The sequence below is a fragment of the Silurus meridionalis genome, chromosome 2, assembly GCF_014805685.1.
Source record: "Silurus meridionalis isolate SWU-2019-XX chromosome 2, ASM1480568v1, whole genome shotgun sequence".
NCBI lineage: Eukaryota > Metazoa > Chordata > Actinopteri > Siluriformes > Siluridae > Silurus > Silurus meridionalis.
The window spans coordinates 18,875,409-19,019,587 of record NC_060885.1 but is presented as its reverse complement, the minus strand read 5'-3'; the positions used below and the strand labels follow the sequence as shown (position 1 = coordinate 19,019,587).

Genomic DNA, 144,179 nt, shown 5'->3' with positions numbered 1-144,179 from the left:
ACACATTCTGCTGAGATCCACTTGTGCCGCGAACACGGGTAGAACATTCCAGATTTGTTCCTAAGTCAAGCCTGTTGTGGGTAATTTAAATGGGTGAATGTGCTGTACACGGAAATGTGCATGCCAGGTTTTATTTAATTTAGTTTTTAGTCCTGATAGGTCTTAAAGAGATTGTGAACTGAGTACAGTATTGAGGTCATATTGTGTTACTATTTCTGATGTTGGTGTAATTCGTTTAAAGATCACATTTCTACAAAAATCCAGTAAACAAAAAAATTATAATTTTTTTTTGGTTTAGTAAATCAGTCAACCTCAACAACACTAGTTTTTGCTCCAGGTCTTATTGGATATTTTGCTGACAGGGTTCTTATGAAGTTTGCTGAACGCTGCAAGTTATGAGGATGGGACGGGGTCTCTTGCTTCTGCAGTTCAGAATCATTCAGCAATGGGTTGCTTTATTTTGTGAAACTGGGATGTGACTGCTTGTGTGTAATGATGTCACCACTCGAAATGAAGGTGGCAGTGGAGGGATTTTATGTAGTTCTGCAGTCAATGACAAAAATGTATATATACACATATATAAATATATATATGAATAAAATGTACTTTTTACAATCTAATAAATATGATATAATGAACAAAGTAACATGTATGGTAATTGCTATATTTAAATGTCCACTAAATTAAAAGTCCTTTTTTCTGGTCTTTCTATTCTGCATCGCACAAGTACATAGCTTTTATTAACTACAGATAATACATCTTAGAGAAATGAGTTTTTCAGTTCTTGGACCTGGCTGCTGTTGAAATGAAAAGTACAGTAATAATTTATTAAACGCCATAAACGCCGCTCTTTCACTAGACCATTCTTTCTGTATAGGTGTAGTTTAACATGATTTAGAAAAACAGTGAACACAAAAGCTTGAAAACGAGAGCCTGAGATACAGTGTAAAACATTGTTTTATTTCAAATCAAAATGACAAACACATTTTTTTCCCCTTAATAAACTAAGTGTATCAGAAACTACACAGTAAATCTAGCTGAAAAAACAGTGATTAAAAGTCTATACAACATGGAATGTTAAAAACAAGCTCAGTCTAAGAACAAAAAAAATGGATCAAATGAACTTGGCCTACTCTAAATGAGTGTCAAGGTAACAGTGTAACATAAACGCATATAGTACGTCACTCACAAATACCCTTTTAATATACCTTCCGAATTTGTTCCGATACCCAAATAACTACAGCATCTTTAGTCAAACGGCACGTCAGCTGGAAAACGAGCCGAAATCCGGCTGTTAGCCTGGATGCTAACATCTGTCAGTTCAGTTTTCCATAAAAAAAATGGCCTACACAGAACTCACCAGATAAAACAGACTAGCATCCAAGCTATGCAAGCTACCAACAACAAGAACCCACTGCGCAATCATCACTTGACCTCCATCTTGGTCATTTCCTGCAGATAAATCCCGATGCTCTCGCTGTCAAACATCACAAAGTAAATGTTCTTCAGTGAGGATGTGGTTGCTGAAACAAAATGGTTCGAAATGGCCTTCAGTATCAGCTGAGCTGCAGTTTGCTTTGGGAAACCATTTCTGGAAGAAGAAGAAAAAAAAAGATTGAAAGAGAGCTCTGTTTACAATCAAAAACAGAATGAGTCATTTGTCTATAAACATCACATGTTGATTTAAACAGAGATGACCACATCAAACAGTGCCATTTCAATTGCAGATGATAAATACAGGAAATTAGGGTTACAAGCAAAAGCATGCTCAATTGTTCTTGGAGTAAACTGAGATATGAAAGAGTCCCATGTACTATAAGCATTGTATAACATTTTTGTGAACTTCAGCTGAAAGCAAACAAAAAACAAGCTTTCTGTAAGCAAAACATCTATCTATCTATCTATCTATCTATCTATCTATCTATCTATCTATCTATCTATCTATCTATCTATCTATCTATCTATCTATCTACACAAATCAGCTCATCATTGTACAGTAAATAAACCAATTTGTTATTACATGATTTACATTATATAATTATTATATAACCAGTAAAATAGAGGAACGTCAAGGAGGAGGTTCATGGATGTGGTGAGGGAGGACATGCAGGTAGTTGGTGTGAAAGAGGCAGATGTAGAGGACAGGGTGGTATGGAAACAACCCCTAATGGGAGCAGCCAAAAGAAGAAGATATAACCAGTAAAATAAGCTGGGCACGTTGTTAATAATAATAATAATAATAATGGCTGGATGTTGTGATTTGTGCTTTGTATTGTACAGCTCTGCTCTTGTTATCACTTACATTATAGCAACTATACACAGCTCCCTCACCAGCCTCTCCTGTGCATCTCTCTTAAAGTTAATAACATGAACAGATGCAGCTTGCCATGTTACAGAGAAACTGCAAAATACCGCCGTCCTGACTCTCGTGTGACGGAAAACGTCAATGGACGGCTTTAAAAAAAGTGCTGAAAACCCCACCAACACCTCTGTGATTTTTGATAAATAACCTTTCAAATGTATCGTAAGGCTCGGCGTATGTGGGATATCTGCTGTACAGTCCCTGTGAATGAGTACAAAAATCGATTGACGACGGAATATACAGATTTTGCCACACGGGAATAAACGCAATCAAGAAAAAAACAACTAAAATATCAATCTAATAGAGTATGAGCTTATGCTATGTTGTAACTGAATTTCATCTGTATAAAGATTCACCTTCCAGTAGGTAGAGAAGGGAAGGCCACAGACTTGAGCTTTTTCTCCTCTGCAGCAGACAAGCAGTTCTTCACTGTCTTCTCCAGCTGATCCTCGCACTTCTCAGAGCCCCACTGAGGGACGTTGCAGTGGATGATGAAACGTGCTGCCATCCCACTGGCCTGGCTAACTGCAACTGGGATGGCGAAAGCAAAAAAAAAATCATAATAAATGAGTGCTCACAACTGTTTGCAAAGAGGAAACTATAGACTGGGCATTAAATAGACTATGCACCCACTCCCTCTGGATGAGTGTGTAAATTCTACCTGACGCAACCTCCAAAGGGCCTTGTGTTTTCCGCAGTTCTTTTACAGCTTCCAAGAAATCTTTCCCTCCAGCCTTCTCCAGTGCGTTACCTGCAGCACATGGTAGAGATATACAGACAATCCTTATACGTCCATTTAAACAGGAATTATGATGCACTCTGTGCTACTCTTCCAAGTGTATGACCGAAGACTAGACGGAAAAAGTTATTTATTCAAATTTTAGACCTGTGTGATCAATAAACAATAATAAGCAGTTCCTCCAGTGCCACCACAATCCCTCCTTATTATCCTAGATGCCCTTTCCAAAACCCATCATCACGGCTCGCAGTTCCCCGTCATTAAACTGATGTGAAACTAAAGTAACCAGAAGCAGGTGCATTTTTTTCTTTCTTTTTTTGTTGCTGTATTTTTAGTTGAAGAAGCAGAAAAGCGTCATAACAAGGAACCCGAAATGTCGGCCAAACCGTATGTTTTCAATTCTCCATTGTTTTCTCGCCGACTTACCAATTCCATCCTTCAGATCGATCTCTGCATTTGTGGGATTAATAATTCCCTCAACTTTGATGGTTCCAATTTTGCTGATGTCACTCTCTGCAAGGGACAACTGAAACAGGAGACAGATGGCATGCATATATTTTTTTGACCAGTATATTATATTCTGCTAATACATACTTCGTTAAAATACCCATTAACACTAATCTATGCAGAGAGTTCACATTCGTCTGGATTACAATGACACTAATACATATTGTTCCAGACAGTAATTGTATTGCTCTTAAAGGAAATCAGCATGAGTTATTAAAAATGGTTAAAACTTTTAAAAACGACCAAAAGTATTCAGCCACTTCTGACCAGTAATCAGTATTAACTTTTGCTGCAATAACAGTTTTAAGTCTTTTAGGATGAATTGCTTTGCCCACTGTTTGGGACTGATTTGCACCCATTCCTCTATTCTGGGAGGTTTGTTCCAGGTTGGATGGATGTTTTGACTGCGATTTTTAAACAGTACCACAGATTATAAATGGGTTTCAGACTTTCACTTGGTTGTTTTTATCCACCATGGTTTTGTATTTAGTACTACTGTCCTTTTGAACGGTGAAGGTTTTTCCTCACTGCATGAGCAATCTGCAGCAGACCATCCCATTCTCTATTCAGTTTTGACAAGAAGCCCAGGTTCCTTGGAAACAAAATGTACATTTACGACATTTATCGGACGCCTTTATCCAAAGCGATGTACGAAAGTGCTTTGGAGACTATCAATGAATAAATCAAAACTAGTTCACTCGGTTGCAAACTTATAATATCACTGGCCTGAAACTCAGTAGGGAGGAATTACAGCACACACTATTTTTTTTCATATCATAAAGACATAAAACAAACGGGGGGAAATAATGTGCTAGTTCAAGTGTTTCAGGAAGAGGTAGGTCTTCACCTGTCGTTTGAATGTCTTGAATGACTCAGCTGTTTTTAAAATGTTTATAAAGTTTGTTAGTGAAAACATAGTTTAAAATGTTATTCCTAACTTTCCTGAACAATCGCTCCTGCTGCGGATTCCCGGAAATTTTAAGATAATCCGCAATGTGCTGTTAGTTAGGTTCCAATATGAGAACCCGCGAATTTTCCGAGGCGCGGGTTCTGAACGGCGGATTATCGGGAGTTGACTGTACACCCACCTCTTACGCTGAGAGAAGGAGTCGAGCAGTGCCAAAAGAGTATGGATCTCCAAATGCATCTCCAAAGCATGATGCTGCCTTTGCCATCTATATATCACTATGTGGGTGATGTTGCCCAAACACACTGAATCTCAATGGTGGTCTCATCAAACCAACAAAAAACTACATTTTCACTGGGTCACTCTTACACTTTCATATGTTTTTTTTTGACCAGTGGTTTCTTTCTAACCACCCTCAGTTCACAATGGCATACTGTAGCTCCTTCAGAGTGACTCTTGGCCTTATGTTTTGTGTGATGTCTAGGTAGCTGAATACTTTTACAAGCCACTGTATAAATTACATTGTTAATGGATGAGTAAGTGACAGTTATATAAACTGTCAAATCAATACCTTTTGTCCAAGGAACAAACTCTTTGCTGCGAGAACAGTGAATCCCTCTCCTGGTCCATCCTCCATTGTGCTGTTGGTTCCGTCTTTGTCATTGTCTGCGCTCTTCTGCAAACAGCCAAAGTAAACATAAGTATCTCCGTTACAAAATACGTGTTCAAATGGCATAAAGAAACTAAATAGTGTAGTATAAAAGCGTTTCCCGGAATCACAAAGTCACAAGTGTGAACGCCTAAAGCTGTTTCTTGTCGAGAGGAGGTAGCACTGAACTGACCCTTGGTTTACGACCTGGTTTTCCTCTGCTCTTTTTGGACCTCTTGCTGCTCTTGACCTCTTTGTCTGTCTTCTCTGGCGCCGTTGTCTGTGAGTCCACCTTCACTCTTCCTCCTCTCTTCTTGGAGAGCAGCTCAGGGTGGATACGAGGCAGGACGCCACCATTAGATATGGTAACCCCTCTGAGTAGCTGCAGAAAACCACATGAAAGTGCAAGTTACATCTTGTCTTGAACTGTATGTGAACGCAAAAACTATAGTCTTTAATAGTTGGATTGCTACAGTTAATCACACAGTCCTTATTTTATTCTATCATTCTATTAAGCATAGAACACTAATCTGGCCTGTTTTAATTAAGATCCTGGATTGGAGGTAGCAAATAGGAAGGATGCCAAAATATATTCCATTTTATACTCAGACCACCTTACATGACCACCTTACATGTACCGTAATTTCCGGACTATAAGCCAGTTTTTTGGCTTCAAGCCAAAAAACTGAGCCCCATAACATTAGACCAATGAAAATGCCGAACGGGTTCAGGTGAATCCTAAATATGGATGAGGTTCCTCTGACGTTTGACCTGCCGCTCACTCGGACTGCCAACAGGAAATGCGAATCATTCGTCACGCTGAAAACAACCGGGTATGAAAGAAACGCTTCACCTGTGTTCTGAGGTGCACGGCATCGGGAGAAAAGCTTCACCGATGGTGATTTTTAAACGCACGACGATGCCAAAAGATAAACTCTCGAGAGAAATAGTTGTGAAAGGAAGGAGGAAGACAGTGAACAATGACTTTCTTGGTAGGCTACTGTTTAGATACAAGCCGTGGAACAGACACTGTCTTTCGTTAAAGCCTGTGTAAAGTTAATTAGTTTCAGTGTAGACAGACTTATAGACAGGTGCGGCGTATTTATGTTCAAAATAAAAATCTTTGTCAAATTCAGTGAGTGCGGCTTATATTTGGGTGCGCTTAATAGTTTGGAAAATACGGTAAATACTTGCGACAGCATGTATGGTTTAAACTCTCTTGCTATATTTTACCCTTGGACATTTTATCTCCACTAAGCTACCATTGTGTGATATATTACTGCTACAGAACTGAATCATTTCTTTTGATATGGTTGTTTAAATATGATAAACAGGTAACAATATGCTATTCTCCATAACATACTGTCAATAAACTTTGATAAATTATCATTCTGCAAAGTGCCTATGCTCATAACACCTCCAAGAACAATTTGGGGTTCTGGGTTTATTTTGAGTGATAATAATAGACTAAACAAATATAATGAGAAACTGTTTTGATAGGATAAAAACCTAACCTAAATAGCTCTGTCCACTGGGCTATCGGTGTCAAAATCATGTGCATGTAAATGTGATTTAAAATTGTTTCATACTTTTGTTATGGTGTTATTGCTATATATTCGAGTTACAAGTTACATGTGTATTAACTGTACCAGAGTCACAGGTATATTAACTGTTTATGTCTGGAGTAGAATGAAAGGTATTTAATAGGTAAAAATTTAATTCCATGTGGAATAAAAGCAGCACTGCAACAAACAAACGCTGCTTTCACCATTCTGAAACAGGAAGGAGGATGTACGACCATTCTTCTAAGGTGTACTTTACCTGGTTAAGCTCTTCGTCATTAGCCACCGCTAACTTGATATGCCGTGGGGTAATTCTGCCTTTCTTGTTGTCTCTGGCCGCATTACCAGCCAGTTCCAAAATTTCAGCTAAACGTGATGAAAATAATGACACATTTATAATCATTTCCATATACAGTGTACACAGAAACTAACTGCAGTGTATATTCAGAGGATATAAAAAAGTCTACACACACCGGTAAATTTGCAAGATTTTGTTATTTAAAAAATAAAAATAAGATAAATCAAGTCAGATTCTCATCCACGTTTAATGTGATATAACAAAATTGAATTAAAAAGAAAAGAAAAAATAGAAAGGGGTTGGGGAGGAATTACAATAAACTGTTTGCACTAGTGTATACACCTCAAAATACTTTGTTTAAACAGTTTTGGCTTGTAATAAGCACTCTTTTTTTGTTGTTGTTAAAAGTCTTCCGACTTTGTACATTTTGAATTTGATTCCATGTTTTCTTGCAAAAAAATGTTATTCAGATCTATCATTTTTTGAGAGGATCTCCTGTGAACATCCATCTTCAAGTCCTGCCACAGGTTCAGTATTATTCTGGTGGGTGTGTGTGATTTAAGTGATAAGATGCTTTTTTTTTCATTTTGACAAACACATGTTTTACAATTATGCCCCAAATGTAATACCTTGGACTCCTCACACCATCACACATTTGCAACATAGGACAATTTGTGTTGATTTAAACCGGCTTGTGTTTTATTTATTATTATTCTTTTTTTTTTGAGAGGGCACAAGAAGCAGTTTCCTGCAGCTCAGTTGAATGTTACATTAGGCAGTCTCCCTAAAATGTTTTTTTCCCCCTGTCCTTTGTTAAATTTTGGATAACGATGGCCTTTTACATTTGATGTTTTGGAAATTCTTTTGTACACCTCTTCAAATTGTTATCTGGCACTGAGATCCCATAAATGCTTTGTAAACTCTCTCTAGACCAGGTTTTTGCAATCATACAAAAACAGCTGATAATCAGAATCACTTCATTTCTAAACACATTTTTTTTTATACTTTTTTGTTTTTCAATTAAATTGCTATTATTAAGTTGCTATATTACATTAAAAATCCTAATTTGCAATTTTAATAGGTGTGTGCAGACATTATTAGAGATAGATAGATTAGATAGATTAGATAGATAGATAGATAGATAGATAGATAGATAGATAGATAGATAGATAGATAGATAGATAGATAGATAGATAGATAGATGTCTCCATGTATGCCTGCCCTCACCTGCCAGGTACTCAATGACAGCTGCCATGTAAACAGGAGCGCCCATACCGATGCGGTACTTATGAGTCCCTGTGCGTAAGTACCTCATCATCCTCCCTACAGGAAAGATAACGCCAGCTCGGGCTGAGCGTGACAGCTTGGTGGTCTTCTTTTTTCCTCCTCTGGCTGACATTCTGCTTTACATGCAATCAAGTGGAGAAAAAAAACAAACAATAAAATACATTTGCCTTTTGGAGTCTGAGCACAAATTTAAGTGTACACATTAAACATAAAATAAAAATGAAAAGGGTACCTGTTTTTTTTTTTGTTTTTGTTTTTTGGTTCACAGTGTCACTGGATAATCACCTATTCGAAATACAGATACATGCGATCAATCAATGGACGAGCAGAATATTATTTTTTTGCTATTTAAATCTTTTCAAGCAATATTGATAATTGAGCACAATTATGATTTTACACTATTCTTTTCTTGTTGCATGGGGAAAATACATTGTAGTAGCAATGGCCATGGTTTTAAAAGATAATACTGAAAAATGCATTATTATAAGGTATTTTTTTCTTCAAAACATTTAGACATTTTTATTTGTAATTGCACTAAATAAAGGATAATAATGATTGAGTATCGAGAGCTCATCACCTGTCGGCTGGCATTTCAGCCAATACATAATTCATTGATCTGGACACTGTATACATATCAGCTCTTTTCTTTTTTCATTTGACGTCACAGGTTAATATTCTTGCTTGACATGATAAATACCTATTGTGTAATGTGATATATACATAGATAATAAACTAATAATAAATGACAGTGAGAGAACACCGTTAATACACTGAGCGACACCGTTAATGCGCGACTGAATAACAGACATTGATCATCTACTGCTGCTGCAGCGGCTTCACACAGAGACACACTTAAAGCGAAATCACCTTTTTTTACAAATACCATTCAGGGAAATAAAACGTGCTGGGATTGTGGGGTCTGTTTAAATAATTAAAATGACAAAAAGCGAATATTATTAATAAAAAAACGAGATTGCTGCAGAAAACGGCGTCTCCTTTGCTAACTCGGAGGCAGCCGGGTCGAGCTGCAGTCGCTACGTGGGCGCCATGGAGAAGCGCCGCTCAAACCGTGCGCACAGAAACCCGCGGTGGGGGAAAAGGCCTTCGTCTATTAACTTTACCGCTTTACATGAGAAACAACAGTGTGTCCGCGACCGGATTTATCAAAGCGACACGCTTTAAAGAGGCCGAAAGCGTTGCGTTTTTTTAAAGCCGCTCCGCCCACGAACTAACCCCCATTTTGTTTCTTCGCGGCCGCCGTGTACAGTAGCGCTCGGGCTCAGGGCTTGATCCGCTCACACGGAGAGAGGAACCCGTCCCTCCATCGCAACCCTATTAACCAACCGTGCGTTATTGTTTGCTGGAATTTACCTGTTGTCTTTCTATTCAACGCGACATATAAACCACAGATATGCCTTTTGACGCTCCTGCAAGCAATTCTTGCTCTTATCCGTGTTCTGTGCCCTTATGCTGAGCTCCTCTTCTTCTCAAAAAAAAAAAAAAAAAAAAAAAAAAAAAAGGATAGCAAACTGGAGCCAGTAGCAGTGTACCGGCGATGGAGGCAGGCTCATGCTCCCGATGCTCCTGAGGGGAAAGATAGAGCAAAAGGCCCCCAAAAATACATAGTAAAATAACCTCCAATTTAAAAAATATTGAGTATTTTTACCTCCCGAATCCGTTTTTTGTTTATTTTTATTTATAAACGTCCAAATATGCTCCCAATTGAGTATATATTTCTCTACAATAATTCGAAAGTTTCTGATTCCGAACTAAATCCACGGTTTTCATCCATCATTCCTTTTAAAAGAATAACATTTGACACATTTTACACATGTTCACGCTATTCTCATTAAGGGTTCGATTTTAATGAGTGTATTGTAGCATACTGTAAAATGTATATAAGAATTTTGTCTACTCTTTGGCTTATTGTTGCCTACATAAGTCTTAAAGGGATATTACAGTTCTTTGGTAGGACATGGATGAGGAGATTGTAGCACTGAAGTGTGCAGTAGGAACGACAGACTGGTTCAAGGTGGAGGATGGACCGCATCAAGGATCGGCTCTGAGCCCTTTCCTGTTTGCAGTGGCGATGGACAGGTTGACGTACGAGGTCGGACAGGAGTCTCCATGGATTATGATGTTTGCGGATGATATTGTGATTTGTGGTGAGAGTAGGAGCAGGTTGAGAAGAGCCTGGAGAGGTGGAGGTAGGCGCTAGAGAGAAGGGGAATGAAAGTCAGTAGGACAGAGTACATGTGTGTGAATGAGAGGGAGGGCAGTGAAGTGGGGCGGTTGCAGGGAGAAGAGGTGGAGAAGGTGGAGGAGTTCAGGTACCTGGGGTCAACAATGCAAAGTAATGGAGAGTGTGTTAGAGAAGTGAAGAAAAGAGTGCAGGCAGGGTGGAGTGGGTGGAGAAGAGTGGCAGGAGTGATTTGTGATAGTAGGGTATCTGCAAGAGTGAAAGGGAAAGTTTATAGGACTGTGGTGAGACCTGCGATGTTGTATAGTTTAGAGACAGTGACATTGAGTAAAAAACATGAGGTGAAGCTGGAGGTAGCAGAGCTGAAGATGTTGAGATTTTCCTTGGGAGTTATGACAGGATTAGAAACGAGTTTATTAGAGAAACAGCACATGTAGGATGTTTTGGAGACAAGGTGAGGGAGGCGAGATTGAGATGGTTTGTACATGTGCAGAGGAGGGACATGTGGTATATCAGTAGGGGAATGCTGAGGATGGAGCTGCCAGGAAGGAGGAGAAGAGGAAGACCAAGGAGGATGTGGTGAGGGATGTGGTGAGGGAAGACATGCAGGTAGTTGGTTTGAAAGAAGCAGATGTACAGTAGAGGACAGGGTAGTATAGAGACAGATGATCCGCTGTGGCGACCCCTAATGGGAGCAGCCGAAAGAATAAGAAGATTACAGTTCTCTGGTGCACATCTGAAGATTTCCTTCAGAGGGCAGTAGAAAACCACTAAGTGTTTGTAAGCCCTTTGACACATTTGTCTGTGGTTCTCAATCAGATTTCTAGCTTTCTCTGCCTTGACTCAGTGTACAGTGTACCCTGACTCACTACACTTTGGGACAATCAATTTCCAGTGACATGACTCAACAGTCACAGTACAAACCCAAATATATAAACTATGAAATATCTGAGTCATATACTTTCATGGTTCTTCAATTATGATTGTACAATAGCTAATGGATGTTTTATTCAAATCATAGAAACATTTAAAAGTGGTCAGACTCACTGTTTAAAAGACTTAAGCAAACCATATAGAAAGAATGTAATATAGTTGAGAGCCACAACAACATCAGGATACTAAAGAGATTGTCCAACTTTTTTTTGAGCATGCTTCAGAAAAAATGTTATTTCCAGTAGGGGAATATAATGAGCGTTGATGAATAAGTGCAGAGTTATACCTTGCCTTCTTGTAAATTACAGTATATGCTAAAAGTATTTTAATTTCATGCATTTTCAAATTATTTCTAATATGCAGTGGAATGCTTGTAATAACACATTTAAGGAGTAAAATTAATTATACTGAATTGAAAAGGGAAGGTCTCTCTTTATCTTTTTTTTTAGTCCAGTCCAATCAAATTCATTCAAATCTCTACCAGAATCAAATCATCAGACAGAAAGACATGAAGAGACTTGTCCAGATGGCTGTTATAAGATCCAATGAGAAAGGAAGCAGACAATTCTGGGCCTAAAATTAGGCTTAGTCATAGAGGAAGACATCGAAGTGCACCATATAGTGAAATCTGTAATACTCATTGTGTGGTAGATTCTAGCACAGAGGATGTCTGGCAATGAGTTCCCCAGCCATGCTCTTCTGGGGACATTTTTTGGGGGTAAGTGCGCATCTTGCTTTTGAAAGGGTCCAGGGCTGCGTCGGGAAGTGGGGCATGCACTCTTACTCAGCAGCTACGGACCGAATTGTCTAAACACCTGGTTTAAGCAGTCTAAACAAAAAAGTCTGCTGATGATTGCCCTTAGTCCACAGGGACCCCAGAGGCACTAGCAACACCCACGTTTATTCAGTGGAGTTGACAGAGAGTAGAATGTAACTCATCACTGTGTTCTAAATTAACAACATTTCAATTTCGTACGTGTTCTGTAGTTTTTCCAACCCTAGTAAGTAAAAAGAATGTTAAAATATCTGTTAGTTTCATGTTCTAGTTAATCTTTTTAGACTTTTCTGAGTATTTGTTGGAAAACTAGTTTAATTAAGCAATTGCGCAAATATATATAGCGATTGAATGTAACAGATACAGTATGCATAAACTTTTACACGTGGTTATGGATCAAACTGTTCCCATTTAGAAATATGTATTTGTGTGATGCAGGAAATCTTGAGGAAGAATAATTCCCCTGGTGGGATATACCTCCCTTTGAGAGTGAGTGAAAGGAAGCACTGTGTTTCCTCTATGTGTGTGTTTACACACATCTATCATATTAAACTGGGCACAGGTCCTGTTCACACTCATACACACTGCTTTTTTTAACTGAAAAAGTTGCAGCAAGAGAATAGCACAGAATTAGATTTTCCAGTGCTGTAATATAAGGGCAACAAAAACATGCAAGAAACAGTATTCAATTATTTATTAACCAAGGATTTTAATATAATTTACAGCATCAATATTATAAATGAATGTAGTTTATTTAACCCAGTTTAAACCCAGTTTATTCCGCAATTTAATTGAACGGTAATAGTACTGTAATTAAGAATAGCTGTTGTTATTCACTACCATTTTACGTTTTACTTTTCCTATCTGGTGATCTGCCCCTGCAGCCATGGATAGGATTCAAGTTGTTTCCTATAAGCATTTGAAAAAGTCCCAAACCACAATTAGGTAGCTTTGCGGAAAGTTTTGTCGATTGCATACGTGTAGAATGCATTTAACTTTCATTAAAGTCATTTATCGGCCAGAAAGAAATGCACAAGAGCATTTAATTTGTATTACTTCAATCATGCTATTGGGAACAAGTAGATATATTATTCACTGTATGTGTATACGTGATTTACAGAGACAACTGGAAGATTGAGTTTTATTCATTCATTTAACTTTCATTTATCTTTAGTAACCTCTTTATCCTGGTCAGGGTCACTGTGGATCTGGAGCTTATCATAGGAAAAGTGATCAGGAAGTGAGAACACAACCTGCATGGAACACTAGTTCATCAGAGGGCACCATACACATGCGCACCTCATACCAAAGGCAATTTAGCAGAGACAATCCACTTAATGGTGTATTATTGTTAGGTGGGGGAACCTTGAGGAACCCAATGCAGCCATAGGAAGAACATGTGAAACATGAACAGAGAGTAACCCAAGCTCAGGATCAAACTGGAGATATAGAAGCTAAGAAACAGCAATGCTACCTACATACAGTACTGATAGGAATCTAATCACTAATCACTGGAATTTTAAAAGAAAATGTTTAATGATACTGTATGTTAGAAAATTAAACAGCAAGACTAATAGATGATAAAGGTTTACAACTTTGTAAAACCCCTAAATCTAATCTGTAGACACATTGGAAATTGATAATGTTCAACATGGTTGTTAATTGGCAGATTTCGGTACATAGAGTGCTGTACTTTTCTAAGACCTGGTGAAACAGGCTTTATCACACTTTCAGCATTGTCACCTTGTTCAGGTATTTATAGGTTTAAGAATGCAACAGGCTAAACCGTTCAAGCTTGGAGTTTGAGCTTCAGGATCAAACTCCAAACAGACCGTTCCAAGGACCATAGCTCTTCACTGTTGTTCAAAATCTCCATAAGTCCTGGTCAAACAAAGGAACTTAGAGTTGAAGAGTAGAAGGGAATTATAGAGAAGTAGTGAGAGAGGTCGGGGGAGAGAGAGAGAGACAGGGTAGGGTTACAGTTAGACAAGGCTGTCGTGTCAAAATAGGCCCTCAAAGTGGCGACAAGCCCCAGGCCAGCGACCTTGCCCCTTTTGCCAAGCCCCGAATTCCTGATGGGTATTTATAGAGATGGCATTTAAAGTTGGCAGCGCATCAACTTCTAGGCTTCTGCAGTATTTCCTGTTCCTGTTAAACATGGAGCTCTGGGACACAGACTTCCACAGAGACTGGTACAAAACCTGAGGACATCTAAAAATAAAAGATTTGGATTTCAATATTCTCTTTCCGATTCAACACAAAAATTTGCATCCGTTTAAATGAATGTATGCAAAATCCTATACAAAACAAACAACACACATGCCATCACTTATAGACACGTTAACATACATCAACATTACTTTTATTTTTCATTCTATAAAAATGATTAGGTGTGGCATTAACTCAAATAAACACATTTAACATCCACCTCCATTATGTAACGTTTAAATCAGAAAGTTTCTTAACTCTGCTGAATATTAGCAGGAACAAATCTTATATGTCAGAACATTTCTTATGCACTTCTGCAGTGATCTCAGATGATGGCAGTCTCGAAGGGAAAAAAATGCTGCTTGATCCATAAGCCAAAGATTTATTTATCCTACCTGACATTGTCCTTTAGTTCTGTCCAACTGGCAAAGTGGACCAAAGTTTGTAAAAATAATCTGTGATCAGAAAACATAAATATTAACCTGACGGTGCACACAAATTTTAAGAGGACCAGTTTAAAAATGTTCTTAAAGTAAATCTAATAAAACACTAGGCATAAAATGTATATTTTATACTGATTTGTATTTGAACCACATGCCAGTGTCATCTCTGTGGTTTGGTAGACTTGTAAACTGATGTGTACCATATTCTCTGCTGTGAGGGTGAATCTGGTCTATTTGCATTCTATAACTAGCTTCTAATGACTTGTCAGGAATCATTCTCATCTAATAGATATACCCATGTTTTGCTCTAGGCTATGTAAACTGGCATGAACCTAACTTTAAGTTTGTGAAATGAAACCATATATACAATAAAAATACAGCTGGTCTGTAATCAATGGTTACTATTTTTTTTTATTTGAGGTCTACCAAGTCAAGTTTATTTCTATAGCGCTTTTCACAAAGGACATTGTCTCACATCAGCTTTACAGAATTTAAGAGAAAGATGAATGATGTGTGTTTATCCCTGTTGAGCAGCCAGGACGACTGTGGCAAGGACTGAGGCAGAAACCTTGGGAGGAACCAGACTCAAAAGTAGAACCCATCCTCATCTGGGTGATATCAAGAGTGTGATTATAAATCTTTCAACAATACAGAACACTGGAGAATGAGAATTAACATTGTACGATTGTGAGTAACGTAGAACTACCACTGTTTATTTACTTCCACCTGTGTTTATTTGTTGACACATCTGCCTTTGACATGACAATGCAAGTTAACACTCACAATCCATGTACACTATCCATCACAGAGTTCTGCAAACTATATGTCAGAGCTCTCAACGGCAGGACAAGAAAATGAGTCCTCCACCAAGTGTCTGGAGAAGTGTGTGTCACTCAGCATGTATCAGAGCAAGACTGGGCCATGGAGTAGGTCAGCTTCCTGGTGCAGTTCTGCATGCATCTGGAAAATGAGTCTAGCCCATAAATTGTAGGATAAGAAATGGAGGTCTATTGTAAAAAAAAAAAAAAAAAATTAGTAAGCAGCAAGATATAGAATGGACTCCACAAATGCAGATGTTTCTTTCTGTAAAGTTTCTTTTTTTCAGGGCTGGCATCTGTTTTAATGCTTACATTTTCTATGCATGCAGCTGTATACCATTGAGTTTTTCTATAATGAAATACATACTGTATATGATTAATCAAAGAGATTCATCTAATTTGAAGGACATTCTAGAGAGTCTCTAAAAAGTCAGGATCAAATAAGAGCACCAAGTACAAAGACGCACAATCTCCACTCTTATTTAATGTAATCCCATTTTTCACCCGGAGGAAAAAAAATAGATAAACATAAATAATAAAAAAACATTAATAATTGGCTTTTTTGGAAACCCTGTGAAAAATGCAGCTGGTTTGTGAATAGAAATGCTAGATGTAATGTATAACTGCCTGTGAGATGCAGTAATAACTGTTTATGAGACATGCAATGAGCACATCTATGCTTGTCATCAGCTGCTATTTCATGTTGCGCTTCTTTGTTTTGTTGTGTAAGAGGGGGAAAAAAATGTCCTGTTTATTAAGCTTCTCAGGATGATCCTGTATGTCAGTATTTAGGCTTTTTGTTTATTGGCTGAACACTTTGATAGGCAGTCACCCCAACAACGCCACATAACAGTGTTAGATTTCAAAGCAATGCGGTACACTAGCTTTACATGTGTGCATCCCTTTGAAGCTTATAGCTAGTATCTGACTCAAACAATACTCTGTAAATACAGAGGCTTTACATCAGGTATTACCCAGAACCTTGGAGCAGGCTTTTTGTCTGTCCACATTAAAGACTAAAGACAGATGAATGGACACAGAGACAAATTCTATGATTATAACTGTGTGAAAAAAATCAAATCGTGTGTCATAGTTGTTAGTTATAGGTTGTGCCTGGACCGCGTGTATACTCTGCACTCTCTCTCTTGGATAATCACCATAAAGATTGACATCACTGTTCCTGGCTCAACAGGAGACATTCTTATATAAGTGTCCCAGCACCCCTGCCTGCTTGCACATACAAAGAAGAGTACATAAGCTATACTTGCTTTTCTATTTTCCTTTTTTTAGCCATAACCACCCCCATGCTGCTTTTAAATCAGCATCGGAGGATGGGAGACACACCGAGAATGGAGGGGTGACTTGCTGACTGAGTAATTCAAGAGAAGTCCTTGACCACAGAGGGAGTGTGTTTATATATGCGCTGACCTGTGATCCTAGAAGAGGTTGCACCAAAACCCACTGTGGCCATTAGGCATCATCGTAATTCCTTAAAAGGCTGTAAACAAGTGCAAAGCAGGCATGCAGTGGCATTTTTATTCAGCCAGGGAAAGAAAAATAGCTGCTCATGATGCACTTGTCACTCCAAAGGCTTTGTTACATAAAATAAAAAATAGAGTCTGCAGAATGTCGTCTGGTTTGAAAATATTAAAGAAATATAGAGAAATTGCTCAATCTACATTTTATTTCACTGCATTAATCTGGGACACAATGTGATACTGGGCGATACTGCCAGAAGATGAAATACGAAAAAAATGAAATAATGTAGACAATCTGAGTTTCAAATTGAATTTAAAATTTCAATCTGAATGTAATACTTAATTCTTAAACAATAAAATAGATATAATAGAACAGGTATAATAGTAGCATACAATATACCATACTTTTCTTAAACATATGGTATGAAGTCATTTTCTGTGCTACCTGGTTCTCTGTAATATATTTAAACTGAGGGAACATATCTTGAAACATTACTTGCTGAGAATTTATGCCACAGGAAGACAGGAAATAAAACAAGTTTGTTTTGCATATCATTGGATAAAACAAATGACATCATATAATCCTTTTGAATGAACTTCCTGTGCATATGATGGTAAAGCTTTTGGGCACAGTAAAGCCCTGCAGGCATTGATTTATGAATACAGCTGTGGATTAGTGGCAGAGACACCTGTCCTGTCCTCCATCAGCAGTAATTCCCACACTGCAGCACCCTGTGCTAACCTGGACAAGAATTTCACCCCACTGGCCTTCCTAAGGGCTAAAGGTGGAGGTTTTATTGACTGTCCCATTGTGACAGTGCAGTGTATAAACAAATACAAAAGTGAGAAAAGCTCAATTTGAAAATTTTGAGTAGACAAAACCCAATCATGGTCAGGCAAAAATATACCAGAGTGCAACAGTTCATTCTTAATTCGTAAATCCTGGCAAGTAGTGCTTCACATTATAATTTTACCTTACGTCATGACATACACTGGTTCTGAACTCGAAGCAGAAGAAAATAAATGCATACCATAAACCATAAAATTTTAATGACTTTATCTATGAGGAATGAATGGTCTATAAAGTGCTTGTACTTTGTATTTGACGAACCCTATGTTAGCTGCAACGGTAGTAACATGGTTTGTACAGTATGTTTCAGTAAGCATTAAATGTGAAAGGTTACAACATTAACAGTATCAAATATTTGTCTGTGCAAATCAACAGAGGGTCTGCTTTTATTGTGCATATAGACAATTTTTTTGTTTGGGTTTACGTGCCCCCCTTGGCTAGGCTTAGGGGAGTGTAAGAACAACAATCTTTTAGTTCTTGCAGGTTGTTTGGACAAAATAGTAGGACAAGAGGTTAGAGTAGTTATTACTTAAATGGTCGAGTGTAGTGGTAACAAGTAGATTTTAAAGTATTCAAAGAGTCAAGAAGATTAGACTCACACTGGGAAAAAGAACATGGACAGTGCCAAAGAAATTAACATAAGAAAAAGGAGTACAGTACTCCAGGCTGTATTTTGGAAGCTTAACCAAACTAACAAATAGCTACAGACTAACTGACTACACTAGGCTACACTATCCCTCTAACCTAGGGTGTCTAAACAATGGTGATACCTACATGGAGCTAGTATAACAGGGGACCTAGCAAACAGGGCCACTAGCAAAAACAGGGCCACTAGCACAAACAGGGCCACTAGCACAAACAGTTCTCTCTCCTCCTTCCCCCAGGCAGGGCTTTAGGTGACTGCTTTTGAACTGTAGGCTTCGCCCCCTCTGGTCAGGCTCTTGCTCTTCATTGGTCTTTTTTTTCCAGGCCTCCATTACAATTACCAGGTAACTCCACCTATAGATATAGAATGGTGGGGAAAAGTAAAAAAAAAAACAGCACAGGCAGGTAACATTGAAAGATTAGCAAAGCACACAAAGACAGATAAAACTTTGTTGAATTGTAGATGAGGTGCAAGGTGAAAAATACTACATCTGGAATGAGTAAGACAAACAAATAATCGATCAGACAAACATAATACATAAATAAACATAAATACACTTATTACCTCTTATTTGTTTGGTTTACAATACAAAATTGACATAAGGGAATAATTAGAATATAGAACTATGGCACGAGTATAAAAGGAGAAGGAGCACATGAACATTGAAAAAGAGAATAGGTAACTGAACAAAATCTAACTGAAATAAGTGTAGATTGTAAAAAAGTGTATGAATGCTAAAAAAAATAGAACTTCTGCAATGTGACCTCATGAACATTTTAATCTCGGTTTCAGCTTTGCAAGTTGTATTGCATTAATGTAGTATTGTAGTGTGCATATTAGTTAACTACTGTTTAATAAAATACACTCAATATAGCATTTTAGTCTAACATAAATACTAGACATTTGACACTCAAATCCTGCAGCAGCATTACTTGTGGATGGTTGAAGAATGCTGGAATGGTTAAAGCTCTTTCTTGCTAATCAGAAGGTCATGGGTTCAACCCCCAGCATAGATGAGCTGCCACTGTTGGTCTCTTGAGCCAAGTTCTTAAACCTATCTACAGCAGGGGTTCCATGTCATAAGAAACCCGATGGTTTGACCCCCGGCTTCTTAGAAAGCTGAATTTTATTGTGGTGTAATGTGACAAATAATGACTTAATAGTGATTATCATATTCAACTCCTATGTCCATGCTTCCTGGTACCTATACTGACAAAAAGTTAACAGCCCTTGCATACTATTGCCAAAAATATGGCAGTTGTGGAAATGATATATGCAAACCATTTTTCATTTTAGCCTCTTAATCTATGGCCTACCTCACAGACGATGTAAAAAAATTATTTTATCATCTGCTTCCTGCTACATTGTATTCTACTTTATCTGTTCCATTTTTAAAAAGGGATCCACATAGTTTAATCACTTCAGGTCTGGAAAAGATGCTTATGATGCAATATGTCAGACTTTAGACCCTGGATCTTATGTGTGGGTGTAATAAGCCTGCAAGCTACTGCAGAAACATTATTAAAGCTGAATTAGCCTTCAAGGATGACCAGCTCTCATTATAAGCAATTATTTGGTTCTTAGTTATATTAGATCATTTACTAACAGTTTATGTCCTGCCTATAAGACCTCTTTTGTGGTGGCCCTACCAGTTGTCTTTAGTGCTATAGATATTATTTAGCTTGGGTTATGTGTTAAAAAAAAGAAACAAGGAAATGTTAAACTGCACTTAATAGATACATGCATTAATTTCTTTAATCTTAGAAATGTTTATTAAATTAAATGATTACATCTTTCACTTCCTCAAATGTGAAAGGTTTGTTTTATGTAGAATAAAATGGGCCATCCAAGGAGCATGCTTATCCATCATCAATTACTGCTTTTTTAAAAATAATTTTATAAAGGTTGTGGTTGAACCAGACATTATATTCAGAATGGTGAGCACAAAGTGGAAGAATTCTGTTCACCACAAGGCATCCCAAAAAATTCACATACTCAGTCACACCCAAGGGACATGGGTCATTAATTTAGCATAGCCACCACCTACCCACACAAATGCAGAGAGGAAATGTGAAACTCCACAAAGGCAGTGTCTTGAATTCAGGACTAAACCAGGGAAAAATGGACATGTGAGCACGTACCTTAGTACCTGTCTTCTTATTATTTGAATGTGAATTAAATTTAATTGAATTCTCTGTTATAAGGAGGACAATCTTAAACATGGATATGAATATGACTGACCTCTTTATATCATATTAAGTTATAAATAGATATAAAATAGTGTATATTCTTTCATGTGTGCTGGATGTGCAAGCACCTTTGGACAACATCCTGTAAGTCAAGCCAGGAAAGTGCACTGTAAAGGAGAATTGGATGTACTATAGCTTTTATTTGACTTTCTTTCTGGCTTGAAAGCTGGTTCAAATAAGATTCCAACATGTTTAAATTGGAAAATTACGGTAGAAACTTGTAGAGTACAGGATCTCGAACTGGAGCCAACAGAGTATACTTTTCCACTTAGACCTACATATACAGTATGGTTTGTAATCATCTTGTGCATATTTGTTCCTCTAAACCTAAGCCATATCCACATATAATTAGATCAGTGTACAGCAAAAGGTTATGGTTCCGATCTCACTATAATTTTAAAATCATCAAGCTGATGTGGCATCTGTGAGATGTACTAGGCAAACAAGTTTGACCCATGGAGGCCCCACCTTACCTCTTACAGGACTACACAATACCACATCACACCTTCAGAGGTCTGGGGAGTCCCTGCCTCGACAGGTCAGAGCTGTTTTGGCAGCACAAGGAAGACTCACACAATATTAGGCAGGTGGTTTAAATGTTATGGCTCATCAGTGAATATCACATTTGACATTTTCGCCATCTGGATTTGTTTTTGGACCCTGAAATAAAAAGCTCCAGCAATGGCTAATATCATTCAAAAAATGGAAATGAAGACAACACTGGGTTAATAGTTATAGGACTAGGATGTGACCTGTTCACACAACTCAGTCTATCTGTCTGCTTTTCATCTCATTTATTTGTTTCACTTTGTGTGTTCCTCATCCTCCAAAATGACTAAGGCAGACATGTGGAATCTGGAAGAGGTATATTCTCTAAAAAACAGTATAGTGGTCACACACAGATGTTAAACAGTTTTAGGATGTTGTGCATTACTACTTTAACCTGCTACTCAAAAAATAAAATTTTCAAGAACAGAATGATGATTAAAGATGAATCAACGCAAACTTCAATCGCACTTAAGATTTTAGAGCAATGAATGCAGAACAGGTTTATGATACTATTGTTTTACAAACATTAATAAATTGCAGATCCTCATCATGGATTTTTGTGCTGTAGTTAGAAAGATCACGTAACTTTTGCGTGCTGCTTAATCGGACAGTATATGGCTCTTTACTTCAGGATAAAATTCTCTGTTTATCACATGCATTTGTTTCCAGCATCAGGGTTTCCTACAATCTTTATGTTCCAACCTATTTTTCTACATCTTTTCAGACTTCTTCCCAAATGTTTGCTCCATATGCTGCCAGCTACCAAAGTCCTCCCTGCTCCCCTGTGCTATAATTACGGTCTGGGTAACATTTCAATAGATGTGCTTACTTGAAAGCTTTTCTGTTTCTTTTTGAAATGATATACTGCATGTCCCGTGCCCCTTAGAACTAAGAGGGAGATGAAAGGTCTGTGCCAAGAATGGCTCTCTGTCGGAGATGCATTCTGACCACATAGAACGTTTAACATCACTAGAACTTCACCATCATGCGATGTTTTGAAACTCTAGCTACATCCAATCTGATAGCATTGAGGACATACATGCAGGTCCCCATTTGCATATATGACCTAGTTCAAAGGATTCTGCAGGAGAAGGAAACATTTACACAATTAAAGTGAGCAAAACAGTGCTCAGTGAAAGATGTCTTCTCCAACATGCAGCCACAATGTTATCTTTTACAGTAGTTTGAAGACAGGCTTATTACAGCTGTACTACACTTTGCACTGATCTAAGCCAGCCTGTTTAAAAAAAGCTTTAACATCGGCTTTTAGCAATAAGATTCATATGTGTATTGGAGGAAAAGCTCAGCTCAAACCATGATACAAAATGTTCTTTTTTTTTCTTTTACAAAAGGCCACACTAATATTTTGTTACAGTGGTTAGCATTATTACAATATTACAATGACTTTGTGTAAACTGTAAGGCAACAAAGCAGGAGATCTGTGCTGATACTGAACAATCACCTGACAGGAAGTTTAAAATAAAGACATATTACATGTCACTGTTGGATGTGGCACACTAATGGCTTGAAAGTGGACATGGATAGAATAAGCTCTTGCCTGAAAGTGATGTGAAAGTAAAAAGAACTGCAAATTGTCAGAAGGGAAATGCAGGCTCAGCTTCCCAGCATCCTGGAATTTGCATGCTTTGTTTTCTGTTATCATTAATCATCTTCAAAAATTAACCATGCTCAATATATTTAATCTAAAGGAGTTATATGATGTGATCTCTGGTGTTTAATCCATTAAAAAAGGAAGTGAATGCTAAAATCTGTATTCAGATCGCTGAATATTATTACAAAAGAACAATGTTATTTCCAAGGCAATTATGTGTATGCTATCGTGTACCATATTTAATAATAAACTGAATAATAAAAATAAATATTTGCATTTAGTTAATAATATATAGCATGTTAGACACATGAAAGGAAGCAACATAAAGGCTAGCAGTTTAAGGCAGGGGTTTGCTAATATATCATGCTAATTATAAATCTCAATAGAGCTATTAATAAAGCATCCTGTAACCATTGCAATGAATAATGAGCTGACTAGAAGGATTGTATTTCCCCTGACAATCTGAATGCGTATAAACGTGAACGGTGATTAAAGCAGGCCTGTGTCTATTTTTAGAGCATGATTCACCTGTAGCCACAATACTCCTAGATGCTTGAGAACCCGTCTATAGCACTCCAAATGGCCAGCTGTTAACTCCTCCTTGGAAAAGGATGTTTGTATTATGTATCCAATTTCTGGACAAATGTTTCCTGATTTCCTGATAAACCATTGTAAGCAAAATGTCTTTTATGCATTATTGCGTGAGTCATTGTGATAAACATTAACATATAAAGACAAAGAGTTGTTTTAAACATTTCAGTCTTTTAAGCTTTCCAATTTAACAAACTACCAAATGTCGAAAGAATCAATTAAAACAAGTATTTTGTCGACAATTAACTAAGAGTCAAAGTTATTTACGTGGACCACCATTGTTCAAAGGTCATAATGTCTTTTTACAGAAATGAACTGTAGGAAATTAATTAGGTATAGTGGGGAATTGTTGTCCATAGCCATTTCTGCCCTCAATCACATCCTGTGTCCCACCCAGTTTTCATCCCTGATCTGAACCCCTTTTGATCTCTTCCCACAGTAGGCCACCTCACGGCACAAGCTGGCTGCTAAAACCATCAGCTTGTCCTGTTCGGTGGAGAATAAATCATATTGTAATAACACACATCAGCAAGTAACAGAGGGGTGGGTGGGTTTTAAACTACCTGCCATAAATCACCTGATCGGCAAGTTTCTGTGTCGGTGTGGAAGGAAACGTGTAATCCACGCAGCCACAGGATATGCCTGAGCACTGTATGATTTAAAACTGTGAGAAATTTGAGGACCTTCATCCTCCTTGGTCTTCATTGTTATACAAAGCTGTTACTGAACGTTATAGTCTAAGAACACAGGTGATTAATGGCAGAGAACTGAATTACAAAAAATCATTACAGAGCCACTGCATGTGTGTATATACTATATACACACACACACACACACACACAAATACAGTTGTCTGGTTGTCTAAGGAGTGGAAATATATGTAGTCCTTCCTTGTTGTTGCCCAGTTCTGAGCTACCTTTCTGAAATGCTTTCCCACTTACCACCAATTTATCTTTTCTTAACTAAAGAGCGGTTGTTAAAACTTTCCATAGCATTCCTGTCAGTTCCTCTGACCGTGACATAACTGTCACTGTGTGGGGTTTTTTTGTTCCTATTACCATACTGTGTAAATAAAAATCCCAAAAGACTAACAAAACCTCTATTTCTGAAATACTCTAACCAGCCTGTGTGGCACAAAAACCGTGCCATGGTCAAAACAACTGAGATCATATTTTCCCCATTTTGATGCTTAATTTAAGCTTTAATTATTTCACTCGTATCTGTAGTTCATGTATTTCTGCCACATGATTGGCCGATGATATGCTTGTTTGTTTTTATTTGCTCCTAATAAAGTAAAAAAGCATGTATCTGCAAGCATTCAAACAACATCTATGAACTGTAGACATACTATAGTCTAATAGGTGTATTTTGATAGGCAAAATACACCTCACATCTCAGTAACCATTTTAGTACCGTATTTTTCGGACTATAAGCTGCTACTTTTTACTCATGTTTTGAACCTTGTGGCTTAAACAAAGAAGCGGCTAATTTATGGATTTTTCCTGGGTTTTTCCTGGTTTTACAAACTTCAAGCCAAAAAACTGAGCATTAGACCAATGAAATTTCCGAACGCAAACGAAAAAATGCACCTTACCTGTGTTTTGTGCTGCACGGCATCGGGAGAAAAAAACTCCAGTTGCAACAGAAATCATATAAGCACAGACAGGTTTTCAAAACTTGTGCTTTTTAATTTTTCTTGGCAAGATCGTTATGGTTTAGTCAAAGAAACTTAGAACTGAGCATCAGACAATAATAAGGACATATTCCTCGGTCTTGCACACATGCAGTAATAGTGGAAAATGCGACAGCAGGCTATTCCCAAAATGCCGCTCTGCTCTTAATGGAGCCACAACATATATAACCCGTTACACTGTGTAACAGACACTGTCTTTCATCAAAGCCTGTATAAAGTTCATTAGTTTCAGTGTAGACTTATAGACAGGTGCGGCTTATTTATGTTCAAAATAAAAATCTTTGTCAAATTTAGTGGGTGCAGCTTATATATGGGTGCGCTTAATAGTTGGGAAATTACGGTATATCTTCCTCAAGGGAGAATACTATAGAATTGAAACTTGGATATATTTTAGAACAGTCAATGTGCAGTTTGTATAGCAATACAGAAAAAAGCCATTATTGTCAAAATAGCTGGCAACAAAAGTGAATAAAAGCAAAGTGTACAGTGCTTTCGTACAGGCACAGGAATCAGTGCTATCTATTGATGGTTTCTATAATTGCGACGTCATAGTGGTGGTATTAAGAGGTGGATTAAGTCGGGTTAGTCCCCAATGAAGGCCCAGGTACCAAATGCACGGCCCGCCACTGATATATATGGTTTGAGATTGATAGTAGTATGTTATATATTTTTAGTTACTTGCTAAAGCAAAGAAATCAAAAAAAGTTCCCCGGAATTTCCAGGACTTTCTAGTTGTCCTCTGGATTACCTAGCTGTGATACTGGGGCTGTTTTTTGAGAGCCTCTTTTAACATGTTTGATTTTTCCTAAAGATCTTTCATTCCCAGTGCACTTTTCTATGTTCTACAGAGGGTAAGCATTACATAAACATTACATTATATTAACATACAGCTGTAGAGGAATGACATGTAGTAGTAAACCATTGGACAGCTGATTGAAAGGTTGTGTGTTCAAATTTCACCAGGGCAAAACTAGTGCCAAGTTATTGCTGCTCGACTATAATTGTGTCCATAAGAACACAAAACATTTTATAAAACAAACAAACACGAGACAAACAAAAGCAATGTAGAGGTTAGATAGGATGCTACTTCATATATTATCTAAAGACACAATAATAGCTGTTGACACTGCTGTGAAATATTCGCACACCTCAAGATCCATTTATATTTATATTGTTTTATATTCACATGTTTTAAACATTCACATAGCTGAAGAGTGAACTCTCTGGGGTGCTGTAGTGACTACTGGCCCCAAGCTTGCAGGTTGCTTGCAGACATGCTTTGAACTCTACTTGCTTGAGTTCTGCTTGCACTTCTCCCTTTCACAGGTGCCCAGGAGAGCATAGTACAGGTGGAAACATCAGAAGGGCTTAAAATCTCAGTGCCCTTTCTCAATAAAATACAGTTTTAAAGCAAACACCCTATACCTGTGTAAAAGATATAGTTTGCTCCCATCTGCTGTGCATGTGAGACGAACTGCTGAGTTCTGTGGAGGACAGATGTGTTTGTGCATAAATTTGTAACATTATAGCGTAATGCAGGTGTTAGACTAGGGGTGTACAGGGTAGAGGTCATAGATGTCAGGTATTTTTCATAAGTTGCTTGACCTGTTACAGGGAATAACCCTCACAGCTGATTTCCATATGCAAATATTTGGCAAGTAGACATGTATGGCATACAATATGATGATATGAACTAATATATGTGTTGAAAGGAGGGACATTATGCATTATTTGACCCACAAGGCCACTACATATGTACATATATTATCTAATTCCTTTTTGTTAAACTGATAATTGGATCGATGGATCAAGTGTATGTACATATTTAGTCTGGTGATTAGTCTCTGTATGCAAATTTGAAAAGCATTTCTTTCAGTAAAAGTGAAATTACCAACTCTCTCAACTGTGAAACTTTTAAACCCTGCTAAAAACGGTAATGCTGTGAGCAGATCCATTTATCAACAGTACCAGCAGTGTTAACATCTAGACCTGCCAGCTGTTTTTTCTTTTTATTTAAAGTTCCACTATTTAGTGCTTTAGAATCTGCTTTCAAGCTGTGATCTCTCAAATAAGTGATGGACCCCATCCAGGCTCTAGTGAGGTCCTCTTGATTCACTGCAGCATTTTGAGGCTCGGAAGACACTGCCGTCTGTGTTCCAGCTGAGACCAATCACAGCAACAAGCTCATTCAGTATTTACTTCATAGTGTAAGGAAAGTGCTGATTTGACCACTGCATAGCTACAAGCTTTGGGCAAACACATATTTAGTCAAATATATTGCCCACATAAGGAATTCATTGTAAAGAGACTGGCTTTTAAAACAGGTGCATGATTTGACCCTTGAATCTGGTTCTTTGCTTTCTTGTGTGTAAAATTACCGTCCTTAAGCAGCAGTGGTTCTGTTATGGTAAAGTGCCCATAGCAGTAGAATTTACAGGAACATGTGTTTGAGCTTGTGATCAACTAGGTTATACAATAAATGTTCAAACATTTTTGTCTATGTTTTTTATGTGCCATGCAGCTGTTTGTATCAGGAAGGTGCCTGTAGGAGCAACAACCTTGTTATTATTTCTGCATGGCATCTAAGTTGTGGGTTTTTAGAATGGCGAGGGTCATACTCTTAAAATGTTTTTACTAAACCTTTTTTGAAAATAAGTAAACTGTCTTTTGGAAACATAATAAATCATAACTTTTATCAACAGTAATTAATCGTGTAAAATATATTGGCAAAAAATCTGGTATTAAAAATAGTTTTTTTTACTCCACAGTCTACTGGTTGTCTATTTAGTATAAACAAGAACTTGTCATTCCATATTACACATTTTGTGTGGCATGGAATACAGTTTATAACGCATTACACATACCAGTATAAACAACTATATGCTATAGTATTAATAACTATAACAAGCTATTTTGCATTTTTATGTTATTTGACTAAATATGAGGTTAAGCATATGGGATTCTCTCAAATTTTATTTTAACTCTATATTTCCTTCAAAGGTAAAAGTATTTCTTAAGTACTGGAACTTTCAGCACTGAGCTTCTTACTGAAATGTATAACAAACCTGTGCAGTGGCCTACATGCAGGTGCTCCAGGATCAGCATTTTAAAGCACCATTATGGCAACCAATTTTACAACAGAACATAAAGATTAATCACAATATACTGTTTTATTGTTATTCACATGCTAGTAAAGCATGTATACTATTAAACCTGTACGTTAAAATGGGAACTATCAACCATAAAGCTCTGAGCAAAAATACAGTTTCCATCAGCAAAGCCATTGAGCATATTTTCTTCATAAACTGCTTCTGACCCTGTTAGCCAACAAGCAACTGTTGAGATTCTGAACAGTTTGTTTAAAGGTGTTGATTCTTTTTTTTTAAAGCAAAAAAGCAAATAAAACAACAACAACAATTAAAATCACTAATAAAATTCTTCTTTTTCTGTTAGATAGTAATTTACTTTGGCTGATATTAATACATACATTACCTTATGCTGTTTCTCTTATATGGACCCTTATATGGTTTCTCTTATTCTTTTATGTGGTTTTCTTATGTATATGTTATTCATTGAACAAGATTTATTAAGATTTATTCATGCTTTCCTTTTGTTGTATTACTGCTGTTCACAACATATATTAATAACGTTTAATTACACACAGGTATGCTTCTGAATTTTGCCAGTGACCCAGTGGAGAGGGGAAAGTTAAGTTGTGTCAAGGGTCTCTGACATCACTGAATCATAGGTCATTTTTACAATAGCTGCATTTTTTATCCTGAGCAGCAGAACAAATGTAAAGTGTACACTTTAAGTTTTTTGTATTTTTGTTAAACTATGTGTAATTAAACACAATGTAGTTAGCTGATAATATTCAGTTACGAATTTGTCATGCGGTTCATTGGCACTGACAATGACGCACATACGTCTTTTTCACATACAGCAAAACGTTTTGTTCCCACATGCAAGAAGCCTTAATTTGCAGTATCAAAAAGATCAGGGTTTGGTCAGGGTTAAAAGATGGTCAAGAATCAAACAACAGAGTTAGTGGACAATCCAGTGGCACCGAAATGAACCAGCAAAAGACACATTTAAAGTTAAGTTATACAAATAAAAAAGCTGAACTATCTGTATAGGGCCTACACCTAGGTCTGAGAGCAGGATGAATTTAAGAATTTTGAAAAGACCAGTTAATCTGTGGTTAAACTTTCTTAACAGGAGTTTCAAACGTAGACCCGTGGCTTGGATGTAGTTGCAGGGGAGAGTGAGATGGGTTGAAATCCCAGCATGACCATTTTACACTCAATTGCTCATCTTCATCCTGTCTCAGTTGTAAATTGCTTGGATAAACGTGTCAAATAAGGTAATGACAGAATGAAGAAGGATTGTCCTTTACATAACTTTTCATGGATTGGGCCTCAGCTACTGATATACTCCAATGAAAAGGTCAGTAATATGGAAATGTAGAGCTTTATTGAACACCTTTGTAAGGACAGCATAGGGAATAGAGATTTGCACTTTTTTTATTTGTTTTTCAAGGTCTCAAGTTGTGCTGCATGACATGGAAGGAAATGGCTTACTGAGTGACACTGAGAGCTCTCACTCATGAATTCTTCAAATTTTGATGGAATGTCCATAATGAAGTTTATATGAACTGGTTATACACACGTCCTAGAACTTTATTGATTTTTGCGTTGCAAAAAAGCACAAAGAGCTGATGAGAATGTCTGCAGAATTCCCATAGTTTTCTCTAGGGCCAATGTCTGAAAAAAGCATCAGCAGCAGGACTTGAAGGCAGTATTCTGTGAGAGGGCCATAACCCTCTTAGTACAGTGGGCTTTATGCATGATGCCCATTCTCACATATCCCACTGTGAGATGGGCTAGCATTTTTGTGATGTTTTCACAACAAAGTGAAAAACCAGATCGCTGGAGTGCTGCTGGGAAAACAACACCCTCTGCTTTTGACCACGTCTGTTTATGTTGGATTACATCAGCAAGAGGCAAGCGAGGTAACAAACGTAACTCTAAATGGTGTGCTTTATCGAACATTATTATTAACATTCAGTAATTCATATAGGTTTATTGTCTTGTAGTTTGGCAGACAATTACAATACACAGTTAACACCCTGCTAATACAGAACAGAACAATTCTAGTCCTTGATTTTGGGTGTCCATGGCAATAACAGCCAGATTGACCTGAATGCTGGAAAGTGATCAAGAAAGTGATTTGTGTTTTTGCTGACGGTTTTATTACAACAATGCTACTACTCGGTTTCTAATTAGCTGCCATGTTTAAGGTTTCACACACAGGAAGAAAGCAGTTTACCAAATAGATTTTAGAAAGAGACATTCTCATTACCAAACTATCTTCTGCTAAAAGGCAAAGAGTTCAGGACACTGAATTAGGAATGTTCCCACCCCTCTTGCTGTGATGGAGTTTGCAGATTTAGGGATGAGTAGAGATAGATGTTGATGAGTGACACTGAGTGGAATTTAGACCAGAGATTAAGCCATGGGGCTGGAAAAGCCATCAGGAAATTTGATATGGCTTATAATTAAAGTGTCTTCCTCCTGTAAAGTATTACTCTCTCTGTCTTTATCTCTCCTTCTCCTTTTACCCTAGACAATTAAATATCTGGTGTGTATTTTCTGCACATATGTTTTGAATCCAGATCTCTTTCTCAGCCCTCAGAAAGTGTCTTTCTCTATTAAACTATATCATTTTCCTTATGCTCATCCTCTGCCCTTTCTTCTTTCCGGTTCAGGTAAAGGTTCTGGTTTCACACAGGATGTGGAAGTGGGTGGGTATTATTGATAGACACTTCTGTTTAATGCAGAAAAGGGATCTCTATAGTTGATCCCAAAGCATATAAAACTGTCACCCACTAGATAATGTTGATGAAGAGCCACTGTTGATGATTCTATGATGACTGGAATTGAGATACATCCTACCAAATGGGGTGCGTTGGGTGCATAGGTCATGCCTTTAAGGTACTTAAAGGTTTTTGTTTTATGCTTTCCTCCTGAATGTCACCGTGTAAATCTGTCATTAACAATATACATATATCCACTGCACACTGCACAAAACTCCAATGTCCTTGGATAACAGTTTAGCATCTCCCTTTTACAATTGCTGCTAAATATGAAATATTATGAAGTTATGTTTGGTGGTTTTAACTGCAGCTATTTTATGACATTTGGTGTGAGATGATCTGAAAGATCCTGTTTTAAATCATTTTCTTTCAGTTATTGGTTTCAGTTTCACCACATGTCTAGAACAGTTCATAGAACATTCACAAATAAGAACATAATAAATAAGAAAAAACATAAAATTTCAGAGATGACTGGAATAAACTGGAATCGTTGTAGTGGTGAAATTTCATTAGATTATAGTTCAGAAATTATACTAAGCTTTATATGAAATGTTAATTGATGTTCTTGTCAGCCACGTGTTCAACCAGAATACATTAGTTATTGTGTATTTAATGTAGAAATACTAGTTATTATCTTTGTGCTGTTATGCATAGATGCAGAGACCCATGCTGACACATGTTCTCCTTGTGTCAGCATGGGTTTCTTTCAAGTGTTCTCTCTGCAAAACATTTTTAAACGATTGTGTGATCTTCTTCAGGTCATATTCCTGCCTTTCCCTAAGTGTTCCTGGGATTGAATCTGATGAAGCGAATAATGAAGAGTGACGAATTAGTGAATAAAACATAACTTTGTATTTGTAAAGAAATAAATCACTACAATGTTGATTTTAAAGACACAAGCAGCCATTAATTATTTTCTTTTTTGCATGTGCTGTATTATCTCCAGTTTCTCCAAATGGTAACATCATGTCAAAACATCTAATCAACCAGAATTGAGCATTTGCCCTTTACTTTTTATCGAAATTTGGTTCCTTTTGGTACCAGTCTTGGTGGAAGTTTTGGCACTAGACTACCGACTAACTGACATCATCAGAGGTTCTATGGCACAAGAAGCATTTATAAAAAGTAGACCTATTATAGTCTTTTAAAGCATTTCTACAATTCTTTGTGTCCTTCTATGCTTGCTCCTCCTAAAGCTCCCATTACAGTCAAAGATAACTAAGATATCTGAGGCCAGGATAGTTTTTCAACCAGAGGTAAAGCAGTGGGAAAATAGTGCCCCTGGGGGCCCAAGTCCCTTCAATTCCTGCTAGATCATCCTAGCCTCTGCTATTGTGAGAGCAGGATTTGTCCACAGAGCGCAGTTGCTCTGGACATGTGTTCTTTTAATTTGCTTGATAACTGCCAGATGAGAAGAAGGCCAAACAGCAAGTAGAGGACCCCCTCCTCACAGTTGTTAAAGGACAGGATAAGCTCAGTCTGGAGATTGTGACAGTAGGGAATCTAGAGATATGTTTCTGGGATGAAAGCCTGCTTCCACTTCCTGTATGGAAACTGTTCCACTCACCTGTCTCTCTGTGAAACTGCATATGGTAGGAGACTGTATGCTTATAGCAAGGAAGAAAATCTGTAAATGCTAGATTGAATCCTGTTTTTGATATGGTTATATTTTTTATTTTAATACAGTCAAGTGGATTTCATCATGAGCATTTAGCTCATGCAGCCACCTGTGAAACAACAGGTTTTCTTCTGTCAAAATCTCTGAATCACAGTATTTTGGTCATAGTGCAGAATTTTAAGGACTGAGCTTCCATGGCATGTGTTCTATGCTGTATTTAGTTTCTTTCCAAACTACAACCTTCACTTCATCACCAGACTGTTTCGGCTAAGAGTGACATCAGGAATTTTTGTCAGACCCCAGTTCTCCAGACATTCTTAGCACTGATTGTCCCAAAGAAAAGGTTCTGCTACACACAACCACATATTCTCTCTCTAACTACCTTTGTAATACTGACCTGTCAACTGTCTCTTGAACTCTTTATAATGTTGTATAATGAGTTTATAATGCAGGGGTCAGTTCTCATTAGTACCTGGGGTTACTTTACACCATTTAAACTAGCAGCATTCCAGATGAGGCCCAAGACCCACCCTGTTCATCAGGCCTTTCTCCACAGATGTATAATCAATTAAAACTTACAACTCCCACTGATGACAGTGTTTAGCATTCAGCATGATGCTATGCACTATTATTTATGATTATTTCAGTGTATTTCAAGGATGTCCAAAAGTTAAAGGGCACTTTTAATAAAATAACATTTGAATGAGCTGTCTTCAATTTTTAAATACACAAAAAAACAATGTATTACTATGGCTTGTAGTGACAAATTTTATTTCTCAAATGAAATGCATCAAATATGACCTTTTATGCTAAATTTAAGATTTTTGACTAAATGAGATTTGCTAAATGAGAATGAACATCAGCAGAAAAGGTGAATAATAAATATATGTGTGAAAAGGTTTAGTCACAGCTGTATCTCTTCTATGATAAATTCTCTTAAGGTTTTCCAGGATAATGACCTTGTAGAGGCTTCTTCTGCAGTTGTGATTATCTGAAAGCATGACCAGGAAGCAATTTGTTAAGGTTAGGAAGTCTGGACTTCAGGTCACCTCAGCAGATATTTCCATTTAAGTCTGTCTCATGGGAGAAGTTGAATAGAGGATTCTTGCTCTGTGTGTTTCCTCAGGGTGGAGTGAAATGTTGCTATATATATATAACATAAAGATTTCTGATTTGCATTTGGTTGAAATTATTTGCATTTCAAGCCTTGATCATTAACAGGAGTGAACAGATTTGTCAACACTGCAATGAAAAAGTCTTTCATTTTTTCTCCTTCTGATCAGTCCTACAGCCCGAGGCATTGTCTGAATCCGAGCAGACTTGGAGCGAAGGGATACACAGACAAGCCATTAAATGCATCATGAAAAATACTTTACTGCCTTTTTTTTTTAAGAAAACCATTTCAATGCTAATAAAAATATGAAATGGTGCAGTGCACCGAAAGCGGAAGATATTAGATTTTTGTGGCCATATGAACACTATTTATAATCATTTCACTGACACAAGTTTTTTTTTTTTTTTAGGCTGATCTGGTATTTGTCAGGTGTAATCTGACAGGCAGTTCAGCATCCGCTTGTGTGTTCCTTAGTGCTTCTGCTTTCATGTACATGGGATTAGCTGACTTTAGAATTTAGTCTGGTAAATAGTCTACATTCACAATTTGCAAAAGATGTAGAAAAAAATTTAATAAGCACTTTCAGTAAAAGTAATGAAATTGTCTCTGTTTATTTAAGTCACAATCATGTATCCATATTGTAAATCTCACAACATGCATAGTAATCCTTATTTACAGTATATTATCAATTATTCATATTGACAGATTGTGTCATAAATATAGGTTTATTTGGTTCATACACCAAACATAAAAAAGAAGTCTTAGATATTCATGCTAGACATATTTTTAAAAATATGCTGTTTTGATACAAAAGTGAAAAATGCTGATGGGCTTACAGGCTACTCTACATTGCCCAGGGTTGCTGTGCGGTCTCTGTAGAAAATCTAAAAAATATCTGTATGTCCTTGCTTTGATGTCTCTCCCTACCACCTCAATACACTGATGATTTCACAGGAAGGCAGGAAAAGTTGGACTCACCATGCATGAGAAGCACTAAAGCAAGAACACAGACATGGGCTGTCATTAAAGATTGCATTAAAGCTAATGTTTCTGCCATGTGCTCAGGGTTTTTAACCACTGGATAAACGGAAAATAATTAAAACTCAGCCCATTTAGCCATATGAAAGGTATCTCAGCATTAAATATTTAATGACAGATTAAAGGTCAGTTTGGTTCAGTGACTCAGACAAGATGCTTCCCATTAAGGTCATGATTAACAACATACACACGGTTAACAACATACATAAGCTGCTGTTTGATACAACAAAGTCTGTGAGCACTCTTAAAAAAGATTTATCATTAGATGAATGGTTTCTGTTTTTTTTCTTTTCTTGGCTGAGTGTCTCAATTCACTCAGTGGGAACGGACTGCTTAGATTAGACTAACGATTAACAACCAGACTGATAATAGTCCATGGTAGTAATACGAAGGCTGGGGTAATTAAACATTAAGTAAAAGTATCTGTTTGGAAATAAAGAAGAAACAGGAGTTGATTAGTTGATGTACAGCTTCTGCACTGATGCAGAGAGTAAAATTGAATGCAAAAAGAAATGTTTCAGCACAAAAATATGTGACACCCATAAAAATAAATCTATTGCTGTATCATGTTGCTGTATCATGTTTGGCATACAGTATTTGTCCTTTGGGTGGATTTGGAAATTGACTAAAAAAGAGACAACATAATATCTAATATTATAGTGTCCCGGTAGGCCATAGGTTTATTCTTTATCCAAGCAGCTTGTGGCCCCTGCTATCTACAGGATATCCCTAATATTAACATAAGTTCCCCGGAAAAGCTATTGTTTATGCTTCGCTTATGCAAACGTGAAGATTATATTGTTTTAACCTGCGTCATGTCCAGTGTTTTAGATGACTTATTAACCCTGCGTCCTTCAGGACTGGCGCCCAGCACACTCATCCTTCTATATTCAATAACATGTATGACAACATTAGCTCTCTCTATCTGTAGTACACCGAACAGTCCCTTCTGCATGCTATTTTCAAGCCAGCCCTGACATTACTGACATCACTGATATTATTACCTTGCAGTAGCTTCCTGTTCATAGTATAATAATAATTATTCTATTGACTCCCCTTATATCTGATAATACAGGCTTCATTTCTATTGTAGAGATTCCTGAAAACAGTAATACGAAAAAAAAACCTGCTACATTGAACCAGCAAAATAACTGACTGGAATATGTAAGGGTAGATGTTTTTGACTGCAGTGTCTGTAGCATTCTTTAAGTGTGTGTGTGTGTGTGTGTGTGTGTGTGTGTGTGTGTGTGTGTGTGTGTGTGTGTGTGTGTAAAATGCTAAAAATAACTACGACCTGCACTCTACAATACAACCACTTTTGTTTCTCCCAGGCCTTATGTCTTTGAAGGGAACAAAAAATGACTTTGAACTTAACCCCATGGACTTGATAGCTGCTCATTACATGTTTTCTTTTATCTTTACTCTAAAAGCATGTTGTTATACTAGATCTTGTAAAACTGATGATAATTAGACATCACCGGGACATAATCTTTTTTAACACACATCACTGTACTTTTTTTAAAGCTATAAACATTTTTCTTCTGTCAACACATTTTTGATGACACTGTTAATTGTAATTCTTTATTTATGAATTGTCTTCAGGAACACTGGGAAGAAAGCAAAAATATGCACTGAACAAGCTGTTAGTATTTTACAGGGTTTCATGCATAGCGATTTTCACATTTAAGGGGAAAAGATACAATTGTCTGTGCACTTTTTGGTGCATGTTCAGGAGGAAACCAGGGAACACAGAGGAAACCGAACATGTAAAAAGTCTGTTAAGATGCTCAGAATGAAACCAGGCACCCTGGAGCTGTGAGACAGCAATGTAACCTATTGCACAATTGTTGTTTGTTCATGTTCTTCTTATTCCCTTATTATTATTATTATTATTATTATTATTATTATTATTATTGTTATTATTATTATTATTATTATTATTATTATTATTATTATTATATTGTGTCTTAAAGATATGCTTGTCAGTCCCTCTAAGGTATCCGGAGTATCTTGATATCATTAAGCTCTGTGCTCAAGGCTATAATGGCAGGCACAAGATTTTATCAGCTGCAATCAGGCCCATGCTCTCTTGGGTCATAACCAAGTTCTCTGAGGTCTCTGAGTAATTCCACATGCTTTCTTCCTGATACTAAAAACAGAAAGACATGCCCAAATTAAACAGCCCCAATTAGCTGCATCATGGTTTAATCATAATCATAATAATTCAATAGAGATTTTAGTTCGTTCTGAAAATGTCAAAGGCCCAGTTTTTCTCTTTACAGTATTTCCTAGTTAGCCATGACAGCCTGTTCTGGTTATATAATTTACTGGGTCGTCGAAGGGGCCACAGTTTACTGTCTGAGTGATCATACTGGGTTAGCAATAAAATAAAACATAGGTAACGTGCCTGAGGCAAACGTGTGAAATGGTTTGCTTCACAACCACCCCAATCCTCCTCCTACACAATTTATTTAGATCACACACTCATCACTTTAGCAAAGACGTGTCCAGTCTGCAGGGTGTAACAAGATTAACAAGAAAAGCTTGGCTTTGAACACAATTACCCCCCACAGTATGGTGCATTAGTCCTTAATGATAAGTTTAGCACCTGTGTCAACAGCGTCTGTTCCTACACATAATGAACATCACAGGCAGTTCAGTCTGTCAAGTCAAGTGTAGCATGACAGCAATTATCACTCCTCTCCGCATGTTCATGCAAATGCTTTAAGGACACATAAAACAATGATGACCCTTTTCCACCAGTGTTTCTTAAAAGACAGCCAAGTCCAAGAGAAATATTAACTCCGTCTGAAAGTGGTAACTGTTATTACAGAGGTTATGTCTATAGTCTCAAGTCTTTTCTATAGCTTTGTCATATCAGTATTCTCGATAGTACAAATGAATCAGCATAATCCTCATACATATTTTTTTTGAATGGGAATCCGATCAGTCTTAAGATCATAAGACAGTGCTCTATTTTCCCAAAGATCATCCCTTGAGAGGCAACGAAAATAATTAGTTCGTAAGTTCACAAGTTATGTAAATATACTTATCCTAAGTGACTTCTTTATAAACGCTTTACATTGTTTCAGCACCTGAATGCATTAGTGAAAGGTCTGTTATTCTTGGATCACCTTTCGAGCTTGAACAGACTGTTTATCATCTTATTCTTATGCTATGATGTTGGAAATTGTTATCTAATCCTCCTCTGAGGTTGCAAAGCTATTTTTAAAACGATTCCATCTTCTTTTTAAAACTACTATTCCACCATTTCCATTTTAGGATTATTTTCTTTTATATTTGTAATATTTTGTCCTGCTTCAATCATGTGGGTCTGTATTAATTGTAGAAATAGTAAAACCATTTTACAGACACTGTATAGTGTCTAATAGTATATTTTTGTTTATATCTGGCATCAAGTTGCTTATCTGTCTCTTAAAGTTTGAAAAGTAAACAGCAAATGGAGGTGTTTTAGCAGTTATATTTCCTCCACTGTTCGATTGCAGGGTGTAAAATTGATGATATATACAATATATGGAATGGCCTGGAAATGATGTCCTTCCAGGATTACAAATTTTGGGTTAGTGGTTAAAGCTGTTCACTTCTGAACAGCAGGTTGTGAGTTTAAATTCTAGCAAACTTCCAGTGTTGTGCTCTGAGCCTTTATCTGTAATCAAATCAAAGCCCTCACTGATAAAGTTTTTTGAGCTGTTTAATGACCTGAGTCAAACACAACCCCCTGTCTTAATCAAGATAATTAGTGGATAAATTAGCGCACCATGTCAGCTGTAGGGAGTTTCTAATGTGTGTCGAAATCACAGAATCCTTTGTTCTTTTGATACTAAAATGTATTTGCATGTATGTATGAAATTTCAACATTCACAACACAATGCAAAAATGATTGACTATAAAACACGTGTTCATCATTTCGGATGATACATTTCTTATTAGATGGTACATTTAATTATGGCATATTATTTAGGGTTTTACTCGGCAAAGCTCATGTCTGATCTGCAGTCAGTTGTCGATAACCTTTTTAAAAACAAATGTGCGTATATAAAGTTTCTTATTTATTATATAATTGTTTCATTGTTGTAATGGAAATAATTACGAATAATTTAATAAACCGTAAAAATTCTAATTATGAAATACAAACTATAAAAAACAAACAAACAGTAATAAATGAACTGTACAAAATAACAAAGCAAATCCATTTTCATGGAGGAAATGCAATATCAATAGCCTTGAATAATACAATGGATGAACGTCAATAGTTATCCAAAAGGAAATGAAGGAAGGGAGGCCTTGCACAAGACTTTGATTAGATGTTCACCTAAAATGTCATCAGTGGAAGTTTGATTTGTTGCATGACAGTGGTTAAATAGAAGGTATAAGTTCTGACTAAAGAACTAGACTAAACGAAATGCTTCAAATAGGAGAGGAAACGAACTTCTCAAAAAGCACCTGTGCCTAAAGGATTTTTAAAAACAACACACTTCAACATCGACTGCAAGCTGAGTTCCTGAGGCTATAAAATTTATGGCATTGCTCACTTTCTCCCTTAACACTAAATATAAATATAGACAGCTGAGATGGGACCAATTCTGCTTCGAAGAGTTAGTGTGACAAAAAAAGATTTATCCTTGCAGAAGAACGAAAAAGCTTTTAATTGAACTTGCTGACAGCAAGCGAATTTTATAAAACAGCTGCTTTTTATACATTGCTCTAACAGTTTATTTTTTTAAAGCAGTGAAGGGGTCATAAAGGCAAACAGTTTAGTCTATAGATTTGAACTTCTCCATGCTCCCCCACTTCCATTTGTGCTGATTTAATCCGCTATTCAAAATCCGGTTTCAGTCAGACACATAATGGCAGTGGTTTTGCTTAAACCTTTCAACAGCAAAGTGAGGTACTGATCTGCACACTGACGTTAATTATGAGAAGTGTTTTAGGTGTTGTTGGAAAGAACTTGTTCAGAGTGAGTCGCTTAAGAAAGGCATCTCTGTGATCCCTGCTTTTCTTATTTCTTTCTCGGGGCATTTGACTAGCCCTTCAACTGCGCCGATTGCGAGACAAGCACTCATGTTTTCTCAGCTGACATTCAGTGGAATCTAGCTGCAGGCCAGCAATTAGCCACCCTCTCGCCCCTAATAGCTAAAACATGGCCTAGCATCCATAAACTGCCCTGTACAGGAATTGATCCTTAGCCAATAGCATGCTCTCTTTAAATTTTGTGATGGTAAGTGTAGTAACATTATGAGTGTATCTTTCACAGTTTTGTTTTAGTAAGATGCTTTTTTTATTCTCAGTGAATAGATTAATAAAATTGTTAAAATGAATACAGTGTGTGTGTGTGTGTGTGTGTGTGTGTGTGTGTGTGTGTGTGTGTGTGTGTGTGTGTGCACGCACCTTTAGCAGTCCCATCCCCCCTTAAGAACAAAGGCTTAAAATTATTCAGGATCCAGGAACAAATGTCCCTTTGGTTTCTACTGCTACAAAAGGAAGGTGAAAGTGCCAATGACAGTTGTTTATTTTCACAGCACTATAAAACCCCTCTTTTTTCCCCCTCACACTTAAGCAAAGCTCCTCTATGCTCATTGAGAGATCAGACAGGTAAGCCTATTTTTTTTCATTGTGCAATGAATAAAATCTGCAGAATGAAATTCACACATGGATCCCATATACAGATGCTTTTTCAACCTGAAAGTTTGACAGTGATTGGAAAATACTATTTTACAATACCATTATGTGCAATTTACCAATTGAGAGACCTCTCTTTTATATATATATATATATATATATATATATATATATATATATATATATATATATATATATATATATATATATATATATATATATATATATATATATATTTTTATATTTTTAACAAACACAGCAAAGCTTTTTTTTTTTTTTTTTTAAACTGAAGCACTTCATTGTAAATATAAAATGTATTATAAATTATATTTATATTGTAAATATAAAAAACATCATGTATAAAGTGTTAATTATAAAAAATTTCATCATAAACACCTAAATTTCCCAGATAAGTCTGTTTATGTGTAATGAGATCCAGTTCTAAAAATAGATTTCTTGGATAAATCTCATTCAAACTTTGACATTTCTTACTGATCTGGTTCTAGGTATTGAATCAATGTTGCTAATTTTATTCACAATGCATTTGTAGAAAATGTTAAACTTAATAATGATTTTATAATACTATTTATAACTCTTTAAGGGGGTAATTTGAACAAATCTTTAAAATTCAATTGAACACAGAAGTAAAGGACATTTATAGTGACTAAATTGCAGTTTTCACATGTACTTTTTCAGCCCTCACTAAGAATAAAATTAATCACATGTGGTTAAAATCATCAGAACTCTTAATGGGAAATCTTGAGTAATGCAGGTAAGACCTATTGTTTCTATGCTTTGCATTTTTTGTCATTGGAAGATTTACTCTTTCTGGTGTTTTATTCCTGCCAGTGGGCAACAATCCAATTCACAAAATATAATTTACACTTAAGGACACAAAATAATTCAAACCAGCTTAGCATGAAAAAAAAAAGGATATCTAATATATCAGGCCAATGTAACACTATGCTGGTCTACAGGCAGACTGAGAAGTCTGAGACCTGAGTATAGTGTACAGAGGTAGTGCAGGAATGAGGAATGAGAGAGAGAGAAAGCAGATCTGTGTCATGAATGATGGACTTCAATGTCTGAGGTGCCGGAAACATCCAATTCTCTGTTCACCCCCTCTCCACACCTGTTTAGGCTGCCTCTTCTCTATCTCGCTATATGTTATTTAGGTCAGTAAACAGAGGTTGTGCACTGAGAGAGAGAGAGAGAGAGAGAGAGAGAGAGAGAGAGAGAGAGAGAGAGAGAGAGATGCATATGTAGACCAGTGGACTCCAGGATATTTTTCATTCCTGTGAAATTATTATTATCCAATTAACAGACAAAAAGTTTTGCCATGTTTTTTTTTTATATAATGGAAAACTATATATTCATAGAACTTGTTTTGTGTCCAGGTGGCACTGTTATGGTGGAACAGATTTGGGTCTCTTAGTTCAAATGAAATGAACTTGGAGAAGACTCACATATGGGTGGAAAAGTCAGGTTTTCAGTATGTTTGTCCATATAGTCTAAATTGAGACACTTTAGATTGAGAAATCTGTATAAACCATAAAATTCTGCATTCAGTCTGTTGCACAGCAAGTGTTTAACTTATGTAACACACGTGCAAGTTAGGAAAAAAATGTGAAGCAAAACCAAAGCTTCAGAGGAGTACATGCACATCCCGCTTAAAAGCATGACTAAACAGCAAGCAGTTTAAACTGGGCCAGGACGATGACCAAAAGCCTATGCTGAGGCAGCTAATTTCACTCAACCAGGCCACTGAAAACAAACCTCGCCCAATGACCTCACCCACCATCAGCCCAATGTAATTAAACTCTGTGGTGTGGTAATAGAAAAGCACCAACTTTTAATTTTGAAAGTCCAGAAATATCACCAAAGTTCCTAATAATGCTCTGTGGTAATGATATATGATAAGTAAGTGGTTATGTTTTCACCTCATCTATGAAGTCTGATTACCAGTGTTGATTAGTACAGATGGTAGATTAGAAAATGGTCAGCCAGAAGAATGGTTTAATTTAGACTTTAAAAGGGTTTAAATGAATCATAGCATAAAGTGTAGCCTCTATATTTGCTCTCATTTAAAACTGACATGCCCGCACTGTGGGTTCATTATTTACTTTAGATTTTATACAGCAAAATCCAACATCAAGGCTGCTTTCATGAGCAAAAACACACAAAAATAAACTCTTTCGGTATATAATAAACACTGCACATTTTACTTATTTCTTGATTTCTCATTCTTTATTCCATATTTTAAAATAAAAATACAATAAATAGTATTTACAACTGTGAACTGGGTAAGTTGACATAAATTAACCAGTATTAGTGGATGAGATCTTTAGACTAGTATTAAGTGAGACACTTAAAAAAACATATAATACTGTATATCAGAGTTACTACACCAGTAAACACAGTTATAATGGACACATTTTGACACAGAAGATCCATACAGTATGTTATTCAAACAGCTTTTTACTATGCTGAGTAATTGTTTTTCTGCATTGCAGGCTTTCCATCTGTTCCCCCCGGGATACCTGTTTCCAATTTGTCCTCACTAACACTTTATTAAAGACAATGAGACCTCTAACAGACTGAGCAATGGAGTAATGAGTATTTTTTAAACGTGTTGCTTTGTGAAGCATCACACAGTAAAAGCAGTTATGAGAGAGACATCCAGATGTTTACCCACTGGATTACAATGCATGAACAAATTGGTCTGGTGAAATGTAATGCAACAAGTGATCTTGTTCTTGATATATTAATGCCAATTTGTGTATTACTTCTAGTATCCTCATAAAATGTTAATCTGTTTGCTTATTATAATTAACTGAACTACCCAAAATGTACTAGATATGAATGATTTGATTGTAAATAAGTGTGTGCCCTGTGTTATACTTGGCTCCAGATCCACTGCAGCAAAGTCAAGGATTGAGTCTTTAAGGAATTTAACACTTAAAGGTTTTGTACAGTATACTGTAGCTTGCACATTTAAGGCCTGTGAGTAAGTGCTAAAACCAATTGAAATTAAACTATTTATGCTATTAGACTAATAACTGATTTAATATTATTCATTAGAAGACCTTGCTGGATAGTTGTTTTTTTGATATTGTACTGATTTTGATATTTGTACTGATATGTGCCATACTCCTCATCCATGTTCTTAGTCGTCTTTTGCTCAATCACCTTTGATGTATATCTTACAATATTGAGTAAAACCCAATGTTGGGTAAAACTTAAATAATAAGTTAAAATACAGGACATTGAGTGTATATAAAATGTAAATATATATATATATATATATATATATATATATATATATATATATATATATATATATATATATATATATATATATATATATAGGTCTTGAGAATTTGTATGAGATTATATTTATTTATCATGCAGATGATTAATTAATGATAATGTTCACAGCTAACATCAAAATGAAGAAGAAATAATAACTGTGACCATAGTTACAGAACCAATTTGTAATTAAGTTTTTCAGAATATGGTCATTGTCTGGTATTTTCACACAATTATACAGTTTGAGCAGCCAAACCAATAATCCCGAACCAGAACAAATGGATATATTAAGAAGGTTTAACTTCAGGGAGAATTCTAAAGGATTTCCAAAACTTCTGCAGTTTGGTACAGAGTGTGAATTTTATTTTTGATGAAAGAGTTCAGCATGGTTTAGCTTACAGGAAGTTTATTGTAACTCAAATAATCACTTTATAATCAATGAAAAAAAAAAGGAATGTTAGAAAACAGGCTAAAAACAGGATTCTGTGCAATCATGGAAATCATGCTGCACAGAATGTTACCCAATGTGGTCTCCTGCTATTTTGACCAATACAGTTAAATATGGTTTTCAATTTTTTTGTGCTTGCTGAGATTCTCTCATAAATAAAACGTTTTCACTCCTCAGCTGCCGCCACGTGATTGGCATGATACAGAACACTGGAGAGTGAGAACTAACATGAGCACTGGAATGTAAGATTATAAGTTATGTTCTTTCTACTGTCTTTTACAGTCATTTGTGACTATGGAACCAGGAGCTACTGAGCAACTCATAAAACAACTCAACATTTAAGATCATTACAGATCCAACACCAGCTTCTCCATGCCAGAGCCTTTAAACACTCAAAGAGGTCCAGTGTCCAAACTCCACATGAAGTGGGATCCAAATGGCGTGTGTTATGTGTAAACTTGCCTTTAATCTGCGCTTAACCTGGGACAGTGTGTCCAGACATAAAGCTGACAGTTATAAAGCTGACTGATTGTAAACATTCAAAATGCATCTTCTATATGAAAAATGAAGATATGTACTCGAAAATGCGCTCCTCATTTTATTTTAATTAATTCATAATGCTAGCTCACTGTTGTCATTGTCTATTTTAAATAGATACATGCATTCTACAGTCTTAGTGCACAAGTAAATCCACATCAATAGCAAAAAAATCCGCCTCGTCATTTAAAGAAAGGGAACATGTTTCAAATAATAGATACTGGTTTTATAATAATAATAATAATCGAAAAACCACAATAAATTGCAAAATTGCTGAGTACATGGGAAAGGCTGCTTGAATTCTTTTTTACAATAATAAAGGAAAATTAAGATTTTTTTTTAACACAGTTGAGGTTCTGTGTTTAAAAAAAAAGCACATTGTTAGTCAAAGACAACCATAACACTCTTTCACTCTCTCAAATAAATGTCAGTTCCCATATTATTTATCATTATACACTTTACTATGACCTTGACTGGGCATTGAGGTCTGACTTAAGGAGTTTAAAAGATGGAAAACAACCACAGGAAGCTGTCAAGTTCTTGATTTCTCAGTGACTGGGAGACACATTGAGTCTTCTTGGCAGACAGGAATTGGTTTAGCAGACAATCTGCTTATGCAGACGTGAATAAGCTTTCAAACACCAAGCATTCACAAACCAGTCCAGAGAATGAAGAATGAAGAAATATTCCTCTACTTCTTTCAATGTTCTGGAAATGTAATGCAGTAACAAACAACTGAACACAGAGAAACTGTCCGGGAGTATCTAGGAAATGCATGTTTCACTTCTATTTCCATTCCTATGAGTTCTACTGTCTCTACAGCACCATGCAGGTTTTTTTTAAAATACAGAGATAAAAGATTAGTTCATGTTGAATAAAGGTGGTCTCTTCTTCATTTCCAGTGCTAATTTAGTCCCATAGAATTTTAAAGATGATACCTTGTAATTTTGGGCTGAAATTTGGTGAAGGACAGTCTCAAAATATGCATGATTAATGGTCTTGAGAAGCTGTTGAGTTTATTGTTTGATTACTGAGTAGCTGCCAGAAAATTGTCATGTTCAGATCATGTCCAGATGTCCCACTGTTATAATTCTGTTACATATTGAAAAACATAGCATAATGTTGCATTTATTCATGTGGTGTACACTTTTATGCAGACATAAGTGAACAGAAGATAGAGGCTTCTAAGCACAAATAACTAACACACTAACACTAACATTAAAAAAAATTGAGTGCTTTTAGAAAGATCCTTTGTAAAGAGCCCTTTCCATTACTAGAAAAGGTTAATTATGGCAGTAGTTCTTTTAAGAACCATTTACTGAAAATCTTTTGGGGATACCTCTTTTTAAAAAAAAACCTAGATTAAAAGGTATTGTATTGAATTTTATATTTTAAGGCATTTTGCATGATTTCAGTCTTGAAAACACCCATTTTGGCACTTGTGAAATTTCCCACACTGCTTCAAAATGCATGTCTTTGACTCATTTTAGGTCACAGCCATATGGCAACTCAAATTCCCAGCAAACCTCTTAGCCTTCAAACATGGCCTCCTACATGCTCTTCAGTGCTCTTAATCACCAAGTTACAAACTGAGCACACTTGTGCTCAATCACACACACACACACACACACACACACACACACACACACACACACACAACTCTATAAAGAGACTTTTCTCAGTTCTTTTTATATAACTGACAAGGCCAGGCCGTATAAGTGCCATACTGCCATATTGTAACAAACTATTCTGTTTTACAATCCATGCCTGGTGGTTGTTGTTTGTTCGTAGATTTGTGACATTGAGTTTTGCTTTACAATTTGGATCATTCTGCCTGCTCTTAAAAAAAGGCTATCTCAATCTTCTGTTAATTATGTTTTGATTATTGTTTACAATCATTTACAGTTTTTTTGGTCTGTTTGTCTTGCACAGTTATAATTGTTGTAAATTGCTACATGCACATACAGTAGCAATTATGTTTTACCTGGAATACTATTCACTTTACATTATGTACACTGTGTCAAACCGTAATCTACACTTCAATTTGTTTGACTAAAAAGCACATTTTCATTCCATTATTTTTGTTTTTAAAAAAACCCATCTAAAGTCATGGCATATTCATTAACAGTCTCACTGACTTCGCTTCTGAAGCAGCTGATTACAGTGCATCCAGAAAGTATTCACAGCGCTCCACTTTTTTTACATTTTGTTATCTTACAGCCTTACTCCAAAATATATTCAATGTATTATTTTCCTCAAAATTCTACAAACAATAACCCTATAATAAAACTTTCTTTCAGCTTCTCCCATTAGGGGTCGCCACAGCGGACCATCCACATGTTTAATTTGGCACATGTTTTTATGCTGGATGCCCTTCCTAACGCAACCCTCCCCATTTATCCGGGCTTGGGGCCGGCACTAAGGCTTGTGCAACCCTTATGGCTGGGGTTGGTTCCCTGACCGGGGATTGAACCCGGGCCGCAGCGGTGAGAGCACCGCATCCTAACCAATAGACCACCAGGGCAAACAATAACCCTGTAATGACAACGTGAAAGAAGTTCATGTACATACTGTACGTATTTACAGCCTCTGAGTAACACTCAAAATTAAGCTCAGGTGTATCCTGTTTCCACTGATCATCCTTGAGATGTTTCTACAATTTGTTTGGAATCCACCTGTGGTAAATTCAGTTGATTGGACATGATTTGGAAAGGCACACACCTGTCACCTGTCAAATAAGGTCCCATTTAGCATTAATGTTAGAGCACAAACCAAGCCATGAAGTCAGAGACAGGATTGTATTGAAGTACAGATCTGTGGAAGGTACAGAAAAATATCTGCAGCATTGAACTTCCCAATGTTACAGAACTTCCTAATTTTACAATAGTATTCACAGACTTTTTTACAGTCTGATTGGTGGGTTGCTGCAGAGATGGATTTTCTTCTGGAAGGTTCTCCAGAGAAATGCTGGAGCTCTTTCACTTTTTTTACAGCCTGATTGGTGGGTTGCTGCAGAGATGGTTTGCTGTGAAAGTCTGTGAATACTTATGTACATGTGATTTTTGTTTTGTTTTGTTTTATGTTTTTAACACATTTACAAAAATTCCAAACAAACTTTTTCAAATTGTCATTTATGGGGTACTGTTTGTAGAATTGTATGAAAATAATGAATTTACTCCATTTTGGAGTAAGGCTGTAACATACCAAATGTGGAAAAAGTGAAGCACTGTGAATGCGTTCCGGATGCACTGTATGTTATAATTACAGAATTACAGTATTCAACATTTGGTTCATTAAATGCAATAGAGAGTGCCTGACCCACATGAAAAAATCTATCAGATGTTTTAGAAGTGGCTGAATAAAGAGGGAACATCTCTTCTCTTTTGAATACATTACAGCTGAAGACCCAAGTCAGGAAATTTACTGTTAACTTTTTAAAGCTTTTCTGGAACGTATGGTCCAATCCGCCTGTGTGGTTTTTTGGGCAGCTACTTTTGAAATTGCCATCTTGGTTATGGTGAGTCAGTGCTCATCTGGTTGATTATGGTAGCCTCAGTTTCTACAGTAAAAAAACAGTAACCAGGTTATTTTTATTACTCCTGACATGACCTTTAATCAAAGGATTAATGGAAGCCGGACAAAACAGGAACTGTAAAAGTAAGGAAAGTGTAATTGAAAGTGTATCTCCACAGAATAAACAAACCATTGACAGGTTATTTCAGCATTGGCAGAAGATTCTAAAGGTTTATTTGTACATGGGAAATATCATAATTAGGTTACAATAATACCACAGTGATTCTAAGAACTGATTATGGATGACCACTTATGGCCAGCTGGCCTTATTTGGTTCTTAAAAAGACATTGTTGTTAATTCATATGAGGTCAGTCCTGGCCACCCTCATTTGTTTAATAAACAATTATTAACTTTTGCTCCATACTACATTTAATATTTATTGTATAAGGTCATTTTTATTCTTCAAAAAATGATGTTGAAAACATTAGGTAGGAAATGATCAAGGTGCCCCAAAAGTCTCTAGACACAGGTCGAATTGACAACATTGACAACACAGGGAGAATGACAGCATTCTCATGGAGGGATCAGCAAGTTGGCACCATGTTGTAATGGATTAGAACAGGAAACACGGCGAGCACATCACACACGGCACTGTTGCTAAACTGGGAGCCAAACTTGGCAAAGATGACTATGTGTGTTACATTAGTAACATTTGTATATCTCATTTAAAATTGTTTATACCAGGATTGTATTTCATATTGTACATTTTAATGTGGTACAGTATGCTACAGGACAAATTATGGAAAATCATCGATGTTTCTGAAAGACCCTGAGAGCTGTCAGCTATTGGTTTGGCAACACATACAGATACATACATCTTATTTTTGGGGGCAGAAATAAACTATTTGGTCAGCTTACTGTGCACGTGAGAATGATGAGTTAGGAGAATAACTGAGAGTTCACATGGATTGTAGAAAAATACATTGGTCAATTCAGACAATGAAACTACTGGGGAAAAAAAGGACCTTCACTTAATAATTTGACTACTTATATACATTTTTTCGAACTGCCTGACTACTACTATTAATAAGAACAATATTTGTTCAGTAAATTATCAGAAATTAAACAAATGCACTCCTAAATCCTCTGGTGCCCTGCTTACATGTACTGAAATGTTTGAAGCATTTTACAAAATACTCAACTGTTTGAATCCAGCAACACTGAATGGAACAACATGGGAGGTGGTAGCTCAGTGGTTAAGGCATTGGGCTTTGGATCGGAAAGTCACAGGTTCCAATCCCACCACCACTGAGTTGCCACTGCTGGGCCCCTAAGCAAGAACCCTTAACCCTCCCCTGCTCAGTCGTAAGTCACTGTGGATAAGGGCGTCTGCCAAATGCTGTAAATGTAACACTAAGTCTTCTTTTTGTAAATGTTTGCTCACAAATATTTTTTTCTTAATTCTTGTTCATTTTCTGACAAATGATTTGCTATTAAGAATCACATTTTTTGGTATTTTGAGACTTGGCAAAACAAAGGCTCTTTCTTTCTTTCTTTCTTTCTTTCTTTCTTTCTTTCTTTCTTTCTTTGCTAATTTTGAAGTGTAGTACACCATCATCATCATCATCATCATCATCATCATCATCATCATCTTCTTCTTCTTCTTCTTAATTTATTAACCCAAGACAGCCGTTTACATTTATGAAAATACTATTAAAAAACGAAAGTGTTTATTTGTTCAAATAAATGCGAGTTCACAAGTTTATACAGAATATTCACGCCGCACAGATCAAAGAGTCATTTTAAACACGTGGGCTCTTGGCACCTAAATATATCTTGTCGGCGAGGTTGCGGGGAAGCGCGCGGCTCCACTAAAGCTTTAGTTGCGCCCAGAGCAGATGAGCAGCGATCACTTAACACGCACACACACACACACACACACACACGGGGAGGAGCTTCGCACACAGGAGAGGCGCAGGGCGCACGAGAGCGCAGTTGATCGGAGGAGAGCGCAGTGAGGAGGCGCACTTACAGTGGAGTGTGGAGTGAATGGACTGCAGCTAAAGCGGATTGCAGGGACGAGGCTCAAGTTTCACATCACAGATCACTCCAGCACTGAGACACCGGAGCTCAGAAGGACACACTCAGATGGCACGACTCATTCACATGGCGCAACGCTAGAGCCTTTCGATCCACCTGTATACATCACCAGGAGCCATGCTTTTATCTCCATTATAACTCTTTTCCCAGTTAATTTAACGCGACCCTGATTCAGCCTGCTCTCTAAGGAAGTCCTGGACTAAACTATTAGTTGGGTTTGTTTTCAAACTTCGCCCTGTTTGCCAGTTGATGTCCCCCCTGATGAGTAGATTATAAGTTTGGTGAAGAAAGTCGGAAAAAGCCAAGTTTTACACCTCAGACTGAAATGGAACAGGACACCAAAGTTTGTCGAGATTCTCCTACAGAAAGGACTTGCGCTGAGCATCCGTGTAAAAGGCGGATGGAGGTGTGTGGTGCGGTGGCGGTGTGTGTCGCGCTCTGTGTCCTTTCTCTCGGGGTGTGTGTGCTGGTGTATTTGCGCACCTCGGAGCTACAGGACAGAGTTAACAGCCTGGAGAAGCACAGAGAACCTCAGCATTCAGAATGGTTGTTTCTCGAGCAGGTGGAACCAGTGCTCCTAAAGCGCCTGGATCAGATGCTGGAGGAGGTGAGTGTTTTTCTGAGGGTGCTGAAATCAGCACATGAGAACTTTTAATGCATGAGAAATGTTAGGTTGTTGAAAATATGACTTGTGATCCTCGGTTCTAGATCAAGTTTTTAGGCTTATAATTAAGCTTGAGTGAAGCATCTGTACTGTGGATTAGAGATTTTTAACAGGAGGTCAACTTTATTTCATTAAAATATAGGCATTTTTAGATCACAGAAACCACTTTTTTTAGTCTTCAAGAAACAAACAATTTAAAAAAACAGTAAAAACTTTTAACAAGTCTCCTGAGACACCTGAGGGTCTCTAGGGCTCCACTAATCAGCTCTTCTCCCTGTCCAGATGTCCTTTCTCTTTGTTATTTTACTTTTGTTTATGCACCATTCACTTTCAATGAGCACCTGGTCTAGAGTATCCACAGTCATCCTGGTCATTGCAAAGCCAATAGTCCCTTATATAGGGGGTCATAATTAATGGTCATTCTAAGTAATCTCTCATTTTCTTTGGATGTTTTAAATAAATACATTACGAAATAAAAATATTTCGTAATGTGCACTTTCTTTCTATTTTGAAGCTATCGGTTTATAATTATTCCTTTAATTACATTTGTGTAAGCTACCTTCTTTATTTGTATTTTACCACATACCAAGTTTAGTGCTGATGCAATTCTAATTATTTAACCACTTGCAAGTGTTTTAGCTGTTTTACAAAATAACAAAAAATCCTTTTTTTTTTTCTTTACTCAGTCACAAAAAGTCTTTGTCTTACAGGCCACTGGATAAACATTAAGCATCCCATTTCACAGTTTTTATGAATCTCTAACTGCTTTCATCACTAGTCTGACACACAAAATGTTGTGCAGTTATGAGTCAGAAACAGTGAGGTGTAGAAAAGTGAGATATACAGTCTCTCACAGCTATGCTTTCCTCACACAGGCCTCTAATGGTCACTCACCCAGCAGTGTGTAAACTATGTGCTGTGCCGTTGTGTTTTGGGAAGATAGAATCTCGGCCCATAGTTAATAAAGCTGTCAGGACTGCAGAGGACAGTCAGGGCCTTAATGAAGCAAAGCAGACTGCAAGAGAGGCAGCCGGGACATCTCAGCACTAAAGTAAAGTGAGATGGGACTTATTCCAGGTTTGGGTTAAAGCAAAATACATCTTAGTCATTTACAGTGGCTTGGAGAAGTTTATTGATTTGGCTCTGTGTTTGAACTTATAATGTTTATCTGATATGGTCAGGTTAACGTCACCATGAAACGATAAATTTTTTGCCACTTATGTTTAATACCTGCATTTCAGTTTTCCTAACTCAATCGTTAACTTAAATCATCTTCAGACTCCAAACAAGCAAAATAAGAACACTATTAATCATTTATTTTGTGTTGAAACACAACAGATAGAGATGTTTTCCTTAGCTACAAAGTTTGGGGGTCAGTAATTGAGGTAATCACATGCTGGAATTAAAAAAGTTACGTTTATAGCGTCTGCTAAAGCACACTGATAGCAGCTGCCTCGTTATTATGATTACCTAATGCCATTATTCACACCACAACAGACACCAGGTATCATGGAGGCACCATAAAATAAACTGACTGTGTATAATATAAATAAACCAACAATAATAAATTGTCTTTTGTCTGATCAAAGTGAAAATGTCTTGAATTACCGTGGGTGCTCCAGGTTTTGCTCTGTAAAAACAAATGGTCTCAGCAAAGTCTGTGAAACTGGAAAAATGGAAATTTGTTCCATATCTATAATGATTAAAGCTTTTAGAAAAATCACTGCACAGTGATTTTCACATTAGATATCTTACAAATCTCAATTGTACATTCTCAACAACAGACTCTTGCATTACAGTTTACTGGCATGACATTGTTTCTCATTTTGCTCATCTCTTATTAATCATCATTAGCTCTAGTTTTGTTTTACAAGACACTTAACTGTACTTCAGTCAGTGTCAGTGCTGCAAGAGAAAATAAAACCTTACTTGTAGTGCCTGAGCCTGGTCTGTGTAAAGACTTTTGCAGCTGGGAAGAGAGTGTGCCAGTATCAACCAAATAAACCCCTGGAATGAATTGTGGTTAGCGTAAACTGGGACCATAGAAATATGTTGGATACTGCTATAAGAAGAACATAACACAAGAATTTGAATTTACATTATGAGACATGATGTACTGTTTTTTTAACTGTAGTCATAGTAACTGAACTTATTTACAAGGTTTGCAAAATGATCACCTGTGTGCAGGTACTAAGTTGCCACATCTCCCTCATCTAGCAAAAATACTGATCTTAGTAAACTTATTAGAAAAGTGTTTTTAGGGAATATCTAATATTTAATCTCATATCAGTGGTAACTTACAAATGTTAGCTTTAGTCTACACGCTTGTTGTTTCATTGTGGTAAATGCAATGTACTTTGAAGAGGGTATAAAAGTCATTCGTAGTAAGTAAGGTTATTCCCCATAACTTCTTTCTTCTTTGTACTTTTGTAGAAGTTAGCGTCTCGTCTGCCGAAGACCAGAGAGACTCGGGATGTCTCCCACGCCTGTCTGTGTCCACCAGGTAGGTCTAACCATTTGCTTCTGAACCCAGCCATACTGACTATAACACACCTGGCTTTTGAAGAAAGCTGTGGTTAGCACAGTTTACATTTGCTTTGTTGTTAAGTCTTTCACAGAGGCTTTTTGAGACTTCCATTCACAAAATCCCACTCCTATTCTGGTCCTGTAGGTATATATGAATGCAGCTATTCTTAGGCATGGCTGTGGGATGAAAACATATCTGGTGTCAATTAAATTCCATTTCCCTTGTGTAATGAGAAAGATGTTTAAAAAAAAATGTGTGTGTAGAAAAAGTCCTTTCTTGTTTATCCAAAACTAAACGGAGTGCACTTGTGCCTCTGATCTGGCACCTCTATAGTGACAGGTGCTGTCATATTTCAGGCTCTGTTGGCAGTCATTGACTTTCACTTGTGTCATGGTGGGTTATGATGCAAAACAGAGTGACAGGATGGCATCATCTCAGAATTCCATTGTGGAGCAAACCATCAAAGTCCATTGCTGATGGCTAATAAGTCACACTGGCTCAGCGAGGTTTATGTCTCCTAGGATATAACCTGAGCAATGCAATCACGAGAACACAATGTGGTCTAGCGATATGACAGTAACCACGACATTAAAGGAGTAAATCTTAGCATAAAAATAAGTATTCTTTGGCTGTTGTTTAGTTGCTGATGGTTAATTTTAGATTTGTATTTCTTGAACTTTCTCTGGAAAATCGAAATCTCAATACATTTCTAGAGGTTCCGTCATGCAGATATTTGTTTTCTTACTCCAGACTCCAGGTGTAAGCCATTAACTTGTGTGTGTGAGAAAGAAAAAGAGAAAGAGGTGAGACAGCACACACATGAGTGTTAATTTGCCCATCAGCAGTAGTCATCAGTGTGTTAACTGTGTGGATGGCCCAGATGGTGTCTGCGTTTGAACATGTTTGTAGTTTATGACTTGACTGTGAGAAACTTTCTGGTCTCATGATGAACACACATTCGTGGCTTTGCGATTTCTGATTCTGAGTTAGTCAAGACTTTAATATTAAAGTGATGTGTGTACATAATTAATTAGCATTGCATAATGCAGGCATAGTTCCGATAGGATTGTGGTACTATTTATGTTGCGTGTATGTTTACTGTATGTGTTCGATTGCAATATGAATATGCATGTATGTGCAGTGCTCTTCTTCCGCCAGCTGCTGTCTGTCAATCATTCCCCCAGGCCGTGCTCAGGTTGCTTCCATTCCTTTGTTTATTTTCAGTGCTAAGGGACACAAACTAGTAGTGGCCCCATCCGTGGCCCTCAGACACCTTTTTCCTGAAATGCACACATGCTTATGAACAAAACAGACAGACTTTTGCTTGGAAGACTGCATTCCTAAGGGTTATTATCTATTATTACAAAACCCCAAAGCATAGAAAAATGTTTATTTATTTACATAAAATAAGTTTTCTACAACATATTTCCATAAGAAAAATACAAACATTTCAGTACATTTACATTGAATTTCATATTTATCCAGATTAATGCTTCCTGGCAGTTGTTCCGTTGCCATGAACTGTTCATTCACTGTACTTTTGTAGTCAGAACAGAAATCTAAGTTCATTCAGGCAAGGCTCTTTTGACTTGTACATGCCTATCTAGATAGCACGTTTTTATTTCAAATTTACATTCAAATGAATTATATCAAATTCATTCTTTTTAAAATTCACATACTCTTTGAATTTTAATAATAATAAAAAATAAAAAAAGGTTTAAAGGGAGCACTTTGTTTATTCGTTCACCACTACTTTGTCCCCAGTGTTGAGTGTCCTTAACATCTATTCAAAATGTTTTAACATTGTGTTACTGCCTGTATAATATTAGCTGTCTTTGTTTTAACAAATGCATGAATACATTTTCTAAATACCACTTTACTTGCAAAACTGGCACCATAAGAATGTGACCAAGTGAAGTCCACTTGACATGAAAGCTTGCATTGTGTGTCAGTGGTCCCTAAGGTTTGTGCCATGATGAGTCTAGTTGGAAGTGTGTGCATTCATGACAAACTTTAACAACTCACAACAGCTGATCTCTAGCCAACTTAAAAACCCCATGTGTCCATAAAATTGGTAACGGTTCACTACCTTAACCTTTTGCCATTAAAGAGCGGCCTAAGTAATATTTATGCAAAGGGGCTTATGAAAACTGCCCCAAGAATGAATGTTTAATATTTCAAGCAATGACTGATTATGGCAGTGTGGCATTTAGAGGTGTGGAGACAGTGGACACTTTCTTCTTTTCCTTTTCCTTAAGAAATAGCCAAATAAATGACACTTAGATCTTAATTTTACTGGGCTCTATTCCAGGTAGAGAGCCTACTTTACTTCAGTGTTTTTAACCCTTCAAATGGATCATTAGTTCTTCTGTAGAAGATGTTAAATTAATTTGCAATAGTTTCTTTATTAAAGGTACTGCATACTGATACATAATTACGTAAATACACACTTGATTATATTTTGCAGACAAGGACATTGAATCGATCCTGAATCTGTGTTATCCATTTAACTTGAATGGGGAAAAAAATGATTTTCATGAATGCTGATGTATGCAATTAGTCAAATCCTGCTTTCTAAAAAGGCCCCTGTAAAAATGTACTGTGACCTCAGCGAAGCAGATGTTTATGTGTAAACATTGTTAATCAGCAAATGGCTTCAGTGATTGTTACATAGATAGTGTTGGTAAGAGTGTCATGGTGACACAGATTGTGATTGAATTACTGTTGCATGAGCAATGTGCGAAAACAAATATACACGTTTGCTATAGATAAACACAATGATTTATTGGTGTGGATAATGATGTGTGGCGAGGTGTGTTTTTTCCCCATAATTTAGTATTTGTGTTTCTAATGTCAGTAATGTGTTTAGATATATGGATTAGCCATATGGATTGAAGCCAGGATTGATAACCAAGTTGAGAACAAATATCATAGGTGATAAAACAGTACTGCATATTGTTTGGTTGGCAAAAGATTTCCTTATGGGACATAACAGCCATGTCAGAAGAAAACTTTCATGACTGTTAGATTGAGTCCAGGTCTCAGCCCCAGGAGTTTTCTTGAATCCACATATTGTTTGCTAAAGAGCTGAGTGGCACTTTCTTGGACATTGCTTCAGGAAAAGGAAAAGAAAGAGGCCACTGAACTGTCACTTTCATACACCACGCACCCCTATAACTTTAATTTCCTCTTTATCAAAGAGCATCCCAAAGTACTTAGCTGCCTTGTGAATTTACTGGACTAACGCCAGGCAGTGGTTTAAAAAGTATAGCTGAAAATATGCATAGCATACTCACTAATTTGACTGTTCTGGAGATTCAGTGGATTGTTTGTTTTGATTCATGGAATAAATTGGGCAGAGACTCATGTCTGTAGAGGTCATCTGCTGTGGATTAAAAAGTGAGCGAGTAAGCATGGCAGGAAAGGCCGGTGGATAAAGGCCCCTAAAGCCGCACCCCTCCAGCTGCCGGAAGTGAGCTTTGATGGTTTATGCGGCCAGGGTCCGAGGGGAGGCCATGTCTAGTGTGCATGAAACCAGAGCTGGACTGCAGGGTCTCTAAGGATGGCATATTTGCCATAGCATCTTCTAAACACCAGCAATAGCAACAGTAAAGTGCACAACACTTTATTAGTACTAAATGGGACAGACAGAGGAGACTCCCAAAAACATTGTTTTCTACACACTTGCACAAACAATTCTTGTAAAACTACCATTAAAGATAAAGAGACCTTTTATTAGTCACAGTGCAAATGTTTTACCATTACACTACCTAAAAAAAAAAAAACAGAAAAAATTTCTTGAATTGTTTACTGGTTAGTGTAGTGATTTATTTCTTGAGAACTGCACAGTAATATCTAGTCTGTTATTCAGTTGCTCATGTAAATGTAAATCTTCAGATCACATAAATATATAATTTTATGTGCACTATAAATAAGTAGGTCTGAATATTTTACATATAAAAAATACCATTCTTTAATACACATTTCTGTGACTGCAACTAAACCAATACTTACTACTTACTACTGTACCTAATTATATCTGTCTGATTATACTTTAGTGTGTCTGAAAATCTTCTGCTAGTCTAGTAACTAGTCAAGTTACTAGTTACTAGACATACTCAGCTTAGGTTCTAGCTAGGTAATTCTAGCTAGCAAGCGTTTACCTGAATGTTAAATGTAAATCTTAAACTTATGCTAAATAACCTGTAGCAATACAGCTAGCGTTACATGCCTAGCAATGCAAATCCAAACTACCAAATTGAGCTATCTGGTGTGGGAAATTCTTACTTAGATCAACCAACACAGTGTACTTTGCATTTGCGACTATTCTAGCTAATCTGCTTTTCAGAAAGATTTACATATATATATAACTCATTTCCTCTCTAGGGTGAATATTAAGGAAGAGGATATTCAAAGTTTATTAATATACCATACAAGAAATTAGGATTGCATTGACGACTAGTCATTTATGAATGTTGAGCAACCTTATATGAAGACAGTTGGACTGTTTGGTTGCAGAAATCCCACACTGTCTCATTAGAGTGCCCTCTTGTGTCAAGACTTTCACTGGTCAATGGTGGACGTCAAGCACCTGGCATGTAGGGCACTCAGGGAACGTCCAGTGCTGCCTGATGACAGACCAATGTAGACTGTACTGGATCAAAGAATGACTGTGTGTGTGAGCAAGTTGGAGAGATAGACATGCAGAAAAGAGAAAGAGAGGGTGGGAAAGAATGAGAGAGCACCTGCGAGAGCACATGGGACACATATCCAAATTAAGCCAGTCCAGTAAAGCCATTTAATCCAAATGTAAAAATACCCCTCAGATACCCTGAAGAGGCAAGGCCGCTTCACCCTTGTAAATGAGAGGTAGCTTTAAACTCCATGCTGAGGTCAGGCATAGAGGTCAGTGGCTCTAGCCATTTAAGCGCCCCCAAGTTCAACTTGTCATGTCTTCTGACAGGAAGAGGCAGTGGTAGATCTCCTTTCCTGGCGTGTGATTAGCTTACAGCTCAGCTGCTAGAAAACGCTTTTACTGGGAGGAGAGGTGTTGTCTGCTAACTTTGCCCAGCAGACACACAGTCTCACATGAGGGCCAGAGAATGTTTGAGGAAAGAGTGTAGTCACAGGAAAGTCTGTAGTAGACAAAAAAAATAAAAGTCGGGTGGCTAGAGAGCACTGACAATGCGAGAGGAAGAGAAAGACAGACAGGAAAGAGCGCGTGATTTGGAAATGAAGGAGAACACTATGTGGTTAGCCATCTGCTTTTCACATTGAACCTCGTATTGACTGAGAATCTGCTTCTGAAATCTTTTTTTTTTGCCCATGCTCCTAAAAAACAATGACATCTTTTACTTTTTATTTGATTAAATTTGACAGCCACCTCTTAATGCTCATTTCATAACAACCATTTTGGAAGGATTTACCATTTATTCATTTATATACACAATGTATTCCATATGAGACTAAGGAGGATAGCACTTTAGTATAAAAGATATTTACTTGATCAAATGCATTTTTTATTTTGTGCAGTTTAAAAGGGTCTACACAGCATATCAGCACCTCCATTCAAATGTTGTGCTTTTGAAAGGCTTTCTGTTCATTCTGCCCAGAATCTAAATCATGTCATCCCATGCATGAGGTCTTTAAAATCTGGATCTGGTTTCATCTTATTTCATTCTAGTCATGTTTCTTGAATAATAATGAGAGAGAATGCGTGGACAGTCCGCTGTGTGTGGCCAAATGTGTGACTACTTGTGCTTTTACAAATAAATGCATGATTGTGAATGTGTGGCTGTGAAGTGGGGTTATTAGCCCAGCGCCACTGAGCCTGCATTGAAAATTACTCTTGGACAGCTTTTAGCAGAAGAAAAATAGCAAGCACACGTCTGGAACAGTACAAGTTAATTTTTGGATAAACAAACAGTGGCGTGCTAAATGCTAGAAAATTATTTCCATGATTTTGGTTGATAGATTTGCAGGTTAATTCATGGCAAAGTGTGCAGTGTTTTGGAATAGCATGCCATGGTTAGATGATAAATCAAATACTGTGTTGTTTCTCATTTGTAAACCTTAAATTTTTCGAAACAAACAAAAAAAGTTAAATGTGCTTTTTTAAATATATTGTAAATGTTTATAACGACAGATATAAAGAAATAAATTTAAGATACATTAAATGGCAAAAACCTAATTGATGCCTAACCATCACATCCATATAAACGTTTTCCAATCTTTCCCACAAAGTCAGAAGTACAGAGTTAAACTGTATCCATTCACTGGAACTAATAGACCCAAACACGTTCCAGCATCAAAATGCCCCTGTGCAACCTCCATGAAGAAATGGTTTGCTGAGGTTGTAGTGGAAGAAATTAAGCGACCCGAGTCTTGACCTCAACCCAACTGGTCACCTTTTGGGATGAACTGGAACATAGACTGTACTCCGGGCCTCCTTACTTGAAATGTGTGCTTTTGAAATGCCCGAATTAACTGAAGTGCTTGTGTCTGAATGAGCAAATCATTATTGCTACCAGGGCTGCAGCTATCAATTATTTTAGTAATCGAGTTTTCTACCAATTATTTCATTGATTAATCCAGTAATCAAATAAGAAGTACTTTTTCTTTATTAAAGAGAAATACTGAATATACAAGAAAAAAAGAAAATAGGACAGGTCTCTTAAAATAAACGTAATTTTTTTTCCTTTTTAGAAAAATTTGTATGGCTGAAATTGCGATCTGTGAAATTTTAATGGCATATTACGTACACTATATGTATATATATTTACGTTTTAGTTTTAAATGATCCCAAAATTGAAAACCATATGTTGTTATCTTTAATGTTTTCTCCACGTTCCTCTATTTTTCATTCTGCAGCATCTTTTGTGTTTAGCTGTCCTGAGCGCTCCAGAGTTTACCGGGTGGTGCGTTAGTAATAATGGTCCGTGGGGAAACACAATACTCCTTGTGTAAAGTGGACTAAATGAAGCATAGTAATTTGCCTTCATGCTATTTTGTATTAGAATTACTCAAGTTATTCGAGGAATCGTTTCAATTGCTACACACCAGAAGATTGGAGCTTATTGTTACAACAAAAGTGCGAATAAATCAAAGATGGGCTGTTCATAAAGCACGTATGAGTGTTTTTGTAAATGAAATGGCAATAGAAGACATATGGTCATACTTACTAGAGTAAATGATGCATTAAATGGTTTTAAATGGTTTTCTTAAATACAGTGTGGACAGTGCAACCCAGGCAAGTCTTTTTCACATTATGCCTATTGCTGACATGTAATTGAATGTGTAACAGACATTTAGAAACAAATGTTAACACAAGTTGTAGACTGTCCTATTAGTTTACATTTTGCCAATCGCCTGAAACTTACTGGCCAACCAATCTGAAGCAAAATAACTAATTAATAATAATTTCTAAACTCATAGCCATGTAATTCCATGCTTCTGAAATCAAGTAAAATTAAAAGACTTGAAAATTAAAAGATCAAAAAGGTGCAATTGGCCACCACAGCAAACTGTCTTAAAACAAAATCAGGCAAAGTTCTAGGATTTTATCTATAATTACATCTTTATAGCAATGCCATCTTACTGATATTGTGTGTGGATCTTGGTTTCAGCTTCCTGCAAAGCAGTGTGTGTTGGCATGCTCTGAACAGGCCTCTTGCTTGCAGCAGACTTCCTGTGGGCATCAGAGCACACGCTGCTGTCCACTACACTGAGCAAGCTAGATCTTATGTTAACAGCTTAGGGCTGCCTGCCAAAAACAACACTTTTTATTGAATCTGAAAGTCCAAAAAAAAAAAAATCTTTCTCTGGAGTATTTTTGTCACTGGGCAAAGCAGCCCCAGTAGTTGGAATTGTAGTAGCTCATTTCGAAAGGTCATGTATCACCTTATGGAGTCCAAGCCTAATTATGGGCTAAAAAGTTTTGATGGTAAAGGATATTGCAGATCCCTGAAAAAGAAACAGGTCTCCCTCCATAGGTAAACCACAACCTTTAAAGTATTGCTAAATTACCCTGACATTTCCAGGGGCTCTTTTTTGCAAAGAAGGTCTGTTAAAGTCTGTATGTTATTAAGCACCATTAGAGGCACGAATTTGTACGTCTGTCTGTGGAACTGTGCTGGAACAGAAGCCCATCTGCTTTGCATCAGCTACTAATTTCTGGTAAACCAACAGCCTCAGATGAAATTTTATATTGGAAGGAAGTGATAGAATCTTTCCAACCATACAGTCATTACAAAAAAAACATGAATTTCACCACCGTGACCATCACTGTGGCCACATCATAAACTGTCATTTTTGGATAAAATGATTGCTGTGAGCCTAGGCAGATTTTTCAATCACTGTGAAACATCAGCAATAAATGCTGTTAAATTTTAAGATAATTATTCTTGAGGGTCTTGATTTTCTCAATAGCTCACAGGTGATTCTAGACCTTGCAACCTACATGGACATGGCAAAAAATACATGGTAATCGTCATCACATGAAATGAAAATGTCTCTGCTTGAAATAGAAAGACTTGAAGGTTAGGGCAAAGTAATGAAGGAATCAGATTCCTGGCTAAATCTTGCCATCAATGCTATCCTTATGTGAATAAAGACTATACCAGATGTCTGTTCAGGAGAATGGCCTTACCTAGATGACTTACCTTCATCTTTTATGTCCACATCAGGCTTTGATTTTGTGAATTGGCTTTTGCTATTTCCTCTTTGGTTTAATTTCCTTTTCCTATGAAACTCAAATGCTTGGGAAGTGATGTTGTGCTCATGCCATTAACGACCCATGAAAAGACTGAGTTACCTGAGGGGAATGTCAAAAGCCACTTGATTGTTTTCAACAATTAAAACTTTCTTTCGGCTTCTCCCAATTGTTTTTCCTAAATCAAAACTCAATAATAAATCAAGACTAAATAATGCATATTAACACGCAACATGAAAGTAAAATACATTTGCAGTAAAGGTCAGGGACCCTTGCATAACTTACAGCACAATGTAAAGGTCTTAAACAACTCATTTGTTTAATTTTATTAATTATTTTTTTAACAAGAAAATATTATATAAAATGGATATTTCTGTGAATTTTGCATATTTTATTAGACAAAGAAATGAACAAGTGGTAACAATCATCAAAGTCTATTTTTGCTGAGGTCACTGAGTTAGTGATGAGGTGGGGTGTTATATTACAGCCTAAAGAAGATCTTCAGTGTATGCTGTTTCTTAACCTTGCAGCCTTCATCTCTAGAATTACATACAATCACGTAGTGAGGATGAAGCAGGCATCCATCAGAGGACTGTTTGTTCTATAAAGGTCAGCTCATAGGTAAAACTAACAATTTTCAAGTTTTCACAATTTACACTAATCTGATGGTTTGCTGGTGTGTCAACACAACAGTTAGCCCCTGCTCCCGCCCCCACCAAAAAAAAAAATGCCCTGGAAAAACATTTTGAAGATGTAAAACTTTTCCTCTCATTTCCCTTGTGTTTCAGACCTGTCACCTTTTACCCCTTCGCACTTTCATTAGCATAAACTTAAGTGTCCCCAGATTCGCATTTCTTGTTGCTGTTTGAATGTTTTCTCCCATCATCCGCTTCTTTCTTTACTTTCTGTAATGTTTCTTTGCTCTGTTATGGAGACTTTTTTTAAAGCAATACCTTTTCCCTTAAGCTATAATAAGGGGGATATGGATAAATAAAGGTCAACAAGACTTCAGTTTATTATACAAAGCCAGTGTTTTACTAGAGGGCTTTCATGTTTTTATCAGCATGCCTTATGGGCATAACTGATTTATAGGGAACAGTAGGCAATAAAACTGACCACGTTTCTATTTTGAGGTCTGTAACATGACCAGTTTGTGATAACATACGAAATGATTCTCAGTACATTTAAGAAATTTTACAGGCTTTTATAAAATATTTTTAAACATACACTTAAACCATGTAGTCTTTGGGAACAAAGATAAAATGTAGAACTATTAAAAGTTTTTGGTTTGGGCTTTTTGGGGGTATCCTTAAAGGTTCTATGTTTTTTTTTTTCCTGTTCGAGAGGTTCCAACTACAAACCTTCTGAAATTTACTATTTGAAGAACTGTACATAAATATTTATAAATATTTATTAATATGCATCAAATGTGATTGCAAATATTGTTTTGTGACAAAACAATTGTGTATTTATTAGATTAAATTGTTAGATCCTTAGAGTTGTCCTAGACCTCATAAATCAATAAGACTTGAATTCTGTAGAGTTTGAGTCCTGTCTTTCAGGGATTTTAGTATTTTCAGTAAATAAAATGGTTGTAATTGTAACCCTTGATTGATACAGTCCCTCAGCTTATGTTCAGTAAATCACAATGTTAGAACTGAGAGCATGAGAAAGTAAATCAATGATTATCTGAAAATAATTTATTCACATCTGTTGTGCAAAGTGCTGCATTGTTAGAAACCTGGTGGGTTTTATTTCAGATTTGCTGTGAATCTAATTTTTGCTGAGATTAACTAGTCAGGAATTGTTGATAACCAAACCATTAGCATTTGTTGAACTTGTTAGGAGTTCTGCTTATTTATTTTAGATTAGCAACTGAGCTGTAGCGCCAATAGCACTGCTATTTACTTTTCTGATCTAAAAACCTGTGCTCTTCTTATATTTTTCATTCTTTTTATGTGGTTTTCCTTTTTTTTTAGGAACCGTTGAATCACTTATTATCACTCCAAGCATCGCTGTCATTTTTTAACTTTTGCATTCTAAAGCACTTAACATTTTTTATTCAGCGAAGAATGCAAAAACTCCCACATAGAATCTTTGCTTTTCTACCTTGCAAAGGTTTTGAGAGGGAAGTTACAGAGGCAAGATTCTGTATGCTTTTACCAGAGACCCTGGAGCCAGACCTAGCTTCCATTTTTACTGACGCCAAGAAACTGTGGACCTCAGGTTGACTTCCTGATGAAAGAAAGGGAGAAATCGTGGAAGAAACACCATGTAGATAAACGATTAGGGATGGACTCACGTTTACTTTAGTAGGGTTTCTTTTTATACTCGTTCATTTGACATAAGAAAGAATCAGATAATAGGTAAACCAGAACTCATTTACCTGAAAGTTTCATTACATCATCAAAAGATGACATTACTTAAGACAAGCTGATCATTTTAAGAGAGATCTACCTAAAAAAGAGGAATTTATTGTTTAGCAATAGACTTGTGTAAAGGAAAGTTCAATTTTGCTTTCAAATTTTTATTTCCAAGTTTTAATTTTTTGTTAAATTTTTTCCATTTTTTGCAATAAATTATTAGTCATATTAGGTCGTAATATTTGCTCAATTAAATAACTCAATGTAATATACTGTGTTGAATAGCAAAGATCTAAATGGCCAACTGTCACTTCAACAATATTAGAATCCAGACAGCCGAGGTGCACAGGGCAGTACTGCAGACTTGGCTGCTGTCCACACCGTATCCTGTCCAAAACAACTCACCTTCAAGGCACCAAATAATCCTTCTATACCATCTAAGCTAAATAGAAATTTATACACCAGATACAGAACAGGTAAAAAAAACTGAAGCTTTCATACTGAAAGAAAAAGTCAAATGTGTCTGTATTTAATGTCATTCTATATTTAATATTTCTCAACAAGCTTGTTATATTTAAAATCACTTGAATTCTATGAATTTGTGTAGAAGGTTGTGCCTGGTTGTGGTTTTTAGGTAGAGGTTGAATGCAAGTAATAATTAGAATCTTAGAATGTAGAAATCTGTCAGACTTTGACTATTGTCGGAAATTATTAGGTGTGCTCATACCATATTTCAAACGTCAGAACACTGAAAACTTTGGCTTTTTGTGTTGAGAACAAATTTTTTCATCTGATGGTACAGCAGTGGATGCTAATTATGACTAAACCCTAACATAGATTCCACCATTTTAATTTAATACAATTATAAGTACTTGTCGATTTATGTAAATGTGGTTTGTGACCCTGTCCATTGTTAAAAGTGCAATATAAATGTAATTACATTGAAAGAAAGAAATTAATGTATATGCATATCCTCTAAATGAGATCAGAGGCCAACTACAGTTCTGTATCACCTTGTGGGACATTTTCATGATGCATGCTCTGGAAAATTTTTTTTGCATCTGTGTATAGAGCATGTGATTGTATATTTGTGAACATTGCTGGAGAAAGAGGTGACAGGAATGACCAAACAGAGAAAAGCAATTGGGCCTGGAGATGTAAACATGGCCAGCTTCCCTTCGCTCCTCATCATTAACCCAGCCCCAGTTGGTTTGCTCATCTCACCACAAAGCATTCGTTTGATGTCCTCTAGATAAACAAGGTTATTTACAGTGCTGAGGGGATACTTTGCCCCTCACTGAGAGGCCCTCCTCTGGGAGGACCGGGTGAGGTATGTTCACAGTGTGTGTCAACGAGTATGCTTACAAGCGTGGGACTTTGTCCGAGCCTTGTTCTCGAATGCAGCACAAAACATTTATTGGACAAATTAAACATGCATTGCCCACCATGGTGATAGGGATGTCCTAATTGGGACTGTATGTCTCTAAAATACTTTGTTAACCAGATGATTGCGCTTCTCTCCTCCAGTGGGGTGAATAAAAAAACAACTAAGGAATGTGATCCTTTGAGTTTAATATAAAGGACATCAGAAAACACCTCAGATACACTCTTCTTTTCCATGAACTGACTATGCAAATCTGTGCATGCTTGCTTATGATCTGTGTTTGGAATTGCTGATGGCTGCAGTTTTATGCTTGCCCAGTCCAAGCTCTTCTGTTAGACAAAGAGGGGCCTTTTATTTTAACTTTCAGATAAAGGCAGACTGGCGGGCAACTACCCAATCTGACATCATATGTGACTATAGCTTCAGAGCAGCATTTGAGCTTATCCATCAAGCATGCAACACTTGAAGGGAACTAGAAGTAGAGGAAGAGGTTTACTATTAGCTTATCAATGGCCACTATGATAACGCAGCACAGGCAGTGTGTGTGTGTTTGTACACGTGCGTGTGTGTGTGTGTGTGTGTGTGTGTGTGTGAGCTTCTTGAGAAATCTGCAACAACAATATATATATTGTTTTTATTAATTCTTCGCACTTGGATATATTTATGCTGAATTGTTTTGAAGAATAAGTACCGGTATATAATTTCAGAGAACATAAGCATATAATTGACGGATGAAATCTTGTAGTTCATATACTTTATGTATGCAGAACTAAAAAGAAAAGACTCAAGTGACATGAAATACACATACCCACTTTCGTATTTCCCTTAGAAAGCCTTGCAGAAATGACTCATACAAAATCACTCATGTCCTGCAAACTCACACAGACAGAAACAGGTTCATTCAGACAGTAGGGTCAACAATAGTGGTCTGATTTGTTGCTCACTGAATACATCACCTCATATTGTTGGACTCATTCACATTGAATATTTCAGAATGAAGCATGGCATCACATCTGGGCAAGCCACCTATATGACCTTCTTGTCCGGTAGCCTAAACATTGCTTTCTTTGTTTGACTCTGGTTATTTGCTTTTACGGTTCATGCCTAATCTTCAGCCTGTTTTTTTGTGATTAGTGACGTGTGTTCAGAGGGATTTCCTGACACATGAGGCCAGAAGGATGGATTGGGAAGGACACCACAGAGTGATGCTAGAGGGCTGCATGCATGATTAGATCATGATGGTGTCTTAGATTTCAAATGTATTGTGTGTGTGTGTGTGTGTGTGTGTGTGTGTGTGTGTGTGTGTGTGTTAGACACTGCAGGATAGCCAGTCAGCAGTGCTGGTATTTGGTTCAAAGTTCTGCTTGGCTGATCAGAGAGTCAAAGATGTAGAACTGAGGATGACTTTTGCAGTAGCTCACATTGTTGTGAACACAACAGTCGAGAAGCAGAATGTTGCTGAGGGAAAAATATTTGGACGCAAACGGAAAAAATTGCAATTTGGAAGAGTTTATAGAGCTATCTTTATGTATATTTTTGTTCCATTATATGGATTATTTATATGATGTTTATTGACACTATAGATTTTGTTTTATCATTTTGAAGGAAAGAAGCAGTAAAGCCAAGCTTCATGAAAGCACATTCTTCCATTAGAAATCTTGATTCTTAAGCACTATTCAATTACACAACTTTTCCATTGCAGTAATACAGATTTACATTTAGCAAGGGTAATTGGGGTTGTGATTCTGGAGGCCTAATGTCTGCTGCTCAGGGTTGGAGAACCTCAAGGACATAAACTTTTGGGTGAGTGACAGTGCAGGTAATTTCATTTCCACAACGAGTTTGCTGACTTCCTTCGATGTTGAAATGCCTTAGGGGCCAGCATTTAGTTCTTCTGCACAACATTCCAGGATTCTGCTGCTGGATGAGAGAAAGGCCATATGCTCTAGTCAAAACCTAGCAAGCCAAAACAAAAGTTCTGGTATATGTTTGTTTTTTCTCACTGAAAACTTTATTAGGAACACCTGTACCACTAGGAATCAGCTAATCATGTGGCGGCAGAAAATCATGCTAGAAACTTCGGGTAATTTTCACATCAGGACGTTGGAATCAATTCGATTTTGTGCATGGCATGATTGTTGGTGCCAGACAGACTGTGTTAAATATTTCTTGAACTGCTGATCTTGAGGAATTTTTGCCCACAACAGTCTCTAGAGTTTATTTAAAATAGTGCAGTGAAGAAAAAACATCCAGTATGTGGTTGTTCTGCAAATGGAAAAACTACAGTAACTCTGATTGCTACAAATGTTATGAGCAGAAAAGTGAAATGGAATGCACAACACATTAAAATTATGATGCAGATGGCAGCAGATCATGCCATGTTCCACAACCGAAATACAAGAATACTTTAGCTGCAGACTCACCAATACTAGACAGATGAAGGCTGAAAAAACAGGCTGTATGATGCATCTTTATTTGGTGAATCACATGGATGGTAGGTCAAAATCTGACCAACAACATAAATCTATGGACTTAACATGCCTTGTGCCAACAGTCCAGGCTGGTGATGTAATAGGCTGGGGAATGTTTTTTCAATGTTTTTTTAGCAATCACTTGAATGACAGATTATTTGAGCATGTTTCTAACCTTGCACATTCTTTTAATTACCCAATTTGTCTCTCTTTTAACATGCAGCATAATGATAATGCACCATGTCACAAAGCAAAAGTCACAAATTGCAAACTAATTACATGAACACTTTGTGCAATAACTAAGATTTGAGTCCAGACCCCCCTGTGGGCTTACTGAAGTAAGGAGGCTAAAGTGGCTCTTCACAGGCCAGTGTAGTTTATGCTTTAGGGGAGAGAGAGTGTTTGGATTCCAGGACCTAGCCTGGCATGCTGTGGTGTAGGGTGATGAGGAAAAGTTGGACTCTCATTAAAGAACACAGGCCTACTTCTCATCCCACTTCACTCAGAGTAATAGCGGAAGCAAGAGACAAATTACACAGAAGTGAAATGTCAGGAGCGAAGGATTTAGGTTTGTTTGTGATCTGGGATTTTTTTAAGTTGTTGTGATCACTATTGAATCTTCCTGAACCCAGAAAATCAACAGACTTATCCAAAACACATTTCTTAAATGCTCCTTCTATATGACATAGTTTTCATGTACTGAAAACGGCTGATTTTCACACTTTCTGTGTAACACGAGCACAGTGTGGTACTCCAGGTCTAGGACGCTTGTGTTTGTGTCGCTAGTGATTATTTTGAGCTGTAATTGAGAAGAGTGTTGAAAATGTTCTTGGTATACCACAGCAACAGTCTTAGACTAAGCTATACTGGGTCACTGGACATAGCGGCAACAATTTTTGAGTTTGATTATTTTTGTTGTAGCGTAAGTTTTCTCAGACAGAAGAACACTCGATGGCTTTGTGTTTGGGAAATAAAGGAATGTGCATGCGTCCTTCATACCTTAACGTTTCTGGATGGAACTCAGTTTTCAAGGTCAAGTCTGTTTCCCTCATCTTGAGGAAACGTGATACTTTCATGTAATTTTCTCTTTTTAGTTCTATTTGTCTTCTGTGTGGATGTGTCATCCTTCAACAGGTCTGGGTTTATTTTGTTACCTTTTTGAGGGACTTGAAGTAACTGATTGAGAGCAGATCACCTCACTTTTTTGTAATGGGTGACTAAGCACTGGTTCAATACCTCAAACAGAAGAATTGAATGCATTATTAACTGTTTCAGATCTCTTAAGTAAAAAAATCCTTTTTGATATGTCACTACATTATAGGCAAAATAATTGACTAAGCAGAAATTCAGCTAGAACCCTTGTTTTGTATTATATTAGAGGAAAACACTTTTTATTCTGTAGTTTACTGCTCATTGATACGGATATCGACATTGTAGCTTAATTTTAAACAATCAGTAAAGTAGTGCAGTGCAGGAAAGACTGCTGCATCATAGAAAGAGAAGATTGGCAGAGTGACTTGCATTATTTTAACACCCTACTGACACCTGAATGTAACGGAATTTCAACTGTCAATAGAAGCACCATTTGAGATTCATGTAGATGCCGGCTCATCTTTCTCTTCTCAGAGCTAATGGAACACCTTCAAGCTCTGATCCAAGTGTCACATCCCATAACATGGAGTGTGCTTCCCTCAAAGGAGTGGAGCTTAGATACCAAAAAAAAAAAAAAACAGTTGCAGGAAATTGAAAGCCACACTCATTGTAAATGTATGTACTGTACTGGCATTATGTTACTTGACTAAGCAGTGTTTTTACTCATTATGGAAATACTTGCAATCTTAAATACATGGGTCTTTCTGCCCAGTAACTCTCTATTTGACTGCCCTCCTGCTCCCTAGCAGGTCTGAGACTGTCCAGCTCTTTTAACACTTTAGTGCCTGTGTAATGTTTATTCCAACAGCTCTGGTTTTGCAATCAGCCAGCAGGCAGCACTCAATTGATAGGCACTTTTAACACCAGAAATAATGTGTAGAGTGCTCTTGGCCATATGCCTGCTCTGGAACACACATGGCAAAAGCATCAAGGTGCTCAACATTTATTTCAGCAATGCCACTGAAGTCTGCTCATCAAGCTTCTGTTTTAATAACTCTTGTCATGGCAGTGTGCCACTCTTTTTCTCGAAGTAACCTAATAGTAGCAGAGATTTGCTCCCTAAGCACTATATCACCTATTTTATTTTCTGGGCTACAGAATTTGAATGCAAATTATAGGTGGCTAAGCCCTCAGCATAGTGGTCCTCTGAGAACTCCCTACAACTGTAGTCGTTCATTTAAATGATCCGGCAAAATTCAGTATGATATTTGTCTCACTTGATCCTGTTTTTTGGTGGGAAAATGCACTTGATACCTACCATGTATGTATTTTGTCATGAGTGCATTTAGGCTAGAACAAGGCTGAATTATATGGAGGACAAATTGGTGTTTCAGGAACATATTCTACTTGTAGATTACAACATTTGTCAGCAGTCATTTATAACGTGAGTGCTTTTTTTTCTCCTTTGCTGATGGACTGTATTGTGTGCTTTCTTTACTTTTTTCCCCCCTGGAGTACAAAGAGAAATCTTTTTTTCAAAACAAGAGCACTAATCTTGACTTTTGGCACCCTCCCTACACAAATAAAGGTTCCCAAAGGTTAAAGATAGCCTTACAAATATGACCATGTCAATTAGGATTTCTGTAGCAGAACCATAAAATACCACAGATCTCATTTGTAAGTGTAAAACTTTTCCATCCTGCTGTAGTTTAGATGTTGTTTTAGCCTTATCTAGGTAGCCATTTGTCTTCCTAAAGCAGTGTGTTATTCAAGAAATGTTTTTGTGTGTGTGTGTGTTTGTTGTCTGTTGTAACTATTCTCAGCTAGGGGATAATGTCATATTTGTTCCAACACTGTGATAGCATTAACCTAAGGGCTGGCAATAATATTTCATTAAAAACCAAAGGTGGGAAGTTACAAAGTACAAATACTTTGTTACTGTGCTTATGTAGATTTTTCTGGTATCAGTATTTTACTTCACTGTTTATTTTTCTGACAACTTTTTACTTTCACCCATTAATTTTTACACAAATATCTGTACTTTCTACTTCTTACATTTTCAGAACAGGCTCGTTACTTTAGTTTTAATCTTTTTTTTAAAATGTCAATATATTTCCTTCTCACTGCGCCATTTTAAGCCCATCAACCGATTTCCTGTCATTACACGGCTTTTTCAATTCACTGGTGTGTTATTTCCTAGCTCTTACGCGCCACAGACGTAAACTACGTTTCAAAGCTGGCGGCAGAAGACAACAAGAAGTATGGGGTTAACATGGATGAGACAGAGGGAGTTAATGATGTAAACATGACAAAACAGAGACATTTCTGATCACCTGATCATCATCTTTTCTCTGCTTGTGTTCTATGTGTTGGATGTTCAGCCTGTATACATTTATCAAGTAACAAAATGTTTTAATTCGTTGTGTATTAATATATTAATTAAGGCTGTCAAAATGCAACTTCATTTTAACGGCACCGGTTTTATTAACGTGTTATTAATTTATAAATAAATTATAACTTCAATAACTTTGTCTTTTTTGATCGTACAGATAAGAGCAATATGTATCTGTAAAGGGTCTACTTTCATTTGTATACACTCATAGAAACAACAAAACGCTGTGCTTATGTAAAATAAAGCAAACACAGGTGCGTTTTCTACCGTCTTTGTCATCTCTCTTCACAGACACACAAATAAAACAACCTGAATCTCAGTGAATATTTGCCTCACAGAAATAATAAATATATGTATAGAAAGCTCAAAATGTAAATTTTTAAATAAATTCACATCGAATACAAATATTCTCTTATTATGTAATCCGTATGAAATTTATAAGAGGTACAGATTCTCCGGTATCATCTCATTGACCGTCTGTGTGGAAACATAGCATGACATTAAAACAGGTAGTTGTAATTGCTACTTTTTACTTAAGTACATGTCAAAGCACAAACTTTGTTACTTTAACTTAAATTATAGTCAGTACTTCAACTTTTACCAGAGTATTAAAAAAATGGGTATCTGTACTTCTACTTAAGTGAAGGATGTGTATACTTTTGCCACCTCTGTCACAAACTATATTGCCGTACCCTTTCAATCTACCGTTTTATTTCTTTCTGACAGCTTTTAGTCATCAAGGGTCTTAGACTGAGATCCAAGTTAACACTGGATAGTTTTACAGCATAAATGTAGCTTGAAGCTATCTCGGTTACATCAGGTATTTGTAGCTATGCAAATACCAGTGTGAGACCACATAAAGTTCTTCAGGCTAGGTTGGTAAAGAAGGTTTTGACTTTCACTCTGCTGTATTCTATCTACATCAATGTACATGTTTCTTATTTTCTGTACCTGCAGCCTTTTCTCTTTAAGCCCCCGGCAGAGTAGCTGCTAAAGTATTATGTCTTACACATGTGTAGGATCTGGTAGGTGTTAACGCAACCCTGCTCTTTCAAATCTGCATTTTATTTGTGATAGATAAGCTGAGCTCAGGGCCTGTAACTAAGGATTTTCCTGTTGTGCATGGATAAAAAGTGGGATGGTATTTCTCCCTGCGGCCCTGTTGATACTCCTGTCACTTCAAAGCACTCTGGTTTTGATAACAAAGTCAAATTCTCTACTCACATCCTGGCTATTTCTTTTGTGTAGCTGATTCAATAAGCAGGATCCAATTAAAGTGGAGAGCAAGCAAGAGGTTTGCTTTGTCAACCAGAGTGAATTGCCACATTTTAGGTCGGTGTAAGGAATTGAAGTCAAAACAAAGTCTTTATTAAACCCTATGCAGCATGGTAAAGTCTACCCACACGTTTATAGTACATTATAACTCATCAGGTCTTGAAAATGAAGCTGGAGTTTGAAGCAGTACAAATCCTTCCATTCTATGAACCTCTGGAACATCTATTCACCATCTTTTCATGTGGACTGTTTGATGTGGTGGTAACTCTGTGCTACAGAGTTATACTAGGTGTTCCTATGAAAGCTACATTGCTGGATTCTGCAATTATGGATACATTTCTTTTTTGGGGGAAGCAAAAGTTGTGTGTTCTTCCAGCTCATGAATCATATCAATGAATAGAAGTAGGAAGGTTTTTTGCTGGCCAGACTGGAAATGGTGGTCAGATTTTTAATGTATACTTTTCCTCTGAGAGCATTTTAGGAGAATGATGGTAAAGTCAGGTTAATAATGCTTTTAGTCTGGCACAACCACAATAAGGTCTTTTGTGGCGATCGTTACGAGGCTTGCTGTAATTACTTAATCTCAGGTTTAGTAGCTCAGTTTTTTATCTCTAAGGACTGTTTGGGAAAATATTTTAGCTTCTATCTTGCCACAAATGAGCCTGAAAGATTGCAATAAGTGCATGTACACTAGCGTCAAGCTTCTGGAATTTTGAGAAATGCTGCAAATGATGCAAGGTAAAAAAATTGCAATGAAATATAGTTCTGCCAATATCCCTGAGAAACAAATGGAATTATCATTAGAAGTGTATATCCAAATCGAATAATATTTTGGATAAAGATGTATTTTTATAGGATTGCTGCCATATGTGGTTCCCTGTTTGCACATTTTAAGTTTAAGATGCCAGCAGATAGGAGACAAGAGTAAGTGAAAATGACTTTTGTGGTATGATTCACCTAAATCGACCTGAGCGGAGTGTGGATGATCGACTGTTGGCGTATTTCTACTACAGTATTTATGAAAATATCTGAACCTGATATGGCTTATGTTTACAGTTTATTAGTTCCATGAGGATAAAAAAGGATGCATAAAGAGCAGAACCCGTTTCCAACAAGACATTGCCTCAGCTTACCAGGCAGGTCTCATAAAAGCATTTTTATTTGGAAATTTATATCTAACAAGGTTGCATAAAAAAGATGTGAAATGCCATGAATGTTTTTTATTCTTTTAACCATGTTACAGTAAATACACCCCCAATCAGGGTTCAGATATATTTGGCTAGAAGATGGATCATTATATGAGCTAAAACTATATAGATAATGTTAATGACCTTAACAGTAAAAGAGGTAATATAAGGTTAGACTGGCCTTAGCATAGCTATTCTGGGAATGCTACAGCTTTAACAACACTCCTTAGAAACTTAACCTGCAGTTAAAGTTTAAAACAAATATAGAGTATAATATACTGCATATATTATCTTATATTTATGTCATATATTTATATGGCTGAAAGTATGTGGACACCTGACTATCACACCCATTTGTGTCTGTTTTAAAACAATAGGCATTAACATAGAGTCAGTCCCTCTTTTGTTGTTATTAAAGTCTGCACTCTTCTGGGAAGAGTGTTAGTAAGGTCAAGCACTAATGTCAAGGCTTTTTGAACAGTCAGCATTTCAATTCATCCAAAAGGTGCTTGGTGGGGTTGAGGTCAGGACTCTGGCCACCTGAGTTCTTATGTATCAGCCTTTGCAAACCATATTTTAATGCACATAACTTTGTGCACCCATTGTGGTGAGGAAACAGTTTTGGGCCTTTTGGTGTGAGAAAAAAACTAGATCTTAATGATACATCATATTTAGACATTCTGGGTATTATAGCCAGGTGTTCACATATTTTTGCCTTTATAAATATATAGGATTTGGATAAAGCAAATACAAGCATAATCACCTTATAACTAGACTTTGATTTTTATTTAATGATTGAGCTTGTTCTTAAGGGCAGTTTTTGCTTATTTCTAGATATTTGTCAAGACCATTTTAAGCTGAAAAATAAGAAAAGTTTTCAGAAATTAAAGTAATAACTAGTTAAGCAGAATAATTTTTGTTTTTAATATATTTGTGAGTATAATCTCACAATGAGAAATATTACTGAATTTCAAGAACATGTAACTTGCCAAAAAAATCAATTCTCTACAGAGTTTGTTTTTTCTGAATCTATAACCTGAGGATTGAGAAACAAACTTTCTCCGTGCTTTCTAAATGCCAACAGAACCCCATGCCAAGGGTTTTATTAAGCTTCCTATCTTCCCCATTGCTGTGACATTCTTGTACTATGCTTACAATGCAGAAGGCGGAAAGATGACACATGTGTTCTTGGCTGGTGCGGTGTCTTTACAGGGGCTTTTTAGAGGAGAGTGGAATCCGAGAGACTGGCCCAGGATAAGAGAAGTAGTGGTGGGAAGCAGGGCTTGGGTATTTTGGGGTGAAGAATTCCAGGATTTCTGGAATGAGACTTAGACACTCTCAAGATGGTGTCCTATTTGGTCTGGGTCGCCTAGTGTGTGATACAATAATGAAGGTAAATGGGCAATCCTTATGTTGAGTAAAAGTTTTGGATTTAATTCTTCTTGTTTATCAGTATGGGCAGAGCCAAGGCAGAAGGATTTTGGATTTGTTTATACCAACTTCTGATAGTCTCTACATGACTTTGCATTAGAAGACAATTAGGTAACAAGTGGTTGCAAAGAACTACTAATACTGCAGGCAGAGAGCGGATTTTCTGATTTCTACTTCGTTTAACATTGCACGTTTAATATCTGTTTGTAGGAACATATAAAACAAACTTCATGTTCATACAGTTCATTCACAATAGTCAGAGAGACACTTTTGAACAGGATTCCTCTAGGCACCATCATTGGCAGTATATTTAAAGCCAGTGCTTGATGTGCCTTTTGACGAAGGTTGTCTATAGATGTCCCAGAGCCATCCAGCAGAACAGGAAGTGGTAGCAAGCCCAGAATGTGTCAGGAATCTGAGTATACACTTCCACATGCTTGTATATAGGGTTTCACCTTTCACAGCCACCACTCCTCTGACCTCAGTGGCCTGACTCTAAACCAAAATGGCTACTCATGCCAGCACTTTTTTGGTACCACTGCCAATTATTCATATATGCTTCTCTGCTTTTTGCTTTCTGTTCATCATGTGTCTTTGGTGATTTTTTTTAGTATGTTTTTTTTCTGCGGACAATTTAACAAACATTTTTATTGCTCATTCCACACTGTGCTGTGGCTCTCGCTGAGTGCAAAGATATCGCTTCAGTCAGGGAGTTAATAATTCTGATGCCTGATCTGATTAAATACATCCCCGGCATGGCTTAAAGGGGCAAGAAAAGGCCATTTAGGAAGTCCATGTGGGCTTTAAGTCTGTTCCAGAACATTTCTAATCTGTAAATTACATTGAACAAGTTGAACTGGTCATGTTTATTTATGAAAGGAGTTGTAAGGCATAATCTCCAAAATTAGAAGGCCCTAATTTAATGCAATCTTAAATATAGAACGCTAATATGCATGTCAGACAACTTTAACTGCATTTCATACCAAAAAGGGTAAAAACCTTTTATATATTTTAAGATAGCAAGGAAACATTTTGGTGACATAATTGTGGAAACAGGATTATGCAAATTTCATAACTTCTCTTCGGTCATATAAATTTTGTAATTTTTTCCAAGATTCCATGTTTTCACACATGCCAACCTCTACCACATCAGGTTCAATAAGCTATTCTTTGTGAAGTGTAACATTTTATAGAGCTCCTTTTATGATGTACATAATTTATTGCTTCTGAGTGGTAAATTAATAGTGTGGCAATATGGAACTGTTTCTTATCCTTTCTATTAACTCAATTCTGATTGTCCTTAATACACTACCTATTCTTATATGACCACGATTTTCTTGTGTGTGCCAAAAAAAATAAACCTTGCTACTTCGGCAACAGTTTGATAAATATCTCCACTAATTACTAGAAAAACACAAGGCTTTCAAAACAGGAAAAGACAGGAAAGAATAATTCATACACTTATAGGAAAGGTTTGTCACTCTTGCATCCAGGGCATTACTTATGCTCACCTAAATTACAGGAAGGACTGGTCAGAAATTTTCGTCTTTTTCTGTAGAGTATATAATACTTGATTGAGATGTTTCTCTACGTACTAGACCTAGAAGACATATATCTTAGTCTTTTAGGTCAATTGACTTTAAGTTACAGGTAATTTCTTTACATTTCTTATTTCATTTATCTCCATTATGAATTGTTAGGCATAGGGTTCATGTCCATGTCTGTGTCCTTTTTTTTTTCCTCGGGCCATTTAAAAGCAAAGCTGTCATACGCCAAATAGCATTTTCATGCTATTTTAAACCTAAACAGCCTGGAAAGCAATCTATTATTCTGTCCTTATGCATTCAGCTTAAAGGAAAACAGCTTTGTATAATCATTTACTTTCAGAAAAAAATAGCTGCCTGTCACAAATTGTTTGATGGATTAGTTTGTGCATGTTCAGCTTTCCAGCCTGATGGCTGAATGAGTTCTTGTAGAGATAATCTAAATAATTATATTTGACATGAGGTATTTATTTGTCATAAGTGATTTTCACGTTTGTCTTCGACTAGATTTGAAATATACCAGTGCTTTATGAGTAATTGCGAAAATTATTTCCATAAGAGGACATTTTATTAAGATGTTTCCAAAGCACTGCCACTGATGTTGACTAGACTGCCTTTTGAAGGATGCAGCAAATACAATTTGTTATAACCTTAAAACTAGATCAAACTGCTATGCAATTTGTGGTTAGTAACACTCTTTTATGTGCTATATCACCATAATCTACAATTCCATTGTGTTCTTTTTTTTGCAGTAACACAGTAAAATGAAAAGATGTAAAATTGTAAAATTTGTAAAATTAGAGATGATGAACCAAGCGACTTTAATGATAAATCAGTTCGAGTTTTCACTTTGTGTGTGGTGTGTAATAACTATATCCTTGTAGTCTGCTGTGGCACATGAACCTCTGCCTCCCCCTTGGCTGTCAGCAATGTTTAAGACTTACAAATACACTGCCAGAAAAACCAGCTGGATCGCTTGACGGGCACTGACATTAGGCCTGTGATCTACTACTTTATAAACACAACTCTGAAATGAAACTGCTTTATTTATGCACAAAGCCGAGAGTGTGACTCGGTGCAGAAGATTTTTGCCTTCCCTATAGCTTTCTTCTGAGTGTATTAGACTGGAAGGGATAAAAAGAATCATCAGGGATGCACTAATTGCACCTGCACTGACAGAGAGCACAGCCAAGGCATGCTGTGTAGATATTCAGGCATTATAATATTAGCTTGTAGAGGGCAAATGTAGTAACAACAGACAGAGGGCCTACAGTTGTTTAACTCATTGGCTTTAAAATAAAATATTATATAATATTGAATATTTATATTCAAAGTACATCAGCAGCAAAGTTAAGAATCACCCAGCAGTGTTAGGTTGACAGGACTGAGCAGAACTTGTCAATTAGCATTCTAAATAAAAATAGCCACTGAACCACCATCAATCTGATCAATTTTATTTTCCTGATTTTTTATATTATTGCTTATGACTAACTCGAGTCTCTCTTTTTTTTCTCTGTTGCAGGACCTCCTGTAAGTACAATTGACCTGTGGTCTTTGTTGCCTGGATTGCGGTAAAGTTACCCAAATTTTGTGTCTTGTCTTTTTGTGTGTGGTGTGCTGTGATTTGCTGTGTGTTTGTGTTTGTGTGTGTGTGTGTGTGTGTGTGTGTGTGTGTGTGTGTGTGTGTGTGTGTGTGTGAGCTAGCATGTTGTATATCACAAGACACATTGTCACATTTGCATACATTTGGATCCAAAGAAGCAAATATAGATTCATATGTTTATTCATGATTGTTCTGATAAAAAAAGACTGATGTAGGGTTCTACATCGAGCAAGTAAAGTTTCCTACAAAGGGAGAACCATAGAAACATTAAAGTGTAGGTCTTCCTGCTGCAAAATAAATCTCAGAAATATGAGGCAATAAATGGGCAAGCAGATGAAAAGAGAGAAAGCGTGAAGATTTTATATCTGTGATAAAACAACAGGACACATTGAGACATTTGAAACACCATTACCAATCCACAGTTCTCTTCTACTTCTTCTTTGACTCAGGCCAGAGATGAATGGTGCATTTACACTGAAGCTGCATATTATTTTACAGAGAGTAACTGTCACTTGTATGTTACACTGTGTGAGCATAGTATTTTGGCCCTGCTTAGGTCCACTTTTATATTTATCTTTATTGTTTATGAAAGTCAGGAAACACAGCTAAGAATGAAACACACAGATTAAATATACTTCAAGTATGCTATGTTTCAATAAATAATAGTCATTTTTTTATTTTGATTCTGGTGAGCATTGTTATGAGTGTCTGGAATACCTTGATGAGAAGATGAGAAGAGAAGAGAGAAGAAGCGAGGAGAGGCAATATCGAGAGGACTAAAATTAGATGTGGTTAGGGACAGCTGCGTCCATGCTTTTAGAGCTTGAAGGTTGAGCTCCTCCTCTAAGCCATGACAGTGATTAATGATATAACAGTGACCACAGACATAATAAAAGGGCTGCCTTAGAACATGGAAAGAAGTCAAACACATATGCATACATGTAAACTTTGAAAATATTAAGTAAAACTACCCAAAAATAACTACTCAAGACACATTATGAATTAGCATTGTGACCAGTCTGCTTTCTTATACACTTTTTTTTGTTATAATACAGTGTTGTTGAATTCTTGAAATTTAAGAATTCAACAACAGTAGTATAACAGAAAATTGTATAAGAAAGCAGACTGGTTACTATATTTTGTAATCGCTCCAGCAAGTCATATGCTCAAAATGAAAAGCAGCCATGAGTTCTTTCAGTGTCAGAAGTGATTAACTGCCAATCAGTGGCAATGTGACAAGTGCAGTGTTTGTTTTTAGACGTGGTTGGAAACAATCAAACACTCCTCTCTAGTGATGGATGGTTTAGGCTCTTTGTTTGTCCGCTTCGTGCTGATCCACTTGTATGCTGCGCGAGTGATAATACTGAGCAGCGAGGTGAGGTTCTTGACCAACATTTACACAAGTACGTTAACATAACATACGTACTGCTGTACAAAGTCTAGAAACAGACCGTTTCCTGTTGAAAGCGAACACTGATGAGTTAAATGTATAATTGTTTCTCATTCTTTACAGGTCAGCTACATGGGCATGGCCTTTAGCTGTGTGTGAGGCAGGACTAGTTCAATAGAACTTTAAAGCGTCACCAGCTCACAACCATTAAAGTCTGCACATGTCCTGCTCGAAGCAGACGTGAGCGGAAATTTATGCACATCATTACTAAACTGCCGTATATACTTAGACCCAAAATGCCAATCTTTGTTCAAAAACAAACCTCAAAATATGTTGTCATGTATCTTTTTTTGTAAATAAGATGTTTTATAGGACCAAGAAAATCTTTTCATAAAAAAAAATCATAGTTGAGCAGTTGCAGTTTGCGTGGTATAAATATATTGCAGTATAATTTATCCCAACATTCCGTGCTTAAAAAATAGATGGATTTGTTTCAATCTGAAATATTTCACTAGAGGTGAATGTCTGAGTTTTAAGGATCTCACTGTTACCACTGAGTGTGGTGGTACTGTAACCCCTCTGCCCCTGTGGGGAACCTAATTATTCTCCCAGAAGCACTGTAGCTGTAATGAGTGCCACATGTGTGCTGCTACCGTGTAGCACAAATGAGGGGTTCTTTTCCGGTAGCTGACCTTTGACTTTGCCAGACACATCTCTTGGCCAGTCTGAGACATACCCAGAAGCCATTGGTGGCCTTTTACCACCGGCATCTGGTTCTAAGCCTCAAAGCAAGCTGTATACACACTTATACACTAAAACAAATGCTTCATCCTAAACACACATACATACTCACACATTTTTCCACTTGTTCGCATCTCCCTCTTTCACTGTTTGAGCCAAAGCACACTGCTTTCCAGGACACACACAGCTATTTGCATATCATTATACCTGGATTAAATACTTCTTTTCTAAAACATTTTGCTTTTCAACTTGCACTACTGTTTTCTCTCACAGACCTTTTTTTATCAGTACTTGTACTGAAAACACTCATCACAATACTATAAATAAGAGACAACTCTGCAATAGAAGAACCTTGAAGCAAAATCCTGTAGGCTGAATTGAGATTTCTTACTAGATTTACATATTAGAGTCATTATTTTTATAATCATGGAAGAGACTCGCAAAAATAAGAGAGGCCTAAAAATTTCATTCTTCATTTCTTTTTATTGTTCTTCATTTCCATGTGATAATGGGCATCAGTGGTAATTAAAAACAGCAGAACTAAAAATGTAATAAGTAGTGTTTTTATATTTATTATATTTTCTGGCAGAAAAAAAAAAAATTTAACCAGTTGTTAATGAAAGTGTATCATTTTACAAAAAAAATACTAATTAGATATTTTTATATTAAGAGAAATATAAGAAATTCTGAAAATAATATATATTTTAAGGGTTCATCTAATAGTTAAGGGTTCTTAGCATTTACTTAGAACCCTTTCTGGTAGGGGAACTCATTGTAGATTTTACAGTCTCCTGAATTTATCCAAATATACAGACTGTTTGTGATCTGTTCTGGTATTGCATTTGTTCTCAGCAGGTTTTAGCATAATTTTAGACCAAACGCAGTTAAAAACTAGGGATTTTAAAAGCTATCGTTGGAGTTCTGAGTGCAAAAGATCAAAATATGCCTTCACCCATCCAAATCAACATGATGCTCTCTTAGAGAAACAATGTGATAAAACTTCTCTGCATTATATAAATACTCTGTAAATGGCTTATAGCTTCTTCAAGTTATAAAATGCATGTTTAATGTGAGTCAGTGTGAGTCACACCTGTTACTTCTGAATGGATTAAGGGGAGATCAAAGAGCCAAACCAAAAGACAGTAGAAGGGATGTTTTTGTCTCCCTAACAGTTTCTTTTCTGGCTGAGTCTTGATAAATGACTTCCCTTTCTTAACAGCAGGCCAAGAATAAGACACAAACAAGCTCACAGGGTAGAATGATCTACGACCGCCACTTCCCATGACGGCCTTCAATCATGAAAAGAATATTTCCATTTGAGTAATATAGCAGCTATCAGGTTTTGGCTGTAATGAGGTATAATCTCATAACCCCACATTTTAGTAACAGAATAATTGTGGTAGTTTGGATTTCTTTCTTTTTTCCCAGATGGAATAACTTTGGTTAATTAGGTTTCTGGCAGGACAGGAATTTATATACAATTCAGGGTAATAAAAAAAACCTCTGCCTGCATGACCACACAATCTGTGATATGCTTTTTGCATGTGTGTGCATCTGAAATCTATTCAGACTTTCATACTTTCGTGTTGATATAAAAACCAACAGTAAAATCAAAGCGTCTATGATTTGGTTTCCAGTTTTATTCATAGTGGTGGAAATGGTGCATATCAACTTAAAGCAGTGTGTTATAAAAAAGGTTTTAGATGCCAATTTTACAGTGTTGGAGTGTATGCATGTTTCTTTCTTTATTATTGTACCCATTTCTCTCACCCTTTTTCAGGGTCCTCCTGGACGAGCTGGCTTTCCGGTAATTGTCTCAGAACTGTCCTGTTGTGTGTCTTTCTTTGTTCTTGACTTCTCCCAGTCTCTAGTCTATTTTATTGAGAAGCTGATCAATATAGGATAAATTATAAGTCTTGTATTAAAAAGTATATAAACATATTACCTCAAAGTTCAGCTTTTCCAATAAGATACACAGTGAGATCTAAGGTTTTGAAAAACAGGGTTTGAAAGTAACATTAGTTAACCAAAAATCAACAGCAAATCAATGGCAACACTGTCAAATCACTAGCCAGTTTGGCAAGTTACTTTTGTTTCATAAACTATGTTCACCCGCTTTGCAGGGATTTAGCACAAATACTCAATCTTCGCACTGGTTTATTTGCAATGAAGCAATAGAGAGGGCTCAAATAACAATAATGTGGAGATACTTGCCTGGGGTGACTAAAAAAACAAAAACAAATTATAGTCCCTCAAAGCAACAAAAAGCACAAAAAAAGAATGTTTTAATGTCAAGTGTCAAGCTGGTCATAAGTGGCTCGTCTATGACTCCATAAAATAAAGTCAAGTGATTTTAAGATTCCAGGACATACACTTTGGGAGAAACTTCTGTTATTGAAATGAACAACTTCAAGTTGGAGGCTGTTAAAGGACGAGAAATTTAGCATGTAAGATGAAGAGAGGGGATACAAGATATCATTTTACAATTTATTTTTTTTTGGGGGGGGGCTAATGGAAGCCAAAGTGGCTGCTAATTAAAAAAAGTTAATTTCAGAACCTGATTGTAAAATCAATTAAGGGAATATACACTTGCTGTTCTTGGGATGAGGTATTTTAATGTATTTTATTTCAGTAAAGTAATGTACTGTATTTACCATATGTAAAATCAGTAAACCAGCCACTCCAGCATTACCATTAGTAAACTTTGTTTTGCATGTTTGCATTTTCACAGCATCTCTGATTTCTGCCTTAGCATTCTTTTTAGAGTTTCTGTTGAAATGCTAGTATTACTAACAGAAACCTAAAACACACCTGGTCCTCATTAAAAGCATGTTTTAAGAAGACTACCTAAAGTTCTCAGCTGTCTATTATAACAAGACCACTCTTACTTGATTTACCTCAGCGTATGAAACCCAATCATAAAGATCTCCCTAAAAGTGGGTGAAATGGAGGAAACATAAAGTTCCTTATGTACTTCCTGTAGTAAAGACATTATTCACTTTGGTGTTTATTGCCATATGCAAGTACAGTATTGTTGTAGAACAGTAAAATCAGTTTTTATGATGTATCTATTATAAAGTTATTGCAATTATAGTCTTTATATTGTATTGCATGTTGTTTGTCAGCATCACTACAACAGTGGATAATTCATGAACCTAATGGTGTAATAGGCAGAATACTGATGGCATTCAGTTATTACAGTTACATGATATGAATTTAACTTGAATAAACTGGGTACTTGGAACAGCTTTTCTTGGAATCAGCACCCTGGACAGATCCGTCTGGTTTGAACTGCTCCTCTAAGGACTTTTGCTAATTCTCAAGATTACATTAGGAGATAAAATTAGATATTTATATAAATTTTGCTATTCTCATGTATCTATTTTTTTAGAGATATTTCAAGAAATATTTAACTCCAATATGAAAGCAGTATGTCAGATCAAACAGAATACCCCTTGTAACAAAACCTATATTTTAAACCAACATATTTGAATTACTTGATGTTAAATGTATCAATTTTAAACACAATATTTCACATTTTTAGATTATTTATGAAATTAAATATTTTTTTCTTAAACATACTATAAGCATCAAACAGGCATGCATTGCCATAATCACATTCACTTCAACTAAGCACCTTTAGATTCAACTATAAAATAGCTGTAATATAGTCTATTCTCTATAATGAATGCAACACAGGTGTCTTAATTGTATTAACGTAATTGAGCTTCTGTTCATATTAAATAATCACTGATGTAATTGGCTTTCTAATCAACTTTCGGTGTCTGCTCTTAATTTGGCCTTGCATAGTTGGCCGTTGGCCTTTATGGATCATTTGTGGCATGTTTTGCATCAACAATATTCAACCAACACCTAAGATAATGCTTGAGAATTCAGAGGAATGCACTGATGTAATACTGGCCAGCTTGACAGAATTACTGTTTCTTACTTTACTCTTGACTTTGCATTGATCATTAGGGAGACAAAGGATCAATGGGCATTCCTGGAAGAATGGTGAGTGATATAAAATATGCATTAAGCCCAGCTAGTTAGTTTGCATAAGCAAGCTAGGGCCTTTTTAATAATTAGTTACCAATGCTCAGTGGCATGCTTTTAGAAGCTCTAAAATGAGTCATGTTGTGTATTTACTTTTTTGGGCCATATGTCACAATTTGCATGTCATAAGAAGCTATACATTGTTTATTCATAATGATATATCCACACCTTTTTGTAAATCAGTTTATATCAAAAAGACCTGTGTGCTTTATCCTTTGGAAGATCTTTTTATGTGATAATCAAGAAATATGCCTCTGTGTGTAAATATACAACTGATATCTGCATTTACTTGATTCATTGCATTTGAAAATTGGCATAAAATAGGCCTCTGTTTTATTAATGGAAACGTACGCAGTATCAATCCTGAGGGGATATTTAAGACGGATTATACATACAATCATGCGGAAAAGAAAGTACACTGTATTTTACATATCAGAAAACTAAAAATGATTTGGCCCTTAGCAGGTAATAGAGGTAAATACATCCTCAGATGAACAATGGCACATGACATATTAAAAGATTTAAACCAAAATGGAGAATCCATGTGTAAAAAAACTACATACACCTTATGATTCAGTCACTTGTAGAAGCACCGTTAGCAGCAAAAACTCTTCTTTACAATGTTGCTTCAGTTCATTTAGGCTTTGAATGCTTGGAATTGGACTTATAACTTTTCCCAGATTGATCGGCAGCAACAATTGCTTCTCTGAGATCATTGCTGATGTCTTTCCTGATGTTTCTCCCCAGGACACGGCTTAACGTATCACATGTTGTTGTTCATCTGAGCTTGTATTTACCTAATGTTTCATGTGTAAAAACACAGAATTGTGTACTTTCTTAAATTAATACATAATAATACAATTTGTGTGTTATAAATTTGGACATTTTTCATCCCAACAGAGTATATTATGTGTAAAAGACATCATGAACACCTGACGTGCCATAAACACTAATATTTAAATCATCAATCAAAACCATCTGTATAGGCTAGTCTCTGTTTATATCACCTCCATAGTAAATAGTTGACATTCATGTGAACATGTAAGGTATAATTACCTAATAAGAATAATAAAGCTACAGTGGCAGCCTCTAGACAGTCTGGTTTATAATTGACTTCTTGCGCCCCTTTGAGATATTAAAAAATTTGGACCATTTATGTAAACAAATTCTCTTAAATAGCAGGTTTATGGAAAAGCTAAACTATGCACATAATATTTCACTGAAGTTTTAAGCTCCTATATAGTTTTGCTGATTTTGAAAAGGAAATAATTTTTTTTTGCCAAAAATCTGTTAAAAAAGTTAGCTTATATCTACTTTTCATTACTATTCGTTATATAGCAGTGTGTACAGCAACACCCTGCTCCAGTGCTTCCATTCCCACATGCCTCAACCACATTAAATATTCCCATACCCAGTATCCTTTCTCCATGACCCCACGTTTTCCCATTTCTCAACCCTCTAGTTCCCCCACTCAGGCTGCTGCATGTCCATGTCCTTTCCATGCCTCTCTAACCCTGATTCCTCTCTCTGTCTCTCTCCTTCACACTATGCATGTGACTGTGTCTGCTGTGACTGACCAGGGCTTAAAGGGAAACACAGGGGACAAGGTAAGTGCAGGACGGCAGCCCGCCTGTGCACAACTGAAAATTCTTTCACTGTGGGTGGTTTGAGGGCTTAGTCCAAAATACAGTGTGTGCAGGCATCATGATTTATATCAGAGAGACTTTGGGCTCTATCTTGAATAGGCCTGGGGGGGCTCCAGTTCTGAAGAGATTTCCCACAACGGTTGGATTACCTGCATTTATTCACTCTCTGTAGCAGCTCTCCAAAACTTGAAGTTTCAGACACCCAAGACTCCCTCTTGTAAATAGTTTGGAATGAAAGTGGTTTAGAAAGACTGACTGCTCAAAATGTCATAATCCCAGTTGGTAAAATAGAGCTGTGCTTTTGCTCTACTCTAATATTTTATATCAATTTTGCCAATTGAAATGATTATTTCTGGCAATGCATAGTGGATTTATGAATACATTTGTTTTTTATTCCAAGTTATTTGACTTTACAACAGTTTCCATTGGTGTTAGACATTTACGCACCTGTAGCTAAACTAGTCCTTTGTGCCAGTTCAGACAGACTATGGTTTATCATTCTTCTGGAATAGTATGTGAGGTCAGATTTAAAAAAAAAAATGTCACAGAGAAGCATTGTATAATCTAAATCATGCACAGTTTTTATAATGCAATCCTCACTGGACCACAGAATGGTCTACATTTTTGTTCAATTCCAGTTCCAAAAACCCTCAAACAATTAATCAAGAACACAGAATAACTGCTGGTGCAGGTGTATTAGGAGCTGGAAGGGGACAGATTTTTAAGAGTTTTGGTTTTGGAAACAATTCAGGATGTAGTAGAATTATGGCGAAAATTAAATGTGGATTTGTTCTACATGTGTGGATTTGGGAGGTTTTTTTGCACAACAGAAAAAACTATTTGTGCAATTTTCTTGGTTTTTTCTGTGCAAACTTTTTGAAGTAAATTTTTACAACTATGGCATGAATAGTGTATATGCTATGGCTTTCTTCTGCAGAATGTTTGTTTGAGCAGCAGATCATGGCTGATATATAGCGACATAAAATTTCAACATCTGTCTTTTTTTTCCTGTGGTTAATATATTTCTTGGCTGTTTCAAGATTCTCCATCAAGTTGTTTTTCTTGAAATGGCTATCTTGATGGAATTTAAATTGTGTTTATTTTGATCATTGCTGTTGTTGATTTGAAAACTGCAACATCATTTATTTGCCAATTTATCGTTAAGATCCCTCATGCTTTAACTGATTTGGTATGGATTTAGGGTTGAGTTATTTGGCCATTCCTAGCTACTAACAACTTTTCAAGCTCTACTAGACAGATCTCTGTAAGATTCACTTGGAGCACAACTTGCTTGGGAATCTTCTTTCTTTTTCTCTGGCCTCAACTGGCCACTGCTAGACTGCATTTTCCTTAGTAGCAACCAGCAAGGCTTGTATGTGCAAAAAAAAAAATCCAAGTTTAAAAGTCCCACCTGGTAAAAACAGGATTTGAATCAGAAGGATTAAAAATACTAGTACTAATTATGGGATGTGCTAGAAACATGATAACATTCCCATCTGGCCACAGACTTTTTGTGGAATTGTGCTGGGAAGCTGGCTACACCATTAAGGAACTGGCTGACACTGTGCAAATTCCTTTAGTTGTGCCAGTGCATCAATCCACAGGGTATGTTTTAATGCTGGGCAGTCTAACCTTATCAACTAAAAGTTGAGCATATTTTTAGACAAAAGCTAATGCAGACCACTCAGACACATGCATGTTTCCTTGAGATGGCTGTCTTAAGACTGTGTACAGGATAGAGGCAGGGAAAATGTCAGAGTGTTTGAAAAGCTGCTTTTAGTATAGTGCTTTTGACATTTTATGCAGAATGTAGATTAGGCATAGCACCATTCTCCTTCTTTCCCCTATTACTTCTTCTGATTATCTCTATCTTTCTGTCTGTTCTTAGGGAGCTCCAGGGGAGCCTGGTCTATCTATCATTGGCCCACGAGGACCTCCTGTAAGTGTCATCAATGGCACCAATAAAGCCCTGCATTACTTTTAGTTGAGGGTTAAGTTTGTTTAAAGCAATGCTATTGCTTTTTTGGACTATATATATATATATTTTTTTACATTTAAAGTGTTTAAATTGACATTTAAAAACTCCCTTATCTGTGCCATGCACTACTAGTTGGATTAGTGTGGATAAATGAAAACCTCTGTGACATATTTGAACAGTATTGTAAGAAGGAATTGGAAAGATCTTCATTCTTCTTCCCTCATGTTCCTCAAATACTCATTTCGCTTGTGTAGGGTAGCTCCTTTAATGAAGATAAATTAAGCAGAATCCGCATAGAAGATTGCATGGAAATACTTAAGCTTCATTTAAACATTGAATGGCTTTGAGTTGCCTATAATGATGGTCATTTGGAACACCATCTTCATTAGGGAGAGAAACGAAAACATCCTAATTTACAAGATAATGATCCAGACACAAACCCAAAGATTGCATACTATTGCAACATTCCAAGCAAAAGACAAAGGGGTAATGTTTCCCGCTCAGTAGTGCAATTTCCTTTCTGATTATCCCATGAAACGCTCTAGCCATTCTTCGTCCTGCGGTTCCAATCCATCCCCCAGCACTTCTGGTTGACAGACTCAAGATACCTTATGGCAGAGCCAGCAGACTGCTCAGGCAGGACCAGACATCTGGTTTTGAGTTTGCTGATTGCATGCCTCTCTGTACCCAAGTTCTTTCACTAGTCATAAGGCACTGGTAGGAGACAGCACGCTGTTAGAGACAGGGTCATGGCAAAGAGAAATGTCAGAGTAGGATTGCCATTGGAGGGGACCATTCCCAGCAGGTGAGCAGAGAGTGTGGGTTTTGTGCTGAGTGGGTCACAGGGGTTGATTTGAAAGAGAGGTGTGTAGAGGCCAACGGAAATGATAAATCAGCCAGGTGGACTTAACTGAGTGTACTGCTACAATGGCTTTCTCACACATAAATGAAGAGATTAGAGAGGAGATTGAGCCTTCTTTGGGGCCCACACAGACAAGGTCTTATATTGTCCTTATGTTTCTACTATTGCTTTATAGTAGTAAAACAAATGATACTTTTTTGTAATTATATATTTGTGGTGTATTTTACAAGAACATTTCAACAGAAATCCAAAACTGTACATTGTGTGCAGCAGGCTTGCAGCACAGAAAAGCATATGGGCCTAAATACTGTGTTATTTTTTTTTTACTCTCAGACATTTATTCCCAAATTCTTCGGACTGTATACTTGGTTACTGCTGGGAGAGAGACCCAGCTATGTTCCCAGTAACTTCCTGGGAGCAAGACATATAATCTCTTTCATTACTTGCACTCACCTCTTCCTTGTTATTTCCTTTTCTTAGTTTTTGTTCATTATTATTTGGTTTCTAAAGATATTTAAAGACTTCCTAAGGGCACTAAACGATTTTTTGTCCATCAAAGCAACTTTTCTATTGTGTCCAGGGCAATGTAGCACTAATGATAATTGACATACATTTATTCAATTTGGTGATTTCCATGTTGGTTTGGTTTTCACTTATTGAATTTGCCTTTGTTTTGTTTTGTTTGCTCTAATGCAGGATTTCACAGCATACTCTAGTTTGCTTTCTGTTTCCACATCCCACACAAAAAGCTTTCAGTAGGCAACAAAAATTGTTTTTTTAACACTGACCTCATCCTACTGAGTTCATTGCACTTATTATTATGTGTGTGTCTGTGTCTGTGTGTGTGTGTGTGTGTGTGTGTGTGTGTGTGTGTGTGTGTGTGTGTCCGACCGTGTGTGTGTTTGTGTGTATGTAATTCTCAATAAAGGAAGTAGGGTTTATTTTTTTCAATGTGCTTTTGTTTGCCTGTACAATGTGGAAATGTTGTATATGTGTATTTATTCAGCTGTTACTTTTTTTTTTATGTGTGTCTCCATTCAGGGTCAACCAGGCACTAGAGGATTTCCTGGCTTTCCGGTATGTCACTATGACTTTAACAGTGATGGGCTAAACTGTGTAGATATTATATTCATAATAAGAAAGAAGAAACTGGCCTTTTAAAAAAAATAAATCAGTATTGTGCTGCTAGAAAATAATTTTAAAGTAATAAAATGCACTCCTGTCCAGTGACAATAGGTGTTTGTATGCATTTATGTTTTTTCTTATAATAAGATATTTAGCTTGTTTTAACCGTTTATTATTAGTACAAGGCACAATTATCTGTCAATGGAATAAGAATGTTTAAAGCTTGATCTGAGTAAATATGACAACAAATCGGTTTAATGATATTATATTTGGATTATTGTAATCATAGAATTGCAAATACTAGATAAATGTGACTATTCAATATTTAACCCTTCTGAATAAATACCTTTTTTCTGTCATAAACATCATCATATCAGAATAGTAGACAGCTATGTTGCAAAAGTGTTGCTCCCTCTTGGTCTTACCATTAAAGTCTTCCCCTTTTCTGTTCTTTTTAGGGTCCCATTGGCTTGGACGGCAAGCCTGTAAGTCTGTAAATGTGTGATTTATTGATGCATTTAAGGGTTAATTATTTCTTCAGATTTTTTCAATCAAATTAATCGTGATCAATTGCATGATTGTTATAAGTTAACTCGTCATTAATCGCAACTTAATCACACACTAAATGTACCTTAAATTAATTAGTTTCAAGTTTTTAATACTTTAATCCACATGAGCATGGACAAATATGGATGATTTATGTAAATGTATGTTCATTATTAGTGAAACCAGACTTAGCATAGAGCATGAAGACAATATTATTGTAAATTTTTAAAGTAAATATTGTGTTTTAAATTATATAAATCAAACTCAACTTTTGCTATGCTTTCACAAGGACGACTTTATTTGCATCTTTGCGCTTCTTGGTGCTTGATATGAGACTTGTCGCGTCAGTAAAACTATTTTAAATATTTTTTTTTTATATCTAAGTAAAGAAAGGAGGCCATGAATATGTGTTGCGTTGAAGGTTTATTTATATATTTTTATATATTATCTCTTTTATATTTATTTATTTATATTTGTATCAACAATGGTCAAACAGAAATGCGTGCTGCATTAATCGCGAGATAATAAAATTAGTGCTGTTAAAATGAATTTGCCTTACCGCGTTGTTAACGTGTTACATTTGACAGCCTACTCATTACTAACACTAGTTACAGTCATGATTATGTTCAATGTGCTAACAGTGTTTTTTTTTTTTTTTTTTATAAATTAGCTATCATTGTGCCTACAGAATAACATAAAAAAGTATTTTTTTTACAGGGGCAAAATGGTCAGAAAGGGGACATGGTAAGCATCCTTTTTCTGCTTTATTGCAAGTGCTCCTACAGCCATGTATTATAAACTCCAACCATTAAATTACACAGAAAAGCAATTATCATAAAGAGAAATGTGTCAGATTTGATCAAATTCAGCGATTTGTTTAAAGACTGTTTGTAAAACTGATATTTATTTATCTTGCTGAGTTGATCACATGATACCTCTAGAATACCAGGGTCACTCACAGGTTTTGCAGAGCCTGCAGTGCAGAGATTGGTGTTTTCTCTCTTTTGGCACACCCTTTCATGAAGGCCTGCGTAATTAGCTGTTGAGTTGAATCAGTTGTGTTTAATGAGGCAGAATGGTAAACTCTGCAGTGGCCTTTCAGAATTGCAGACTAACACTCCTTTACTGAGAAAACAGTTTAGTTTGATTTATTGGCCGTGCAACTTGATCGATTCAGGATGCTCTCGTTTCTGACAAAAGGAAACATTACCCATCATTAAGTGAGCCATACACTGCAGTCTAGTTAATTTCAGCTGAATTTATTGGTGACAGATATACACAAATTTTTTAAAGACTATTTAAGTAAAGGAAATCGTGAACTACTGCAAAAGCTGGGTATTCCTACAAGGTAATGAATAAAGGTTAGTCTTCCTGTAACAGGGTGACACCTTTATAGGGTCGGCTTCATGCTGTACGATCCCCACAGGGCTTATGACTAAATCACAATAGCTCTTTAAAAATACATGCAACCTTCTAAGTCTAAAAACCCACCTTCATATGAGATTTAGATTCTTTCTCTCTTTTTTTATTGATAAGTTCGCTCTCAGTTTCAACATCCTGCTGATTTCTTGTTTTGCCAGGTTGCAATAAAAAAGCAGATAAACCAATGTTTTCGGATAAAAGTCTTAGCATGTTAGAAGCTTTAAGCTGTTCCATTCTTTGGATGTCAATGTGTTTTTTAGATTTTTGTTTCACCTGCAGCATTTAATGCCCTTTGTTTTATAAGTACTATATATGTTTTACTAATGTCAGATTTGTCTTATTTGAAGCCATTGGCACCAGTGTAGTTTTTCCTTCATGAGAGCATGCATCACCTATCTTTGGCTCTGGGGTGCTGATGACCTACAGAAGCTCATGCCCACTAGCCAAACAAATTACCAATTACCAATTACCAATTGTCCACTCTAGACAAGTTCATCAAATAACTGATGCTGAATAGCTGAAAAAATTATTCATGTTTTCATGAATGCATGAGCCCATTTCCTCTTTTCCTTCTTTTTTAAACATTCTTTTAATTATGCTTAGGCTATGCATAGGAAACACATATGCAATGGGGTGAGAATGAACATTGTAGTAGTTTATGCTGGAAAGAACATTGTGTTTAGGTTATGTGTATACTTGCAATTACTGTATGTAATGTATTCATGTATGACAATTAATTAATGAATAATTAATTTATTAATGTTACCAGGGCCCACCCGGTCCCAGAGGAATTCCTGTGAGTATTTTATAAACTAGTTTTATAAAAGTTATATACTATTTTACTAAAGTATAATTCTCTGCACTATGTTATACAACATAAAAATATTACACTTTTTGTACATTTTCTACACTACATTTTAATACAGTTATAATTCTTTTTTATTAGGGTGAACCTGGTCTAAAGGGTGAAAAGGTACAGCAAAATTATTGATTACATACTTTACTTACTACAGAAAGGTTTAAGATTCTTACAGGCCCTGTTTGCATATATTTTTCAGGGTGTGTGTGGTGATTATACACATCGGGTAAGTGAAAGCATGTCTAACTTTTAGAATCTGAAAAAAATTCTAGTATGTATTTTTTGCTTTGTTTCAGTAATTTGTTTTTTTTTTTAATGCAAAGAAGATATGAACAGAGGGCTGTAATTACCAGCCTGCAAAATCAAATGAAAAGAGGGCAATGAACAATGGATTGACCAAGTTGAAGTATTCATGATGGATAGCACATGTGTAGCATGTGAAGTTGGAGACTCTTAGTGCTTTCTTTATGGTACAAATGTTCTACGAAATACAAGACAATTATACAAGCGGCTTAGAGAAAAAGATCTGATAAGGCTTTCGGATAATAAATGCCAAGAAAAAGACTTTGTGTCCTGGGATTAACCAGCTTGTTTTTCAGTCATTTTCTAGCTAATTATGATATCCAATGTATTATGAAAGTGGATTATGATATATTAAGTAGTAAGCTCTATAGAGTTATACAAAGTTACTTAGGCTCAGCAAAATTAGCATTAGAAATTTAAATGAAAAATGAAAACAGATATGAAATGAAAGGACCAAATTGTTTGACACTCAGTTAAAGTTTAAGGTCATAGTGAAATGGCTTTTGTCAAGCAGGTTGCTGAAAAGCAGATTGTCTTAAGACTCTTAAGTATATTAAAAACAAGCCTCTAAGTGTGAGGTCTGTGTTAGTGGTTGGTTACAGTTATGTTGAATGGTCTCTAGGTCAAGACTGGAAGGACTACTTCACAGAAATGGGAATAAATGCTTGTGTGTCCGTGTTTTGATATGTGCATTTATATGCGCATATGTTTTTGTGTGTGTGTATATGTATGTTTATGTCTGCGTGTGTGGTGGGCCACTTTAAGCAGGGAGTTCCATTGAAAACTCTGGCAGCATTACGCTCCAGTCAGGCTCTGATGTTAAAGGTTGTGGGGTCATCCCTCATCCCCAGACGCGCGCGCGTGTGTGTGTGTGCTTCAGCCATGCTGCAAAGAGAGACCAGATAAGGCCTTTCCTCTGACTAAGCTATTGAGGAGGATGGACATAAGAGCCTGCCACCAAATTATATTTTATAGTGAATATGTTCTTTATGCACAGTGTTTTCTTTGTGTTTTTTTTTACTGTTTGACTAGAACTTTAATGTTTTTTTAGCTCAAAGTGTAATTTTTGGTTTGGCCTAGACGCATTGCAAACCAAGTCAGGTTTCAGGCTTTGGTGCTTTAAATACCAGCTTATATATTTTGTTAAAATGGGTATGTTACAAGAGTGAGGAATAAAATTTCTATAATGCTGAAAGGTCCTGGAAATGTAAGCGGTTTAAGAACACTATTGTAGATTAGTGGGCATTTGGTTAGTGACTTTTTAATCTGTACTTTATAATGCTGGTGATCTCAACAGAAACGGCGTATTGTCCACACATGTGCTGGAGGACAGGCCACAGTAAGTCTGTTGCTAAACTCTCTTTGTGGCAAGACTGAAATCTACACTGCACTGATGCAGGACACAGGAACCAAATCACAGTGGACTGAGATATCTAAATCCAATTAATATAAAATATTTTCTGATTAACCTTATTCAATTATCCACCCTTTGGGCTTGGATGCTGCATATGATTTGACTATTATTTTAGAATATTTATCTCACCACTGTAACTTAGACTGCTGGGTCCTGTTTGTCAGTTCTCATGCCTTTTTTCCACACATTTTCTCCCTTCCACCTTGATCTCTCTTGTTTATCTCGCCCTGCCTTGCTGTTTCCCTGTTATAGACTCTTTTGCATTTATTTCTCTGTTTCTTTTCCTTTTTCCCCTCTGCATCTCGTTGACTCCGTTTCCTTCCTTTGGCCTGCTGGTCAACATGTTGCCCTCGTGACTTTTTGCACTGCGGCCCACCTGTGCTTTGTGACCTGAGCAGATGTTGCCCATCACCGTGCGCAACATGCCCTCAATAAGCCCTCTAATTCTAAAGCGCCTCAAGGTACATCTCTCTATGCCACCCTTCTTACCACTGCCGAAGGATGCCAGCCACTGTCGACCAATTGCCAGACAAAAAAACATCCCCAATCCCATTAGTAACCCTCCAAGGAACCACTGTGTTTGTTAGAAATGTGAGAACAGCAACAAAAAATGTTCCAGACCTTTATTGAGCTATTTCAATTGAAATCTTTTTATTTGAGATTTTACAATGGTTTCTCAGTTTGACATTTGTAGTCATGATTTAGTGTTTATGGGCATAATGAAACACCGGCATGCCAATTCCCAAAGCTATGCGCATTTATATTTTTGTTCATTAAATCTTTAACCCAATGCCAAAGCAAGCTTTCCAAGAAATAAGAAATTGTCTGTCCTCACCCAGATCTCCATGGTTATTTTATACAAGGAAATAGGTCATTATTGGGACACTGACAGGAGGTCTGCAAAAATGCAAAAAATAAAAGAAAGTTTTTTTCCTTGATGAGAAGTCTAAAAACCACAGTGGTCAAGAGGGTTAAAGCTATTGATTGAGACAAATTATGTTATCTCAAGATTTGTTTCCATCTCCTTCTATAAAGGAGGGATTGTTACAGTTTACATTTATATAAACCTATAAAGAACAAAAAACTACATTTGAAAGAGGACATCCCATTCTGCAATTTTTATAATGTCAGCCTAAAAGTAATAACGAAATGGGATAGAGAGCTTATTTGCCAGGAAAGTGGGGTCTGTCCAAAGTGCTTCCTGCTCTCAAAGTACATTTACACTGTAATGGCTTACTTGTACACAGTGCCCTGGCATAGAACGATTTCGGCTGGCATCCATCCACTGTATTGTTCCTTCAGGTAAATGTGTGTGATTGTGCCAGAATAGTGCACCATGTTTGGATACAGCATTTCCACTGTTAAGGGGCCACCGACTAAAGAAAAAAATTGGAAAAGGCTTTACTTGAGGACATTCTCTACTGATGCTTGCCTGGTCTGAATAAGCATAGTGAAAGGAAATAATTTAGTAAACTTGCTTATGGGATAATAAATCATGTCTACTTGAGTCCTGTCTAAGAATTAACGAAGAAAAGATTGCTTCTAAATTTAAGGATGTGTTATCTATGTTTATATATATATATATATATATATATATATATATATATATATATATATATATATATATATATATATATATATATATATATATATATATATATATATATATATATATATATATATATATATATATATATATATATATATATATATATATTAACAAATTGGTGCTACTTCTTTTTTATATACCCCCCCATGTAATTTGGCTACGATTTCTTTTTTTTTTTCTACTTCTGTATTGTTTTTTTTACACAATTTTTTTTAAGAACATGCCTTCCAGGTTCTTATGTTGACAGGGTCTTGAGAAAACAGAATGAGTGAGAGGTTTCCTGGTCAGTGGTCAGACTCTGAAGCTTTTTAAGTGAACCTAAACCACATTGGCACAGTTATAACACATATATACCGCCAAAACTCAATGGCAGCGATTGTTTTCCAAACATGGTTCTCTCTCAGCAAAGTATAATAACCACCGGTAGAATAACCACTTAAATTACCCCATTCCATTTGTTGAAAGCCACAACATGCTTTAACTTCTTTTTCAACTCAGCTGAAGGGGTTTGTTTCCTTTCCATTTCAGTCTCTGTAATTCATCAGGTAAATTCAGCTTCCACTTTAAATACCTATCATATAGACTGGAATTGAAACAGATGAAATCCTAATGCTGATGTTGAATGTGTTTTTTGATTTTTTTTTTTTTATAAAAAATAATATATTGGCATCTCTGTCTAATATTGTAATGTGCTGTCTCTCAGCAGGGTGAGCCTGGAGCACTTGGACCACCAGGCCCTCCTGGCCCCCCAGGGCCTCCAGGTATCCCAGGATTGATTGGTGCTAATGGGCCACCGGTAAAAGTCACTTATGTTTTTTTCCTAGAGTTAGGACTAATCTTGTATTTTTTTTCTGTATGTTATATATGAATCTAGGGTAGATGCATGTTACCTTTTTAAAATTATCTCACTATAGAGTACTAATATATACTATAATTATATACAAATAATTTATTGTATTATTAATATATGGAAATATATTTTATGATAAAGGGAAAACCTGGAGAACCTGGAAAACCGGGAAAAGATCTTAGGGTGCGTAAAAGCATAACTAACACTTATGTCTTATAGACAGCAGCTTTTATAGCATAAATATTTTACAATTATCATTAATTTATTTTGTGTTTTAGTAATAAGAATTGCTTTTCTTTTTTAATTTGCAGATGTTGACAGGAATGAAGGTAAGCTTGTGTACAATGTAAAGGAAATAAATTGGTTGATGTTGAAACATTATTGCGATAAAACAAAACACTGTGGTAAACTATCAAAAGTGCCAGAGATACTGGTTTAATGGCTTCTTGCTTTTTTCTAAATGTCAATATTTTGATTTTGTCAGACCTCACACAGTACAGTACACTGCTATTGAAAGGTCAAGTTGATTAATAATTACTTTACAAACCTAGCAATTAATTACATCTGGCAAGTTGTCCAATATTCTGGCAAAGATTTCTAGCTTTAAACTTTTTGAGTTTTAATGCAGCTGTGTCAACAGCATTTCTTTAGGTGTTATAAACAGGCCTAGGTTCAGACAAGGTTCAGTCATTTACAGGGAGAGCGCAGGCTTGTGCTACCAGTACAACAGTAATACGCTGCATTTCACTGCTCTGTGTTGCTGTTGGATAATTCTCCATTTCCCCCAATGCATTAATTGCTATGGATTGTTTAGATTGGAGAATGTGAACAGTTGTAAGTTGGAACATACCGGACTCATAAAGTAGCACAATGAAGCTCTTTATAACAGCCACATAACGGTGTATCACAGCAGGAACCACACAAGTCTTTTGTGGAAAGCCACTATAAAAGAATAACTCCCTGCAAATTGGCCAAATAAAAAAAAAATTGGTATGACTTGATATCATTTGAATATCAAGCAAAACTCCATTTATTAAGGCAAATAATTTTTCTGACAGATCATTGATTATATACTTCAGTGCAATTTTGTATTCCATCTGGGAAGTAGATGGATGGCATTGGATTGTAATGGCTAACCTGAATACTCTCACTTTTTTTAAACTTCAGGGAGAACCAGGTATACAAGGCGTACCAGGACAGAAGGTAGGATTTTCAAGTCAATGGAAATCAATTGTATATTTAAATTGTTGACCCTTTTACAATAAAGAAACATGCAGTGTTTAGAATCTTGAATGCAGTAAAGCAGAAAATAGAATTGTCCAATGTCATTGTCCAAATCATGTGTTATACAATTCATGAACGTGCATAATCAAAGCTATTAAAATGGACTAAACCAGCAGTAGAGTATAAGTAAGCATGTTCTACGACTAAAACTGCTGCGTTTTCTATCCAGGGTGAACGTGGTGAGACAGGATTCTCTGGTCCTGAAGGCCCCAGGGTAAGCTTTGCTAATCTTTGATCATTATAATTATCTTACAGAACAGCTCATTCCACTCACATGTTCCATAACATCTTTACAACAAATTCTGTGTGCCACAGTTAGTTATGAAAGTTGCCTAGGTGTGTTTCCACATGTGCAATGTTCAGTCCATATGACTGGAAACCTGGTGCATTTTTTTAGTGTGGTTTGTTTGAGCATAAAAGAACTCAGCAATCACACTTCAGAATTGGCTAAAACCACTTGTTTCAGTATGGGTCCAAGTGAAACCTAGCACAGTCTGATTATATGGAGAAAGTGATTTGACACTGAGGAGATCAAAATTGTAGAAATTAAACAAAACCTGAACATTATTAATGGATTATGTGGAGTTTTCTTTTTTCTTTTTTGTAAATGTTAACTGCTGAGCCGTGAGATGCAAACTGAGCCAAAGGAAAGAACTGAAGCACGGCAGAAATGCCATGTGTTCTGGATGTCTGGAATGCTAAAACAAAAAAGAAAATTCTAAATAAAACAACAGCAAAAAAACTTGGATACAAGTCAATACATTCGAAACAAGTTTATATATTTACCAAATCATTTATGTAGTGCCAGCTCTGTGTTCTCCATGGCTGGGTGAGTTTTCTAATTAGTACACACACTTGGAAGAATGTTTACTTTGTTTCATTGGAAGCATGTGATGAGTACATTTTCAGCACAACATTCACTTTAGCCAATGTTTTCTTTTGCTTTGTGGTTTATTTTTTGTCATATGCAGTGTAAAACCAAACCAGATAGCAAACAATCCACAAGTATGAATTTCATTCTGACTGGGACCGCGTTAATGGACTAACGTGTAAAAGTACCTTAAGAAAACATGTTCACAAATATACACACAGACAGAGAGAGAGAGAGAGAGAGAGAGAGAGAGAGAGATTCATATTGAGCCAGTCTCTATCTTCCTACATCATATTGATTTCACTCTATTTCCTAACCTAAAAGCCTAAAAGACTTTCCCACACTTCAAAATGTCTAGTTTCTTTGTTTTAAATCTCTTTTACGTATTCATAACAAAACTGTTCACATTTCCTTTCCTTTTCTTTCCATATGTTTTTCTGTACTTCATTTGCCTTTCTCATACACATATTTAGCACTTTCCTGTCAGTCCTGTCCGGAATATGACTGACACTTTTGTGAGCATTTCTTACCAAGTTCAAAATGCCAATAGTTTTATTATTTCAATAGAAATGAACTTTACCATTGAATAGCCCATATGTTTCCTACTGTGTAACCTCTATTTTAAACTCTGTAACAACCTGCTACTCCATTTGCTTAATATTGGGCCTTGTAAACTTTAGATTTCTTTCACAGACATAGATATTTTCCCATGCGGCCATCCAAAAAAAGATCTTGAGCCAGGTTATGAGTAATCATGTCATATGGGGCACAGCAGATTTTGGGAAAAACACATTGTTAAGAAATGTTTTTCAACCCAGCTTGAAACGTAACCACTTTTCAGAGAGTATGCCACAAGTTTGAACATTAAACAATATCCCAGGATTATAACCGTAGCTCTAGGCTGCTAGTTTGGTTTTTTTCTTAGCTGACATGCACTTATAGAGATGCACAAATATGAATGTAAAGTAAGTGTAGTGCCTCCTACCTGCACAAATTGCCTCAGTCAAATTGGTTTTGACAAGCGAGTAACTCAGGTCAATTCCATTACCTTTTAAAGGATAACATATTGCAGTTTGTGTCATGATGCATGTATAATGTATTTTTGCTATTTCTGTTTTTTTTTTTTTACACCTTAGGGATCCAAAGGGGATCTAGGTCAGAAGGTAAGACAACTTTTTTTTTCTGAATTTGGTACATTTTGGGATGGTTGCACAGAAATTTAGCCTTGTAATGCAACAGCACCCTCTATATCCATATCTGATTATTGCTCCAGATATCCATAGCTGCATTTCTGTTTTCACTATTCAATTCAGTCTAATTGCGAATTCTTAATTGTGAACAGTTATTCAGTCCTAGTCTAATCACTTCAGTTCTGCAATACCATTCACACAGCTGGTGTTTGGGCTTCTACCTGTCCAATATAAAAAATATAGACATTCAGTTGCTTCTTTTTTTTTTTGATAATCAAAATAATCATCTAATTTAAATCACAGTGGTTCTGGCCAGGTAGTTACAAAGTATAATTTAAATGCTCAATGTTAATGAATGGTATCTTTGTTTACCATGCAAATGTTACATCTGACCATTCGCTTGCACCCACAAGAAAATAAAATACTTCCCACACGTGTGACATTTGTTGCATTCTGTTGGATCACAGTCCCAGTGTGCACATTTAGTCTTAACCAGATGTCCTGTGAACTTTTCTGGCAAGCTTTCTGACAAACGCATATTGCGCCTCCTATTGGCATCTGTATTTGTGTTCATTTGGAAACCATTATCTGTTCATTTTGATTATTGTATTTGTATTCTGTTTCTGGAGATTTGGGAAAATCACTTCACTGCATAAAAAAGTTATAACAATATACAGTGAAGATAAATAAGCAATGATAGAGTATGTTTTGACTATTAGTCAGGTTTCTTTTATTAGTGACATTGTAGGTTGGTTAATGCATTTGCAGTTGGGATTACACCATGCCATTTGGCACTTTCTCAAGGGAAGTATTTTCAGTCTGTTTACACCTGCTGATGTACAAATAGCCAGTAAAGGCCAGAGAGTATCGTATCTGTCTAACTAGCTGTGCTGAGTATTGTTTTCTGGAGCCAACAGTGCTACAGGCCCTACAGTAGAATGTAGCAGTGTGGCCTGCCAGCAACAAAGTCAGAGACAGGGTGTGATATCTTAAAATGTGAGGGACAGTCTGAAACCAAATGACAAATGCTAGTGCCACAATTCAGTGAAGTACATAGACCTTCTACCCAGTTCATTGCGTGTGATGGAATTTTCATTTCCCTTTAGGTCCTTTTACACTCACATACATGCCCACATACACAATGCTTTCATTTCTCAGGCCTTCTGGACCACCCATTGGGGTTCTGATAGTCTGATTTAAAACTGGACTTGTTTCTGATTTACAGCACATGATTTTCTCTCTAGTATTTGCCATGAGGCAATAAGATAAAAAATCTTGATTGGTCCTACACTAGTCTATTTGTTTGTGTTTGCATGTCTGTGTGTGTGTGTGTGTAAGACCATATGCATGTGTCCACTATTCCTTTAAAGATGTTTCCATCTGCATGATGTGTAGGGAGAGGAGGGGAAGATGGGTCTTGCAGGAGAAAAAGGAGAGAAGGTATCCTCTGAATGAATTCACATTTGTGTGAATCTCATCAATGCATGGTTTAAACCATGATTCTAATAGCATGAATATCTATAAAGTGGAGATCGTTATTTAATTTTTATTATAAATCTAAATTTGAACCATAATCACTGGTCTTAAAAGGATAAATGTCAAAATAGTATCAGAATGGCACATGCTGCTGCACAGATCTTGACCCACTGCATCAATAAATGATGAACTTTACATGTTTCTTGCTAGAGGCCACCACATTTACTCCATCATGTCACAGGAAAGCATTGCAAAAAGGATCAGAACAAAAGCTTTTTCACAGAAAAGGAGCTCCTGAAGACGTATCAGATACCCAGTGCTCTGATTTTGTAGTCCACAGAGTCCCATCTGTCTTCACTCAAATTCTCACCACAAACATTCACTGTCCCACTTTAGCCTGCTAGACATGTTGCATGACTGTAACGTGCACTGCTTACTGTCATGTGTCAGACTCTTGTGAAGGTAATACAATCCAGTAACTACATCATAAATTACACAATGTCACCACTCCAGTTGTTCTGTAGGCTAGACTATCTGCAGAAGATAGTGAGGTGATAAACACAACCTCTCAATTACAGTCATCCACCTCAACAGCTGAGAGCAGGACAGTCTGAACTCTTTTTGATCTCTATTTAATGAGATGAAACAGAGCAGACCCTTTTTCACCATACACTCCTCCACAGATGCAGTGATATCACACAGTGAAATCACTCAAAAAAAAGGAAAGAATCACAAGATTGCCATTACTAATTGCCATGAGTAGCAACTGAAAGAGAAAACGAGTTCCTTTCCCCATGTTGACCCTTCGGTTCTATAAAGGACCCTTAAGGGATTCTTCAGAGACAAACCAAAGAATAATTTAATGTGATTTTTAAATTGCAGTCAATTTTGTGCCTGTGTATTGAATGTGGAGAGCAGCTCTTTTTCCTCTAAGAGTAGGGAATTTATTTTCCCACAATTGCACTGTATTCCAAAGACCTCGCCTACAACACTTCACTGCAGAAAAGGAGAGTGTTATAAATCATCTATGGATGGCGTCTGTTAACACATACTGAACTGATCCACCATCCAGATTAGCACACCAGGGATGGAAAAGTAATGATAAGGATAGAGAAGATGTCAAGAATGATGTTGAGTTGAGCATTAAAAGAGATAATCAAATCAACAGAATATATGCAGTATAAATTTCCAAAACACATTGTCTGTAAAGTATATTTTCTCTTGCACTTCACTGTGGCTGGCTCAGGACTGGTCAGTGGTCGTGACAAGCAGCTGAGCATGTTGCACTCATGTCTCCAGTCCAAAGCCGCTCTTGAGTTCCTGGGATAATTAGCGCACTTTCAAACCACATATCGCTTGACAATGCGCACCCCTTTCAAGATTCTGACCGCTGCACCTGTTAGGTCTCATGTGTGTGTGTGTGTGTGTGCTCAAAGAGGGGATGATTTTACCATCCACTCAGTCCCACTGTCCTCTTAACTCTGCACATGCTGCATGGCGTCTGCCTTTCTGCACTTGACACATATGCTTTCTGTGGAAGCTTTTGAATTCCTAGAACCTTTTATTGGAGATGCTCAAGCCATTAACAGAACTGGCATTTTGGTTGCACAAAATGTGCTTAGCATGGCATCTGAAGATCTCTTTTAGTCTAACGGTATTTTAGATGTGTTATGAGTCTTTTAAAAGATAGAAAACTGATGCCCCTTTGACAGGGTGAGCGAGGGATGCCTGGAATACCTGGAAAACAAGGAGTGAAGGTAGTGTGCATTGAATGTGCTTTTAGTCATACACTATAATCTGTAGTTCTGCTTTATAGTTACTGCGGTTACTCACTTGCCATGGGTATTCATACATAAAAGCTTGAAATTTATATAAAATCAAGTTCTAACCTAGCATGCTGTCTGAAGGAGATTTGTATAGCAAAATGTTCAACAGGATTCAACATTGATCAAATAATTAAAATAATTTAGCAATAACAGAAATATAGTGCACAGTAGCTTTAAGATAAGAGACTCTACTCATGAATGTGTTGTGCGTACAATCCCCTTGGAAAGTATTGGAACAACAAGACCAATTTCTTTTGCTTTGTTAATCTTTTTAAAGAGCGAAAGACCCATTGCATAAGCACTGAGCACAGCCCAAAGGAATATCCTGTAGAAAGAACATAACCACTGTTTTACTAATACCCAGATACGAAACACTGACCGCTGATACGCTGACCGATTAATAACCACGTCATCTGATGACAAAAACTTTTTGAGAGAGGTAAATAAAAAACCCTCAAAACAACACTTTATGACATCAGCAACAACATTTAGAGGGTAAAGGTATCACAGTTCACCATTTGCCTTAGAGCTCAGCTACCTGTATATATAGGCGAGATCGGCAGATGCAAACTTCTCATTAGCTATTAAACTTAGACGGTCAGACTGGAAATCACATTTTAATACATGGACAAGCCACAAAAGTTCTGGACACTAAATTAGCCTTCACCAATGCGTAGACAAAAAATATTCAAAACATACCACAGATTAAGCATGGTGGGGGCAGTTTCATGGCTTCTATGGCTTCTTGCCTCTCTAATCTTCATTGATGATATTACTCATGATGTCATCAACATTTGGTCCAAAATGTTCTCATCTAAAACTGCCATGTTTTAGTTCACATCTTTTTATGAATCAGGAAATAAATGTTTATATTCTGGTCTATTGTCTCATATCCATCTTTTGATCTCAACCCCAAATGTCTGCAAAAGCTGTAGAATTGGCCTTGTCATTCCAGTACTGGCAGAGGGGACTGTAAACTTTTCTCTGTTTGTGGCTTGGAGGTTTTAAGGAATGAGAGAGAATAGGGAACTGTGACTAGCTTTGTGTGTTCATTATCAGACATGAAATAAATACCTATCGTGTTCTTTACTGTGAATAACAAAGCATTGTAGGGCAGCTCGTTGTGCCCCTGCCAGTGATCAGCCTTGGATGATTTGAACACTCAAAGCCTGACCAGATGTTGTAAATATAGACAATCGAGCATGTTGTCCAGTAATTGTTATAAGACTAATGGCATCTAAGTTACAGCAGTAGTTTACAGTTGATTTATTGTTTGAATTGGTTTATTCTGATTTGTGTTGATACTAATAAAGGCTTTTAATAATATCCATAAATGTAGATAATGTTTGTTTATAGCATTTAATTTGCTGGATTTTAGATGATAGGGTCTTTTTCTTTTTCCTTACTATTACTGTCTCTATTTTTTCTATATTTGGCTGTGCTTGCCTTTTATTCAGGGAGAACTTGGTTTTCCAGGGACTCCTGGTTTTAAGGTAAAGGTCTGAGAAATATAGTGACATATATCTCAATGTCCTAGCAATATTTAAACAAATCGTGTGTTTTCACTGTATTAAGGGTCAGGCAGGTATTCCCGGTATTCCTGGGAAGCGGGGCTATAAGGTAAGCCTGTAATGGGCATGAAAAAGCATGAGGTCCATTCACAATAATTGTCATGCTTTGTGCCCCCATGCTACTTTGGCTCTTTGTTACATCGCTTGAAGAAGTCATTCCACATCGCATTCATTACTGTTCTGAATTTATGTCATTTGTATATGTCCAGGCATGAAAACGTGTTTGAAACACTGACTGACTTTGCACTGTGAATTCATTAGGATTTTAGTTGAGTTCTGTTATTTAATCTGAGTTTTGTTTTGTTTAGTTTTTTGTTATTATTTTTTATCTAACTCATTTTTTTAAGTGTTTACTGCAATTAATTGAGATCTTATCAAGAGTCTCCTTGCTCCCAAGTTTCTGGAATATGCACTTGATTCGATATGAAGACCTTCATAAAACTTGCTCAAAAAGAATTAATGAACAAGTGAATAAAAGTGTTGATTAGTGCACATGCTTGACCCTTGTGTTCTCTTACTAAATGTATAGTGTTACAATTTGCTGTGTATTTGCAAATGATTGAATCTAAGTGAATGTAATTGAGTAATTGTTATGGAATTGTGTTATGCTATCTCATGTATTTGGTGTCAGTGACTACATTTTGCTAATTAATATTGTTAATCAGTATGACTACAGGTAAAAACTGGCTAATGAGCTTTTGTGTTTGTATCACTTGGCAGGGTGAAAAGGGGGAGCTGAGTTCTTCAGGAGTTAGCATTAAAGGAGAACCAGGAGTGCCAGGACTGCCTGGTTCCAAGGTACTGCATTTTAAGGATTGTTATTTAACTTGTCAGCACCTAATTATCAATTTCATCTGTTAACCATTTGTTATGTATTACATTTCAGGGTCAAAAAGGTGATCAAGGCATTAAGGTTAGTAATGTTTCCATTAGTAATAAAAAGCACTATATTGTTTCACTGATGTTTTATAGTAACTGTTTTGTCTGTCTGTAGGGTGATACCGGCTCTGAGGGTCATCCTGGACCGAGAGTAAGATAAAATTCAAACAATATTTTTACGTTTAAAGCCAATTAATTTTGTAAATGCATTTTTCCGTAAATGTGTTCCTTTGTGCATATCAGGGTCCTCCAGGTGCAACAGGAGAACCAGGAAAAATGTTAATCAACAACAATGAGAATGTATGTTATCCATGTCATCATATGAAAATTATTCATCTGCTAAAGTGCAATTTAGACATGCAGTATGATTAAATAAAATGTGTTTTTCTTTCAGGATATTCGCAATGTACAACTAATGGTGAGTGTTCACTGTATAAAAGAGAATGTCTACAGTTATATAATAGTGTGTAAGCTAATTAAACTAAATTATGTTTATTTAAATAACTATTTATATGTAAATACAGGGCCCACCTGGTCTACCTGGGCCTCCTGGATTACCTGGTTCGAAGGTAGCGAATCTTTCATATTTTACAATTATATCATTAGTATACCAACTGGCATGCATTTTACCAGTAACTATAGACTTTTTGTCTTATTAACATTCTATTAACATTTCTACCCTCTACTGTAATAAGGGTGACGTTGGACTACCTGGGCCTCCTGGCCTTGATGGAGAAAAGGTAAAATCATGTTCCACTCTTTTTGTGATTAAATATAAAAAATTGGATGCAGCTGTTGTTGGTCAAGGTAGATGGATGAAACTGAACAATTACACATCTCAGGGTCCTCGGGGAAAAGTGGGAGAGCCTGGACCTATTGGTCCACCTGGACCTGAAGGGCCACGAGGAGAGGGAGGAATTATTGGCTTACCTGGACCTAAAGGGGATAAAGGTGACCTGGGTCCCTCTGGTTCACCTGTGAGTATTTAATTAACCTGACTTACAAAATTTGAACTTCTAAGCTGTCACTATCAGAAATACATTTTTATGTATGTTCTTTAAGATGTTTTTAGCTCTGTAACATCTGCAAGGCTATTATGGCAATTAATCTATGCATAAGTTGAACAGTTGAATCCTTGTGTGTTGTCACTGTAATAAATGTTTTTATGTGGGAAGCATTGCGTTCCTAATTTATTACTCATAGATCAAGTTCAAGTTGTGTTTTATTTGAGGTGTCAATTGATTAAATAAAACATTTCCATACTGGCAGTACTTCATTTTAATTTCCTAATTTCTTTCCATTCTGTAGGGTTTAGATGGCCCTACTGGTGAAAAAGGGTCTGCAGGGCCTCCTGGGCCCATTGGATTACCTGGCTCAATGGTACACAATCGTTCCCCCCTTGGTTTTATCTTACTGATGCATAGGCATTAGATATCATCAAAAAACAATGTTTCTGATGCTATTTCTTTATGTAATGAAAATATGAATAATATAGATAAAATGTGCTTAACATGTTTTTCAGGGTCAGAAAGGTGAAAGTGGAGAGAGGGGGAAAAATGGAGACCAGGTAAATGTTCCTGTTTGTTTACTTACATTGTCCACTCTCTCCAGTTGTATCAGCAACATTGATGCTTAAGCAGCTACACACACATGCAAAAGAATTGTGTTTACCAATTCACATGCTATTAGAGCTCCCTTTCTCGTTTGAATATCAATATTGATGGGTATATGTTCTCTATTTTTCTTAGATGTATGGCCCACCAGGCCCTCCAGGACCTGCAGGGCCAGTGGGGCCAATGGTGAGGATAATACATCTTTCTGACAGTTGCTTCACAAGATTTTGATGAAGAATTGAATAATTGCCCTGGCGTGTTAGAAAACACATTTCTGTACTCAATACAAGTCAGTATGAAAACATTTCACACACATCAGGATGAAGTTGTAGAAGTAACAGATGTTGGTAAAAATCGCACTGTAGATAATTTCGTTGTAATACACAATTCAAACATTCATTGTTTTATTTTTTAGGGACCTCCAGGACTGTCAGGGCCAAAGGTGAGGATGATACTATACTGCAGTATCCACATTGTCACATCTTAGCATTTTGTTATATTTTTAAATATATAATACAACTCAGGGAATGTTTATTTTGTGTGTTTCTTCTGCTAGGGGGAGCCAGGTCTGGGTGTAAGAGGAGAGAAAGGATCACTCGGACAAAAAGGAGATAAAGGAGACAGGGGTCATCTTGGACTACCGGTATGCACATTTCTGTATTGTTCTTGTATGTCAAGTGTTTATTTAGCACTCAGGCTAAATGTCTTAAAAAGCAAGTAGTTATATTCAAGTATCCAAATAAGAACATTTTCTTTCAGCTTATGCTATAAGGAGCAAGGGACATCCTGTATGTTAAAGTTCTGTATAAAAATACAATATGACTAATATGCTGCTGCTTTCTGTGGCATTAAAACTGGGCTTCACTGGCTGTTGGCTTATTGAGTGCAATGGTGTTAGGTTGCATGAAGCAGTGAATGTCCTTGTGTGCACAAAGTGCATGGAACAGACAGACAGACAGACAGACAGACAGACAGACAGACAGACAGACAGACAGACAGACAGACAGACAGACAGACAGACAGATAGATAGATAGATAGATAGATAGATAGATAGATAGATAGATAGATAGATAGATAGATGACAGACCAAACTGTCAATGATAATTGCTTTAAAATATATGACAGACCAAGCTTAGTACCAATGTCTCTAGTAGTATTATTTTTTTTTATTTTTTAGTAAATGTATTGTTTGGTAAGCAAAATAAAGTTATTTAATAGAAACCTTACTAAACATCACAATCCTCTATATAGTGTTTTTGATGAAATCTCTACAGCAAAAAGGATCAGGAAAAGATGCCTAATATTAATTGCATGCAAAAGTGTGTGAGTAAAAAAAGCCTCCACAATAATAAGTTGTGTAATAATGACTGTTTTTTTTATAAAATTATTATTTCTTACATAATTTATGATGTTTTTTTTATGTTAAAAGGCATGCAATCAATGTTGTCCATTTTAAATATCAGGGGAACTTTTTCTAACTTTTGGTGTCTTTTAATGGTGTTAGTCATTCAGAACCCTGTTCTTGTCACTCAGTCAGTAGCACAATAACTCCTTTTGCACTTAACCAAAGTCCATGTCAGAAAAAACTGCTGAAAAATTAAAGAAACATTTAAAAGAAATGCAAATGTAAATGCAAACTAGTTCAAGTCTAGTTCAAGTCTAGTTCATGTATTAACTGGGTAATTTGCCATGATCTTGTTTGAAAACCTTGTCCATTAAAATATAAAAAATAGTTTAACTTTAGTATAGTTTTTTTTTGGAAAGCAGACATTTTACATTACACAATTTACATTAGCACAGATGGAGTTTTTCTGTTCTTATAAAGTAAGGTTTTCTTATGACAGGGACAATGCATAGGTCGGGATATAACTGTATAGTAATTTTTACCACCAGTCTCAGGAATGAAATAGATTACATACCCCACTCTTCTTGTAATCATTGAACCATGTTCTCAAATAATGCATCAAAGCACTTGGTCAGGTTACAGCTACTCAGAGAAAGTGACTTACATGGATGTGGAAAGTTAAAAGGAGTTACTGTCTACTTCTCACATCATCAGCCACACTGTCACTCCTCCATCAAAGCTATTTTTATGCTACACAAATCACTGCTTTACTCACCCCACACTCCCTTCCACACCCCACCCCACCCCACCATCTCTATCTCTCCCCTCCACTCTCTAACTGTTTACACACTGTCCAGGGGGCTCATGGTTTAGACGGCAAGCCTGGTCCAGTGGTGAGTGGCACAAGACCCGTTCCCCTCACCTCATCTCTTCTCATCTCCCTTCTTCTCCCTTTGTCTTTCTGCTTTTACAGTCTGCCTGCAACTGCCTGTGTCTCTAAATACATATGTGATTGTGCTTGACTCTTTTTCTGCTTGTTTTGCCTTTTATATTTTCCATATTGCCCGTTGGTTAAAGTCTTTGTTCAGACACTTGGTGAGGCTGGATTGGCATGGGGATGGCTTTTGAGATTACATTGCTCAGAAGCCTGTTTGCCTGTAACCTCTTGCTTCTTCCAAAACACAGAATAAGCCACACAGTTTCTTACTTGTCAGCATTGAGCTGATTGATTGGATGCATGAGTAGAAAACGGACAGCTTTAAACTAAGATCAGTAATCTCTTGCCTTTCCAGCCTGCCATTTTCAGTATGTAAGATGGTCAGCCTATGATCATACAAATCAAGTCTTTATTCTTTAAAACAAATGTAACTTTGACCTTTGAGATACACCAGGAGAGCATGCTTGGATGCAGTTGCATGTTGTTTGATTACGGTCCTGCACATGGCTGAGCATACTGCAGGAAAGCAAAAGTTCCTTTCTGTTAAATTCTGTCCCAAGTCAAGAAATCAGAGTTGAAGATGGATTTTTTAAATAATTTTCCAGATCAATAATATTTTGAATAGTCAGTCTTATAGTACTCCAATGGACAGTGCAGCTCAACAAATTATCTATAGTCTTATGTTGATTCTACCATAAGATACAGATAGCCATGCTGTGTGAGCTATCCTGTTTAGTGGATAAGTTTTATTAGGATTAGAATTGCTGTGCCCTCACGCTGGGGTTACAAAAATTATAAAATGATGGCTTGGTGATTCTATTCTAAGCTGTTTATCTCATTGGACTTGGAAAAGAGTTGTTTTGGTGAAAACATATAAAACAACTGCTTTCTTACATAAACATTTTATTTACTATGTGGTCACTAGCAGAAAATTTCCAAGCGGTTGTCCAGCTAGTTATTACAAATTTAACAATGACTTGAATGCTTTTAAAGTAAGTGTGGAATTACAGTAAGAATCTATGTGAAAGCTCAATGAATAAAGTTCCTTTGCTTAGACCATAGATATAGACAGCAATGAGAAGAAAAGAAAAAAAAAAAGGATCAGAAAAAGCACATAGTCAACTCTGAAATGCTTGTTGATCTACTGGTACTTTCTCTTCCTTCATGACTGTGGCACCTAGAACCCTGAGATCTGCTAAAGGCTGAGTCATGTAAGAGTTTGACTTTTTTTTCTTTTAAAGGGCCTTATAGGACCGCCTGGTATATCTGGACCAGCAGGACCAAAAGGAGAGAGGGTGAGATACATTTATATATTTTTTTAATGATGAAAATTTGATAGAAATCATAATATCATTTACAATAAAATTCTGTCAATTTGTTGACTTGTTATGTATCCCATATTACTTGAACAGGGTGTAAAAGGAGAAATGGGAGTAGCAGGACCAACAGGGCCTCAAGGCATCCCTGTAAGTATACAGTATCCAAACTCGTTTTTACAGATCATGCCAATATAATACCAAGATAAAATTAATAAGCTAGTTTCAATAATGTAAAAAAAATGGTCTGCTGTTTTCTTGTGAAATAGATTGTAGACATAAAAATATGTGCACAACTTTTTAAATTCGTTCATATCTTTTCCCTTACATTATTAGGGCTTAGTAGGACCACCAGGAATAAAAGGAAACCGGGTAAGTTATGATGCTTTTGCATCTGAATTAGATATTGATTTAAAGACACAGTCTCTTAATAGGGAAGTTTTGCTTGTAGCACAAAATCCAGACTGCTATTATTTTTAGATCTGTTAAATCCAGTGTAGGAAGTACTGAGAGAACAGTTTGTTTATATTGGGATTAATATTTGCATATATACATTTATTCATAGTATAACAGCTGCTGTTAAAATGAGCAGAACAATGCTGGATTCAAAAACATTTAATATGTGTTTGTGATAGTAATGTTTATGCATGTATTTTTGTTATTAAAATAGGCTTTATTTTACTAGTTATGTTATTTTGCATTATTTTGCAGGGCATTTTTTACATGTTCAGTAATATTATGTTGATTATTGTTATATATTTTAACACTATAAATGTTAATTATGTAAATGTATTAATTAATAGAAAATATTTAAAAAATTTACATGGGAAACTGACAAAAACATTCAATTGCTTTCCAAAGGATAAACCATCAGTCCACAATTGATGGGGTTTGATTTGTAGTTTTAAACAGATGGCTTTGTGAATAAGGAACACATTACTGACTAGAGACATCAACAGTTAGTGGCCATCAGTGGGTAGTTCTCTCTCTTTTTTAAAAGAGGCCTAACACTTTTCTATCTAATTTCTCAATATTGCAGATTATAACTTGATGAATAGCACAGTTGCTAGATTAAAATTAATACATGATCAAATATATCATGTCTTAATATAATGTCTTCTTGGGAAAAACATTGGAACTTGAAAATTGAAATGTTATATAGTGCATATATCTATAGAAAAAAATAATAATTGAAAATTACGAATAAAAAGATTTTCTAGTAACAGGTGATAAGTACTGAATTATCATTAGCCAGAAATATTTTCACCTTGTCATTAGAAGCAAAGTTATTATGCGTAACATAATACAGTTTATATGTAAAAAGTTCCTGCAAAATCAAATATATAATTATCCTATGGTCAAAAGAGTATGTTTCTTTTTACCTCATGCACATTTCCATCCCTCATTCTTGCCACGATATCTGTGCTTCTCCTTCCTATTAACACTAATTTGCCATTGTCTAAAAACCTCCTACTTTAAAAGAATGTCAGTGTTCCTCCCAGCATCTCTTCTAGACATGTTTAGAAATAGATGTAGTTAGATTTTAGAGATGAGATTAGGGTTGGTGACAACAACCTAGCTAAATTCACCCAAACTTGTTCTTAAAGTTATATTAGTGGTCAGTTCAGCTGAAGTTGCTGGAAAGGGCCTATAGGACTCAGTACTGTTTTACTGTTTTCCTCCTTTGTCTTCCTTTCTTTTTCCGCAGGTCTTCCTCTCCTCTTTACCTCCCCTGCACCTTGGCCTGTGAGCCGTGGCTTTTTTTGCCGTCCTCTCTGTCCCTCTCTCCCTCCCTGGCCTCCTACTGCTCCTCTAATGTTCTAGTCTGGGTTACTACTCTTCCTTCCTCCTCCTGCCTTCCTCCACTTACTTCCCTGCCAGCTAGCCTTTAATGTCTTCTGCCTCAGATAGTGTGCACAGTTCTCAAAAAAAAAAAATCATCCTTCATCTTACTCAGGCCTACAGCTAGGTAAAGGCTTTGATTTGAGAATCATCAAAAGGCCTTTGTGCTACAAATAAAAAAAGTTTTCTAAAATAGTGAAAGGCTACACTTTTTAATGGAAAAAACTGCACAGCAAACAAAAGATCTAAATACTGCATGCATACAAGCAATGTTTTGACCCCTAATGAATTACTATGTGTATTTGAAAATTTTGATAATGGACATAATCTGTAAAAATAAAAATAAAAATGGAAAATAATTGTGAAAATCAGATTGAATGACCTAATAGCAAACTATTCATTTTCAACGTATAATTTTATGCTAAAGTGTTCAGGCTAATATACAGGGGTCTGAAACATGTAGAACTAATGGACATATGTTTATATGCATTTATCTTTTCAGCATTTATTTTGATGTTGAGTAATATGCAAAAACATAACACTGCAGCTGAGAAAGTACTTAAGATTGTTAGAGTGACAATGTAAAACATATGTAAACAATGAATAAAAAATATCGAAGGAAATTTAATTTTACACTTACTGGTTCCTGACTTTTCAGACACCCTGTAGTTATCTTCACGAGGTTTACTAGAAATAACATGATTTTTGATTCGGATTTTTACCTACTATCATTGTCTAGAAGGGTATAGCTGTTTTCAGCATGAGAACTGTGCACTCTGGTCAGATGCAGTTTCTACATCATGGAATAAAACATTTCTAGAATCTCTAAAAGAGCCTTAGACTTTGGTGTGCAAACCTAAAGTTTAAAAATGATTATTTATTTATTGTTTCACAGGAGTAAACTGAATGGACTCGCTGAGGTTTTACTTATATCATTTAATTAATTTTGATTATAATAATCATGTTATGGTGATAAATACAAATAAAAAAGAATGCCAACATCAATACATCAAACACTATTTTTTTATTCGAATTTATCACCATAACATGATTAATGTTAACATGAGAAATGTAAGCATAGACCGGTCTGAATACAAAGTGATTCAGACCGGTCTATCCTTACATTTCTATCCTGGTGCATGCCTTCCAGGATGACAATGTCTCCCTCTATGACTATAAAAATGATGTAAATCAAATGTTTTGGCCTTCACAGTCACTGTACCGCAATCCATTTCAAAACATATGAGTGATTTGTTAGACAAAGCTCTTTACCACTACCATCAAAACACAGAGGAAATAGGTCTTACAAGAATTTTTTTATCCTTCCAGTGCAGTTCTACATTATAAAATGCAAAATCCAAGGCACACTGAATTGTTCTTGTGATAGCACAACACCAGAGATCTATGATTTTTCTTTCATTTTTCACTTACCGTTTAATTTTTAGAATAGGCTAAATTAGGTCTAGATAATAAGGCTAAATTTGTTCTAGATGATGTTCTAGATTTCTTTATTTCTAAAAATGACTTTTAGTGTAGATGAGGAAGTCATTTTCACAAATTGCTGTATATTTTGAGCCTTCACATTACATCACTGTGTAATATATTATTATATTACACTGCTAAATGCAAATGTAATGCAAATGTAAATGTAATATAACTACTGAGATTATGAAATCCCATCTGAAAATAATTGCGATGCCAAATAATATAAATTACATACATACATACATACATACATACATATTACAGTTGGTTAAATAATGTAAAACCTTGTTCCAATTATGAACCCATTAAAAAAAAAGTTGTTAGAAATATTTTTTGTTTAGTAGTGCTGCTCTCCATCTAGTGGACAAACCTGTTCATTATGTAGTGCATGAGTTGATGGACATTGGTGTAGTTTTGGGACTAATTTGTTTTATTTATGAATTACATGGTAATGGGTTTATTTTCTGAGGCAGAAATGTATGACATTTTGATTAGTCAATTTAAAACATAGAAAAGTCTTCCTCAAGGCACTATATACTAGTCAATTCTGTGCTCACTGGTGGTTAAGTGTATTATTAGGCTAGAAAAAGGTTTGCACACCAATAGCTTTGGCTGACATCCCTTGTCTCTAACACCTCCACTCACACCTTATTCCCTTTCTTATTTTGCTTTATCTAAATTCAGTACAAAAACACATCCATTCTATATTCTTAAAACATATAAACATGTTTGAAATTATTCATAGTGATGGTGAATTTTTATATATATATATAATTATTTCTTCAGTTCAAAGGGAGGACTAAAATTTGTCTTTTTAAATGCACTGTTGTTTGCAGGGGGAAAGGGGCAAGAGAGGCAACAGGGGGGCCAAAGGGGATAAGGGAGACCAAGGAGCCCCAGGATTAGATGCCCCTTGTCCTTTGGTATGTCCTTTGTTTAATGTGCCACATCAAGACTAAAGGTGCCAATGGCAGTTTGGCTAAGCAGAGTCCCAAAAGCCATAGACATCACTGTATGTCTTGATGTGATATTAACTTATAACTAAATACCCAAAGTGGTTCTGGTCCAGATCTGGGATTTCAGTATTGATAAATCATATTTTTTTATGGAAAGGTTTAGATTATAGATTTATAGATTTATATGCACCAGTGTCATATACCCAATTGGAATGTAGGTTCAGTGTAGTTCTTCAGCAGGGACCAGAACCACCTTTGGGCTTTTTTCATTTACAGAATTGACAGGAATGGGAGGTGCTGCTGAGTGAAAATCACTAAGTTGAAATCATTAGCTCAGAGTTCTCTGGGGCCTTATCCTGAGGCTATCAGGACCAGTTTGCATGCTTCAGACTGGCCTGACCTAGAGGCTACTCAGTGGCCTGTATGGCTACTGTGGTATACCAGGTTGTTGATGTGGTTAATTTCATAAACAGGGTTTCCGTGGCTTTAAAGGGGAGAAAGGTGAACCAGGCTTGCCAGGCCTGGATGGGTTGGATGCACCTTGCCCTGTGGTATGGTTTTCTCCCTCTCTCCTCTTTCTCATTATCTCTCTGTCCACATATCTGTTCTTTTTTTGCTCTCGCATGTTTATTTGTTTGCCAACCCCCTAAAAAACTACATTGTATGTGTTACCTGATATTTAACTTGAAGAGCATAAAAGCACAGTGAATCACAGTAAATGCGAAGAGACTTTCAATTCCACTCCTGGGGACCAACTGTTCTGAACAATATACATGTGTATGAGGTGGTATCAAATATTTTCGAGACTCGCATGCTGCAAATCCGGTTGCTTTTGTTGAATGTCCTTCCTCAGATGCCTTAAAACCTGGCAGTAGAACTCACTATTGAAGGTACAGCCCCTGGGGACGAATTCTTAATGAACAATGCCACAAATGTCGTAAAGACGATAAGCATGCACGATAAGCTGCAAACCTGCATCGCCTTTTTCAGTGTTGGAGATGATGGGTTCTTCCACTGTGAAGACTGTTACTTTGTCTCAGGGTCTAACCTGTACACCCAAGTTTCGTCACCGGTAATGATTCTCGACAAGAAGGAAGGGTCATCCACGACATGCTGACACAGTTCTTGCAGACTTCTTTGCTGTGTTCCTTCTGCTCCTGGGTCAGCAGCCTGGAGACAAACTTGGCAGCTACACGGCCCATGTTCAAATGACACATGAGGATTACCTGGACTGTTCCGTATGACACACATCATGAACAAATTTCTGAATGATGAAAGGGGGTTAAGCTTGTCGAAGGTCCTTCTGATCTCTCATCGTTTTCCAGTAAAGTTCTTTAGCTCTTGAAATGCATGTGCCACTCAGAACAACTCATTGCAGAATGACTGTAAAATTGCACAATACTGTCAAAAGTCTCTGTGGCAGACTTGCCCAGTTTCTGCAGAATTTTACGTTGGATCTTTGTTCTAACTAGTTGTTGAAGATGAAATAGCAGACGTGGTAATGCACGTGGTCAGAATAGCACCGGTTGCACATCTCCGATGTACAAAGGATGTAGGTTTTTTTTGCACACTGACTTATTAAGGTCAATGCTCCCTGTGACTGTGCATGTAGCCTTGTGCTGTCATCTGTTGGTGTGTTATAAAAACTAGTCTCAAAACTTTTTGATACCATGTCTTGATAAAACCACTTGATAAAATTTATCAGCAGGTTGATAATTACTTAATCAGCTTGACTGAGAGTGTCAGCAGTTAGTAATGTTTCATATGATGAAGGGCAGTGAGTCCCCATGGTAGGAATCAGAAACATTTGTTTCAGTGGATTTCATTGATAGGAAATCAGAAAAATGCATTTTGCATGTCTAAAGATTCTATGAAGATAATGTTTGAAAGCTAAGAAAGCATGGATTTTTAAAATCCCTCCCAGTGCACTGGATGTGTATATCCAGTTCTTATAAGTCCTAAATATACTACATATGGAAAAGGTGTTAGAAAATTAAGTCCTAAGTGTTAATTGACTCTAGTTTCCAAGATACAGCTTAAGGTCAAAATTGCATCAGAATAATTCAAAATTAGAAAGGAGGGGGTGTGGGGGTGTTATGCGTCATTAATTTTCTGCAAAGTGTGATATAACAATGTGAATGATTCCACACCAATTATTATAAATGTATCTTTTTATTGATACCAGTCACATAACTATTCATTTATTTTTTTTATTATTCTTTTTTTCATGTAAGGTTTTCATGCTTTTTTCATGAAAAACTGACCGATTTGTGGGTGGGTTGGTCCCATTACTGTGGTAGCTTGCGATGTCCTAGTGGAATCTCTCCCCATGCTCCACTGCCCCACAGTTCAAATAGAAATAGTCTAAATGTGAGTGTAAGAAGTTGACGCAGATAAGTTGCACATGTAGTGCAACAATAATGGGGATTCCCAACTCTTGTCCTGATCCCTATTTTGCATCCAAAATATAGGTGGTATGCCTTTTTTACCACTGCCATTATACTGCACCTGCACAAATGTAGTAGAAGTTATCTTTGTTGTTTACACAGTTTCAAGGCATCTTGGCTTCTGAGGGAAAATATCATGTGAAAGGTCTTGAAATGTTAGGCAATGACATAAGCTACCAAATGTAACTGAATGATATGTAGATCTTGCCAAGGCAAATAATAATAAAAGAACAATAAAATACAATAAATTACTTTATTAAAGTAAAGTGAAGATACATTTATAAAATGTTTTTAATCTGGCACATCTAAGACAATATCTTCTAAAATATTCAGCAGGAAAATGGGCTTAACTGGGGATATAAAAGCCTTGATGATGAGCCTATGATTCTGAATATTGTAATATTCACTCACTGAACACTTAATTACGAACACAGACCTAGCACAATGCTAGTACTGGGTGCCATTGCTGTCAAAACAGTTATTAAACAGTTATATAAATTATACATGTCATTTCAAAAGATGGAAACATTCCTTTGAGGTTCTGCTCCATGCTGACATGAGTGACATCTTGCAGAGGTGCACTTTCATGCTGTGATTCTCTTGTTCTACCACGTCGATTCAGGTCTGGTAACTGGATAGGCCACTTTAGTCACCAAACACATGCTCATAAAACCAGCATTTGATTTTGGGAAAGTCTATTGTCATGCTAGAAATAGCATGAGAGAGAAGTGGCATTAGAATATAGTAAATTGTTGCCACGAAGAGATACAAATTGTCAGCAACAATACTTAGCTACTGTAGACATTCAAGTGATGATTGATTGATGGGTCCAAAGTACCAGGAAAACCTTCTCCATACCATTAAACCAGCTCTACCAGCCTGTACTATTGATACAAGGCAGGTTGGGTATCTGGATTCATTCTGTTGCCAAAACCTGACTTGAATATGTGTTCCTCAGCAGAAATTATTCATTAGACCTTCTTTTGGCTGACAAAAGTGTAATCCTCTGCAGTTGTAGCTCCTCCAAATTACCCCTACCTTAGACTCCAAAACTCAAAATCATTGAGCTAAATTGTGAGCCTCATTGTGATGTGTGATGGAAACATTATCTGAAGCTACTAGCCTAATTCTGCATGGTTTTATGCATTGCATCGATGACATGATTAACAATGAGTAATTGTGCAGATGTACTAATAAGGTGTTTAAGTGTATGTTTACTGTTAAGTAACAAGATTTTGTAAAAATCTTGTTTATTTGCATTATGGTGAAAAAAACTGTTTATTATGAGTCCATGCTGTTATAGAAAATGAATGAATCAACACCAGGGCTGAGAATTTTCAGTGCTGTGGGATGAATGACTGTAAATGAGAAGATTGCTACATGAATATCCTGCAAAATGTCAGTGCCATAGCAAATGGTTGTGTACTGTTTGCATGTGCACTCTATAGGTACAACCACCTTGTAAATGCTCTCATTGTCCTGAATTTATCAGATTAATTCACCATATAAGTGCATTTTAGGTGCACAATTACTTACTAACTATAGCCCATTTTAACCTTTGCTATACCCCTCCTTTTTGGTAGCTGTCATGTCATAGAGGGGACTTAGCAGAGATAATGTAGTATGGACTGTCCTATGTGGAAAATAAAGCTGATAATTTAGCAAAAGTATGTGGCAAATTGACAAAATGGTGGTTTGGGAGATTTTATTTATTTATTTGTCTTTGTTTTTTGTTTCTTAGGGTGATGATGGTCTCCCAGTACCAGGATGTTGGAATAAAGTAAGTTTGTTTTTTTTATCTCTTCTTATGCATTTTGATTTGTCATGATGTGGCAATAAGACTTTTTTTTACTTCCCTACTAATACAACTCGTGTAATGCAACCATTCTGAAAGTGTAGTCCTAGTCCCGGTGAGGCAAATCTATGGGGACTTGTTATTGTTCATTTATTTACATAGGTGAAAATCACAATGCACCTCCTGTATACTTATACATTTTGTTTATTATTATTCTGTTCATTCTGAATAGATTTACCGAGTAGATTCCATTTAAACATCAGTAATAATTAAAAAAAGGCATCTGTTGAATAAATAGGTCCCTGGCAGTAAAATAATAATAATAATAATAATAATAATAATAATAATAATAATAAAAATTCAAGTATATTTTTAAAATTGAGGCATACTATTATCATTTTTGTTTTTTGGTAACCTAATTATTGTAACCTGATAATCCGTAGATATCTTTGTATTTGTTTTAATATGAATGTACAGTACTACACTAATAATATTGTTGAAATAATAAATGTTTGCTCCATGCATGAAATAACAGATGCTTTTGATGTTTCTTGTTTTGCAGTGACATTAATTCCGGATTGTTTTGTTTGATTGTAAATAGAATATTTATTTTTGTACTATTTGCTTTGTTATATGTTGGAAAATATAGAAAATCCTAAAAAATACTGGCAGGACTTTTGTACAGATGTATTTTTGTTATCATTTATTTTTTATTACTGGCAATAATTCTTTTATGTAATGGATTTTATACTTATGCAAAATGTTTTGATTAAGGAGGAAATATACCAAGGCAGCATATGCATGATATTTGTGCATTATGTTAACTGATATGTGCCTATTAACTTATTGTATAATGTTTTTTTGATGAGCTGAAACAGACCATGCTGCACTAATTAGTGGAGCTGTATTTTTGAAGTGGCCTTTTTTGAGGAAACCCCTCATTTCTGAGATTAAAGTAGACACCAAAAGTTGTGTAGCACTGACCACCACTGTAATCTGTAAAGTACACTATATTGCCAAAAGTATTCACTCATCCAACCAAATCATTGAATTCAGGTGTTCCAATCACTTCCATGGCTACAGGTGTATGAAATCAAGCACCTGCGCATGTAAACCGCTTCTACAAACATTTGTGAAAGAATGTGTTCTCAGGAGCTCGAGTGAATTCCAGCATGGTACAGTGATAGGATGCCACCTGTGCTATAAGTCCAGTTGTGAAATCTTCTCGCTATTAAATATTCCACAGTCAACTGTTAGTGATATAATAACAAAGTGTAAGCGATTTGGAACAACAGCAACTCTGCCACGACGTGTTAGACCACGTAAAATCGTGCTTCATGCTCAAGCAGCTGCATCCCAGCCTTACATCACCAAGTGCAAGGCAAAGCATCGGGTGCAGAGGTGTAAAGCACGCAGCCACTGGACTCTAGGGCAGTGGAGACGTGTTCTCTGGAGTGACGAATCACGCTTCACTGTCTGTCAATCCGATGTCTGGGTTTGGCGGTTGCCATGAGAACAGTACTTCTCTAAATGCATTGTGCCAAGTGTAAAGTTTGGTTGGGGGTATTATGATGTGGGGTTATTTTACAGGAGTTGGGCTCGGCCCCTTTAGTTCCAGTGAAAGAAACTGTTAATGCTTCAGTTTACCAAGACATTTTGGACTTGTACCTGTTCCAACATGACTGTGCACCAGTGCACAAAGCAAGGTCCATAAAGACATGATTAAGTTAGTTTGGTGTGGAAGAATTTGATTGTCCTGCACAGAGTCCTGACCTCAAACCCGATAGAACACCTTTGGGATGAATTAGAGCAGAGACTGCGATCCAGGCCTTCTCGTCCAACATCAGTGTCTGACCTCACAAATATGCTTCTGGAAGAATGGTCAGAAATTCCCATTAATACACTCCTAAACATTTTGGAAAGCCTTCCCAGACAGTTGAAGCTGTTAAGTTAATTTGCATTTGGAAAAAGACGAGTGAATATAGTGGCAATGTAGTGTATGCTAAAAAAAAAAATATTTAACTAAACTTTCATGTGGCACTGAGATTTTTTAAGCAAGTCAATTAGTTTTTTCAATGCATAAAATATTAGCATATATAGTCAGTAAATGTTTTAGCTAAACAGTAAATAAGAAAGTCTTCTGAAAAAAGAAAAAGTTCAAAGTTGACAGATGAACAGAGCAATTCTTGGGCAGCTTTATGAGATTTTCTCTCACTATGTAATAATTTTTCCTATACAGGCCATGCATAGCAGTTACGGTTTAGATTATTTTAAGCAACTACAATTTCTCTTTTTTTTTGTAAGCCCTTGCCATATGTTAGAGTAGTGCCAAAGCCTTGTTATTCACCTCACTAATACCATTGAAGACTTTTTTGTAATAATTGTATACTATATGTACATTGCTGCTCATTGACAAGCAAGCTGCTGCATTTGTTATTATGCTTTTATGCCTTATTGTACCTCATGTGACAAGCTGCAATCAGGATGAAGGCAAAACCAAGACAACTCACAACCATTACACTTTAAACAGCAACCAGTCATATGAGGAGAGACCCAAGCTAATGTTTGTTAATCTGTATTGTTTTGTTGTCATGTGTGTATTGAAGGAGTGGTTAATTTGATTATTGTATTTAATTGTTTGCTGCTTATCAGGAAAAGCATGTTCTTTTTAAGATTCACTAAAGCTTTAACAACTGTCAGCTCTGTAAACCAGTCACCCGGCTGAAATACCTCGGATTTTGCTGCCATAACCCTACAAACAGGAGTGAGAAAGCTACCAAGGATAATGTCAGAAACTCTTTTTCAACAAAAGTCAAATGCAAATAAACCATAGTTAAACCCTTATCACTTTAAACCAGTCTTATTTTCTAAAAACAAAAGTCTTGCTCAGAGATTTTCTGTATTTTTTATGTGCATGTTGGTTCCTTGTGTTTTGAGTTGTGCTGACTTGCACCCACTGAGTGAAAAGTGTGATTCTTACTTTTTATAGCACTTAGACAAGAATAATATCTGCAAACAGCTTTGTATTTGACATGTTTTTGTTTTATTGAAAGGGTCAAAATCCTTTCCAGCTGGCTAAGAAGTAATATCAAATTGAGACCCACCTCTTCCTGGTGAGGTTTTATTCTAAACTATACAAAGAAACTTGAAGAGGAGACCTTTGAGTTCTGACCTGCCATGGCTGTTTCAAGGACTGTCATGAGAGTTCAAGCACACGTTATGTTCCTGGGAGGCTCCACAGGGTGGCGTAGGTGAACGCCCTTCTCTTTGATAGGACTGCGTGAGCAATTTTCATCTTGACATTTTTCTGCTGAGGGTTCTGACTGGAGAAACTGCCTAAACAAAAACAGTGTATCATTGCTCCAGATTTTATACACATTTATTATCATGTTCACTATGTGAAAAATGAGCATTTTTGTTTTTGTTTCTCTTTTTTATTATTTAACACCAGTAACTGTGATTTGAGAATTAAGCGCAGCTCAGTGAACATGTCATCTCGGTGGTCATGTGTTTCCAGACTAACAAGCCAAAAAAAAAAATCCTTTAATGATTCCTGATTTTCTTCTTTCACTGCCTTTTGTCAGCTTGAGAGTTACAGGAAACATACAGAACCATGCTGTACTGTATGTGCCTTTGCTCAAAGAGCGACAACTCAATTCATATCACATGTTTAAAAATGTATTTATATTTACAAACTGCTTCATAGTAAAATAGCCAGATATCCAGATATCACAACATGGCAAAAAAAAAATTGCAGCTGTTTGATACAATATATTTCTAAATGGCTATTGACATTTACAGAAAATGTTTTTATGTAATTGTAATTATCGTGCTATTTGGAGATCGATGTTGCGACAGTGAAGCTTTTTGAACAAACACTGAAACACAGTTGCGTGAGCTTTTCTAAACGCGCTTGTATGCTAGGCAGCTAAACTTTATTGATTGCTTATTGAATAATATCTGACCTAACTATGAAACATTTTTATTTTTTCATTTAAGAAACTGCTCTTTTATCAAAATGGTCACATAAAGTTGGTCACTTTTCCTATTGAGTGCTTATTCACTGGTGTCATATAGCTTTTTATAATGAACTTTGTGTAGGCCAGAGTTCTATTTAGAGACTCCTGTTTGTCTGGTATGAATGTTATTCAACCGAAAGGCATGTGTAAGCCATACATACGATAACTGTATGGCTTAGTCAATGATATCACACAAAAGCGTTACCAAAATGCCTTATCTCTCACAAGCAACGTGCTTTTATGTGTAGAAGTTTGGAGTTGATGAGGGGTTTTATTAACACATCTGTTTATGTGGGTAGCCTAATGCACAGAAGCATTCCTGATGTTATACTGTATTGAACACTGTTGTTAGCCTTCATCCACATTAAGTGCTTGTTATCAACTATATTTATATATACTGATATCTTTCTACATTTTTCTTCTGCTAAACGAAAAATAATCCTGAATCGTCCCAACTTTTTGATTTAAATTTGTGGCCTGTTATTTCAGAATAATTTGATTCAAAATTTGCTTAAAGATAAAATACAGTGACAAATCAATTACGATCACAGAATTTTTATGGCTGATTACGTTGTAAATGTCCTAAAGCTGTGCGGCATAATGATTACATTTGGCAAATAAAGCATGTAAATAGAAGTATAACTTTATAATACTGTAAAATACTCAAACAGCATTCATTTTGCAAATACCTACTTGTGACCTAACTTGCTTCAGACGAATTCCTATCAATTCACTTTTTATTATCATTTTCAAAACATTTAGTTTAAACAAAATGAAATAATGAACTGCTTTACATTTACTAATTTACAAACCTACAGTTAAAAGCATATTATCAGCTCCACTGAAGCATTTGTTGTAAGGTGTGTTCATTTGATCATACTTAGGTCATACTTTTTTTTTCGATTGTTGATTTTGCACATTCAAAGCAGTGTGTTATAATTTATTTGTCACAGATGCCATTTGCAATGTTTATATTGTCATTTATCTTTTAAACAGAACATTTTCCTAATGATATGACCTGTACAGTATCTTGATTTTAGACTGTGCTTTGTACAGCATACTCACTATAATATGTACAATAGATTACTCATTGGTATAGTTCTAAATAGTTTTAAATCTGGGATTGTCTTTTTTTGTAAGTAGGTAAAAAAAAAGTCATTGCCATGTTGATCTAAAAATGCAGTAAAATAGAATCTGGTTGTTGTTTCAATTAGTTTTAGCTGTACTTCAAACCTTTTAATTGACCTTGATTTTACCTAAGCTATAAATAACACTGTTAAAGCAATGACATTTACAAAATCATATTTAAAGTGCCAGTTATTTTCTTTATATGAAGTCTAATTATATGTACGAAAGAGTGTGTAAGGTCGCATAATGCTTTAAGTGGCCATTTCATTCTGTTTTTCTTTATTTGTATATAATATGAAGTGTTGCATTTGTATAAATCTGATTTCCTAGCTGATTGCTGCCTGTATGGCAGTAACTGTACAAGGAGTACAGTAATGATTTTTCTGTTACAACAGCTCTCAAGCTGCAGACTTGGATGCCAGTTTATGCTCAGTTCATTCTGATTTCTGAACTACAGATCTTAGCTTTAGCTTGGCTGTGTTGATACAGTAGACTTTTGGGTCTGGTTTTGTTCAATACTCAATATATGACACTACAGATTCATTAGTTTGGTTGAATTTTATAATGCATGCAGCCTGCACACCAGGAGGCAGTTTACTGACGTTCTCATTTTTTTTCCTAGTTAGCACAGTCAAACAACCCAAATAAATGGATACAAGGGCATTTCTACAAAATAATGCAATTTTATGGTTAAACATTAACAAGAACATTCACTTGCATGTTTAATATTGTTTTATGCATTACATTGTATTCAACTACAATCTCAGTCATCTAGCAAATATAAGCAATGTTTGCTTTTTGGTTTTTTCTCCCTCTTTTTTTTTCTTTTTAAACACTGAGATGTAATGATGTACTCATGTTATTAAAATGATCCATTGTATGCAATTCTTAACATTTAAGACCTAATTATTTATTTATATGATTTTTTTTAGCTAACCTGTTCTTCAAAACAATCATTTACCATTTGTAGAACAATAATACAATATCACTCAATAAAATGTTGAGGAAATATTTGTGCTTGATGTTGACTATTACTTTGCTACAGTTTTACAGCTTCAGTTTTTATCAGATGAGATAAAAACGGTGACCAGGATGAAACAATTGAGGAAGAAGAATGGACAGTCCTTTTCCTACACTGGCATAAATCTAAACGCAAAGATTTTATATAAAATACTACTATTATCAAAGTCCCTATCGGTGGTACCAGTCAAAGTAACATCCATTTGAATGCCAGGACCTAGGGTTTTCCAGCATGACATTGTCTAGAGCATCACACTACCACTTTGCCTTCTTCCCATAGTGCATTTTGTTGTCATTCTTTCCCCAGGTAAGTGAGGCATTTGACCCAGCTGTCCAAATAATGCAAAATAAAATCTTATTCATTGGACAAGGCCACCGTCTTCCATTGCTCCATAGTCTGATGCTCACATGCCCATTGCAGGTACAGGGGTCCAAATACTGCACACAACAAGCTGCAATTCACTGTATGTTCTGACATTCTTTGATTATGGTTAGCATTAACTTTTTCAACAATTTGCATTACATTAGCTTTTCTGTAAGATCAGATCAGACAATTTTGGCATGTACTAACCACTCCATACTGAGAACATTCCACAAGACCTGCTTTTTTGAAGATGCTCTGAGCCGGTCATCTAACCATCGCAATTTAGTTGTGATCAGAGTCGCTCAGCTCTTTACACTTGTTTCTAACAAACTTCCCCTTGTTTCTAATTGCTGCCTACTATATTCCACAACTTGACAGGTGCCACGGTACTGAGAAAACACACTAAACAATCAAAAGTATAGCTCATCTTTGGAGAGGAAGTCACAATATATATTATATCAAGAAGTCACCTGAGATTAGAAAGTAGGTGACTGTCCGTCTTCCCCCACTTTTTTCCTGGCCACTTGTGGTTGCAGATGGAACAGCAGCAGCAATAATATTGCGCATGACGTGTTCTGGCCTCTAGATGTCGCCCTGCAGCGCAGCTCTATAAGGCTAAAGAGTATCCGTCAGGTTGCCAGGCGCTCAGAGAGCAGAAACAGCACAGCGCCGTCCATCTCCAGCTTCATGCCACAATGACACACAAACCGCGAATATTTCAACAGAAAAGGAATCAGGACAAACGCACAAGGTAAGAACACATATTTATGAAATGCATACCATTTTTTTCCCTGTGGAATCATTTAAACCTGTTAGAGGTTGAGCTTATAAATAATCAAATAGCGTCTAGATTTTTTAAAAGCACTCTTAAATTGGGTTTCTTTGACAGCAAAATGTGAAAATATTTATTTCGTTTCAGTGCTAAATGTTTATTGTGTATAAGAAATTTAAACACATAGTATTTTAACCATTATAGTTTGGTCATGTTACAATAAAGAGCTGCATTGCACTATTAACAGTTCATCCAATATTTCTCGTCAATGATGAGTTTCGCTATAAAAATTACATTGCAATGCACTTATTTGCTATATATTTTGTTGCAAAAGTATCCATGAATAAATCCATAATTCTTCTTAGATGCATTAGAATTTTGTCGTCATTTATATTTCATATTTATATACACATATGCAAAAGAGTTAATAGAGAAAATATTATACCTATAGGGCCATTAGATCTAAAATTACTAAAACCTGAATTCCATATGTACATACAACATACTATCTATAGTATGCAGAAATGCAGCATCAGCAATAAGAAAAAACATGTTGACAGACTGTAGTATAGTATAATTGAAAGAGAATGTATCTCTCTGGCTGGACAGAGGTTTCTAGCCAGCCAACGTGCTGCTCTGTTTGTGAAGCCCTCTCTATGGTGCAAAGTGACTCTGTGGCCATGGGGAATGGTTCAATCAAAGCCCCTCGGCTGGAGGAGACTTGCTTGGCTTCAGGTATTAAAGAGTCACCAGTGTGGGAGTCATCGGAGCAGCTGAGGCTGAGGATAGCCTGGCTTGAGCAGGAACTTTCCCAACGAGACCATGAGCTAAGAGCCCAGGAGCTTCGGCTGCAGACTTTACAGAGGGAGCTTGAGGCCAAAGTCTCTCAGATTGACAAGCTTCAGGATGCCATCGGCTACAACAACCTGGGACGCTCTCCGCCAGCCAGGCACAGTCACAGGCTGCTCAGCGTTATTAATCAGGGCTCAACACGATTCCATAGGGTGGCTGTAGAGGTTCACCGCCGACTCAAGGCCAAGGAAGGGGTTTCTGCTGAGCCTACATCTGGAAAATTCTACAGTGGTCACAAGGCCCATCATGGTTCTACCGAGAGAACACGCATCCGCAAAGACTCAGGGTGAGTTTGTTTTAAAGTACTGTGTAACCACACATGAGATAAATTTCATACATTCTTAATCAAGTCAACTGGACAAGATGGTGACTTGCTTAAAGAGGGAAACAGCAGAAAGCTTTGTAGTGTCTTGCTCTCAGATTACGCACAAAAGCATGGATTTCCATAACACACTATAAGGGGGATGGAGAGGCTGAAGAACACAATGGGCGGGCCATCTGTATGCAATGGGCAGGATCATTACTGTTTTCATTAAGCAGGCAGTACAAATCTCGCTTTTAATTCATTCAGAAGTTCCATTTTAGGCTAATAGAGAGACCTTGTTCTTTCAGATGTGGTAATGAGAGAAGCCCCGATGAAGAAAGACAAACAAAAAATCAATTTATGATGCTGCAAAGTTTAACTATGGAGTGGAACATTACTTGAAGCATGCATTCTTTTGTTTTGACATTTTTTTTTAGGCAATTTATAAAAGAGTAAATAGCCAAGAAAAATATGCTGTATGGTTTACCAATACAAGTGGAAGTGTGGAGCACAGTGTCTTTGGGTTGACAACATAAATAAAACATAAATCAATCAGTTAATAAACAATAACAACTCCATACATAGCTCAGTTACCCTAAATTACACAACACAGCAAGTTGTGGTCTGTTATTATCACAGTTTAGAAACCTGTGCATGATTTTACTGTCAGACCTAATCTAGTATTAGGATGTCTCTCAATCTTAACATTTAGTCTACTTTACATGTTCTCTTTTCTGCAGCACCAAGAGACTGATCAATGAGGCCATCATGAACAATGATTTTCTGAAGAAGTTAGAGCCTCAACACACACGGGAGATGGTGGACTGCATGTATGAGAAAACCTTTACTGCCAATGAGCTGGTAATCCAAGAAGGGGAGCCTGGGAACTACCTCTATGTGCTTGCAGGTCAGCTTTAGCCTTTTTTTTTCTATCTAATTTTTTATTTGTTTATTGTAAGTGATTTTAAAAAAGAGGTTTTAACAGATTATAATATTAATTCTTTATTTTTTGGTTTTGGTTGAATACACAGAGGGCTTTTTGGAGGTGATGCAAAATGGGAAGCTCCTGGGGCAGATGCGACCTGGAACCGCTTTTGGAGAGTTGGCCATCCTCTACAACTGCAAGAGGACTGCCACTGTTAGAGGTAAATGTGTGGTTTAGGAAGTTATAGCTTGCCATGATTTTACATAAGAGGCTAAAATAAATGAGATGGCTGAAGTATCTATCATTACGACTCTTGCAACTATCAAGGTTAAGCAATTCATATTATGAACAATGACTATGCAAACTTTGGTCATTTCATTCATTCAAACAAACAAACAACAAACAAACAAAAGACATACAGATAAACCAATAAACCTACGCTTCTGTTATTTGACCTTGTTTAAAACCTGTATTTTATTAAACTATGTGTGTTTAGTCTATGTCCAAGTCTTCATTCATTACACAAGCAGTATTTAATATGAACCTTCTCACTGCATATGATGTGTTAAATATAAGTCTTCAAATATTTACTGTATATAATCACCTGATATGCAAAGAAGGCTAGAAAGAAGTCAGCCCCAGATTTACTTCACTAAATGTCTTTTAGTGTATTACTATATACTGTTCTTTATAGTGATTTTAATAGTTTAATAATCAATTATTAGTACAATTAGTACACTTATCTTTGTAACTAGATTTTTGCTTTTCTTTACTAAATTTGTACTTTTTGCCATGAATAAAGGACCTTAGAAAAGTGGCTGGAAATCATATCAGGATCCATATTTACTAAGATAAAAGTTGAGCAAATGTGAACATAAAAACTAATTAAAATAAGATGATCGTACATTTTCATAAAAAATTTTGAAGTAAATGATGAAATGAATGAAATATAGTTAAATGTGTCTAGTATTTCCTGTATAACAAACAGTTTCTACACATAAAAAAGCTAAAAATGTATGTTTTGTATCAGCAACAACTGCCAATAGAACAAGAAAGTCCAAAGTTTGGGTATAAATGTCTAAAAAGTAAGTTTAATAATCTAATTTTAGGTTAATTTAATTTTTGATAGGATCTAAAATATTATTATTTAGCATAGATATTTTTAGCATTTTTTTTAGATAAAAAATGAAATACAAATTTGCATTTGTATGCCATTGTATGAGTGTAGTTGTACTTTACCTATACCTGATATTTGTTTACATATGGTTAAAATGTGTGTCTTCACTTGCTCTCAGCCGTCTAATGAGCAGGTTCCAAATATGCCTACTTACAAGCAAGGCTGTTTGCTGTGAAATGTTTTGTTTGACTGTTGAAATCAATGGATTATAACCAATTGTTGAGTGTTGAGTGAAGTCTAGTACAGTAAACCCCCGTTTATTGTGGTGGTTACGTTCCAAAACCACCTGCAATAAACAAAAAACTGCAATAAACGGACACTTTTTTATTGTTTAAGCCGTAAATCATATAAATGTGATACAGTGTACTGTATTTCTAAGAATTTACACAAAATTCATCATCTATATTGACCTATGAGTCCTATGATGTCAAAAAGTCAAGCCAAGTCAAGTTTATTTCTATAGCGCTTTTCACAACAGAAGAGGCAGAGTTAAAGATACACGTCTTTCCATTCTGTACTGTACTGTATTAACATTTTACTTGTTTTTATTAATAAATTTCATTATTTTAACATAAAACTCCATAAACCTCCCTATACGTTTTTTTTTTGGTCTATGGTGCTATCAGCGAGAGACCGGGAAAATCATTGAAACTAATTAAACCGGGGGCACGAGATTCAAACCGCAGTAAAGCAGGGGATTAAAGTAGTTTAAAATAAGAGAGTGTTAATCATTTTGTGTTATTTTTCACAAATTAAAACAAGTGTCAACAAGGGTCGTATTCCAAGGGAACAATGTTGGAATAGAAAGATTAAGCATAATGTAGTGTGTGTTTAAGCTAATACTTGTTGGCCACTGCACATAGGTATATTATTTATGTAATTTTCTAAATGCAAATATTTGCTGTTTATTTTTCTTTTTATATGTATATTATTAGCTATGACACAGTCTCACATCTGGGCTCTCGACCGGCAGATGTTTCAGAGTATCATGATGAGATCCACTCAGGCCAGACATGCAGAGTACTTCAGCTTCCTGCGCAGGTGCAGTTGCATGACACAAATACATACTGCCCTGTGCATGTTGTTCTCTGTGTAAATAAAGTACTTACAGTTGTGTTCAAAATTATTCAACCCCCACTGAAATTGATTGTTTTGGTCGGTTTGACATTGATTATGATCATTCAGTCATCCTGCTTACAATTAAATCAAAGAGGCACGTGTAGGTCAGACAAATATAACATAACATTTATAATGAAATAACCACAAATGTCTTTTCTGAGCTCACATCATTATCAGTTTTATTCAACCCCCAAGTGACATTCAATCCTAGTACTTAGTACAACATCCTTTTACAGTAATAACAGCTTTTAAACGTGAAGCATAGCTTGACACAAGTGTCTTGCAGCGATCTACGGGTATCTTCGCCCATTCATCATGGGCAAAAGCCTCCAGTTCAGTCACATTCTTAGGCTTGCACACTGCAACTGCTTTCTTTAAGTCCCACCAGAGGTTCTCAATCGGATTTAAGTCTGGTGACTGCGATGGCCACTTCAAAATGTTCCAGCCTTTAATCTGCAACCATGCTCTAGTGGACTTGGAGGTATGCTTGGGATCATTGTCCTGTTGAAAGGTCCAACGCCTTCCAAGCCTCAGGTTTGTGACGGACTGCATCACATTGTCATCCAATATCTCCTGGTACTGAAGAGAATTCATGGTACCTTGCACACGCTGAAGCTTCCCAGTACCTGCAGAAGCAAAACAGCCCCAAAGCATGATTGACCCCCCGCCATGCTTCACAGTAGGCAAGGTGTTCTTTTCTTCATAGGCCTTGTTCTTCCTCCTCCAAACATAGCGTTGATCCATGGGCCCAAACAGTTCTAATTTTGTTTCATCAGTCCACAGAACACTATCCCAAAACTTCTGTGGTTTGTCCACATGACTTTTGGCATACTGCAGTCGACTCTTCTTATTCTTTGGGGACAGCAAGGGGGTGCGCCTGGGAGTTCTGGCATGGAGGCCTTCATTACGCAGGGTGCGCCGTATTGTCTGAGCAGAAACTTCAGTACCCACATCTGACAAATCTTTTCTCAGTTCCTCAGCAGTCACACGGGACTTTTCTCCACTCTACGCTTCAGGTAGCGCACAGCAGTCGAAGTCAGCATCTTCTTTCTGCCACGACCAGGTAGCGTTTCAACAGTGCCCTTTGCCTTGAATTTGCGAATGATGCTTCCTATGGTGTCTCTTGGTATGTTTAACATCTTTGCAATCTTCTTATAGCCATTGCCCTTCCTGTGAAGAGTAATCACCTGTTCTCTTGTCTTCCTGGACCATTCTCTTGACCTCACCATGTTTGTAACCACACCAGTAAATGTCTAGAAGGAGCTGAGTATCACAGTCATTTTAAAGCTGCCTAATTGGTGCTTATTAGGCTTTATTGCTGCTCCCTGATATCCACAGGTGTTTTCAATACCTGATTGAAAACACTTCATTGAACCTCTGTTCTTCAGAGTGGTAGTCTTTAAGGGGTTGAATAATTATGTCAATGAAGAATTCACAAAAGAAACATTTACTACTGTATTACAAAACTAATTGATGTCATTTTAGTTGCATATGGTTCTTTAAGAAGTCCTTGTAGGATTTCATTCTGAATACAATTACAAATGTACACTAAATTCCCTAAAACCATTTACAGCATTGGGGGTTAAATAATTTTGAACACAACTGTATATATATATATATATATATATATATATATATATATATATATATATATATATATGCACACAGCTAACAAGAATCATTCCTACTCAAAGAAATTATAGCATTTCCACATTTTGTTATTTGTTTAAAAATGTTTTTTTCAGTGTGTCTTTATTAAAGGACTTGCCAGAGGAGAAACTTGCCAAAATTGTTGACTGCTTAGAAATTGTAAGTGTTTAAGTCTATTTTTTGTCTTTTTGTGTTTTACATCTGGTTCAAGTATTCAGATTGGGATGTTCAGTTTGATTGATCTTAATTTTAGGATTATTTTGACAAAGGAGAGTACATTATTCGTGAGGGAGAGGAGGGGAACACTTTCTTTATTATAGCTAAAGGAGAGGTAAGGTTCTAGAATTTACTGCTGTAAAAAATGTGCATATATTTATCTGCATGTTTAATTCATATGCATATGTAACATATTGTGGTATATTTTTAATACAGGTGTCAGTAACACAGAGCACTGAGGGATTTCCTGAACCTCAGGAGATTAAGACCCTGGGCATAGGAGATTACTTTGGAGAAAAAGCACTTATAAGGTTTGGCTGTTTCCTTATTCCTTTATTTATTATTTAAAGTAGTACGGAAAGCCTTTGCTTATCGATAGAGCTTCATGCTCTGAGAGTAATTTAATTAACATGACTGGGTTAGATGTTATTTTGTTTCCTGTGTTCCTTGGTTGAGTGTTTTATGCTGAGTGGGTTATCTGAGTGTTGCTCTTTGAGAGGATGTGGGTGGCAGAATGCTAGTCATCTGAGAAATCGTTTTCTCACACTGTCCCATTGTCTAAGAGCAAAGTCTCATCACCTCATATGGCAACTCAAAAAGCTCCAAAATGCATTATTGCAAACATAGATTTTTCTTTATGTTTTTATCATTCAGTGAAGATGTTCGTTCAGCTAACATCATTGCAAAGGAGAATGACACGCAGTGTTTGGTGGTGGACAGAGAGTAAGTGACTTTGTTACTACACAGGCACACACTTCAAACGACATAAATATCGGATTGGATTCAGTTTTATATTATTTTTCAATGTCTTTTTACAGTAACTTTAATCAGATGGTGGGTACTTATGAGGAGCTGCAGGCATATCTGCGGGAGTATGTGGAGCAGCTGTCTATAAGTGATGAGAGAAGAAATGCAGTGTAAGCAGTATATGTACATACAAATGTATAGTCAGACTGTCAGATGATTAATGTATTCATAATTTTAACATGTTTTTCATGATGATTTGCTAGTCTGCTGCAAATGGTAAAACATATTACTAGCACTTGTATTGGATGGGATTTGAATGTCAGTAACACACAATGCGCTTGAAAAGACTATCAAATGTCAAATTGTTCCTATTGACTTAATTTTTTGTCATATGTCATGTGTGTGTGTGTGTGTGTGTGTGTGTGTGTGTATTGTGGCACTGCAGAAGTCCTCTGCGTGAGCGAGGCACAGAGGCAGCTGAGCTGCGCAATCTGCGTGAGAAAGCCAATCGACTGTCCAGTACATCTTTCTTAAATGACCTGCAAATTGTGGCCACTCTAGGCATGGGAGGCTTTGGCAGAGTAGAGCTGGTGAGAGCACAGCTACCACTTTACACCAAAGAGAAAAACCCAGACTTGATTATGTCCCTAAACAGCACTTGTGTATGTTTGGATTGCGCTGTGTGTCACAGGTGAAGCTCAAAGATGAAGACACTGCTTTTGCTTTGAAGTGCATTAAGAAGAAGCACATTGTCGACACTAAGCAGCAGGACCACATCTACTCTGAGAAGAACATTTTACAAATGACTAAGTGCAACTTTATAGTCAGGTCAGATTGATTAGATATGCAGGAGTAAAGCTCAAAAAAGATTTACATCAGTAATATATATATAATATTGTGTTCATTTAATTGCTTTAATTAAAAAGAACACAATTGGCTCTCATATATTAAGAAATGATAATAGACACTATTTTGTCTGTGTCTTGAATTACTGTCAGGACTGGATTAATTAAGTAAATATTGGTGTAAACAACAGATCAAATATTCTGTATATTAAGTCCTGACAGTTGGCCGATGATTTGCACTTAATTTGCAAATAGAACACCTCTAGAAGGATACAAAATATCACTGGCCTCATACAACACACTAAGTTTTGTTATTCCAGAATAAAGTAGCCCCTAGTGTACATTCAAGTGTTAGGGAGGCAAATATGGGTGGCAGAGGCTTTGGGAAGTTACTAAGAAACAACTTGAAGAATGTCATTTACTCTTGTAAAAGAGTGTGCTCTAGCTTGATATTTGCGTCTATCGTTCTGGCCTTTCTAGACAAAAGTGTTCAGTTTACTGCATGCAACAACATCAAATGATACTAGGTGTTTATATCCTTTCTACCCTTGAATGTTAATGATACAAAACTATCTATTGATCTATTAACTATCTATTCTCTTTGTTCTTTTTCAGATTGTTTCGGACATTTCGGGATACTAAATATGTGTACATGCTGCTCGAGGTCTGTCTTGGTGGAGAGTTATGGAGCATTCTAAGGGACATGTGAGTGTAGGTTATTTTTACACTACACTAAACTCATTGTGGCTAATAATCTTTATCAGAAATATGGTAACTTGATTACTGACAGTAGTGATTCAGATGAACATTAGTTTGCTGAAACCGTAATGAAATTTTAGTTAATTCATTAGGATTTTCCATCTTTAATGTGATTTAGGGGCTTCTTTGAGGAAGCCACTGCACGATTCTGCATTGGTTGTGTTCTGGAGGCCTTTGATTACCTGCATGGAATCGGTGTTGTTTACCGAGACCTCAAACCTGAGAATCTACTTCTAGATACAGAGGGATACATTAAAATGGTAGGTTTATTATGCAGCCTCAATTGTTTCTAGAATATTCATTGTGTAGTTTTGCTTTAAGATGCACTGCAAAATTAGAATCTTATAAAAAGTGTAGTCATGTAATATGTTCAGTTTTTGTTTTTGTTTGCTTTGCCAGACTGATTTTGGCTTTGCTAAGAGAATTGGTTTGGGAAAGAAAACCTGGACATTCTGTGGCACACCAGAGTATGTGGCCCCTGAGGTCATTATGAATAAAGGCCATGACTTTGGAGCCGACTGTTGGTCTTTAGGGATCCTCATTTTTGAGCTCCTCACTGGCAGGTACACACTGTCATAGCACAGTAATTTCATTTTCTTGCTTATTTATATTCTCACATTCATATTCTGTATTTTCATTCATGCACTGTAGCATCATCATTTTACAACCCCAATTCCATAAAGTTGGGATGCTGTATTACATGTAAATAAACACAGAATGCAATGATTTGCAAATCCTTTTTTTTCATAGTAGAACAGAGAAAAAATCAAATGTTTAATCCCAGAGAATGAACTATTTTCAAAGATAAATAATGCAATTTTGAATTTGATGGCTGCAACTTGTCTCAAATATTTTGGGACAGGACCATGTGTACCACTGTGTAGAATTCCCTCTTCTTTTAACAACTGTCTGTATATGTTTGGTAAGACAAGTTTTGGGAGAGCAATGTTGTCTCATTCGTACCTGATACAGGATTTTAACTGCTCAACAGTCCTGGGTCTTCTTTGTTGTATTTTTAATTTCATGCACCAGATGTTTTCATATGTTGAAAGTTCAGCAACCTGACTCTTCTACTACCAAACCATGCTGTTGTAATAGATGTAGTGTGCAGTTTAGCATTGTCTTTCTAAAATAGAATCACCTCGCTTGCGACATAGTGATGATTCAATTAAAACGGTTACGATCAAACACAAACTCTAAACCCAGTAAACAGCAACAGCAGTAAACAATTATTTTCAGTCACTGTTGTGATTTTCCGCAAATGCTTTTGCATTTGTACACCAATGCATATTCTTTACTTTTTTAAAATCAATCTGTTAACTGTTAACTGCGTTTCTTCCTTCCATTCTATATTATTGCATTTGTCTGCTACAACAGTAACTTATCTGTTTTCAAACGTTATTTTCTGTGGCTCTACTATACGTTCAAATGCTTATTTTCAGTGTTGGTATATTTAATTTATGCATATATCATTTAATTATTATACAAAATTAAATTCATTATATATTCTAGATGTTTATATCTTCACAACTGAACAAAATGTCTGTGTATAGTTTTTAAACAAAAATTGTAAAAACAATTTTGTATCATATTTTATATTGATTTTTTTAAGCATGGTTGTCAACTTGACACCTGCAATTATCATTAAAAACAATACAAATATTGATGTACACAAATTGCTTCACCTTGTATACTCAAATGCACTTTTGGGTTTATTTTACAGAAAAAAAAAACAACCCAGCATGTGTGAATTTGTTCAAGGAGAAATCCCCCATGCACTCCTCAACAAGCAGCTACTATACGTTTTATTACATGTCAAAATTAAAGATAGTTAAACTCAATATGTGGCTTTTGCATTTTTTATGTACACTTTTATACATAAACACCCTGAATTAGTGGAGAAGAAGAAGAAGAAGAAGAAGAAGAAGAAGAAGAAAATCGTCTGATTAATCGATTAGTTTAATAGTTGCAACCCTAATTAATGAGCAGACGAATGTTTTCTGGTCATACAGTGTATTTCAAAACATGCTTCACAGCTGTGACGCTTAAAAGAGATTTACCAATAACATGGGCTAATAGGATTGCATAATTGCTGTAACAGTGTAGATGACTATCAAAGCTTGGCGTGACAATGCCTTATTATGCCTGTATGAAAAATGAACACTGTGTAGTGAGAAGGTGAAATGTAGCAATACTGCATAACACTTACTGCTATTTGCTTGTTGCTGTTTGTACTCTTTTATCTCTATTGTTTAATGCACAGAATATATCAATTATTATTTAATTTACTTTAATTATAGTTAATAATAACAATTATAAGCAGAATGACAGAGTTTTCGTAAATGTACAAAATTTTAGTGGCGAACGTATTTTCCTGACGTACTTCTCTGATTTTTATGTGTGTTTATTTTACCAATTTCTTATTTTCAGGATGTCAATTAATTGTGAGTCTGGTAATCAGTTTGGTTTTTATCCACTTTATTGATGTTGATAATTCTAGAATGTTAATGAAACTGATTAATTGACATTTATAGCCACCAGTGAGGTTTTGGCTCATGTTTACAAACAATTTATCTTAGTTAAAGTAAAATAAAAATCAGTCAGTAGTATTTATTTATTTAAAATTAGCCAGTTTATGCTGACATGGCTCCTACATTAGTTTGGAGTCAGGCAAATGCCATTTCAAAATAACATGCAATTTTTGTCGACAATCAGAAAACAATGATGATAGATTGCAAATGTCACACCTCCTATTGTGCCATTACACGCAAATTAGCCCAAATGCCTCAAAACAAAGGTTGAATATCAGATAAACTAATTCTCACACCTATGCCAGCAAATTATCCTTAACTCTGCAGAAGTCTACACGACATAATCACATGTGACTTCTCCACCTGTCCCTCCAGCCCTCCTTTCGTAGGATCTGATCCTATCAAGATCTACACAATGGTGCTGCATGGCATAGAGAAGGTGGACTTTCCCAAGAGGATCAGCAAACGCCCAGAGGACTTGATCAGGAGGCTCTGCAGGTAAGTCTTTATATATTTACCTGTCATATGTCATTACTGCTAGTTGATATAGGTTTGAATCACATGAAATTCCAGTCAGACGAGATTGAATATATTGGCTTTACAGAGCTTTAAATTATCATCTGTTCAGTTCAGGAAGATTATAGAATATGAGCTGAAATCCAAACAATTGCCACAGTCACACATGGCCAGGCATTCAAGAGAAAATAATTGGCCCTGTTCCCTGAGTGAGAAGGATGTGCCATTTTTTGCTGTCTGTTGATTAGTGCATCACTAGCCAATCAGGGCAGTTAGTGAGGGTGGAAAAAAGAATAAATTGTGTCTGTAATCTATAATCATGAATGATTGACAAAAACATCAGCTTGGATGTAATCACACAGAGCAACAGATACATAAAAATAAATGTGATTTGTTAGATAAATGTGGATTGATTTTTTTTTTTTTTTAGAACAGAAAACATCAGCTGTTTTTGAGATTGTGTTGAAAATGGTATCTCACCCTGAAAGTACAAGCTTTTTTTTTTTTTACAAGCTGACAAAAATATCTAATAATTTCATTAGAGCTAAACCCACATACGGTATATTAGGTACTGATGCGTTTTCTCTGTCCCACTGCAGTCCTCCTTTCTTTCTCCATTGTTTTTAGGCTCAATCCTGCAGAACGACTTGGCAATAAGAAAAGTGGCATTATTGACATCAAGAAACACAAGTAGGTTGTGATTTATCTTAATAAAATATACCTTGAGATCATAACAGTCTTTGATGGATTTCACCTTCTGCTGCAAAACCTAACAAAATTTATGCCACAGTTTATTTATGTTCTCACCTCAATCTGGCCAACAAAGTATAAAACATGCTCATATCTCTCTGAATTCCTTGGTAGGCTTATTATCAATATATTTAAAATTGGCTTCAGGATTGTTTGTCCTAGCACAATAAATAGCAGATGGGGCCTTTTCTGAATAAGCCCCTTTTTGGCAGAATTGTCAAAAGCAGACCAAGAGCACATTCACAGAGGGAACAATTAGAGGCCAGAATAAGACACACACACACACACACACACACACACACACACACACACACACACACACACACACACACACACACACACAGCTGTTGCCATCTTCAGCAGAATGCTGGAGCTACAGAGAGAAGGGTGATGCTGACGTACTCAGTTGATGTGTTAGCAACCATGGGAAGTGTTAGTGCCTGAAATACAGGTGCTCTGCTCAAGGCCTAGGTGCAAATCACAGGTGGCCATTGGTTAGTGTGTACAGACAGAGGCAACTGGGTCTTAACATTTCTTGTAGCATATTTTAAATACAGAAGTAAGAAAATATAAGAAGTAACAAAATGAAGTATGGTGATGTTAAGTAAAATGATACAACTGTTTAATAAATAAAATACAGACCTTTATGTATTAATAAACATGGTTTAAAATTCATTGATACGCACATATCCAATAGGGAATGTAGACGTATATATGTAACATTTTTTATTTGATATGTAAATCTATTATGTTTGTTGTCTAGCCTCTTTTGTACCTTATTCACCTTATTGTGCTTTTACTACAAATTACAAATCACTTGCTAGTATTAACTGTGTGATGTGATCACTACAACTGAAATAGAGTGCATTTCATGGCTTGTTGTTTCTCAGGTGGTTTCAGGGATTTAACTGGGAGGGACTACGACGACGGAAGCTCACATCTCCACTAAAGAGAGAGGTGAAGCATACTCACGCTCTTTAAAGCTTTAATCTCGTTTGTTTGAAATATTTTATTTTATTTTTTTTTTTAAATATGTACATGTTTATGATGTTTGTTATTGTTTATGATAAGTCTGCTGTTGTACTGACTTCAGCTAAACGGACCTCTGGATCACAGTTATTTTGACATGTTTCCCCCCGAGCTGGAGGAACCTCCTGATGAGCTTTCTGGATGGGATAAGGACTTCTGAAAGTCAGCAGTTTTATTTTTAACATGACTAAGCCTGCCTCAGTGAAACCACACAAGAGAAGCCACACAGAATAGCTGAAAGAATATTCTGTATGAATTTAACCAAAACACAAAATTAACAAAATGTGTGTATTAGTACACATTTTAACAACACTGTTAATTTTGTCCCTGAATCGACTCTAAAACACTAAACAAACTGATAAAACCTGAAAGATGAACAGGAGCTTCTCCTGCTTTGGAATACAAGCGGGTATAATTCGAGACAGTATCAACAAGAAGTTCTACAGTGGACACATGATGACTACTAACAAACATCACACAAAATGTAGAACCAAATCACTGCTTTAAAGGCGAAGAAAGTAAAAAACATTGTAATCTAATTACTTTAATCAGTAACACAAACTCTAGTGCCAACTAAGGTTTTCTGATTATTTAAATACTAACTGGTGTGTATGTCTTTCTTTTTTCATTAATATTATAATCATTTCCTTTTTATTTACTTGGAAACCAGATCTTCCTGAGATGTGCCTATCAGTGAGTGGCAGTGTTTTATTCATAACTGTATTATCTGCCATTCAGTAATCCTCATATCAGTGTCTCTTGTTAGTCTTGGATTTATGGTATTGTATCTACTGTAAAATCAGCTTTATTTAATCTCTTTCCTGTAATTGATTTTATAATACAGTATGTTATTACTAGAGAAGTGAATATATGTAAATTGGGCTTTATACAAGTCTACAGAAGGGGCAGCAATTAAAAGTTCGAAAAGGACAATATAATGTTCAGAAGAAAATAAAAATGTTAATAATAATAATATTAATTCCTATATTATTATTCTTTGTCAATATAATGTTGTTTCTTGTACGATGTACCTATATATGCACAGCCATGTCACATTTATAATTTTTAAAAGGACAATAAATATTATATTGCTTTCTTTTTACGCTGATTAATGGTTGTACGGTATTTTTATTCTTATTCTTAACAGTGTGTACAAAATATTCTTTATTAAGATTCAATAACTTGAAAGATCTTTTCCACAGTATGTGAAGTATGTGCCTTTGCAAAAACATATTCTTTATTTACCAGAGACATAATTATTGTTTTACTGGCCTTTTTCTGTCACGTCTTTGTCGCAACCATTAATTGAAATTTGTGTTATGCAGCAATGATGCCCCCTGTTGATAAAATAACAGCAAAGAGCTTAAAATCAAGAACCTTCAGTAATCTTAAAAGGTCTTTTACATGTCTTCTGGCACGTTGCTATTTTACTTACTTTTTTTTTTTTGTCTGTGTGTGTGTGTGTGTGTGTGTGTGTGTGTGTGTGTGTGTGTGTGTGTGTGTGTGTGTGTGTGTGTGAAATCTGACTTTTAGACTGTGTTGGACCTATAAACATAGCCTGAAAAAAGCAAATAATTGTTATAGCATAGCTGTTTTATTTATTTATTTATTTATTTATTTATTTATTTATTTATTTATTTATTTATTTATTTGTAATCTTATAGTTGTAGAGCATTATGCATTGCATTTTTTCAATTTTATAATTTTTTATTTATTTATTTACATTTACATCATTTGACCGATTCCCTTATCCAGAACAACTTAGAATTTTCCTATTTATATACTTTGCAGTTGATGGTTAAGGGCCGCCTTCTAGGATTAAACTGGGATTTACTGATTTACTGCTTCCCACTTCCCTACTACTCCTTACACTGGTGGGCAATTAGGGCCAGCAAGTACCTCTTCTTTGGTCAAATCTCTATCCGTTTATTATGTATAAAATTATTCCCAATAGTCTATTCTCTTCATTTCATAGCGCTTCTCTCGGATGCGCTGTTACAAGTGTCTGTTTACACTGGGATTTCTATCCAAACATCTTTCAACCATCACATGATGTGTTGCCAGGATCAATTAACACTGTGGGTGCTTGCAGAGTACAGTTTGTGCTGCTTAAAGCTGTTGCTTTAATCAATCAGATTTCGACTTGGCCACTCTGAGGCCATCTAGCAGGCGGACAATAATTTCATAATTTTCATTTTTAGGTCTTTTGATTGGATAGTAAAAGAGCACATTTTTTCGGTGGCCGCATAGAGTAGGTAGTGGAGCACGTTTTTAAGCTGGCGATAAATACACAGATTTAGTTTGCTGCTTTTACAGAGACAAGAATACCAAATTGCGATACTGTGCGAGATTTAATAAAGAAATACATGAGTGAGAATAATAATGAGTATCATTAATCTTATATCCTCACTGTATGTGAGTCTGTGATGCAGAGCTCTGTTATACTGTGTTTTTGTATAATATTGATCGTTTCTATAGCCATGGTGTCATAATGACAGTCTTAAGAGACGGATTGATTCAGGTAGGACACCACTGAAGGCCTAAGTGTTAACTGCACAGCCTGCTACTGACTCCTTATAATCATACTATACTCTAATTCACTACATGTAGACACGTTAGAAATCTGGAG

General features: G+C 36.3%; 3 protein-coding genes across 22 annotated transcripts; 2 read left to right on the top strand and 1 right to left on the bottom strand.

Moving 5' to 3' along the window:
* Positions 1-939: 939 nt before the first annotated feature.
* On the bottom strand, positions 940-9,825 carry LOC124377640 (core histone macro-H2A.2). 3 transcript variants are annotated; one of them, XM_046837007.1, is made up of 10 exons: positions 9,683-9,825; positions 8,544-8,596; positions 8,252-8,427; positions 6,986-7,092; positions 5,358-5,546; positions 5,087-5,191; positions 3,528-3,627; positions 3,024-3,113; positions 2,719-2,893; positions 940-1,591 (listed from the first exon to the last, which is right to left on the bottom strand). In XM_046837007.1, the coding sequence occupies exons 3-10, from the start codon at positions 8,421-8,423 to the stop codon at positions 1,426-1,428; spliced, it is 1,104 nt and encodes a 367-aa protein (XP_046692963.1). In that variant the 5' UTR covers positions 8,424-8,427; positions 8,544-8,596; positions 9,683-9,825; the 3' UTR covers positions 940-1,425. The 3 variants fall into 3 exon arrangements, with proteins under 3 accessions (XP_046692963.1, XP_046692964.1, XP_046692962.1); XM_046837008.1 differs by having other exon boundaries at positions 8,252-8,431; positions 8,549-8,596; XM_046837006.1 differs by having other exon boundaries at positions 8,252-8,424; positions 9,683-9,824.
* A 40,579-nt stretch (positions 9,826-50,404) lies between these two features.
* col13a1 (collagen, type XIII, alpha 1) lies at positions 50,405-124,875 on the top strand. 15 transcript variants are annotated; one of them, XM_046869450.1, is made up of 46 exons: positions 50,405-51,156; positions 53,647-53,716; positions 79,112-79,119; positions 83,104-83,130; positions 85,302-85,337; positions 86,960-86,986; positions 88,914-88,964; positions 90,907-90,942; positions 91,449-91,475; positions 92,254-92,280; positions 93,728-93,754; positions 93,905-93,931; positions 94,017-94,043; positions 95,418-95,459; positions 95,933-95,995; positions 97,847-97,939; positions 98,135-98,176; positions 98,305-98,322; positions 99,161-99,196; positions 99,447-99,491; positions 101,285-101,311; positions 102,734-102,778; positions 104,527-104,571; positions 106,098-106,133; positions 106,216-106,260; positions 106,932-107,009; positions 107,098-107,124; positions 107,206-107,241; positions 107,334-107,390; positions 107,485-107,508; positions 107,615-107,659; positions 107,786-107,830; positions 107,933-108,067; positions 108,399-108,470; positions 108,613-108,657; positions 108,839-108,889; positions 109,119-109,145; positions 109,260-109,346; positions 110,907-110,942; positions 112,228-112,281; positions 112,399-112,452; positions 112,639-112,674; positions 116,466-116,552; positions 120,774-120,812; positions 121,390-121,420; positions 123,881-124,875. In XM_046869450.1, exons 1-45 carry the CDS (start codon positions 50,875-50,877, stop codon positions 121,390-121,392), a joined length of 2,247 nt encoding a protein of 748 aa, XP_046725406.1. In that variant the 5' UTR covers positions 50,405-50,874; the 3' UTR covers positions 121,393-121,420; positions 123,881-124,875. The 15 variants fall into 15 exon arrangements, with proteins under 15 accessions (XP_046725406.1, XP_046725397.1, XP_046725414.1 ...); XM_046869441.1 differs by lacking the exon at positions 123,881-124,875 and having other exon boundaries at positions 121,390-123,671; XM_046869458.1 differs by lacking the exons at positions 86,960-86,986; positions 123,881-124,875 and having other exon boundaries at positions 121,390-123,671.
* Positions 124,876-128,020: 3,145 nt separating this feature from the next.
* On the top strand, positions 128,021-142,652 carry LOC124394485 (cGMP-dependent protein kinase 2). 4 transcript variants are annotated; one of them, XM_046862734.1, is made up of 19 exons: positions 128,021-128,109; positions 128,740-129,268; positions 130,027-130,193; positions 130,318-130,431; positions 132,324-132,429; positions 134,253-134,316; positions 134,411-134,488; positions 134,590-134,684; positions 135,028-135,096; positions 135,192-135,290; positions 135,566-135,710; positions 135,812-135,948; positions 136,581-136,670; positions 136,843-136,984; positions 137,124-137,287; positions 139,631-139,753; positions 140,399-140,461; positions 141,412-141,478; positions 141,615-142,652. In XM_046862734.1, the coding sequence occupies exons 2-19, from the start codon at positions 128,787-128,789 to the stop codon at positions 141,708-141,710; spliced, it is 2,301 nt and encodes a 766-aa protein (XP_046718690.1). In that variant the 5' UTR covers positions 128,021-128,109; positions 128,740-128,786; the 3' UTR covers positions 141,711-142,652. The 4 variants fall into 4 exon arrangements, with proteins under 4 accessions (XP_046718690.1, XP_046718710.1, XP_046718700.1 ...); XM_046862754.1 differs by having other exon boundaries at positions 128,026-128,109; positions 129,134-129,268; XM_046862744.1 differs by having other exon boundaries at positions 128,031-128,109; positions 128,779-129,268.
* Positions 142,653-144,179: the final 1,527 nt, after the last annotated feature.

Bases quoted from the DNA above. Each gene is read 5' to 3' on its own strand.
- col13a1 (XM_046869450.1), top strand. From the start codon at position 50,875: ATGGAACAGGACACCAAAGTTTGTCGAGATTCTCCTACAGAAAGGACT. The intron at 92,281-93,727 runs GTAAGCATCCTT...TAATGTTACCAG, and splicing joins ATGGTCAGAAAGGGGACATG to GGCCCACCCGGTCCCAGAGG. The intron at 107,242-107,333 runs GTAAGATAAAAT...TGTGCATATCAG, and splicing joins AGGGTCATCCTGGACCGAGA to GGTCCTCCAGGTGCAACAGG.
- LOC124377640 (XM_046837007.1), bottom strand. From the start codon at position 8,423: ATGTCAGCCAGAGGAGGAAAAAAGAAGACCACCAAGCTGTCACGCTCA. The intron at 5,547-6,985 runs GTAAAGTACACC...GGTTTTCTGCAG, and splicing joins ATGACGAAGAGCTTAACCAG to CTACTCAGAGGGGTTACCAT. The intron at 2,894-3,023 runs GTAGAATTTACA...TCGCCATCCCAG, and splicing joins CCCTTTGGAGGTTGCGTCAG to TTGCAGTTAGCCAGGCCAGT.
- LOC124394485 (XM_046862734.1), top strand. From the start codon at position 128,787: ATGGTGCAAAGTGACTCTGTGGCCATGGGGAATGGTTCAATCAAAGCC. The intron at 135,291-135,565 runs GTAAGCAGTATA...GTGGCACTGCAG, and splicing joins GATGAGAGAAGAAATGCAGT to AAGTCCTCTGCGTGAGCGAG. The intron at 135,711-135,811 runs GTGAGAGCACAG...TGTGTGTCACAG, and splicing joins GCTTTGGCAGAGTAGAGCTG to GTGAAGCTCAAAGATGAAGA.